Here is a 144,179-nt window from a genome sequence, read left to right as displayed (position 1 = left end):
GGAGCTGGCTTCTTTTTTGTCAAGAAGGACGGGTCTCTCCGCCCCTGTATTGACTATCGAGGCCTTAACGAGATTACTATCAAGAACAGATATCCTCTACCTCTCATCCCTGAGTTGTTCGACCGGCTACGAGGGGCGCGAATCTTTTCTAAATTGGATATCCGTGGAGCCTACAATCTCATCCGTCTTCGCTCCGGAGATGAATGGAAGACCGCCTTCAACACCAGGGATGGACACTACGAGTATCTCGTCATGCCCTTCGGGTTGTGCAACGCTCCCGCAGTCTTTCAGGAATTTGTGAATGACATTTTCCGAGACCTTCTGTACTCCTGTGTGGTCGTGTATCTTGATGATATCCTTGTCTTCTCTCCCGATCTGTCCACCCACAGAAGAGATGTCCACCGAGTACTGTTCCGATTGAGGGAGAATCGCCTGTATGCCAAATTGGAGAAATGCGCCTTTGAACAGTCTTCCCTTCCATTTCTAGGCTATATCATCTCTGACTCTGGCTTGCGTATGGATCCGGAGAAGGTGTCTGCCGTGCTTAACTGGCCACGTCCCCAAGGGGTGAAAGCCAATCAGCGATTTCTCGGCTTCGCAAATTACTACCGGCAGTTCATCCCTCATTTTTCCTCGTTGGCTGGCTCTATCTCGTCTTTGATCCGTAAAGGAGCCAACCTGCACGTCTGGACCCCTGAAGCAGAGGACGCCTTCCTGTCTCTGAAACAAGCATTTGCCACGGCACCCATACTCCATCGTCCTAAGGTCAACAAGCCTTTCGTCCTCGAAGTGGATGCATCTGCAACTGGAGCTGGATGGAGCGGTTTTATCTCAAAAGTCTCCCTCTGGTAGGCTTGTTACGTGCGGTTTCTTTTCCAAGTCCTTCTCCACTCCAGAGCGGAATTATTCCATCGGAGACCGAGAACTGCTTGCCATCAAGTTTGCTCTGGAGAAGTGGAGGTACTTATTGGAGGGCGCCGTACATCCCTTCACAATCTTCACAGACCATAAAAATCTAGCTTACATTCGGTCTGCACAGACACTCAACCCACGACAGGCCAGGTGGTCTCTGTTTTTCGGTCAATTCGATTTTGATCTGCATTTTCGTCCAGGCAATAAAAACCTCAAAGCTGACGCCTTGTCCAGGTCCTCTCTTTCCGCAGATGTCGAAGAGGAACCCGCGCATATCTTGGATCCATCCAGGCTCATCACGGTGGCACCGCTTTCTCTCCTTTCACCTCCACCTGGCAAGACTTTTGTGCCGGAGAAGGACCGAAGACGAATCCTACACTGGGGACATGCTTCCAAGCTGGCTGGCCATCTCGGGCTTAAAAAGACACTTGTCCTGGTGTCCTGCTACTACTGGTGGCCGACTCTTCCCCGGGATGTCTGGGATTTCGTCGCTTCCTGCCTCTCCTGTGCCAAGATCAAGGTGCCTAGGCAGCTGCCATCTGGTCTTCTACACCCGCTTCCAGTACCCTCGTCTCCTTGGCAACACATTGCCATGAACTTTATTACGGATCTACCCCAGTCTGCCAACTGTACTGTCATCCTAGTGGTGATAGATAGGTTCTCTAAGATGGCACATTTCATCCCTCTTCCCGGCTTGCCATCGGCACCAGCCTTGGCGAAGATTTTCGTTCAGCATGTCTTCCGCCTTCATGGACTGCCCCAACATATTGTTTCTGACAGAGGAGTCCAATTCACCTCTCGTTTCTGGAGAGCCCTATGCAGATCGATGGATGTCACTCTTGACTTCTCCTCATCTTACCATCCACAGTCCAACGGTCAGGCAGAACGGACGAATCAGAGTTTGGTGAACTACCTCCGGCACTTTTCTAATGTCCACCAGAACGACTGGTCTGAATTACTCCCGTGGGCTGAGTTTGCCTATAATAACCACGTCAGTGAGTCTTCTGGCAAATCCCCTTTCTTTGTCGTCTACGGGCAACATCCTGGTGTACCTCTACCGGTTCCTCCTGCCTCGGGTGTACCGGCGGCTGATCTTCTGACCAGTGAATTCTCCAGGATCTGGCAGGAGACCAAGGCCGCTCTCGAGTTGGTTTGTAACAGGGTAAAGAGACACGCAGACAAGAGGCGCCTGGATGCCCCGCCATATCACCCAGGTGATAAAGTTTGGCTGGCCTCCAAGTTTATTCGCCTCAAGATCCCTTCCCATAAACTGGGTCCTCGCTATATTGGACCTTTTGAGGTCTTGTCCCGTATTAATGACGTCGTCTCCTACAAACTACGGCTTCCCGCCTCTCTCCGCATCCCTAATGCTTTTCATGTGTCTCTTCTAAAGCCAGTCATCTTCAATCGTTTCCGTTCCACGGCTCCTCACTCGCCTCCGCCTGTCTCCGTTTGAGGTTAAAGATATTTTGGCCATGAGGAGGCAAAAGGGAAGAACCTTTTTCTTGGTTGATTGGAAGGGCTTTGGCCCCGAGGAGAGGTCCTGGGAGCCCCAGGAGAACATCCAGGCTCCTCGAATCTTGGCTAAATATTTTTCCGGTCTGTGGAGGGGGGCGCGTAAGGGGGGGTACTGTCACGCGGCGGCTGCCGCGCACTCCTCCCATTGCTCCTTCCCGACCGCAGCTTACCCGCTCGCCGGTGGCCTCCTCGCTGCGGCGTCGGCTGCCTCGGGCTTCTCCGCGGTCCCTCCCGGCTCCTCTCCTCCGCGATCGCGTCCGTCCGGTCTTCTAAACCGCGCTGGGTGCGCGCTCCCGCCCCTCCTCCTCGGCGGGTGGGCACGCGCACACACTATGCCCGGGCACACGCCTTCCTCTCCTGCACTGAGAGGTCACGACCTGGATGGCCTCTGCTACTTCTCCTATATCAGGCCTCCTCTTCCTGCTGGCGGTGCCTGATTATCACTGCGCTTCGTTAGTGATTCTGGCCCGTTCTCCATGTACGCCCCTGCGTCCTGTTCGCCTGTAGCTCACCTGCCTTTTCCATTGTCCTCTCTCCTAGGATCGGGAGGTCCGTGGTCGTGTCCCGTCCAGTTCTGTTACCGCACCAGTGTCCTTCTGATCGTGCCTGCTGTTCCCGTCTGTCCTGTGTCTCCAAGCCGTGCCCGCCTGTCCGGTGTCTCCAAGCCGTGCCCGCCTGTCCAGTGTCTCCATGCCGTGCCCGCCTGTCCTGTGTCTCCAAGTCGTGTCCACCTGCCTGCCTGTCTATACATCCCCTGGGTACCAGCTGCCGTGGTAATAGTTACCCGCGGGCTTGCCCCAAACACTCCCTGTATAGGGGGTGGTCCACCTGGTCAGCTCGCCCCCGGGAGGTTCGTTGCCACGGTCTAGCGGGTCCACCCCAGGAGTACCTCACATTTATTCTCCAGAGTTAAGAGTGCCTGCTGGTTTACTAAGCTTGACCTCAGGGGGGCGTATAATCTTATTCGCATCAAGCACGGGGATGAATGGAAGACGGCGTTTAATACTCCGGAGGGAAATTTTGAGTACCTGGTGATGCCTTTTGGGCTCATTAATGCCCCTTCTGTCTTCCAGTCCTTTATGAATGATATTTTCCGTGACCTTGTGGATAAGTTTTTGATCATCTATCTGGATGATATTTTGATCTTTTCTAGTGATTGGGATTCTCATGTGGAACACGTCCGGACTGTGTTCCGGATTTTGAGGGAGAATTCCCTGTTTGTTAAGGGATCGAAATGCCTCTTTGGTGTACAGAGGATTTCATTTTTGGGATATATCTTATCTCCATCGACTATTGAAATGGACCCGGCCAAGGTACAGGCCATTTATGATTGGGCTCAGCCTACTTCTTTGAAGGCCCTCCAGAAGTTTTTGGGTTTTGCTAATTTCTATCGTAAATTTATAGGTAATTTTTCTGGTATTGTCAAACCACTGACTGATCTGACCAAGAAGGGCGCTGATGTGCTGAATTGGTCTCCTGAGGCTATCTCAGCATTTCAGGAGCTTAAGCAGAGATTTACTTCAGCTCCAGTTTTACGGCAACCTGATGTCTCACTTCCATTTCAGGTGGAGGTAGATGCTTCTGAGATTGGGGCAGGAGCTGTTTTGTCCCAAAAAGACCCTGTGACTTCTAAGATGAATCCCTGTGCCTTCTTTTCTCGAAAGTTCTCCCCATCTGAACGCAACTATGATGTGTGGAATCGGGAATTGTTGGCCATGAAGTGGGCATTTGAGGAGTGGAGACATTGGCTGGAGGGAGCTAGACATCAAGTTGTGGTCCTCACCGATCACAAGAATTTGATTTATCTGGAGTTGGCCAAACGCTTGAATCCTAGACAGGCTAGATGGGCCTTGTTTTTCATGCGTTTTCATTTTGTGGTCTCTTTTCTTCCGTGCACTAAGAATGTTAAGGCAGACACCCTTTCTAGGAGTTTCTTTGCTCATTCTCTAAGTGTGACCGAGCCTACTACCATCCTAGGTGAGGGGGTAGTTCTTTCTGCCATTACGCCCGATTTGAGACGCGCCATGGAGAAATTTCAGGAGGATAAACCTGAGCGTTGCCCTATGGGAAAATTGTATGTTCCTGGCCAGTGGAGAAAGAGAGTGATGTCTGAAATGCATTGCTCCGCATTGGCTGGTCATCCAGATATTTTTGGTACCAGAGATTTGGTGAGTAGGTCCTTTTGGTGGCCTGCCTTATCTCGCAACGTCAGGAATTTTGTACAGTCCTGTGGGACTTGTTCTCGGTCTAAACCCTGTTCTCGTTCTAGTGGGTTTCTGATACCCTTGACGGTGCCCAAGAGGCCATGGACCCATATCTCAATGGATTTTATTTCTGATCTTCCTGTCTCTCAGAGAATGACTGTTATCTGGGTGATTTGTGATAGATTTTCGAAGATGGTCCATCTTGTACCACTCCCAAAGTTGCCATCTTCCGCTGACTTGGTGCCCTTGTTTTTACAACAGGTGGTTCGGTTACATGGGATTCCTGAGAATATTGTGTCCGACAGAGGAGTCCAGTTTGTTTCCAGATTCTGGAAAGCCTTTTGTTCCAATCTGGGAATTCAGTTATCCTTCTCCTCCGCGTTTCATCCCCAGACCAATGGACAGACTGAGAGAACAAACCAGACCTTGGAGTCTTATTTGAGATGTTTTATATCTGCTGATCAGGATGATTGGGTCTCATTTTTGCCCTTGGCCGAATTCGCACTGAACAATAGAGCTAGTTCTGCCACTTTGATGTCACCCTTTTTCTGTAATTTTGGGTTTCATCCTCGATTCTCTTCAGGGCAAGTGAAATCTTCGTCCTGCCCAGGTGTGGACACTGTGGTTAAGAGAATGCAGCAGATATGGGACCAAGTGATGGATAAGTTGTCACTCTCTCAGGAAAAGGCCCAGCAATTTTCCAACCGGCATAGGACCATTGGTCCCCGGTTTAAAGTGGGTGATATGGTTTGGTTGTCGTCTAAGAATATTCCTATGAAGGTTGCATCTCCTAAATTTAAGCCAAGATTTATTGGTCCTTATAAGATTTTGGAAATTCTTAATCCTGTTTCATTTCGATTAGCTCTTCCAGTTACGTTCAAGATCCATAACGTGTTTCACAAATCTCCGTTGAAGAGGTTTGTTGAGCCAGTGGTTCCTATGGCAGCACCTCCTGACCCTGTGTTGGTTGAAGGCAATGTGGAATATGAGGTAGAGAAAATATTGGATTCTCGTTTGGTTAGACGGAGACTCCAGTATTTGGTCAAATGAAAGGGTTATGGTCAGGAGGATAATTCTTGGGTCTCAGCCTCCGATATTCATGCCAATAGATTGGTTCGTGCTTTTCACCGGGCCCATCTTGATCGGCCTGGTGGCGTAGATGAGGGTTTGGTGACCCCTCCTCAAGGGGGGGTACTGTTGTGAGTTCACTCTCTGATTCACCAGTTGTGAGTTCTCCTTCCAGACTCCCTCTGGTGGTAACAGGAGGTAGAGAGGCTGATTTGATCGGTGGAGATCTGCCACCTGAGAATGAGGATGACGATTGGATCTCAGAAGTCTCAGATTGGATTTAAGACAGCCGACGCCCTATTCAGTTGCTGGTGATTCCTTCTGGCTTGTCAGCTCTTGGTTTTCAGCTCTGTTCCAGTCATCTAAAGCTGAGTTTTTCTGCTAATGTTCACACTTGATTTTGTTGGTCTATTCAGTTCTTTGGTGTGGTCAGCCAGCCCCTGCTGGGGGCTGTGCTGAATTTCCACTCTTATTTATCAGTATTTTGCCAATTGGCTTTTTGTCCCTTACTAGTTTGGTCTCTTTTTGCGCTGTCTCAGAATATTTCAGAGTGCTGATATAGTGGGAGAAGTCTAGTGACTTCAGGGTTAATTTTGCTATCAGAAGTGTTGGACATGATTTTTTGTAGGGTTTTTTGCAGGTTGCAGACAGTTTCTCTTCTTTCCTTTCCTGTCTAGTTAATTTGGGCCCCATCATTTGCTCAGCCTATTTTCCTGCCTGTGTTTGTGCCTTCATCTTGTTTCACCGTCAATACATGTGTGGGGGCTATCTATTCCTTTGGGGTCTGCTCTGGGGCAGTTAGTTTTCCCTTTTCTTGCTTTAGGCTTATTTAGTCCTCCGGCCGTGACGAGGCGTCTAGGAACATCGTAGGCACGCTCCACGGCTACTGCTAGTTGTGTGGTAAGATCAGGGATCTGCAATCTGCATAGTCACCAACCTCTCTGGTTTTCTGTGACTTAGCTTGTTTTGCTTTTTTCTCCTCGGTGACCCATTCATAACAAAGATACAATATTGTTAAGCTCCAGGAAGACATCGAGGCCTCTCTTGAACCCCTCGACTGAGTTGGCCATCACCACCTCCTCAGGCAGGGAATTCCAGATTCTCACTGCCCTAAGGCTAAGTGCACACGTACCAGAACTCTCGCGGAAATTACCGCGAGAATTCCGGAATTCCAGTCCGCGGGAAAATCGCATTTTAAATTCCCGCGATTTTCCCATTTTGCAAGCGTATTTAGCTTGCAGGATGCTAGCGTTCTCAAAGCGATCTGTAGCATCGCTTGGAGAACTGATTGACAGGTTGGTCACACTCGTCAAACATAGTGTTTGACGAGTGTGACCAACTTTTTACTACTGAGGCCACCTATGCGGCATCAGTAGTAAAAGATAGAATGTAAAAAAAAATAAAAAATAGTGTTATTCTCACCCTCCGACGTCCCGCGCATCCGTTCCCAGTAATCCTTTGCGAAAATGCCCGCGATGACGTCAGTTCTCGTGGGATCGCGACGTCTCGCGGTGATTCGCGATGACGTCGCGCGAATGACCGCGAGACTTCGCGATCCCGCGAGAAGGGACGTCATCGCGAGCATTTTCGCAAAGGACTACTGGGAACGAGAGCGTGAAGAGAAGCGGGAAGGCTGCGCGGGACGCCGGAGGGTGAGAATAACAATATTTTTTATTTTTAAATTCTATTTTTTACAGGGATATGGTACCCAAAGCCCGGAGGACAGTCTCCTCTCCTCCGGACCATGGGTACCATCCGCAATTGTTCTGCTTACTTTCCGCATGGTGTGCACAGCCACATGCGGGAAATAAGCGGAACAATGCATTCCTATGGGTGCGGGATCGCCGCGATTCCGCAAATTAATGAGCATGCTGCGGTTTTTACCGCGAAGCGATTCCGCCGCGGTAAAAACCGCAGCATTAGCACAGCATTGCGGAATCCCATAGGAATGGATGGATGCTTATTTTTCGCGTTTTCGCGGCAAAATCGCGCGGTTAAAACCGCAGCTGAAGCGCGAAAAAAACGCCACGTGTGAACTCAGCCTTACAGTAAAGAATCCTCTTCTATGTTGGTGGAAAAACCTTTTCTCCTCCAGAAACAGAGAATGCCCCCTTGTGACCGTCACGTTCCTTGGTATAAACAGATCCTCGGAGAGATATTTGTATTTTGTACTTATACATGGCTATTAGATCGCCCCTCAGTCGTCTTTTTTCTAGACTAAATAATCCTAATTTTGCTAATCTCTCTGGATATTGTAGTTCCCCCATCCCCTTTATTAATTTTGTTGCCCGCCTTTGTTCTCGCTCTAGTTCCATTATATCCTTCCTGAGCACCGGTGTCCAAAACTGTACACAGTACTCCATATGCGGTCTAACCAGGGATTTGTACAGAGGCAGTATAATGCTCTCATCATGTGCATTCAGTCCTCTTTAATGCACCCCATGATCCTGTTTGTCTTGGCAGCCGCTGCCTGGCACTGGCTGCTCCAGGTAAGTTTATCATTAATTAGGATCTCCAAGTCCTTCTCCATTTCAGATTTACCCAGTGGTTTACCGTTCAGTGTGTAATGGTGATACTGATTCCTTCTTCCCATATGTATAACCTTACATTTATCATTGTTAAACTGCATCTGCCACCTTTCGGCCCAAGTTCCCAACTTATCCAGATCCATCTGTAGCAGAATACTATCTTCTCTTGTGTTGACTGCTTTACATAGTTTTGCATCATCTGCAAATATCGATATTTCACAGTGTAACCCTTCTATCAGATCCTTAATAAATATGTTGAAGAGAATAGGTCCCAACACCGACCCCTGCGGTCCCCACTGGTCACAGCGACCCAGTTAGAGAATATACCATTTATAACCACCCTCTGCTTTCTATCACTAACTTACCCATTTACACACATTTTTATTATTATATTATTAGGTTGATTCCCAAGTGAAAGGTCACTGGTTTGAATTGAAGAGCAGCCACGAAGAAGATTTCCCAAGATAAGAGGAACAGCTTCATCCAGCTCATCGATAACGGTCTCTCGGCCAAGAAAATTGCCAAACTGCATCATGTGCGCACCGTGACAGTTGGGAGAATACGAAACGCTTGTTTGATGGTTTCCATGCAGCAAAAGGAGATTTCATCGTGAAAACAAAAATAATTAGTTAAAGGTGTATTTTTGCTTGCTGATGCTAATAAATGACAGAACTTCCTTTTGCAATAATATATTATAATACATCATTACTAACAATGAATGCAATGAGAAACTAATGGAAGGAGCAAAAAAAAATATGAGATCAGCTCTGAAGATCTGTATCATGACGACAGTGAGGGATTTCCCAAGAGTGGGAAGACGGGAATATCTGACATATTCTCAGCAGGTCTGTAATAATATGGCAAAGTCTCTTCTCTTTTCTGAATTTCCATCAGCCCCCACAACAGGAAATATATATGCAATCTCGTGTTGTAATGTCTTACAGCAGGGTGCAGCATACCGCTTACCCGTGAGCGGCAGCTGCTTCCAAGTCCAGATCTTACAGATAAAACATATGTTTCGACCTCTCATAATGTCATCTCTTCAGCTGTGAATTTATGAGAGCAAGCAAAATTGGCACCGGCACCCTATATTTCTTCAATTCTTGTATCTACTTATACAGGAGTTGTGCAAGCTCGTGATTTCTGCCCTACCTAGCAGTGCCGATGCAGAAGCGATCAGAGGATCGCAGCTTCAAGTCCCCTAAGGGGATTAAAAACATTGTAAAGAGTACAAAAAGTTTTTAAAAATCACACAAGTTCAAAACACCCCTCTTTTGCCCCATAAAAAAAAAAAAAAATTAAATAAAAAAAAAATTAAATACACTCATTTAGTATCACTGCAATTATAAAAGTTCAATTTATCAAAATATCAAATAAATTAATCCGATCGGTAAACGGCGTAATGAGAAAAAAAAATAAACGCCAGAATTCCTTTTTTTTTGGCTACTGCAACATTGCGGTAAAATGCAATAACAGGTGAACCATTATATATATACTTCAAAATGATATCACTAAAAATATCATCTCAGGGTGCAAAAATAATTAATCACCGAGCCCCAAATCCCAAAAAAATGGAAAATTACTGGTCTCAGAAAATGGTGACACAAGCAAAATGTTTTTTTTTTTAGTAAATTTGCTAATTTTTTTTCTCTACTGAAATAAAAAAAAAGCTATACATGTTTGTTATCTATGTACTGACCTGGAGAATAAATCTTTCCATAAATTTAGCATGGTAAATAAAAAAAACCCAAAAACAATTGTGGAATTTCATTTTTTTTTGTAATTTCAAAACATTTGGAATTTTTTTTCCTGCTGTTGAGTACATCACATGATAAAATGGATGGTGTCATTCAAAAGTACAACTCACCTCGCAAAAAACAAGCCCTCATATGGCTATGTGGATGTAAACATAAAAAAAGTTATGGCTTTTGGAAGAAGGGGAGGAAAAAACAAAAAACAGAAAAAATGTGTATATACAGTATATATATATACATACAGCTCTGGCAAAAATTAAGAGAATACCACCACCACATCAAAACTCTGTCATGGGCAGCCCGTTCTCCAGACCTGAACCCCATTGAAAACCTCTGGAATGTGATCAAGAGGATGATGGATAGTCACAAGCCATCACGCAAAGAAGATCTGCTTACATTTTTGCACCAGAGGCAGTGTGAGAGACCGGTGGAAAGCAGCCAAGACGCATCAAAGCTGTGATTAACAATCATGGTTATTCCACAAAATATTGATTTCTGAACTCTTCCTGAGTTAAAACATTAGTATTGTTGTTTCTAAATGATTAGGAACTTGTTTTCTTTGCATTATTTGAGGTCTGAAAACACTGTTTTGTTTTGTTTTTTTAAATTTTGACCATTTTTCTTTGTCAGAAAAAAAACAACAAAATTTATAGCTTGGAAATTTGGAGACATGTTGTCAGAAGTTTATAGACTAAGGGTATGTGCACACATTGCGGATTTCACCCTGCGGATCCGCAGCAAATTTCCATGCAGTGTACACTACCATGTAACCCTATGGAAAACAAAAACCGCTGTGCACATGCTGCGGAAAATTCAGTGCAGAAACGCAGCGGTTTATTTTCCGCAGCATGTCAATTCTTTGTGCGGAATTAGCAGCGAATTTACACCTCTTCCATTATAAGAATCCGCAGGTGGAAAAACACAGGCGAAATCCGCACAAAATCCGCAGGGAATCCGCAGATAAAATTCAGGTCATTTAACCTGCGGATTCTGCAGAATCCGCGCTGAAAAATCCGCAATGGAATCCGCAGCATGTGCACATACCCTAAATGAACAATTTACATTTTACTCAAAAAATATAAAGAGAAAAATCAGACAAGCTGAACATTTGAAAGTGGTCTCTTAATTTTTGCCAGAACTGTATACACACTGATATATACTGAATATACACACACATACTCCTCAACACTGAAATTGCATCAACAAGAAGGTAAAGTCATGTCATTATGAAAATCACAGGATTGATAAACATGTTAAATACTCCTTTCAGCGTTTTTCACCCATTGACTTGAATGGATGGTGAAAAAAACAGTGAGCCCCGGTTTCCACGCTAACAGAAGACTGCGAGAGCGCTCAGCTGTAAATTTTATACCTCCAGTCACTGGTGTCAGTTGATGGAGCTACTGATCCCATCATCTGACACCTGCTGCCGCTAATAACAGTGAAAGCAGGAGCGGCGGATGGGAGTATTCATCTGCCGCTATTATTATAAATAATAATTTTAAAAAACGGCATGGGTTCCTCCCTATTTTTGATAAAGGCTGGAGTCACACTAACCGACGCAAAATACGGTCCGTAGTTTACATGCGTAATACGGATGAATGACCCCTAAATAGTGCTCCGTAGGTCATTCGTAAGCAAGGTGTGGTCGCGTATTTTCCGTATGTAATCCGTATGGCATCCGTATGGCGAGATTTTCTCGCAGGCTTGCAAAATGGACATTTAACAGTTTTGAGGCCTGCAAACTATTTAAATCATTAGCCTGCACCCTATTTATTGGCTCTTGAACAGGTGGCTGCCTCCATTCTGCCCGTTTGTGACCTTGCATTGACTAGGTGTGTTGCTGCCTCCAACACACAAGTGGCCATATTGGTGAGGTTTGCTAGAGCCAGATATATGTGGCTGCTGTTGTAAAGGTTGGGTAAGGGGAGGAAGGCGGTGAGGTGTAGGCCCACGTATTTGAGGATCCTCAGAGCCTGCTTGACCAATCATGTGTGTGGGGTGTCTAAGGCGCATTAGATTTCTGGGTGAAAGCTGCCACCACTCCAGATATTCAAATAACTCATATGGGGTATTGGGGTGTGTGCTTGCATCAAGCAGGATCTGAAAACATCCTCGAATACGGAGCCTCACCTTACGGGAAAGTGCACGAAGATAAAGGGCCAGGCTCCGTGAGTATGCCTCCTCACCATCATCATTATTGACTCTAGCCAGATAGTTAAGTACCCCTGTGTCCACATTGGTACGGTATCTTGGGCAGGGATATGGCTCCTTCAGCTTCCTCGCCGAGATGGTCCAGCAGGTTGTGGGGAGCCCTGGATCTGGCCAGTTGGGCTGCTGCTGATGTTGCCCTGCTCCTCCTGTGTGGCTGATGGTGCAGCAGCAGACGGTCCTGCTTGTGGATGTGGTCCTGGTGGTGGGGTTTGTGGCGCAGGCACTGGGTATTCCTGAGAGGAATCTTCACCCATGCTTCTTGGAGGGGGAGAAGATGGGCCAGCCACCTTATCCCCTACAGACCCAGGATCAATGATGGGCTCGGTATCTGAGCACGTTCCTCTATCCGTAAGGTTGGACTGAGTTCTGTTTTGAAATAGAACAGAGCCAAAAATAAATCAAATTTTTTGGCCCTGTAAAGTATCTGTGTAATGTGGTGTGAGGTATCTACTTACGGTCTCAGATCCAGAATAGGAGCGAGGAAGGAGAGGTGGTCATAATAGATGTATTTCCTCTTTATGTGGCCTGCATCACCACTCCTGGACCGCTGCTGACGTTCCTGCCTGTACTGATCGCGGATGCTGCGCCAGCGTTTCATCACATCTTCCACTGCAATGTGACAGGAAATATTCTCAATTTCACATATTTGATAGGTCAAATTTGCTACCATTAGTCTAGGCATGTGGCATTCTGGGGTGTGCGTTCTACCCAGGGTGGCAGATGTAATTGGGGCATCCAGGCCAGATACACAGGGTCACAATAGTTAATGTATCAAGTAACTACACTTAATAACTTGGTTGGCTAGGAGGATGAGGAGCTTGTGGCCTGGGCCAAATGATGGCAGTGTAAAACCATGGGTCACATCAAAATCTATCCGCCTCATGAGGCAAAAAGTAAAAGCACAGGAAGGGGGGGAGCTGATTCTAAATGCATTTTTTGAAGTGAGGTAATTTTAAACAGTTTTTGGGTTGTACTTACTCAGTTGCTGCTGCTCCTCACGTGGCCGATCATCAAAATCGTGGAACATTTGGCAACATATGCGCCTCGATGACGCCTTCTTTTTTTGCCCGGTTGGCATAATGGGCATCACATTGGTCCCAGATTTCTGGCCGCTCCTGCACTAAGACAATCAGCATCTCCACACTGAGAAAATATGGCGCCATGACGCTGCAGGACTCCGTGGGGGTGTACTTCCTGGATGTCTGGAGCGCTTTTTGAGCTCATTTGCATGTCTAAACTTCCTGATGATGGATTGGCCCATTTCCTGTCACCTGCCAAAAGACCTGCGTATTTCTCGCAAGTCACACGTGTGGTCCGTGTGTAATCCATATTTTTTGCGCTCCCATAGACTTGCATTGGCATACTACGGGCGTAGTACACTGACAATCGCAGCATGCTGCGATTGGCACGGACCGTAGAATACGGGCGAGAATTATAAGGCTGTTGGGAGCTGCCCATAGAGAATCATTGGTCCGTGTGTAATGCGCGCTTTTAACGCCTCTCACTCGTTCGTATTCCTCTCTAGTGTGACCCCAGCCAAAAAGTCAAGCAAAACTCACAGCTGGAGGCTGCAACCCTCAGCTGTCAGCGTTAGCAAGGTTGGTTATCAAGAATAGAAGGGTCCCCATGTTTTTTTTTTAATTATTTAAATAAATAATAAAAAAAAACGGCATTGGGTCCCCCCCATTTTTTACAACCAGCCCTGCTAAAGCTCATAGCTGGGGGCTGGTATTCTCAGACTAAGAGGCCATGGATATTGCTCCCCAGCCTAAAAATAGCAGCCGGCAGCTGCCCAGAAAAGGCACATCTATTAGATGCGCCAATTCTGGCGCTTTGCCTCGCTCTTCCCACTTGCCCTTTAGCGGTGGCAAGTGGGGTAATATTTGTGGGGTTGATGTCACCTGACAATACATAGGTGACATCAAGGTGCCGCCAGGCTTGGCACACTGACACCATTGCACAGCTCTGTGACAGTTGTTATTGGAGGGAGAGAGTGCTTGTCCAGTTGTGTGTGTGTGTGCACAGTTTAACAAATCAGAGTCTTGTAGTGTTGATACTGGTGCTGAAGCTGAACCAACATACTAACAGCCCTTGTACGGGCTAATTTTGTGCTTTAGGCTGTGTGTCCACGTTGCGTTTTTTAAGCGTTTTTGCCACGATTTTCGGCGTGAAAACGCTTAAAAAACTCATACTGAACGCACCCCATGCATTCCTATGGCATTCCGCACATGCTGTGCTAATGATGTGTTTTTTCCCGCGGCGGAAACGCAGCATGCTCATTCTTTTTGTGGAATAACCGCGATTCTGCAAAGAACTGTCCTCCAGACCCTGGTTACCATATCCCTGTAAAAAAAGAATTAAAAATAAAAAATCGGGTTATATTCACCTTCAGGCGTCCCGCGCAGCCTTCCTGGGCCTCAGCGATGCTCGCGTTCCCAGTAATGCCTTGTGAGTCCTTTGATGATATCACGGTCCCGAGATACTGTAGCGGTCCCTATTCCTCGCGAGACCGCTACAGTAACGCAAGACCTCATGTCATCAATGATCTCGCAAGGCATTACTGGGAACGAGAGCATCGCTGAGGCCCAGGAAGGCTGCGCGGGACGTCGGAAGGTGAGAATATCACGATTTTTTTATTTTTTTAGTATTTTAACATTCTATCTTTTACTATTGATGCCGCATAGGCGGCCTCAATAGTAAAAAGTTGGTCACACTTGTCAAACACTATGTTTGACGAAGATAGATATTAGGGATGGTTAGCACTCGACTGGAGAGTTGAGTTTTCGGTGCTAGTGAAAAGAAGCCAGTAGCCCCATAGACATGAGTTCAATGTAAAATCACTGCACACGTGGAATATGCTCAAAGTGAACTTTTTATTTATTTTGACGGTGATGAAGCGACAGCTGACGTTTCGGCCTACCAAAGGCCTTTATCACATAGTCGCTAAAAAAACAAAAATATATACAATAAGAATCATAAAGTGACACAAAATATACAATATATACAAAATACATGGAAAAATAAATACATCCAAAGGGGCATGAGGTGATGAACTGTTATGATGCCATATGATCATTAAGGAATATGGAGACACCTTGAACAATTGAAAGGGAATAAGAAGGCGGTAGACAAAAAGAGAAACATACACAATAATTAAAGTGATAAAATCATACCCCTTTTAAGGTAGAGTTTCGGTGGTCACCGGCTAGAAATGATCACTGCTAGGCAATGTTGCAGAGGGAAGTGAATTGTCCTATAGGTGGGGTTCAAAGGAGGTAGGATTAAAAAAAGAAAAAGAACATATATACGGACTCCCAATGTAATTTATTGTGGCTACAATTTAGAGAAAGCCATAATGCTATATAAGTGGAATGGAGCTGCATAGTAGAAGCTCATGAGGCTGCCCATATTGTGAATAATGCAAAGACATAGAAACCATACCGATATGATCATAGGAACTGCTTCCAAAAGATCCTGTGGGAAAGACCAGGCTATAATAGGTAGAGAAGACATCAGATCAGTATGGAAATTATATCTGATGATATAAAGGTGTACCCCTAGGGGAAGTTACTTACAATGATTGGTGGCGCAGTGGGAATAACCAGGCTGTAATAGGTAGAGAAGACATCAGATCAGTATGGAAATTATATCTGATGATATAAAGGTGTACCCCTAGGGGAAGTTACTTACAATGATTGGTGGCGCAGTGGGAATAACCAGGCTGTAATAGGTAGAGATGACATCAGATCAGTATGGAAATTATATCTGATGATATAAAGGTGTACCCCTAGTGGAAGTTACTTACAATGATTGGTGGCGCAGTGGGAATAACCAGGCTGTAATAGGTAGAGAAGACATCAGATCAGTATGGAAATTATATCTGATGATATAAAGGTGTACCCCTAGGGGAAGTTACTTACAATGATTGGTGGCGCAGTGGGAATAACCAGGCTGTAATAGGTAGAGATGACATCAGATCAGTATGGAAATTATATCTGATGATATAAAGGTGTACCCCTAGGGGAAGTTACTTACAATGATTGGTGGCGCAGTGGGAATAACCAGGCTGTAATAGGTAGAGAAGACATCAGATCAGTATGGAAATTATATCTGATGATATAAAGGTGTACCCCTAGGGGAAGTTACTTACAATGATTGGTGGCGCAGTGGGAATAACCAGGCTGTAATAGGTAGAGAAGACATCAGATCAGTATGGAAATTATATCTGATGATATAAAGGTGTACCCCTAGGGGAAGTTACTTACAATGATTGGTGGCGCAGTGGGAATAACCAGGCTGTAATAGGTAGAGATGACATCAGATCAGTATGGAAATTATATCTGATGATATAAAGGTGTACCCCTAGGGGAAGTTACTTACAATGATTGGTGGCGCAGTGGGAATAACCAGGCTGTAATAGGTAGAGAAGACATCAGATCAGTATGGAAATTATATCTGATGATATAAAGGTGTACCCCTAGGGGAAGTTACTTACAATGATTGGTGGCGCAGTGGGAATAACCAGGCTGTAATAGGTAGAGATGACATCAGATCAGTATGGAAATTATATCTGATGGTATAGAGATGTTCCCCTAAGGGAAGTTACTTACAGTGATTGGTGGCGCAGTGGTGGGAGCAGGCACCGCCGGGCCTCTGCAGTGAATGAGCTCTGTATCGCCATTCTTGCGGTTTATGAGCATTTGTCCGGTCATGTGACCGGAAATGATGTGGCACGCTGAGACATGCGCAGTCAGGCGTTCCTAATGTCGCCCAGTATGGAGGAACCACCAAATAAGTGGCGCTGGAAATCGGCGCCTGTGCAGTGAAGTATAGTGTCGCCCAGGGGAAAAAAAAGGGGGAAGGGCGCGGGGTATTCGTGCCTGCGCATTAAAGAAAGTTCATGTGTTTGATCTAAGGGAGATCTGTAGTGTCAAAACAAGGGGCTCATAATATCTAGATAGAAGCAGGAGATGAGAACGCCAGGTAGTAACACTCAATATGTAGGGGTAACAAGTTATATAGGGGCTTATAGTCATGGATTGGTTATAGGGAAGTCTGGAAATCAATATAATGCATAGCAATATTCAATGACATGGTCACACAAAATCATATAAAGCATTTAGATAATATGCACAAAAAGAGTTACATAATAAATAGTACATTGTAGGAGTCCAAACTGAATAAGAGAACTAGAAAACAAAGGAGATAGAGAAAGCAGGGGTAGAAAAAGGAGAAAAAAGGAGAAAAAAAAATTTTTAAAAGAGGAAAATGAGAGTGGGAAAATATGGGAAAGAGACGAAAATAATGATGGTGGGAGAGTTGGAAAAATAATTTTTCTTTCGTGAAAATGAAAAAAAAGGGGGCAAATGGAAAATTATGTATTGAAAAAATAAAAATAATAAAAAATAAAAAATCAAAATAAAAATAGAGGGTAAAATTGGTGTGGAAAATGCAAAGCAAGGGGGAAAAAAAAAAAAGAAAAAGAAAAAAGAAAATGAGAAACTAAAGATGATGATGGTACTAATAGCAAGACTATTTATTGTTATAAAGGCGAAAGAGGGATTATTGTCAGTAAATGTGAATTTGAAATGAAAAGAAAGAAAATAAATAAAAATTAAAGAATAGCAAAATTGTGAGACAGGAAATCAAAAAATAAAGATAAAAAATAAAAAATAAAAAATTAAAATTAAAATAAAAAATAATAATAAAAATAAAAAATGAAAATAGAAGCCGAATGAAATCAATGAAAAAATGTAAAGAAAAAAAGAAAAAAGGAAAAAATTGAAAAACGAGGAAAAAATCTTTTTATCTTACCGCCAGGGAAGATGTCAACATGGACTCACAAGGATAAGTGTTCAATGGGTCTAAAGGGGAAAGAAGGGAATTAGATTAGCCAATTTATCTCACGGTTAAGGCCTTTGGGATGTAGCGTGTCCAGAGTGTAGATCCAGTAGGTTTCACGTTGCTTTAGTATCCGAATGTGATTGCCACCTCTTGCGGGCCTGGGTATTTTTTCGATAATATGGAATCTCAGTTGAGACACATTATGTCGGGCCTCTTTAAAATGGGCTTGTAATGGGAGCCATGTTTTTTCACACCTAATGGTCGACTTATGACTAGAGATACGATCCCTAATAGCCTGAGTGGTCTCACCCACGTATAGTAATCCGCAGGGACATTTGATTATGTATACAGCGAAATTAGTCTCGCATGTAAAGTAGTCCTTCACAGGGTAGGATTTGCCTGTGCGTGGTTGAATGACTTCATTACCTTTAATGATGTTAGAGCAGCTCATGCAATTCAGGCAGGGGAAAGTGCCTGTTCTTTTCTGTCCTGATAGTGTCCGTGTATTAGTTTCCTTAGAGTGGCCCAAATCTGCCCTGACTAGTTTATCTTTGATGTTTTGTGGTCTTCTAAGACACATCAAGGGCGGATTTTGGAATATCTCAACTTTAGGGAAGGCTTTAGTGAACAAAGGCCAATGTCTATGGATGAGATTGTGAATTCTCTGCATAGAAGGATGGTGGCCGTGGACAAATGGGAGCCTGGGTGGTTTTGAGGTGGTAACTGTGGTACGATCCGGATCAGTTAGTGCTTTAGTCATCTCTGTAGTCAGTAATGGTGGTGGATACTGTCTACTTAGGAATTTCTCTGACATCTCATGTAATCTACAGTCCCTCATAGTAGGGTCTGACACAATCCTGGTGACCCTCTTAAATTGTGACCGAGGAAGACTATTCTGGGTGGATTTAGGATGGCAACTGTCGTAACGGAGGAGATTATTGCAGTCAGTTGGTTTGGTATAGATGTCGGAAGTGAGTTTGCCCTGTGAGTCTTTGTGGATTCTGGTATCTAGGAAGGTAATGGATCCAGTGTTATGAGAGAGTGTAAATTTCAATTCCTGTCTGATGTTATTGATGGTGTTATAGAAAGTGGAGAGGCTAGTGAGGTCACCTCCCCAAATGTAGAAAATATCATCTATATAACGATACCAGGTTATGGCATGTTGTTGAAAAAGTGGATTTGGGTAGATGTAGTCCCTTTCAAACTTGTCCATGTACAGATTAGTGTATGCAGGGGCCACGTTAGAGCCCATGGCGGTGCCGCATATCTGGACATAGAAGTCATCCTCAAATCGGAAGAAATTCTCCCGTAAGACTATGTTCAAGAGATCCAAGCACAATTCATGTGGGCCTACATCAATGTTGGCTTCATTCAAGGTCGATGAAACTGCTTCGATGACCTTGTCATGTGCAATTGATGTATAAAGGCTATTCACATCAAGTGTGCAAAGAATACTGGTGGATGGAATGGAATGAATGGTGCGAATTTTGCTTAAAAAGTCCCCGGTGTCTAGGATGAAAGATTTGGTAGTGTGAGTATATGGTGTTAATAGTTTCTCCAGGAAGATAGACAGAGGGTTAAGAATGGAATCTGTAGACGCCACAATAGGGCGTCCAGATAGATTATGTAAATTTTTATGAATTTTTGGAAGAATATAGAGAACCGGAGTGACCGGATGTTGATTAGTTAGAAATGTGCTAGTTTTTTTGTCAATTGTCCTAAGTTCTAGATGCTTATTTAAGATATTGTCAATTTTCCTACGTATAGTGAATGTAGGGTCATTTTGAATTCTCCTATATGTATTGATGTCGGAAAGTTGTCTCCTTACCTCAGTTACATACGGGCTTTTATTCATGACGACGATTGCGCTACCCTTATCTGCAGGTTTTATGATGATATTAGGGTTATCCTTTAGAGATGATATGGCCTGTTTCTCGGCCGAAGATAAATTGTAACGGACCGGGAGTAAGCCCAACCGTTGTTCATGGATGGTCTGCTTTATGTCTCTATCTAGTAGATCCACAAAGGTTTCAACTGCATGGTTTTTTTGGGAAGTAGGAAAGTACTTGGGTTTCGTAGCCCTAAGGTATCGATAGTGATAGAGGGACACTTGTCTTGGCTAGAGACTTGGCCAGCGATATTGGTTAATTGGTGTGGGGAATTCTCAAAGTGAACCTTCAATCTAATGTTCCGATAGAACTGTTGTAAGTCTTTCTCTAACTGGAAGGGATCCCACCTTGGTGTTGGACAGAATGAGACGAGTTTGACGAGTGTGACTTTTTCAAGACCTTGTTATGGTCGAAACGTTGTACTGATGTACTGATGGCAGAATAAAGGAATTTAATTTTTCACCCGGACAGGATGCTGTTCCCTCTACATTTTTGTTGGTACTATTGTTCCTCATGGGTCCTGGGACTTTGGAGCGTGCATCCAACTGAATAATCTCTGTGCTGTCGAATGAACCTGAGTGTGACCAACCTGTCAATCACATTCCAAGCGATGCTTCAAATCTCTTGGAAAGTGCTTGAATTCCGCACGCGAAAATCGCAGGAAAAATGCGATAATAACCGCGCAGAAAATGCGTGGAAAAAAAGTGCGTTTTCTGGGAAGGAGTCCGGTTTCAGGTGTCAGGTTTTAAACGCTACGTGGGCACATAGCCTTAATGTTTGTATAAGATATATTCCGCATTTAGCCTATGGAGGTAGAGAGAGTTGCAGGAGCAGGGAGAGTGGCTGAATACAGTCTCTGGGCAGGGATTAGGGCTTTACAGTCTCTTGCTAAATATATAGCTGCAGCAGTTGAACACATGTTTTTTGGGGGTGAAAAAAATGACTATGTCGTCATCCATAGAATATTATGTGCTTTGTGGTACATTTCTGTATTATATAACACTCCAAAAAGCGTTAAAACATTTTCTGGATTTAATTACTCATCCATAGAGTATTACATGCATTATGGTACATTTTGGTACTACATAGCACTCCCAAAAAGCGTTAAAACATTTTTCTGCATTCAATTACTCATCCATGTGCCATTACATGCTCTGTGGTACATTTTTATGTTATATAACACTCCAAAAAAGTGTTGATTTTTTTCTGTATTTAATTACTCATCCATATACTTTTACATGCTCTGTGGTACATTTTGTGTTATATAAAACTCCAAAAAAGCATTGAAAAATGTTTCTGTATTCAATTACTCATCCATAGAGAATTATGTGCTCTGTGGGTGACAAAGAAGGCAGAATCAAGCGAGACTCCTGAGGGAGTGACTAAAGGTATGTGGGAGCCAGAGGCTGCAGGCGTGACAGTGGAGGTGGCAGGAGACTGTAGCCTGTAACTAGCTGCTTTCTCAGAACCACCAAGACCCAAACCCAGGCCTGAACCCTGGCCACAGCCTTCACAGATTGGGTTCTTGTGTACTGCGGACCGGAGAGCAAGGATCCAGGAACTGGTGGGAGGACTTAGGGGCCCTGGCTGGTCAGAAGTGACAAGGAGGTGAACCAGGAATAGAGCTGGAGAAATGCTATAGGGTCCTCTAGCCGCAAGGTATTGACAGTTGGCATTTCAGGGAGAGGTCATTATGTAAGACCGGCAGTGGAGATGTGCATCCATCAAAGAGTTTGGATCCGGTTATGGCATCTCATTCAACCAGTGAGCAGTAGAGATGGAACACTTGCCTCGAAAGCTGCAAGGACTGACAGCTGGAACAAGGGTCATGTTCCTCAAAATGGAGGGTCAACATCGCTGGTATGTGGTTTGTGTGATTATAAGGAAGAGAGCAGGATGAACCATTCTTGAGGATCGAATGTGCCTGGGACAGGCTCCTTGAACTGCTCGATATAGGGCTACTTCCACCCCCGAGAGATTGGACTGTTCTTGAGGTTCACCACCTCCTATCCAGGAGCAGGCGATGTCGGTGGCTCCAGCACTACTCGAAGCCTGGTCACTTACAGCCCTGGCACCTGGGAATCATGCTCAAGGAAGCAGGTGGAGGCAGTCCCCCAGCCTCCTGATGAAGGAGAAGAAGAAACTGCACCTGAAGAGGATTAATGTATTACCCTACTTATAATTTTTTTCTGGCTTTACACTTTGCGCAAAGCCTTTATGAGTGTATGAGTACAGAAACTACACTATAAAAATATTTGAATGAAGTCCACCAATTTTTTTCCTTTCTGATGTCTTTGGCTGACTGGATGACCCTCCTTATAATTTTTTCCTGGTATTGCACTTGCTGCAAAGCCTTTATGAGTGTATGAGTACAGCAACTACACTTTAAGAATATTTGAATGAGGCCCTCCAGTTGGTACCTTTCAGGGGTCTATGGATGACCCTCCTTATATTTTTTTTCTGGCTTTGCACTTTTCTGCAAATCTTTTATGAGTGTACGAGTACATCGTCTAAACTTTCAAAATATTTACGCTGAAATTTTTTTTCTGGATTCAATTACTCTTCCATACAGTATTACGCGCTTTATGGTAGATTATGGTGGTATAAAACACTCCAAAAAAGAGTTAAAAAATGTGTCTTTATTCAATTAGTCATCCATAGAGTATTAGTTTCTTTCTGTTACATATCAGTGGTATATAACACTCCAAAAATGTGATGAAAATTTGTCTAGATTCAATTAGTCATCCATAGAGTATTAGAAGCTTTCTTTGACATTTTGGTTGTCTTTGGTATATATGACTCAAAAAAAGCATTGAAAAATGTGTCTGTATTTAATTAGTCATCCATAGAGTATTAGGTGCTTTCTGTTTTATGTCTGTGGTATATATGACTCAAAAAAGCATTGAAAAATGTGTCTGTATTCAATTAGTCATCCATAGAGTATTAGGTGCTTTCTGTGACATTTTGGTGGTATATAACACTTTAAAAAAGCGTTGAAAAATTTGTCTGTATTCAATTAGTCATCCATAGAGTATTGAATGTTTTTTGTGACATTGGGGTCGCATATAGCACTCCAAAAAAAGCATTGAAAAATTTGTCTGGATTCAATTACCTGTCCATACAGTATTACGTGTTTGTGTTACATTTTGACGGTATATAACACTCCAAAAAAAGGTTCCAAAACTTTTTATGGATTCAGTTATTCATCCATACAGTTTAACACTGTTTTTGTTACATTGCGGTGGTTTATAAAACTCACAAAAACCCTTCCAAAAATTTTTATAGGTTCAATTATTCATCCATACATTTTAACGTGGTTCTTGTTACATTACGGTGGTATATAAAACTCCAAAGAACCCTTCCAAAAATTTTTATGGATTCAATTATTCATCTATAAAGTTTAACATTACGGTGGTATATAAAGCTCAAAAAAATTCCACAATTTTTTATGCATTCAGTTAGTCATCCATACAGTTTAATGTAGTTCTTGTTACATTATGGTGGTATATAAAACTCCAGAAAACCCTTCCAAAAATTTTTATGTAATTATTTATTTATCCATACAGCTTAACATGCTTTGTGTAAATGTAAGATTTCAAAGTTGAGTAAAAGTGTGACACCATTGATCTCAGCAGCAATCTGGGAGTCAGAGATACTTACAGGGGTCTTCCTCATGCTGTTCCCCTTCCATTCAGCACTTTTTCCATGCATTTCAACATTTTTACTGTGACCCCAGACCTCCTTGTAAGGTCTGCTGGAAACATGCTTAGATTTCCCATTGAATCCCATTATCCTCATTATGCGAAACAAGCTTTTGAGCATTAGGAATTGCCTGGTTCGAGTAGCAAGCATGTGATCACTTTTGTGCTCGCTCACCTCTAGTTAGGTCGCATATTGCTCATGCTACCATGATTGGCCAGAACATGTTACCGTGGTCACAGTGTCTCCAGACTAGTCTCCCATTCAGCACATATGCAAAGTATCCTGCCAGCAGCAGATCTTGATGAATCTCATGCCCAAGTGCATTTAGCGTGGCAGAACATTCCTCAAACAGAAAAACATTGATAACCTCATCATCAGCATGTCATGACATGTATTTCTCAATTTTTTTCAAAATTTTTACATCATTATCATGTCTATCGATCCTATGATTTTTAGAAGTTTTCCTTCTTGGTGTTGTAATTTCAGCGTTGAGGAGTGTGTATATATGAGCACCACGAACAATGCGTACATGTATGCATGTATATATATATATATTTTACATATATACACATAGTATATCATTTATATTTATTTAAATGTAATTTGTAAATATAGTTCTCAGCAAGAATTGAAATAAGAGTCGTCCTTCGCTCCTCAGACGAGCGTCCAGAGTTGTCATGATGTTCTTAGACCGTAAAGCGTTGTATGTTTCCAAATACTCTTTGTTTGTTGATGTTGCTACGTAAGGGTATATTCATTACAACACACATTTTGTACATGGTTGTGCAATAAAAGATCAGACGATGAGTAAATAATACCAACACGCAAGACAACAATATGTAACGAAATCTTAGTCACAATCTAAATATATACAATATGGTATTAGCTATGCAGATACACGGCATGCCGAGGTTAATGCTGGAATCCCCTCAGTTCCATTTCACATATCTATGTGGATGGTTCTGACGGGTCCCGGCCACACAAGTGGTTCCAGTCCAGAACAAACAGCTTTATATTTTTTTCTTAAGACTGTTTTAACTTTAGCAACGGTAATAAAAATTGATCTAGAATGATATTTTCGATATCCAGCCTGACACTTAGACATTACCCTTGTGACATACACTGACTCGATAGACAAAAGTTACATGTTGGATTCTCCTTTACTTGTCTCTGCTCTTTAAGCTCTCCAATTTACTATACATAGCCACTACTGCATAACAACATGGGTTCTCTCAAAGTGGTTCCTATCTTAAAAATTGCCATAAGTGGAAATGACTTGAGGTGCTATGACTTGCTCCAATCTCTTAATCTGGGCCTATTCTTGCAAAGGTGGTTGCAAATATTTATCTCTCATCCTTCATTTCTATGGAAGTTTCAAAAATAGATGAGCAAGTAAGTTCAGCAGTTTTTGCAGCTCCCACAGTAGCGCTATTGTCCCCATCCTGGCTCCTTTCTGTAATAATGACCTCCATCCTCTTCTTTTTTCCTGTATAATGTCCCCTTTCCTGGTATAATGTCCACCTAACTGGTATAATGTTCTCCATTCTTTGCCCCTTCCTAGTAAAATGTCCCCTGTTCAAATGCTCTCACTGTAATATTGTTCCTCCCCATCCTGGTCCCTTCATGTAACAATTTTCTCCTTTGTGATATAATGTCCCCCATCATAGGCTCCTTCCTGGTATAATGTCCCCCTTCTTGTAACCCTTCCTGGTATAATGTCCCACATTCTGAGTCCCTTCCTGGTATAATGTCCCACATTCTGAGTCCCTTCCTGGTATAATGTCCCCCATCCTGGGCCCCTTCCTGGTATAATGTCCCCCATCCTGGGCCTCTTCCTGGTATAAAGTCCCCCATCCTGGGCCTCTTCCTGGTATAATGTCCCACATTCTGAGTCCCTTCCTGGTATAATGTCCCACATTCTGAGTCCCTTCCTGGTATAATGTCCCCCATCCTGGGCCCCTTCCTGGTATAATGTCCCCCATCCTGGGCCTCTTCCTGGTATAAAGTCCCCCATCCTGGGCCTCTTCCTGGTATAAAGTCCCCCATCCTGGGCCTCTTCCTGGTATAATGTCCCACATTCTGAGTCCCTTCCTGGTATAATGTCCCACATTCTGAGTCCCTTCCTGGTATAATGTCCCCCATCCTGGGCCCCTTCCTGGTATAATGTCCCCCATCCTGGGCCTCTTCCTGGTATAAAGTCCCCCATCCTGGGCCTCTTCCTGGTATAATGTCCCACATTCTGACTCCCTTCCTGGTATAATGTTCCCTATCCTCGGTCCCTTCCTGGTACAATGACCCCCATCCTGTACCCCTTACTAATGTAATGTCCTCCATTCTAAGCCCCTTCCTAGTATAATGATCCCCATTCTGGTACAATGCCACCATCCTGGATCCCTTCTTTTCTTAATATTTCATCCTGGGCACCTTCCTAGTTTAATGTAAGTTATTCCGCTTTTTTTCCAACAAATTAAAAAGCAATAAATGATTCTTCTTACCTCTTACCTTCCTCCGCTCCTATGATGTACAGCATCCTCTTTTATAGCCCGCAGCTGACTTTGGCGTGCTAGCTATAGGCAGCTCATGATGTCACTGACATGCACCGCTCGTGAAGCGCACTCTGATGTCAGCTGCCGGCCTTTGGTTGTCCGGCTGTGTGTGTTGCAGTGCAGCAGGGAGCCAGCTGATCTCTGCGCCGCAATACACCTTAGCCGAGTGTGTGTCCTCGGACACACATCCAGCTGATATAGATGTTGGTGTTAGTGAGTCCCCCTCCGGCACGGGCCCAGTCACCCTCTGCTATACTTACGCCCCTGACCACAAGTGAATGGATAGAACTTTACATGTGCAGCTACCTTCTTTTTCACAGCAGCACAAGATGAAGCCCTGTTCGCCAGGATTGGAACCCACATCTATCAGACATTTCTAAACTAAATAAAAATAATCTTTATTTTTATATAGCGCTAACATATTCTGCAGCGCTTTACAGTGCACACATTATCATCACTGTCCCCAATGGGGCTCACAATCTAAATTCCCTGCCAGTATGTCTTTGGAATGTTGGAGGAAACCGGAGGAAACCCACGAAACATGGGGAGAAGATACAAACTCCTTGCAGATGTTGTCCTTGGTGGGATTTGAAACCAGGACCCCAGCGCTGCAAGGCTGCAGTGTTAAACACTGAGCCACTGGGTCGCCCTCCCAGGGCTGTGGGGTACTCGGTACCGGGCCGGTCTCTCACAGGGAAATGTCACAGCAGCGATGACCCAGTCCGTGGCCCTGGGCGCCCATGTAAAAGGGGTTAAGTGATGGAATAAAGTTTATGAGTGAATGATTCGTGACGCCACCTGTGGTGTTCGGCAATGAAGATGTTAAGCCTACGCTGCAGACAGATGGTGTGGTGCAGCAATGATGTTGTGGCCCTCCACAGGTAGGGCAGTAGTCCCAGGGCAGTGTAGATGAAGTGATAGGGGAGAGACGTGGTTGGTGCAGTGTCAGGCACAGAGATGTAGCAGTGCTGAGGGTGTGGCAGGAAGAAGGCAAGGACAAAACAGGGTGCAGTTTCTTTACCTTTACTTTGCTTGGCAAATGCAGTCCAGGGTCCAGATTACAGATGGCACAGGAGCTGGCTAGCCTGGAAGCAATTTAGGAATCTCTCTATGCAGATGGGTTGCGTAGTCTCCTTCCTAGCGCTTATTTTTAGGTACTTGCAGCACTGTGTTACACTGAAGTTCCTCTTGCTTATTCTCTTTAGAACTCCCTCGTATGGCAGACAGCTGTAGCCTTCCTCTTCTGGCTCACAAGTCGCTGTTGTGCCTCCGAGTCTTATGTGGGAATAGAGCATTTACAGCTTCCTCTTCCTCCGGTCTCTGTTGCAGGACCATCAGTGTCCGTACAGCCTTGGAGACCGGGCTCCAGATCATGCGCTATAGCTGGGAATGAGCCTGAACTCCCTGCTCAATCTCCCAGCTCTTCTCCTCCACGTCCACACACGTTGCCCTCCTCACACGAACTCCTCAAATTTTCCCTTCCTGGCCCCCAGAGAGTAGCTCCTCCCCCAGTTTTGATTCAGAGCTCCCTCTGCTAACCTGGAAGGGAAACTGTGTTGTGTGTCTTGATAAACTGCCAGAGAGATCCCCTATTGCTTTCAAGCATGACATCACCCTCCCTAGGAGGAAGGCAATGCCACTCTGGCGACCATACTCCTGGGGGCGCCACACCACCATACTCTGTAGATAATATACCATTTATGTTTGAAATGGAACAACCATTTTAACACTTCCTGATCCAGTCCTCTCCCTTTTTCTTGATGTGTCCAGATGTCTCCTGGTTGTAGACTCATCATTCCTTCTGTAAACTGTAGACCTTGGCTTTGGATTCTTGTAAGGGCTGGAGCTGGTGCCCTTTAATAACTGTTACTCGGGGGGCTGGCACCTGATCTCGAAGCTTAGCATTAGTATTCTGTTCCTTAAAGTATGCACACAAGCCTTTGATGGTATTCGACCTGTACTTTTCTAGTCATAGACCTTCATTAGCATCTCCTTCTTGTGTACTGGACCTAGGTCTATGGTGGAGTTGCTCTTTTGCAACTTTTGATTTTTGTGCTTGAATTTTCTCAGTTAATGTCCTTAATTTTTGTCACCCACTAGCCATTCTAATAGAACTATGTCAGCAACATCAGTGACAGAGGTAGTGATGTATAAAGTATAGTGGCTAGTTATGATATATGGAAGTAGGTTAGGTCACTGGGTGTGATCAGCCCTAGAGGAATCTATGAGTTTGTCACTTAAAAAAATACTGAACTCCAAAGTGATATTTAAGCATAACGGTTACATTACATAACGGTTCAATGAGACATATGAGCATATAGAGGCATAACTAGAGTTCGATAGACCCCGGTACAAAATTTTGACCTGGGCCCCCACCTGCATGTTGGCCAGATGTATGGGTCCTTGTAGCATTCTAGATCTTATAAAAACATACGTGTTCACCCCCATGTAATAATGTCCCATGTCATGGTCCCATCTTATAATACTGTCCCTTGTCCTGGTCACTTTCTTTAATAATGTCCCTGACTTGACCCCTTCCTGCAATAATGGCCCCCTGCCTGTTCCTCTTCCTGTATTAATGTCCCACATGCTGGCCCCTTCCTGTAATAATGTTTCCTGTCTGGGCCCCACACAGGAATAATGTCCCCAGCCTGGCCCCTTCAAGTAATAATGCCAACCATCGTGGGCCCCATGCTATAACAGGGTCCCTTATCTTGGACCCCTTCATAGTATAATTTCCCTCTTCCTGGGCCCTTTGCCCTGCCTGGTATAATGTTTCCCGTCATGTAATAATGGCCCCCGTCCTGGGCCTTTATTTAATAATGTCCCCCATCCATCTATAATAATGTCCACCATCCTGGCAACTTCCAGTAATAATGTATGATCCTTGCCCCTTCCATTACTAATTTCCCCTACTCTGGGCCCCTCTCTGATATAATGTCCTCCATATTGGCCCCTTCCAGTAATGTCTTCCATCCTGAACCCTTCTAGTAATAAAGCCCCCCATCCTATAACAATGTTCCCCATCCTGGGCCCCTTCCTGCTATAATGTCTCCCATCCGGGGCCCCTTCCTGCTATAATGTCCCCCATCCAGGGCTCCTTCTGTTCTTCTACAGCACATGTAAAAAAAAAACCAAATGATTACTCTTACCTTCCCCTGCTCCCATGATGTGCAGCATACTTTTCTATAGCCACCTGTTACGATCGCGGACGCAGCGTGGCTTACAGCCAACGCTCCCGTGTCGTCGAGCTATAACAGGCGGTTGTGGAATGTGGACCCACTGGACCACATGGGGGACCCGGACTAGGGAAGGGTAGCGACCGGGGTCTGTGGCAGGTGAGCTTGTGGACAAGATGGCCTTAAGCAGGACTAAAAGACACTGCACAACTTCAGGTGTGAAGAAAAAATAAAGTTTACTGAAATAAGGCAAAAACATAGAAACACCAGGTTCCGGAATATGCACATCATGAAGGAAACCCATTTCAGGTTGACAGGCGAAGCAGGAGGTTATCATGGGTTGACGCGGTCCAGGGTTGTCTGGCACGGGCTTACCAGGGGGGACCGCACGTGCGGGTGGTCATGCAGCGCAGCGGATCCACGCACGCATGTACGGCAACTGGTGTAGCACAGGCACAGCAGGAGAACGTCAGACACCGACCACAGGCGGACTTCAGATGATGGCAGAGGTCATCACGGGTAAGACCCCAGGGAACCCGCAGGACAACAGAACAGAACTCGAATAGCGCAGGTCCAGGAGTGGTGGCACTACAGCACCGGGCATAGGCTGGTCAGATCCAGGACTCGCGGTGGGACCATCACCAGGGAGCAGAGCTGGAAACTCCTGGAAATCATGGAGGAGGATTCCATCCAAGAAGGAGAATGGGACCGGCTTAAGAGCACAACTTGGACCACCAGAACCACGGACTGGATATCTGGACGCAGGCTGGTCATCAGAACTCAGAGAGACATCCGGACTCAGGTCGGACATCAGGATCACGGAGCGGACATCAGGAAGACATCAGACATCTCGTGGACATCAGGAAGACATCTGGTGGACATCTGGTGGACATCTGGAAGGAGTCGTCAGACACCGGACATCAGGCCATGGACGACAGGCTCCGGATGAGAGACCATGGTCATCAGGCTCCGGACATCTGGAAGCGACCTAGAAAGGAAGCCAAGCAGTCTGGTGCAAACCCTGCCGGGTTGGACAGGAGCCGGCAGGGAATTGCACCGAATCCCCAGCTGAGTACCGAGTAGCAGAAACTCAGCGGACACACTGGACTCCTACTTCCTAGATGAACCCAGGTTAGATCACGGAAAGTCAGGTAACAAAGAGTCTCAGTCACTGGGCACAGGGTCCAAGGCAAGGAAGGACCTCAGGAACATTACACAGTGAGCACAGTTCAGACAGGGTCAGGTAAAGGAGCAGATCCAGAATTCAGGAAACAACACATAACATACATGGGGCCTGGATATGCAGCCTCCAGGAAGGGCGATCTGGGTATCACTGCCCCAGAGCAGGCGGAGAAACAAGACACCAATCAGACAGGCCTGGATATGCAGCCTCCAGGAAAGGCGATCTGGGTATTATGCCCCCATTGCAGGCCAAGATACAAGACACAGTTCACAGAGGGATAAAGAGCAACAGCTCCCCCAGAACTGAACAGAATCAGAACACAAACTCACATGGCAAGGTTCAGGAACTCAATGCGAAGCTCTGGCAACGCCCCAAAGGGGAAGGGACCTTTATATAGGAGCTGCCACACAGCCATAGGCTGGAGCAGCAATTGTAGCACACACCCTTTCCTGATAAAAGGAAGGGAGGTGTGGCCACGCGTGCCCTAAGCAAGACAGAACATAATCTGCAATGCAAAGGACACCTGGCAGAAGCTGAAGCCTGAACACACGTGATAAGACACGCAATGTGTAGCAGACCTATTAACCCATGGGTGGCTGCCAGGGACTGCACACACAGGTGGTCATGCAGCGCAGAGGAACCACGCACGCATGTACGGCTATGCGGCGGTGCCGGGCACTGGGCAGCATCCACACAAATAACTGACAACAGCATTCCAGCACATTAGAGGGAAAAAGAGCGAAGGGTTAAAGCAGAGATGCAGAGTAACGCCGTGAATCAAGGTCCAAACACAGCGGCGTTACACCACCTCAGAAGCGAACAGTTGATTTCAGCTTGTCAGCATAGGTAGCGCATGATATCACTGCCATGCGCCACCCGTCATGCACAAGCTGACATCTGCTGCCAGCCTCTGATTGGCCCAGCAATGTGTATTGCAGTGCAGGGAGCCGGTGGATCTCTGCGCCACAATACAGCTCAACTGAATGTGCATTCAAGGTCACACATTCAGGTGAAATTGGCCTTGGTGTTAGCAACCCCCCCCCCCTCCCACATTGGCCCGGTCGCATTCAAATCCTCTGTGACCACGATTGTTATGCCCCTATGAGTATAGCGCAAGTGAACATAATAGATGAGCCATACATTGCTGAACGGCAATAAGCTTGCATCTAAGATGAATGCAAAAAGAGTTATGTCAGCTTCCAAATGGTCATAAATATTTTCTGCTTTATTCTTCTTGCATTAAAACATTAATACAGCTTTAGACACAATCCCAAGAAAGAGAACCACCGCTCGCTGCTGAATTTTGGACCAACTGTGGTCCTTAGTTGTAGCGAATGTCATAGAATCATAGAATGCTAGAGTTTTAAGGGACCTCGTGTCCGACGCTCTGCTCAAAGCAGGAGTCACTAAATCTTCCCAGACAGATGTCTGTCCAGCCTCTGTTTGAGGACTTCCATTGAAGGAGAACTCACCACCTCTCATTGCAGCCTGTTCCACTCATTGATCACTCTCACTGTCAAAAAGTTTTTTTTTAATATTTAATGTGTATCTTCTCCCTTTCAGTTTCATCCCATTGCTTTTCATGTTTCCATGTGGAAATGAGAATAAGGATGATCCCTCTACACTGTGACATCCATTCAGATATTTGTAGACAGTTATTAAGTCTCCTCTTAGCCTTCTTTTTTGCTATCTGAACAGTCACATTAGCATAGTGATTACACTTCCATGAGCATGAGCATAGCAGTTCCATTTAAGTGAGATACATGCAGTAATCGTAGGGGTTTCACTTCCATGAGGCATCTAAGCATGCTAGATACAGTTCTGTGAGGCATCTATGCATTGTGGTTACACTTCTATGAGACACATAAGCATAACTGTTAGACTTTAGTTAGATACCTGAGCATAGCGGTTAGACTTTCATGAGGTTAGTGAGATATATAAGCACAGCACTTATACTTCAAGAAGGCTCACAAGCATAGTGTTATTCACTAAGAGACAATATATTTAAGAGTCTTTAAGGCTGTTTCAGATTTTTTATTGAACAATCGTACAGTATGTTTTTGTCAGACCTTGCTCTCTACAATCATGGAAGACTCTTTTCTCCACTCACTGGGGCTCATCAGTAAGCAGGAAGACTTACTCTCCACCTGGCCCAGACTCCTGGCATAGAAAGTCTCTTCTTGTCCATATTATACAATGTTGTATTTCAATTTGTCTACGACCATTTGTAGCTGGATCTACAGCCCTCTGCTGGAAGCCTCTGAAGCAGTTTTTTTGGCTTAGCATGGGTGGTCATGTCACACTTAATGTCTCACCCTCAACTCCTCAAACATGCCACAAAACTAAAGCCTCATATGGACACATACTGTATATCAATCTATGGCGCAAGTCTATGTGTCATAGCATCATGTCATATCAGGCCCCACTCACCAACATCTCTGTTGGGGACACATGTTGGTCCTGCCAGAAACACCCTTCTACTTTTAAACAGACCAGCTTCAGTTTTGACATCCCCAAATCTCCTGGGATTGGGTACAAAAATTTTGTAAAGTCCAAGCAAATTTTAGACATTTGGCATGTGTGGAGGACCCATCACTGTACCCCCCAGCAATATGCTGTTGGGGTCCATTCTCCTGATGTGTCATGTCATTCTTCTTATCTTTACTGTCACTTAAAGGGAAAGGCACTATTTTTGCACAATTTATAAGATACAATGACAATAACATTTAGACATAAAACAGGGTGGTAGCGATATATAAATAAGTAGATAAAGCATGTCAACAACGTATTGAATGTTTTTACTGATACTGTCCAATGGACACGATAACACGTGGCCTCAATGCCTTACAAGAAACTGACTACCTCTTAGCTCATTTTCACAAAAAGGGATCATCTGGCTATATCCAAAATGTTACTCTGACTTCTTTCTTTTAGGAGCTCTAGAATATCCTCCTCCACACATGGAGGTCACCTAACTAGGCAGGGGTCAGTGGACCATAATTTTGGAGAAGGGCGCAGGTCGTGATACCCACCACCAAATTGTCCAATAGAATTATTATCAAGATTGCTCCCATTTTTGCCAATAACTACATTAATATCACAGGACTGTTCATCATGTAATTCCATAGTTTAACAATTATAATTCTTCATATCCGGAACATTAGTTAGTCACTGCATTTTTTCGCATTACATATGTCACAACGTGTGGCACGCAGCCAAATGTTTATACATACTGTAAGAAATAATGTGCCACTGACAGCCCGCTTTTTACAAATGAACCAGTCGACTATCTATATGTCAGTTACTTGTTACATCGTCTGACCGCACTCTTCTAATACATACATTGCTTATATCTGCAGAACTTTTAGTTCTGACCTATGTAACACTGAGAACCTCTAACGACCAAGTGAAACGTTTTTTTAGGACTAAGCTTTGCAAAGCTAAAAAGATCCGAGTCCTACCACAAAAATGTCAGCAATGCCAACCATGGATATTCATAAATCATTGCTATGAGCTTCTAAACATAACCCCCGAAACACATGCAGAGCAATGTACTTATATATAATAATATGCAAAAGCTTAAACTGTCCATGTATGGAGCTTGTAGTTATGCAAGGAACCAATTTGCATGTATCCAAGATTTAGGTAAAAAGATCGACCTCTAGGAACACCTCATTTTATAGCTACTAACAGAGGCGGACAGATCATTGGTGCAACCTGTGCATCCACCCAGGGGCCCAAGACATAAGGGGGCCCCTACCACCTCTAAAGCAAGTGGGATTGTGCATGATGATGAGTTATTGGACTGTAAAGGGCCCATATATTAGTGTTGCACTGGGGCCCTTTTCTGTCTGTGTCCACCAATGGCTGCTAAAATTGATTTTGTCAATTTACAGACGTCTTATACGTTCCCTTGGCCTGTTTGGGAATTCCCAAACCCCACCTCGGATCACCTATTTGTGAAGTTCTGTAAGTATTGCCCCTGTTCAGCACAGGACATCCCCAAATTTGCAGAGATTGTTTCAGAAAAAAACTTAAGTTCGAAACTATATCTGTGGTCCTCATAATAGTCTACTGGCAGTACTTAAAGGGAATTTGTCACCAGGTTTTGCCACCTAATCTGAGAGCAGCATAATATAGGGGCAGAGACATTGGTTCCAGTGATGTGTCACTTACTGGGCTAATTGCTGTAGTTTTGATAAAATAACCGAGGAAGAAGAAGTCACTGCTGAGGAAGGAGGACCTGTTGCAGTTGAGGCATGGGACCGGATGGACAAATCCAGTAGCTGACTTGCCATCATATTAATTGCCTGCATCAGCTGGTCTTGACGCTTACGTTGTGAACAAACCTCCTCATACAAGACTTGCACAAGAGACTAGGAGTCTCTAGATTCTATCTTGTTAGCCCACGCTGGAACCAGGCCCCCCAACTCACAGGCCCCATAGCATGCCGGTGTCCCTGATAGCAAGTGCCCTCACTCCGCTTGCTCAAGGCCCTAGCACTTGCCCGGGTGCGCTGGGTGGTGACGCTGGCTCTGCTGCCATTGTTTATGCCAGTCAGTGAAAGACCAGCTAGGGTATATCTCTCGGATGAGTATGTTCTTAACCTTCTGCTTCTTGTTTAGGAAGTAGGTGGCATACTCTCAGCTCACCCTCCCATCTGCAGGTAAATTGCACTCTGCTCTGCCCTCCGGATCCTTAGGAGGTATGTGATGCATTTGACGGCGTTCAGGGAGCATAGGTATGAGCTGCCATGGCTTAGTCTGTGACTAGGGCTATTCCAGCCCATGCGTTCGGGCTTGGCACCAGCCGATAAGACGAGGAACGTTGTGTTGCTGCAACTGATTGGCACCGAAGATTTGGGACTGGCTGCAGACTATGCAATCTATATGCCTGAGAGGAGACTCACCTTGGGTTAAAGGTGCAGTACCATAGTCATAGATACCCGGGTATGCCTTGTTGAAGCGCTTAGGGACCTCTGAATTATATTTATATGTATTGTTATTGTAGGTTTTTGTAGGTTATACCCTGTGTGCCATTCCAGGGTCCCTTGATATCACTACATTTGATTTACACCTGTTCTCTGAGTACCTGAATTGACCTTTCTGATAGGTAAATTTATTTCAAATCCCTGAGTAATACACTTTTCAGGGAGCCTTGGACTGGCATAGTGATTTCAGCTCCGGCTGAGTGAGTGTACTGTATAAGGGTATTTCAATTTGTTTCTTCCATATACTAAGTTCTAATTTATCTGCTGTTTGAGTAAGGCTGGAGTCACACTGCCATATTTCTCATCCGAGAAACGCATCATAAAACTCGCACTGGCTGTCGGCTCTCCTGACCTGGGCTTGACATATGCATAGTAATCCATAATGCTGTCATGCTCAGGTCAGGAGAGGTGCCGGCCAGTCCGTTCAGTGCGATGCGACTATCGCAGGAGAAATACGCTTATCGGCAGCATTATAGGATGCTCAAGATAAGCCCCTAATGGCGGTGGCCGCAGCTTATATGCGAAAAATGAGGTGACAGGTTCCCTTTAAGCTGCTGAGCCACAAGCTCTAATGATCGAACTGTCAGAATTCTGTGTACTGGATCTGTATTCCAGGCCCTGACTACAGGCAGATGATACAGTAGGAATACTCTGCTGTGTACAGTGGATGAGTTTTAATAGAGAGGGGAAATAAGGCTATGTTCCCACGATCAGGAAGTAGCAGCGCTTTGGACGCAGAGCATATTCGCCTCGTCCAAAATGCTGCGGTGTATGTTGTACTGCATCTAATACATTCTATTGTTCAAATTTCTGTTGCGGAGAAACCGAAGAGTTCATCAGTGTCTTCAGAGGGCAGATATTTCATGGAATCACATCCACTTTGCTTTAAAATTTAGATCATGTTCACATGTAGCGTAAATGCTGCGTATTTTCTGCTACTTTTTTGCTGTTTAACTGTCCAAGCAACGTGGATGTTTTTTCATGAAAACTGCGCTGCTATTAGTGTTCAACAAACAGTATTTTACATTATTTATAAGTTAGTATTTCTCTATATACTTGTCTCTCCACCTGGTTACAGCTTTCCATTTTCTTTGCATGCCGTTCCCATTCCTTTTCTTCCCCTCCTACCTCTTAAGTGTTTTATACAGTGCCTTCCGAAAGTATTCGGCTCCCTGGAACTTTTCAACCTTTTCCCACATATCATGCTTCAAACATAAAGATACCAAATGTAAATTTTTGGTGAAGAATCAACAAGTGGGACACAATTGTGAAGTTGAACGAAATTTATTGGTTATTTTAAATTTTTGTGGAAATTCAAAAACTGAAAAGTGGGGCGTATAATATTATTCGGCCTCTTTACTTTCAGTGCAGCAAACTCACTCCAGAAGTTCATTGTGGATCTCTGAATGATCCAATGTTGTCCTAAATGATTAATAATGATAAATATAATCTACCTGTGTGTAATCAAGTCTCCATATAAATGCACCTGCTCTGTGAGGCTAAGTTCACACGTAGCGGAATTCCCGTGGAAGTTACTGAGAGAATTCCAGAATTCCATTCCGCGGGAAAATCGCATTTTAAATTCCCGCGGAAAAACTAACGATTTGCAAGCGTAATTAGCTTGCAGAATGCTAGCGTTTTCCAAGCGATCTGGAGCATCGATTGGAGAACTGATTGACAGGTTGGTCACACTCGTCAAACACAGTGTTTGATAAGTGTGACCAACTTTTTACTTCTGATGCTGCCTATGCATCTTCCGGTCCCAGTAATCCTTTGCGCGAATGACCGCGAGATGTCACGCTCTCGCGACGTCATCGCGAATGACCGCGAGACGTTGAGCTCCCGTGAGACCGTGACGTCATCAGGGTCATTCTCACAAAGGATTACTGGGATAGGAAGATGCGGGGAGCATGGAGAGAGGCGGGAAGGCTGCGCGGGACGCCGGAAGGTGAGAATAACAATATTTTTTATTTTAATTCTATTTTTTACAGGGATATGGTACCCAGAGCCCGGAGGACAGTCTCCTCTCCTCCGGACCGTGGGTACCATCCACAAATGTTCTGCTTACTTTTCGCATGGTGGGCACAGCCACATGCGGAAAGTAAGCAGAACAATTCATTCCTATGTGGGCGGAATCGCCGCGATTCCGCTAAATTAATGATCATGCTGCGTTTTTTACCGCGAAGCGATTCCGCTGCGGAAAAAAACGCAGCATTAGCACAGCACTGCGGAATCCCATAGGATTGCATGGGATGCTTATTTTTCGCGTTTTCGCAGCAAAATCGTACGTTTAAAATCGCCATGAAAACGCAAAAAAACCGCGACGTGTGAACGCAGCCTGATAGTCTCAGGGTTCTGTTTGAAGCAGAGAGAGCATCATGAAGACCAAGGAACACGACAGACAGGTCTGTGATACTGTTGTGGAGAAGATTAAAGTCGGATTTGGATACAAAATGATTTCCAAAACTTTAAATATCCCAAGGAGCATTGTGCAAGCGATTATAGTGAAATGGAAGGAGTATCATACCACTGCAAATCTACCATGACCCGGCCATCCCTCTAAACTTTCATCTCAAACAAGGAGAAGACTGATCAGAAATGCAGCCAAGAATCCATGATCACTCTGGATGAACTGCAGAGATTTACAGCTGAGGTGGAACAGTCTGTCAATAGGACAACAATCAGTCGTACACTGCACAAATCTGGCCTTTATGGAAGAGTGGCAAGAAGAAAGCCTTTTCTCAAAGATATCCATAAAAAGTGGCATTTAAAGTTTGCAACAAGCCACCTGGGAGCAGGGCCGCCATCAGGGCATTACTGCCCTGACTGGCATATGGGGCCCGGTGGGAAGAGGGGTCCTGCATCGGGCCCGGTCTCCTCTGCTCACTGGGCCCCTACTGGCAGGTAAACCGGGCCCTTAGCGTGGCGCTGCGGCAGTTGAACACTATTGACATGCGGCAGCTGAACATCAGCCAGCCAATCGGAGGCGCGGACATCGTTGGCATCTGCGTCACTGTCAGTTGCCGGCGAGTGCGCGCTTCAGCGGCGTGGAGGGAAGGAGCCTCGCCGCTAGAGCGTGGCCAGGTAAGAAGAACTTTTTTTTTCTTAATTGAAAGCGGCAATCCGGGGGGGCCCGGTGCAGACATGGGGGCAGAAGGCAGGCATGAGGGCAGAATGCTGGACCCGATGGGGGCAGAAGGCAGACGGCAGATACGGGGGCAGAATGCAGACATAGGGGCAGAATGCTGGACATAATGGGGCAGAAGGCAGATGGCAGATATGGGGGCAGAATGCAGACATGGGGGCAGAATGGTGGACATGATGGGGGCAGAATGGTGGACATGATGGGGACAGAATGCTGGACACGATGGGGACAGAATGCTGGACACGATGGGGACAGAATGCTGGACATGATGGGGACAGAATGCTGGACATGATGGGGGCGGAATGCTGGACATGATGGGGCAGAATGCTGGACATGATGGGGACAGAATGGTGGACATGATGGGTACAGAATGGTGGACATGATGGGGGCAGAATGCAGACATGGGGCAGAATGCAGACATGATGGGGGCAGAATGCAAGACATGATGGGGGCAGAATGCTCGACATGGGGGCAGAATGCTCGACATGGGGGCAGAATGCAGACATGCGGGCAGAATGCAGACGTGGGGGCAGAATGCAGACATGGGGGCAGAATGCAGACATGATGGGGGCAGAATGCAAGACATGATGGGGGCAGAATGCAGACATGGGGCAGAATGCAAGACATGATGGGGGCAGAATGCTGGACATGGGGGCAGAATGCAAGATATGATGGGGGCAGAATGCAAGATATGATGGAGGCAGAATGCAAGACATGATGAGGGCAGAATGCGAGACACGGGGGCAGAATGTGAGACACAGGAGGGGGCAGGATGGGGGACACATGGTGCAGGATCATGGGGCAGGATGGATACGATGGAGACAGATGGGGAGATCATATGGGGCAGAATGGATACTCATGAGGGCAGGATGGGAGAACATATGGCTGAAGCCAGGAATGAGACATACGGGGGCCAGGATGGGGAATATTATTACCATAGGGGCTAATTAAGGGATATTATTACTGCAGTGATGTGTTTATTTTATTTTTTGAGTATACTGTTTTAAATGGGGGGCGGTCCTGTTACAGTGTAGAGTGATACTATGTTGCCTTTTTTTTCTTAATGTGGTGTAATGTAGACGTTGGGGAAAAAAATAAGTAATGTGTTCTGCAAGCGGAGCTCTAGATAGCTGTGTTATTTCCTGTAGAGACAAGCCCTGGCTGGAAGACCTGATGGTGATCTGTGCTGGATGAAAGGTGAAAAGCAAGGATGAAGGCCTTCACCTAGAGATGTCACTGGTGAGTTAGTGTGTTAATTATACACTGACACTATACACTGTATACTATATACAGAGGTCCTGTGTATAATGTCACCAGTGATCACTGTATTACCTGTACAATATATACAGAGCTCCTGTGTATAATGTCATTGATCACTATATTACCTGTACACAGACACTGCATACTAAGTACAGATCTCCTTTATACTTATGATGATAGTATTGTGTTTTTTATTACTAATCAGTATTGTAGTATTCAGTCACCATGTGGTGGTAATATGTGGTCTTGACATGGTGTTGTGGATTTGTCCCTTGTATGTGCTATTATTTGGTCACTATGTGGTGGTAATGGTCATGGTGCGGTGGTATTTGTTTCTTGTATGTGATATTATTCGGTCACTATGGTAGTACTATGTGGTCTGGTCATGGTGTGGTGGTATTTGTTCCTTGTATGTGGTATTATAGGTCACTATGTGGTGGTAATATGTGGTCTGGACATGGTGCGGTGGTATTTGTCCCTTGTATGTGATATTATTTGTCATTTTAAAAATTGAAAAATAAATAAAAATATACCTAAATTGTATTGCAGATTTTAACAAATATTTAATAGGTTAGCGTAGAGTAGAGCTTGGCCAAAAGTGTGTACAGTGTTGTGATGGCAGCTTAAAAAATCTTTTGGCAAAAAAAAAGCTGCCGGCTATATGTGTGATCTGGTGATGGGAACTGTTAATGTGTGATTATTGAGAAGTGGAGTTTTTCCAAGAGAGGGCGGTGGGACTGTGGACAGTTTGAGGGGTGGAGGCGAGGCTGGGGTGGAGCCTGGGCGACGTCTAAAGGGGGCCCTGAAAATTTTGCCAGTATGGGGCCCTGAAATTCCTAGTTGCAGCCCTGCCTGGAAGACACACCAAACATTTGGAAGAAGGTGCTCTGGTCAGATGAAACTAAAATCGAACTTTTTGGCAACAATGCCAAACGATATGTTTGGCGTAAAGGCAACACAGCTCATCACCCTGAACACACCATCCCCACTGTCAAACATGGTGGTGGCAGCATCATGGTTTGGGCCTCCTTTTCTTCAGCAGGGACAGGGAAGATGGTTAAAGTTGATGGGAAGATGGATGGAGCCAAATATAGGACCATTCTTGAAGAAAACCTGTTGGAGTCTGCAAAAGCCTTGAGACTGGGACAGAGATTTGTCTTCCAATAAGACAATGATCCCAAACATAAAGCAAAATCTACAATGGAATGGTTCACAAATAAACGTATCCAGGTGTTAGAATGGCCAAGTCAAAGTCCAGACCTGAATCCAATTGAGAATCTGTGGAAAGAGCTGAAAACTGCTGTTCACAAACGATCTCCATCCAACCTCACTGAGCTCGAGCTGTTTGCCAAGGAAGAATGGGCAAGAATTTCAGTCTCTCGATGTATAAAACTGATAAAGACATACCCCAAGAGACTTGCAGCTGTAGTCGCAGCAAAAGGTGGCGCAACAAAGTATTAAGTTAAAGGGGCCGAATAATATTGGATGCCCCACTTTTCAGTTTTTGAATTTCCACAAAAATTTAAAATAATCAATAAATTTCGTTCAACTTCACAATTGTGTCCCACTTGTTGATTCTTCACCAAAAATTTACATTTGGTATCTTTATGTTTGAAGCATGATATGTGGGAAAAGGTTGAAAAGTTCCAGGGGGCCGAATACTTTCGGGAGGCACTGTATATAAGGTATCTGAGCTTACATTATATGTGTATCGTAACCCCTTTCCCTCTCCCATGCTGTACATACCAATCTTTTTCATTTTATTTTTCCCAATTTTCCCTAATAAACCATAATTTTCCTTCCCCTTTCCCCTGTCCTTAACACTTTCCCCTCTTTATTTTGCCTATATCTTTAGTTCCTGTAAATTTGGCTTTTTGCTGTTATTTGATTCTTGTTGGCGTCCATATTACTGTGTATTTATTATGTGTATCCCCACTTTTTCTTTACTCCATTTATGTAAAAAATCCTTAATAAAAACTATTTTAACGGAAAAAAGGTGCCTGCTGTGCGCCCCAAGACACAGCTGAACCATGCGGCTTCGGTCCATTTTTTCCTCTTGTTCTCTATGTGGAGCCTAAAAAATGCATGTAATAAGCTGAAGATACTTTTTTAAGTGCAGAATCAAAACTTTTCTGTGCTATAAAAAGTACGTTAAAACACGTCTTCACATCTGTACCAAAAATGTATCAAATAAGGAGGAGAAAATTGTGCAGTATGGTGGGGATCCTGCAGAAAACATAAAACACAGTATTTCTGCAACGTGTGAACACGGCCTTACAGACGCCAGAAACGGGATGTCATATAGTGAAGCTACATAAAGATGAGAAAGTTTCATCGGCTTCAGCCCTGAAAGAAGGAATAAAAACTAAATCCAACTAAATCCACAAGTCCCAACTAGATGACGGATGACGTCCCGCTAGCTCTGGCTAATCAAAAGCCACGCCGGGGACACTGGAAGGTTAGAAAAGGTTTTGAGGCCTCCCGTCCAGAGGCGTACCTAAAGGAGGGTCCGCCGGGGCAAGTGCCCCGGGCGAAGCCTGCAGGGGGACGCAGTCGGTCCGCCTAATGTAGCAGTCCGAAGTGTCACCACCAGCAGCTACATTCTGCCGCCCCCCGCCCAGACTGGGGGTGTATTTACTGCGTGTAGGGGTTTATTTACTGTGTTTGGGGGGTATTTACTGTAGGGGAGGTACTGTGTGTGCATGGGGAGATTTAATGTGATGGGGATATTTAATGTAACGAGCCTGGGGGAGATTTAGTGTAACTGGGGCATGATTTGAGGAATCAAGTTTGAGAAGCAAAGAAGGAGCAGGTGCAGACACAATATGGAAGGCGGGAGAAATTTGAAGACATAGTATGAGGAGGAAGGGGTGAGATGAGGGCAAGTATGAGGGGATGGGTGCAGAGACAGTATGTTGAGTGGTGGTATGGGTGCAGACACAGTATGAGGAAGGAGGGGAAAATGTACGTGTACACAGTATCAGGAGCGAGGGTGATGGGATGGGTGCAGACAATGTGGGGCGTCGTAGGGATGTGTGAGGAGGCAGTATGGAAAATGAGAGGGTAAATGTATTATCAGGGAGGGGGAAACATGTAAGGAGACTATTGAGGGGAATAATGCGAGACAGTATGGGGGAAGAAAAGTGTGAGTGGGCACAGAATAGAGACTGAGTGGTGTGGGCAGTAGCATGGAGGGAACAGTGTAAGGGCACAGCCAGGAGGGAACAGTAAGCCATCACATGGCACTTGGCTCATATGCGATTTTCATACTTACGGTCATGTGACAACGAGCTTCTCTTCCTACTTCTCTCAGTTTTTCACTGAACATTGAATTAGGCAGAGCAGGTCGTTGGTACATGACTAAGTGTGCACATCGCATATGTGCTTGGGGGGGCACTAAAGTTTCGCCCCGGGTGCCAGAAAACCTAGATACACCTCTGCTCCCGTACAGCTGACAGGTGCCGCTGACCTGCACACTGGACCAGAGACCCGTGAATCGATATGCTCATCTCTAGTCGCAACTGTCATGGATATAGCGGACAGTCCTGGACTTGGGTCTGAAGTCTCAGGCGTCTGCTGAATTTCCCTCACTACCACCGCCCCTCTGTCAATTCATCCTGCCTGTGGAGAAAGAAATGGTAAGTGGGCGTGGAGAGGGGTGTGGTTGGGGGCATGGGCAAAATATGCCGCAACGCGCGCCGCACGATCTGTCCCTCTTTCTGTTCTTCAAAAGTTGGGAGGTATGGTTTACCTATTTTACCATGTGAGTCGTTACACAATCATAAGGGCTTGTTTCCACGTAGCGGAAACATTCAGTATTTGCTGCGGATTGAATGCTGTGTCCTGCCGCAGCATTTAATCCGCAGCGGCCAGATGGTCCAGCATAGTGGATGGGATTTTATGAAATCTCATCACCATTATGCGTCCAAATACGTGGGTGACACACCCGCTAAACCGGCACATGCGGCTCGCCTTTTTAGACCGCAGCATGTCTATTTACCTTGCGGAGATGCTCAGTCTCCGCAAGGTAAATGACCTACTCTATGGATACGCTGCAGCGAATCCGGATGTATTCAATGAGCACATCCGGAATCACCGCGGGTAAAGAAGGGGGTGGGGCTTTGGGCAGAGCGGGGTTTCCACTCCGTCCAAAGCGCAGGGATTACGGTACGTGGAAACGTACCCTTACAGTGGCCTTTCATTGTGGCAGCCTAAGGCACACCTCTGCAGTAATCATGCCGTGTAATCGACATCTTGATATGGCCCACCTGCAGGATGGATGGTTTATATAGGCAAAAGAAAAGTGCTCACTAGTAAAATTAGATGCACAGAGGGCACAGTTGTGCAGTCAAACAAAGCAGAATTTCTGAGCAAAACACAAAAATATTTAGAATTGAGAATCCTCAGTGGTTGATACCTTTTAATGGCTAACTGAAAAGATGGTAACACATTGCAAGCTTTCCAGACTACACAGGTCTCTTCATCAGGCATAGACTAATACAAAATCTGAAGAATCACATATTTATACACAACAGGACACAGGAATAACGCAATAGATAAGACAAGTGACGTGAAGCAGAATTATCATAGAAAATCATATCATATAAAAGCTATCAACCACTGAGGACTCTCAATTCTGAATATTTTTCTATCTACTGGCTAACACGGTACAAAGATATACATCTTTCTTGAGCAAAACACACACACACAAAAAAAGCGTAATATTTAGGCTACATGTGGACACGGCCTAAATATCCAAGAAAAGTGGATGTGATTTTCATGAAAACTCCTGCCCACAGTTGTGCTGCTGAACTGTGTGGTTTTGGTGTATTTTGCTCTATAAGCTTCTATGTAGAGCCGGGAAAAAATGCATGTAAAAAACACTCTGATTTTAAGTGCAGAATCAGAGTTTTTCTGTACTATTGAAAAAAAGCATTTAAAACACAGATTCAAATCTGTACCAACAACGCATCAAATAATCGGGAAAAGGCCTTAAAAAATGCAGCAAAAATGCAACAATCAGAGAAGATTATTACTGTGTTGTGTGGACACCTGAAGACAACATGCAGATAAAAAGCAGCAGAAAAAAGCGTAAAAAAAATCAATCATGCCATTTTTTTACTCCATTTACAGATCACCGTAAATAATCTGTTCACTGTATTATATTGGTTGCTACTGTTACAGGGACATCAAATATGTCTGTTTCATTTGCTGATTTGGGATTTTTATTATTTTTTCAAAAAGTGCATTAAAGTGAATCTGTCAGCAAGATAGTGCACAGTAACCCACAGACAGTGTCAGGCCGGTGCTGTTATACTGATTACAATGATACCTGGTGATGAAATCCGTCTTGTGGTTGTTGTTTAATCTTATTTTCAGTTTTAAGTTATTGATAAGCCCGTGCTCCGGGGTGACCTGTGAGGGGTCTTCATCTGGTGCTCTGTTTAGATATTCATAGTGCAGACTGCTGACAGGTCACTGATCCCTCACTGGCTAATCATTGCTTGCATTGAGAAACATGTGATCGTGTCTCCGTGGCTTCTGTTTTGCATGTTTTTGCATATTTCCCATAAGGGATGGGGGCATTGCTCTAGAATCACGGCGTTGAGAAACATGTGATGGTGTCTCCGCAGTGTTGGATGTTGATCTCCATGAGGTCAATCATCCTCATTTTTTACAGTCTTTTACTAGGCATTGCTCCTACTGGCCAGTTTCCTACTCCACACTGATGAGGGGCAATACCCCGAAACAGCTGTCTGTGGATGGATACCATGTTTTGTCATAGGTGGTTTCCTTCATTGGAGACTGCCCTTCCCGTGGTTGTTCCTTCCCGGAGAAGGACCTGGCTAGTCATTGCTTGCCTTGAGAAACATGTGATGGTGTCTCCGCGGCTTGTGTTTTGCATGTTTTTACATATTTCCCATAAGGGATGGGGGCATTGCCCTAGAATCACTGCGTTGAGAAACATGTGATGGTGTCTCCGCAGTGTTGGATGTTGATCTCCATGAGTTTATTCATCCTCATTTTTAACTGATCCCTCACTGACCTGCCCCCTAGTTTGCATAATGAATACCAGCACACACAGAAGAAAAAAAAAACTCTTCTGCAGTCAGGCGTCAGCCGTGGCATAATCGCTTGTTTACTGTTCACTTAATCCCTTTTGCTTATTTAATAGAGCGGGGGGGGGGGGGGGGGAAGGAAATTTGAAAATGTTGCCTGCCGCGCCTGCGCAGTAGCAGCTATTGATGTGTATAGAGATCCGTTAGCTACTATTGCGCAGGCGCCAGCGGGGCCATCTTGCTGGAGAAGAAAAAAAAAGATTTCCTCCTCCAAGATGGTGCCGACGATGACCTGACACTGTGTGAAGGTTACTGTGCACAATCCTGCTGACACGTTCCCTTTAAAATGACATTTTTTATAACGTTTTAGCAATTTTATAGGATAAAAAAGAAATCACACTTTTATTTTCCCTCTAGAATACAGATAAATAGAAATACACTGCTATGTACAGATGTATCTCTATGTACCTGCCTGTGATTTCAGAGCCTCCACTGTATATTCAAGTATCAAACATTTTTGGCAGTGCTCTCAGCTTTTGGTACTGTCTACAGTGATGCAGGTTGTGGGTACAAATCACAAGAAAATAATAGTTTTTTTTAAAGTGAATGTAAGTGTGTGCAGAGCAGACAGATGTCAGCCCTTTTCTTCAAGGAGGAGAAGCTACTGAAGCTAATGAAGACAACCAAAGAGAAGAGAACACCGAGGCTGGGTTCACACGTAGCGGAACTAATGCGGAACTTACCGCGAGAATTCCGGAATTCCTTTCCGCAGGAAAATCGCATTTTAAATTACCGCTGTTTTCCCATGGAAAAACTAGCATTTTGCAAGCGTAATTAGCTTGCAGAATGCTAGCGTTTTCCAAGCGATCTGTAGCATCGCTTGGAAAACTGATTGACAGGTTGGTTACACTCATCAAATATAGTGTTTGACGAGTATGACCAACTTTTTACTATTGAGGCCGCCTATGCAGCATCAGTAGTAAAAAGATATAATGTTAAAAATAAAAAAAAATAAATCGTGTTTTTCTCACCTTCCGACGTCTCGCGCAGCGTCCCTGATCATCGCGATGCTACCAGCAGGTCCCGTTCCCAGGGATACATTGCGGCAATGACCTTTGATGACGTCGCGGTCTCGCGAGTCTGCTACAGGATCACGAGACGTGACGTCAGCAAAGGTCATCGCAATGCATCACTGGGAACGGGAGCTGCCACGTGTATCGCTGAAGCCTGGGGACGCTGCCCGGGACGTCAGAAGGTGAATATAACCAGACTTTTTTTATTTTAATTCTAATTTTTACAGGGATATGGTACCCAAAGCCTGGAGGACAGTCTCCTCTCCTCCAGACCATGGGTACCATCCACAAATGTTCTGCTTACTTTTCGCATGGTGGGCACAGCCACATGCGGAAAGTAAGCAGAACAATTCATTCCTATGTGGGCGGAATCGCCGCGATTCCGCAAATTAATGAGCATGCTGCAGATTTTTCCGCGATGCGATTCCGCAGCAAATTCTGGGAAATTCTGCAGCATTAGCACAGTATTGCGGGATCCCATAGGATTGCATGGGGTGCTGTTTTTTTGCGTTTTCGCAGCAAAATCGCGCGGTAAAAACCGCCGCAAAAACGCGAAAAAACCTGAAAGTGTGAACGCAGCCTGAGACTGGAAGTTGGGGCACAGCCCTGACCTCCTGGAACAGCGGGACTGCTCCCTCAAAACGGGTCAGTCCTGCTGGATCCAGACTGGTTGAGATTTATGGGTTTGCTAGTCTTCTTAACACTGTATTGTTTGTTGGGCATACCTGTCATCATGAAAACCAGTGTCCAGTTTTAGTTTTTCAGTCAATGCTATATGAAACTCCTTATTCATAATAGAAAGAATACGTCTAGTTCGTGGATTTTGCAAATAATATTACTGTTATATATATATCCTACCTGTTTATGGCTGTGGTCACATCAAGGAAAGTTACACCTTGTCAAGGCTGATGGGCACACACAAATAGGACAAGTTGTTTGCTAAGTAGCTCAATTTTATCGGAATAGTCTACATAGCAGTAATGTACATTTCTGTTGTAAGTTATGCCACGTTTGTGGCAAAAATAACAAATTTTATGGCCGGACTTGGCCACTCCCTGTTTTTTACGTAATTTCGAGAGGTGCAAATTTTTTTTTTTGACAGTTCAGGCAGTTTTAAGCCAGAGTTTTTACATAAACTGCTTCAATGAATCAGAGACCATAGGCTTTTAGCCTAGGAGAGGCATGTCTGATAGAAATGGTTAGGATCCCACCAAAAGTAAGGTTACCTGGTCGTGGCTGGTGGGCACACATAAATTGGCCAAATTGTACACCAAGTGTCTAAATTTTATGTTCAGGATTGAGAGTCCTCAGTAGTTGATACCTTTTAATGGCTAACTGAAAAGATGGTAACACATTGCAAGCTTTCGAGACTACTCAGGTCTCTTCATCAGGCTAGACTAATACAACTTCTGAAGAATCACATATTTATGCACAATTTTATGTGTGATCTGGTCACAGCGCACGCCATGTTGGGACAACACCTTTAAATTCAGGGTGCTCATACACTATGCTTTTGATTATACGCATCCCAGTATAATGAAAAAAAAACCTACCCTTGGGGTGTACTTACTTTTTCGCATGACAGTATATATACTGTAATTACATTAGTTTATTTTTACATTCTACCATTCTAAGTAGAGGCTGCATTCATGTAATCCATCCATACGAAGCAAATATGCGCCGGTAATTCACATTACTACATGGAGATTACAGTCTATCTATACCTTCACTGCGGCTATTTGTGCCATTAATATATTTGTCACCATCTGTGCATAGAAGTATCTGATCTAATGCTGTATTTGAGGCTTGCAAATGCTGCATGCAGGAATTCAGACAAAGTGAACATCCCGGAATAGCAACTTTCCTCCTAAAAATAATGGAAGCTGCATTTAGAAAAGGGTAACCTTCTATTCTGGGGAATTAGGGATTAATCTACGAGCTTGTGTGCATCATGTATTGATTGACAGCTAAGTTTATCATCCGGAGCAGAATCTCATGTGTTACTTCTATTAATATCGAGCAAACCTTGACCTCTGATTTTTAAGCACTAATGTAATTTTGACATTCATCCTGCTCTCTCCATTCCACCACAATGTTATAGCAACAAGGCCATACATAGAGGTTAGCTGACCCCACAGTAAAGAATATAAGGGGGTCAAAACTACCACAACACTAACTACCTGGGGAGAAAACTGCACCCATTAAAGTGTACCTGCCATATAGGTAATTTTTCAGAATGATCTCTCATCTGTGTACATATAAGGAATATCACTACATCTGGCCATTATATGACTCGTATCCTGCATATTTTACTAGTTTTTCTCTCAACATTCTCTATCTCTAATTTTCCGTTGTTTCTGAGGTATGATGCCTCCCATACACAGCACACATTGTCATGAGATATATTTCTGCTTTCCTCTCTCTTTGTAGCGCGTTTAAAAGCAGCAGCATGGAGGACTTACTTAGCAGTGTAACTGTGGATCCAACTGTGAAGTGAGATAAAACACTTACTTGAAAGAAGCAGCAGTGATTTATGTGTCAATCTATCACTCTGCTTACTTCCTACTTCCCTCTCCATAGACTAAACTTCAATAGGTATTTATAATTTAATCCCTCAAGTGGGTTTAGCAGGCAAAAATGAAGAGGAGTGGCTAATAAGTGGAGAAAAAAATATAAGATTTCTTTATATAGATAAAACTGTTTGGGCACACTTCCTAATCACTGAATTCCATTTTCTCATTCAGTTTCATTGCCATAGGAGCATAATATACAGGCAGTCTGACTTTACTAACATGTGACAGGATGGCTGGTGGTAAAGAGGTCACCGATACCAGCATGGTCCTGTAATAGGAGGCACTGATGTATAACCTCCAACTCCATTGCCTCCAATGTATAACATCTGACTGCATTGCCTCCCATTGTAAAAGTTCCGGACTCTCGCCCCTGGTGTATAACCTCTGTCTCCTTGCGCCTTGTGTATAGGATCGGGCATCATTGCCTCTAATGTATAACATCTGGCCCCATTTCCCTCCGGTGTATAACCTCTGGACCCTCGCCCCTGTTGTATAACATCCGGCTCCTCATCCCTGGTGTATCACATCCGGTTCCTCAACCCTTGTGTATAACATGGTGCATAATGCGCTTGCTAACACTTTATCACATTTTGATTGGCAGGTGTTCATAAAACTCTTCTTCAACGCCCATTTCTGGGGTTCCCCTTGTCCCCCCTCCCACTGGGACGTAGTAGCTAATAGGTGATGCAAGGCAGGGTTACCTGAATCAGAAGTTCAGAGGATAGGTCGCTGGCGCTCTGCATGTTTTGCAAGATATATAAGGCTGGATTTCCCAACTTTAGGCTGTTATTTTCGTTTCTAGGTGTCGTCAGGCCAGCAGTTTGGTTGTTAGGCCATTCCTGCATTTTTTGGGGCAGCACAACGGGCGGAATGGTGTCCAGGCGGGAGGAGTTTGGGATTTCGGGGTGTTGATTTTACTTGGAGAGGAATCAGAGGACTACAATGGCCACAAGTTTTCCCTGAAGTGGTTGACATTCCAAGAGAGGTAATGGGTCCAGTAATTCTGGTATTACACGCAGGGGGTAACGACCTGTGCTCATACAAGGTAGCTGAGCGGATGACAATGATGAAGTCTGATATGGAGCGTTTTCACTGTTTTTTTCCTGAGCTCGTCCTAGTGTGTTCTGAAATTGTCCCTAGGGCAGTTTGGCAAGGAGCCAGACACGGCATGACCATCGAACACACTAGGAAGACAATCAATGATTGAAAATCAAAATTTGCAAGGGAGAGATATGGCGTGGTCATATGTCATCGACAACGGAAGGAGATAATGCCACACTGCTGTGGCCTGACGACACTCATTTGACAGACATCGGGCTCGATATATTCATGACCGGGCTCCAGGATGGAGTCGACCAGGCATTGATTTTGATGGGTGGGGATCGGAGTCCTGTGGAGTGTACATGTGGCGCCCCTGAGGGTTCAGTCGCCACCGAGGTACTGCACCTCCGCCTTAGGTGTGGTGCCCCACCATTCAGGTAAGGTGGAGACACCTGACCACACTCCAACACCTGCATCCCACACAACATAGTAGTGTAGCAAATCACCTTTGGTGGCTCCCTGCTTGGAACACGAAGAGTGCTGGGAGGTGGGTGGAGCTTAGTCTGTACCAAAAGATTGGGAAGAGTTTAGGATTTAGTCAGTCTGGAGAGAGAAGATCCCCGGAGAGGGATGGACGAGGGAAGTGCTGCAGCGGACCTCAGTGACCTAGGTCTGCTGGCACAGGAAAGAGACATTGATGGAAAGCCTGACTCTTTATAAGAAAGATAGATTTGAATGGAACTTAAGGAGAAGAGGAGGACTGAGGATTAGGGTTAGAGCAGAACCCTTCCCAAGTTCACAGCGCAAGGCCAGGGTCCGGTCCCCGAGGTTGAATGGATACTAATGGTCCTGCAGCAGACACCGGAGGAATAGAAGTTGTCACCACTTTATTCCCACACAAGACTTGGGGGCACAACAGCAACGTGAGCCGGGACTTAGTAGCAAGGAGTCCCCAAAGCAGGCTACAGCTGTCTGCCGTACAAGTAGATTTCATAGGAACATTTGACAGGAGGAACTCCAGTGTAACTCAGTACTGAGAGTACTTCAAATAGGCGCTAGAAGGGAGACATTCAGAAAAGGCACATATGTTGGCGGAGTGTTGGAACGGTGTACTTCATCTTGCCTGGAGGTTGGCTCAGCTCCTGACCCGGAGGACACGGCACGGATGCGGGCACCTGTATGCACAACAGACTATTAGTAAAGCTTTGGAACTACATGCCCTGGTGTCCTCCTCTTATTCCTGCGCCAACACCCTCAGCACTGCTACATCTCTGTGCCTGACACTGCACCCTCTACATCTCTCCCCTGTCTCTTCACCTACACTGCCCAGGGACTACTGCCCTACCTGTGGAGGGCCACAACATCATTGCTGCACTACACCATCTGTCCCAGAGGATCTGCTCGCAGCTTCGGCTTAACACCTTTCTTGCTGAACACCACAGGTGGCGTCACGAATCATTCAATGAACATTTCTGCTATTTACAATGGGCGCCCAGGGCCACGGACCGGGTCATAGCTGCCGTGACAACAACCCCACTCGTGGAGATCCGCGGGCCCGGTACCGAGTACCCCGCCGCCCTGGGTGTGAGGGCGACCCATACACATGATCCTCCGTGGCAGTAAATGAAAGAAAGGACACATGGTTACGTTACGGCTCGTTGGCTGACTTGCCTGTGGGTATACAACAGGGCATTTGGCGATGAGCGCGGTTTAAAAAAGTTAAGTGCCTTTCTTGTTGTTAAAGCCAAATAAAATTAATAAAACTGTCAATTTGTGAACTTGTTTTATTGTTATTACACAGTAGTTGTGGGTGGGAAGACGTGCTGGTGTAATATAGCGGGGTCACTGCTGTCAGGGAGGCACCCTGTTCTTCAACAGATGTCCGGCCGCCATAGCAGCGCTACAGCAACCCACGATTGCATCATGCTAGAGGGGGTGATGGGCACATGAATTAGAGAGCTCCACCCCAGTCCATGCACTTGTATGTACCCCAAAATGGTATCAATAAAAACTATAGCGCGCCACGCTAATAACAAGCTATCACACAGCTACATTGACAGAAAAACAAAGAAAGTCATAAATCTGAGATGGCGACACAAGCCAAATTTTTTGAAGCCAAAACTTTTGCAAGTTTTTTACACTTACGTTTTATTTTTTACAATTTCAACTCACTTGCAATTTTTCCCCATTTTTCAGTACATTATATGGTGTTATTCAGAACTGCAGTTTGTCCTGCAAAAAAAGCACTCGTGTCGACGAAAAATATGGAGGAAAACAAGAAAAGCGTAAAAATTAAAATTGGACCTCTATGAGTATCTACACGGAGTGGTTCCTTGACATACATTTTTGTGGCTTCCATTTCCACCATCAGATGTAAATGCTGGAGGACAAAATGGTTTATTTGTGTTACTGGATTATGTGTATATTGTTCTGATTTATTGGGAAAATGTCCCCGAGAGGCTTCTGGTTGGGCCACGTGGGGAAGCTGACTGTTGTATTTTTCACTTTTACATGATAGCCTTTACTTTGTGAACTGCTTTCATGTGAGGAGCATTGCATATAGGTCATTTCATCAAAGCAGGATTAACAAGATTACAGAAAGTACGTAAAAATAATTGTTCAGTTCCAGGATATATTTAGTTTTGTTCTAGAGACTCGAAGATCTAAAGAAAGTTCAAAAGCGATGACTTAAACGGGAACTGCGCTTTCAAGAAACTTTGCATAAATCGATAACACAGATGAATATTAGAAACCTTTTAATATATAGTATCAGGGAAATATGTTTCCATACCCACTTATCAACCACTTCTTCCTCCTTAACTCAACGTCCACTCTGGAAAAAACAGCTCAAAACCCTCTCGCTCAGGCAAGACGGACTGCCGACACTCTGTCCTGTCAGTACGTAAAGTAGATTACTGGGTAAATAAAACACGGCGAGATGGGTGGAAGAATTTGCCAATAGAATTTCTCCACTTTCCTGCTGAAATGCTTTAAAATACATTTTTGTTAGTTTCCAACAAGGACCAACCTCATTCATCTTCTCTCATTGAAAGCAGCTATAGTGCTGGACTACTAGACCACCACCAGTAGGGAGGAGGGACATGTGTCTTGGGTGCTGGGGGTCAGGGGTGTAGCCAAGGATTTTAGCATTGGTCGGAATGTTTAGAAAGATAAAGGACAAGGTTGGAGGACTGACTCTTGAAAATCTTAAATACACCTTTGGATACCAGGGATATTAATATGCACTAAATGGATACAAATATTGTGTCTCCTCCACTTTACACCTACAGGAGTTTTTATGACCTCAGTAGGCATTAATATGAAGTTTGTCCCCAATTTTCAGCTATAACAGCTTTCACCCTTCTGGTTATCTATAAGATTTTGGAGGAGTGTGTGAGAATTTCTGGCCATTCATCCAAAAGATCATTTGTGAGGTCAGACACTGATGTTGGGGAGAAGCCGGGCTCACAATCTTTGTTCTCGTTTGTCCCAAAGGTATTGGTTGGGGTTTAGGTCTGGGCTCTGTGTGGCCACCGATAGTGTTCTTCCACATCAAACTCCCATCCATGTCTTACTGGACCTTGTGCACTGCGTACAGTCATGGGGAATAGAAAAGGACCTTCCCCAAACTGTTCTCACAAAGCAGAAGCTACAATTGTCCACAATGTCTTGTGATCAAATATTAAGATTTCCCTTCACTGAAACTAAAGGACCAAGACCGACCACTGAAAATCAAGCTCATAGCATTATCATTCCTCCACCAAACTCAGGGAATTATTCAAACCCTGACATGTCTATCAGATGCCAGATAGAGAAGTGTGATCCATCACTGTACAGAACACGTTTCCGCTGCTCCAAACTCCAGTAGCGGCGTGACTTACACCACTCCATCTGCTGGTTGGCATTGAGCTTGGTGATGTAAGGCTTGCATGAAGCTAATCATCCATTGAAACTCAAGCCATGAAGCTCCCAACAGGGCACAGTTTTTGTTTGATGATTTTGCCAGAGGAAGCTTGGAATTCTGCAGTTATGGAGTCAGCAGAGCAGTGGTGACAGTGTGAGGGGAGCCAGGGCCGTAGTTGTGGCTGACATAGATTGCTCAATCATGCCCTGGTCTCCAACCCCATGTATACAATGTCCTTTTTGCAGCATACCTTTCTTAACGCCTTCTGAACCATCAGGGTCCTCTCTGATCTGTTGTGGGTTCACTCCTGATGGTTTCATACAAAGAGAGACCGAGTCCAGTTTCAACTTGTAACAAACAATTTTACTTGAATCCATTCTCAGTACGTCCAGCTCAGTTACAGCAACATCACAGTTAACATCACAGTACACATCCTTGTCTATTTCTGTGCTTTCCATCACTTCTTCTAGAATGCTCCGACTTGTCTGGTACCGCAGCGTTCCTTCTGTCCAGCTTAACTACCTTCTGGAGTTCCCCCGTCCGTTTCACCCCAGACATAAGGGCATCTGCCCATGTAGTCAGCTGCCACATCTTGGTGCTGCCCTGCATTCCTCTGCTGCTGTGACCTTCGGTTCCCAAGCCCTGGACGATTGGGCTCCTAGCTTGATCGTTACGTGGTCAACTGCATTTCCTGGGCTCTGAGGCCCTGCTGAACTGGCTGGGCTCCCTGGCCTTACTGCTTAAAATGCTGGGAACTCGCTGCCTTACCCACAATTGGCCCCTCCTAAGTTAACTGTTACCTATCCTAATCTAAGTGTGCTAAAATTCCCCCCTCTAATGGACTAACTAAATTACTACGCTTTCCCTGAACAATCATATACATATAGCAGCATTAAGTACATATCATTATTTACAAAGTAAGACATTTAAACAGTTTCTGTGACCCCTTACAACAGGACCACGCTGGTATCAGTGAGTTCTTTTACTATATTATTAAAGACAGACGTCATAGCGAAGGGCTGAATCTCATACTCTGCGGACAAGGGGACTGAGTAAAAAACCTAAATTCAATGATTAAAACTTGTGTCCAAAAACTATTTTATGGTGTAGATAGAACCAGAACATCTAGCCGCAGATGACCTCTGTCTCCTTCCCACGCAGCTGTACACGTTCTTCTCTTGTATCCTTTGATTGACATTGTCGCTGCGGATCTCGTTAGATGACAAATGTTAGAAGCATTCATTTCTCTACCAGCCGCTCATATCTTTTCCTGTCTTGTAATCGCGGTTCTTATCTCTAAGTCGGGTTGTGGGTGGAGATGGTAACTGGTAACGAGTTGGCACTTGGACTTTTTTGATAACCTGTTTGCAGTTGGTCCAAGTTGACTATGTCATACTTGAGTGATTGCCGCCCCAGACCGATCTGCTGAGTGTAGTCACTCTATCTTTGCCAGCTAGCTGGAATAGACGCGGCCGCTGATTGGGTCATGCTGTAAACATTCTTGCCCGGTGAAGTAAGTCTGTTTGTATTTTAGGTTTGCCAGGACTAATGAATTAAAAGCCTTGAACTCCCAGGGATTGTCACTTTTTTTTTTTAAAGACTTGACATAGAGATTTCACCCCCCCCTTAAAGTGTGACAACATACTAAACCAGAAGGAAAGAAGGCGAAGTGGGATAAGGAGAGGGCAGCGTGGAAAAAGGCTGAGGGTCCTTCATGGAAAGTGGCAATTGCAGGTAGCCTAATGCTGCCCTAACAGCTGTCCCTGCCTCTCAAGCCTCCTCAATGTTGCTATGCAGCAAGAGCAGACTTTACTTCCATTGACTTTTTTTCTTCGGAAAGACAAGGACCAGCCAAGGAAGTGGCTGTCCTAGGATTACTGAAGTGCACACCCGGCCGGCTGAGTGAGGTAAGGCAACAGGTGTGGACTCTGGTCCGGAGGGATGGAACATCACTTAATCTGCGCCGCTGGGATATAGATTTTGCAGACGAGCAGATGGCAAAATTGCAGACAGTTGGTTAGTGTTGAATGGCTGGAGCTTGCATGGGTTTATCAGCTCCATGTGATTAGGGTAAATTGACACACGGCAGATCGCTTGCCGAAATGACTGTGACTGTTGTATTTATTTGATAGGGCTTGCAGAAATCCAAGCACCTGCTGCAGAATCAGCCCCATTCCGATGTACGGTACTGAATATTAATTGCACTTTTTGCAACATTAGGCCTCATTCAGGCATAGACTTTTTTTTTTTGCTTTTAAGAAAAATCGGACTGTTTTTCATTAATGCGTTGGATCCACTTTTCATCCATTGTCTGTTTTTGCCATCAGTGTGGTATCCGTTTTTATCTTATGAAAAATAATGTAAAAAATGCTAAGCTTCTCCTACGCATTAGGCTAGGCTCACATTAGGCCTTTTTGCTGCTTTTTTATGCTAATTTTCAGGTGCGTATTACAGTACCAGTAAAGCCTATGCGATTTCAGAAATCTCATGCACACACATTGTTTTTTTGCCATCAGTCTTTTGATGACGCAAGGTAATAACGCAACAGTCCATGATAAGTACGTGTTATATCTACAAAATACTGATCGGAATGAGGCCTTAAAGCCACTCATTTGCAAATGAACAGCGCGTAATCAGAGCTCCGATTACTGCAATTAAAGCAGAAGCTGTTCGGGTTCCCGCTCTCAAAACTCTGCAAACAGATCAAGATCTGTTCCCGGGCACCAACTGGGGAAAAATGGGGAGAAAACAAAACATGTACTAAATAAAATAAAAAATAAAAGATACTAATGCAAATAAACTAAAAAAAAATAAACTAAATAAAATAAAAAAGTTTTCTTCCATAAAATATAATATAAAAAATAAGATTTTCACATTTTTTAAGTTTTCAATCTATTTGATTACATATTTAAAACATAGAAAGAAAATATATGTTAGGGCAGTTTCACACGTCAGTGTCTCCGGTACGTGTAGTGACAGTTTTCTCACGTACCGGAGACACTGACATACGTAGACACATTCTAATGAATGTGTCTATGCAGATGTCAGCGTGTTTTCACGGACTGTGTGTCCGTGTGCAAAACACGCTGACATGTCCATTTTTGTGCAACAGCATGGATCACACGGACCCATACAAGTCAATGGGTCCGTGTAAACATGTACCGCACACGGATGCTGTCCGTGTGCTGTCCGTGTGCGATTCGTGTGCATTTTTAAAAGTCAAAGGGTTAACATTGAAACTAATTTTTCAAATACACGGACAGCACACGGAGAGCACACGGACAGCACACGGATGGTACACACGGACATACGGATAGCACACGGACACACGGACACGGATAGCTCCGGTACTGGTTTTTCCGGTACTGGAATTATCTGGACGTGTGAAACTGCCCTTAGGTATCCACATAACTAATAGCCTAAAGAATTAGTTTCACAAATTTAGTGTGAAATGTGAAAAGTAAAGAAAAAAATAGCAATTTTTTTTAGATTTTGTGTTGAAAAAAAATTATATAAATTGCATTGCAAATTATATGTACCGCTAAATTGTGCCAAAAAGTAGTAGAATAAGGGCTCATTCAGACATCAGTGAGTTTTCTTGAACGCAAAATTTTCATTAGTGTTGTAGGTCAGATTTTCATCAGTGGTTGATCAGTGTGTCCATTTTTACCCTCAAAGGTTTTTCAAGCTTGTCCTACCTGACAAAAATGAAAATCGTCAGCATCAGTCTTTACCCTTTAAGCTACGTTCACACATTTCATCTTTGGTGCAAATTTTTCAATGGAGACTGAAGTTTGGGTTCCCATTGAAAGTTTGTTTATTTTTGGGGATGACTTGTTCTGAAAAAGGCTCGGATATGTGAAAAATCACATAGATTATGGTGGGTATAAGTTGTATCAGTGATTTACGAGACAATTGAATGAGCCCCTACTAGGGATAAGGTGACTTGTGGAAGTTCATTTTCGTCGGGTTCGACCGAACTTTAGTCCAAAGAACTCTACCGGAACTTTACCTAGACTTTAACCAGAACCTGAACCCCATAGAAGTCACTGGCCACCTCTCACAGTCCGTGAAAATCAGACCTCTCTTGGACAATATTCGAGTTCGGTACGATTTTTTTCACAGACCCATAGACTTGCATTACCAGCTTTGATCCAATTCTCGGATCAAAATCGGGCATGTCTCTGATATTTTCCGCAGCACACCAGGGAAAAGCAAAAAATCAGACGCTCACAGCCCCATAGAACATCATTGGTACGAGTGCTACCTGTGAAAACTATGGACGAAAAAAATCGAACATGTGAAACGAGCCCTTAAGGTGAGTTCATGCAAAAGGACAGGACATGTCAACAGAATTCATTGTTTTTAACTGTTTAGAAATTAATTACAAAATTTATGTAAAAACACCCGTAACTGTATGTGTGCCATCAAAACTGAGGAAAACTGAGAAATCTGAAGTCGCTGTAGAGTTTCATAGAAATCTGATTGTGGTTCTGTAGAATGAAAAGGTGGTAAAAAAAAGGCCCAGTTTTATGGCCTTAGGCCGGGGTCACACTTGCAACTGCAATGCGAGAAACTCACGCAAGTCTCTCGCATCAATACCCGGCAGTGCCCGGGACTGGAGCGCTCAGCTGCATAGAAATACATACAGCCACACACTCCGGTCCCGAGTGCCGGCGGCAGTGCCGGGTATTGATGGAAGAGACTTGCTTTGGTTTCTCGCATTGCAGTTGCAAGTGTGACCCCGGCCTAAGGGTCATTTCACACAGTGTTTTTTTAGTTGTTTTTCCTTAGGTTTGTTTTTTTTTTTCCCCTACAGGTGCTATAAACTCACTTCAAACAGTGGGGCAGATTAATCAAATCCAGCGTCGGACTGGAGCACCTTTGGCCCACCAGAGAAAATCATTCTTGGGGCCCACTATGTAGCTACATAGAAATAAATACAAGACCACCAATTGTGCGGTAAAACACGCTACTATACGGGTATAATATAAGGTAGTACATGTCTTAATTATGTAGCAGGAGTTGGGGTAGCCCCCTTATAGAATATAAAGCAGCCCCCTCATATAGTATAATGCTGCCTCCTCATAGAATATAATGCAGTCATCTCATAGAATATAATGTAGCCCCCTCATAGGGTATAATGCTGCCCCCTCATAGGGTATAATGCTGCCAACTCATGGGGTATCATGCTGCCCCCCTCCTAGGGTATAATGCTGCCCCCCTCATAAGGTATAATGCACCCTCTCATAGGGTATCATGCTGCCCCCCTCCTAGGGTATAATGCTGCCCCCCTCATAAGGTATAATGCACCCCCTCATAGGGTAAAATGCTTCCCCCCTCATAGGGTATAATGCTGCCCCCTCATAGGGTACAATGCTGCCCCCTCATAGGATATAATGCTGCCCCCTCATAGGGTATAATGCTGCCCCCTCATAGGGTATAATGCTGCCCCCTCATAGGGTATAATGCTGCCTCCTCATAGGGTATAATGCTGCCCCCTCATAGGGTACAATGCTGCCTCCTCATAGGGTATAATGCTGCCCCCTCATAGGGTAAAATGCTTCCCCCCTCATAGGGTATAATGCTGCCCCCTTATAGGGTACAATGCTGCCTCCTCATAGGGCATAATGCTGCCCCCTCATAGGGTATAATGCTGCCTCCTCATAGGGTATAATGCTGCCTCCTCATAGGGTATAATGCTTCCCCCCCCTCATAGGGTATAACACTGCCCCCTCATAGGGTATAATGCTGCCTCCTCATAGGGTATAATGCACCCCCTCATAGGGTATAATGCTGGCCCCTCATATGGTATAATGCTGCCTCCTCATAGGGTATAATGCTGCCCCCTCATAGGGTATAATGCTGCCCCCCTCATAAGGTATAATGCACCCCCTCATAGGGTATCATGCTGCCCCCTCATAGGGTATAATGCTGCCCCCCTCATAAGGTATAATGCACCCCCCTCATAGGGTAAAATGCTGCCCCCCTCATAGGGTATAATGCTGCCTCCTCATAAGGTATAATGCACCCCCTCATAAGGTATAATGCACCCCCCTCATAGGGTATAACACTGCCCCCTCATAGGGTATAACGCTGCCTCCTCATAGGGTATAATGCTGCCCCTCATAGGGTATAATGCTGCCTCCTCATAGGGTATAATGCTGCCTCCTCATAGGGTATAATGCTGCCCCCTCATAGGGTATAATGCTGGCCCCTCATAGGGTATAATGCTGCCCCCTCATAGGGTATAATGCACCCCCCTCATAGGGTATAATGCTGCCTCCTCATAGGGTATAATGCTGCCCCTCATAGGGTATAATGCTGCCCCCTCATAGGGTATAATGCTGCCTCCTCATAGGGTATAATGCTGCCCCCTCATAGGGTATAATGCTGCCTCCTCATAGGGTATAATGCTGCCCCCTCATAGGGTATAATGCTGCCTCCTCATAGGGTATAATGCTGCCTCCTCATAGGGTATAATGCTGCCTCCTCATTGGGTAAAATGCTGCCCCCTCATAGGGTATAATGCCCCCCCTCATAGGGTATAATGCTGCCTCCTCATAGGGTATAATGCTGCCTCCTCATAAGGTATAATGCTGCCCCCCTCATAGGGTATTATGCTGCCCCCTCATAGGGTATAATGCTGCCTCCTCATTGGGTAAAATGCTGCCCCCTCATAGGGTATAATGCTGCCCCCCTCATAGGGTATAATGCTGCCCCCTCATAGGGTATAATGCTGCCCCCTCATAGGGTATAATGCTGCCCCCCTCATAGGGTATAATGCACCCCCTCATAGGGTATAATGCTGCCCCCTCATAGGGTATAACGCTGCCCCCTCATAGGGTATAATGCTGCCCCCCTCATAGCGTATAATCCTGCCTCCTCATAGGGTATAATGCTGCCCCCCTCATAGGGTATTATGCTGCCTCCTCATAGGGTATAATGCTGCCTCCTCATAGGGTATAACACTGCCCCCTCATAGGGTATAATGCTGCCCCCCTCATAGGGTATAACGCTGCCCTCTCATAGAATATAATGCTGCCCCCTCATAGGGTATAATGCTGCCCCCTCATAGGGTAAAATGCTTCCCCCCTCGTAGGGTATAATGCTGCCCCCCTCATAGGGTATAATGCTGGCCCCTCATAGGGTATAATGCACCCCCCTCATAGGGTATAATGCACCCCCTCATAGGGTATAATGCTGGCCCCTCATAGGGTGTAATGCTGCCCCCCTCATAGGGTATAATGCTGCCCCCTCATACGGTATAATGCACCCCCCTCATAGGGTATAATGCACCCCCTCATAGGGTATAATGCACCCCCCTCATAGGGTATAATGCACCCCCTCATAGGGTATAATACACCCCCTCATAGGGTATAATGCTGGCCCCTCATAGGGTGTAATGCTGCCCCCCCTCATAGTGTATAATGCTGCCCCCTAATAGGGTATAATGCGCCCCCCCCTCATAGTGTATAATGCTGCCTCCTCATAAGGTATAATGCACCCCCTCATAGGGTATAATGCTGCCCCCTCATAGGGTATAATGCTGCCCCCCTCATAGGGTATAATGCTGCCCCCTCATAGGGTATAATGCACCCCCTCATAGGGTATAATGCTGCCCCCTCATAGGGTATAATGCTCCCTTCTCATAGGGTATAATGCACCCCCTCATAGGGTATAATGCTGCCCCCTCATAGGGTATAATGCACCCCCTCATAGGGTATAATGCTGCCTCCTCATAGGGTATAATGCTGCCTCCTCATAGGGTATAATGCACCCCCCTCATAGGGTATAATGCACCCCCTCATAGTGTATAATGCTGCCTCCTCATAGGGTATAATGCACCCCCTCATAGGGTATAATGCTGCCCCCTCATAGGGTATAATGCACTCCCCTCATAGGGTATAACACTGCCCCCTCATAGGGTATAATGCTGCCCCCTCATAGGGTATAATGCTGCCTCCTCATAGGGTATAATGCACCCCCCTCATAGGGTATAATGCTGCACCCTCATAGGGTATAATGCTGCCCCCCTCATAGGGAATAATGCTGCCTCCTCATAGGGTATAATGCACCCCCTCATAGGGTATAATGCTGCCCCCTCATAGTGTATAATGCTGCCTCCTCATAGGGTATAATGCACCCCCCTCATAGGGTATAATGCACCCCCTCATAGGGTATAATGCTGCCTCCTCATAAGGTATAATGTTGCCTCCTCATAGGGTATAATGCTGCCCCCTCATAGGGTATAATGCACCCCCCTCATAGTGTATAATGCTGCCTCCTCATAGGGTATAATGTTGCCTCCTCATAGGGTATAATGCTGCCCCCTCATAGGGTATAATGCACCCCCCCTCATAGCGTATAATGCTGCCTCCTCATAGGGTATAATGCTGCTCCTCATAGGGTATAATGCTGCCCCCTCATAGGGTATAATGCACACCCCTCATAGGGTATAATTCACCCCCCTCATAGTGTATAATGCTGCCTCCTCATAGGGTATAATGCACCCCCTCATAGGGTATAATGCTGCCTCCTCATAGGGTATAATGCTGCCTCCTCATAAGGTATAATGCTGCCCCCCTCATAGGGTATAATGCTGCCTCCTCATAGGGTATAATGCTGCCCCCCTCATAGGGTATAATGCTGCCCCCCTCATAAGGTATAATGCACCCCCTCATAAGGTATAATGCACCCCTCATAGGGTATAATGCTTCCTCCTCATAGGGTATAATGCTGCCTCCTCATAGGGTATAATGCACCCCCCTCATAGGGTATAATACACCTCCTCATAGGGTATAATGCTGCCCCCTCATAGGGTATAATGCTGCCTCCTCATAGGGTATAATGCTGGCCCCTCATAGGGTATAATACACCTCCTCATAGGGTATAATGCTGCCCCCTCATAGGGTATAATGCTGCCTCCTCATAGGGTACAATGCTGCCCCCTCATAGGGTATAATGCTGCCCCCCTCATAGGGTATAATGCTGCCCACCTCATAGGGTATAATGCTGTCCCCTCATAGGGTATAATGCTGCCCCCCTCATAGGGTATAATGCTGCCCCCTCATAGGGTATAATGCTGCCCCCCTCATAGGGTATAATGCACCCCCCCTCATAGGGTACAATGCTGCCTCCTCATAGGGTATAATGCTGCCCCCTCATAGGGTATAATGCACACCCCTCATAGGGTACAATGCTGCCCCCTCATAGGGTATAATGCTGCCCCCTCATAGGGTACAATGCTGCCTCCTCATAGGGTATAATGCTGCCCCCTCATAGGGTATAATGCACCCCCCTCATAGGGTACAATGCTGCCCCCTCATAGGGTACAATGCTGCCTCCTCATAGGGTATAATGCTGCCCCCTCATAGGGTATAATGCTGCCTTCCTCATAGGGTATAATGCTGCCTCCTCATAGGGTATAATGCACCTCCTCACAGGGTATAATGCTGCCCCCTCATAGGGTATAATGCACCTCCTCATAGGGTATAATGCTGCCTTCCTCATAGGGTATAATGCTGCCTCCTCATAGGGTATAATGCTGCCTCCTCATAGGGTATAATGCACCTCCTCACAGGGTATAATGCTGCCTCCTCATAGGGTATAATGCTGCCTCCTCATAGGGTATAATGCTGCCTCCTCATAGGGTATAATGCTGCCCCCTCATAGTGTATAATGCTGCCCTCCTCACAGGGTATAATACTGCCCCCTCATAGGGTATAATGCTGCCCTCCTCACAGGGTATAATGCTGCCTCCTCATAGGGTATAATGCTGCCCCCTCATAGTGTATAATGCTGCCCTCCTCACAGGGTATAATGCTGCCTCCTCATAGGGTATAATGCTGCCTCCTCATAGGGTATAATGCTGCCTCCTCATAGGGTATAATGCTGCCCTCCTCATAGGGTATAATGCACCCCCCTCATAGGGTATAATGCACCCCCTCATAGTGTATAATGCTGCCTCCTCATAGGGTATAATGCACCCCCTCATAGGGTATAATGCTGCCCCCTCATAGGGTATAATGCACTCCCCTCATAGGGTATAACACTGCCCCCTCATAGGGTATAATGCTGCCCCCTCATAGGGTATAATGCTGCCTCCTCATAGGGTATAATGCACCCCCCTCATAGGGTATAATGCTGCACCCTCATAGGGTATAATGCTGCCCCCCTCATAGGGAATAATGCTGCCTCCTCATAGGGTATAATGCACCCCCTCATAGGGTATAATGCTGCCCCCCTCATAGTGTATAATGCTGCCTCCTCATAGAGTATAATGCACCCCCCTCATAGGGTATAATGCACCCCCTCATAGGGTATAATGCTGCCTCCTCAAAAGGTATAATGTTGCCTCCTCATAGGGTATAATGCTGCCCCCTCATAGGGTATAATGCACCCCCCTCATAGTGTATAATGCTGCCTCCTCATAGGGTATAATGTTGCCTCCTCATAGGGTATAATGCTGCCCCCTCATAGGGTATAATGCACCCCCCCTCATAGCGTATAATGCTGCCTCCTCATAGGGTATAATGCTGCCTCCTCATAGGGTATAATGCTGCCCCCTCATAGGGTATAATGCACACCCCTCATAGGGTATAATTCACCCCCCTCATAGTGTATAATGCTGCCTCCTCATAGGGTATAATGCACCCCCTCATAGGGTATAATGCTGCCTCCTCATAGGGTATAATGCTGCCTCCTCATAAGGTATAATGCTGCCCCCCTCATAGGGTATAATGCTGCCTCCTCATAGGGTATAATGCTGCCCCCCTCATAGGGTATAATGCTGCCCCCCTCATAAGGTATAATGCACCCCCTCATAAGGTATAATGCACCCCTCATAGGGTATAATGCTTCCTCCTCATAGGGTATAATGCTGCATCCTCATAGGGTATAATGCACCCCCCTCATAGGGTATAATACACCTCCTCATAGGGTATAATGCTGCCCCCTCATAGGGTATAATGCACCCCCTCATAGGGTATAATGCTGGCCCCTCATAGGGTATAATACACCTCCTCATAGGGTATAATGCTGCCCCCTCATAGGGTATAATGCTGCCTCCTCATAGGGTACAATGCTGCCCCCTCATAGGGTATAATGCTGCCCCCCTCATAGGGTATAATGCTGCCCACCTCATAGGGTATAATGCTGTCCCCTCATAGGGTATAATGCTGTCCCCTCATAGGGTATAATGCTGCCCCCCTCATAGGGTATAATGCTGCCCCCTCATAGGGTATAATGCTGCCCCCTCATAGGGTATAATGCTGCCCCCCTCATAGGGTATAATGCACCCCCCCTCATAGGGTACAATGCTGCCTCCTCATAGGGTATAATGCTGCCCCCTCATAGGGTATAATGCACACCCCTCATAGGGTACAATGCTGCCCCCTCATAGGGTATAATGCTGCCCCCTCATAGGGTACAATGCTGCCTCCTCATAGGGTATAATGCTGCCCCCTCATAGGGTATAATGCACCCCCCTCATAGGGTACAATGCTGCCCCCTCATAGGGTACAATGCTGCCTCCTCATAGGGTATAATGCTGCCCCCTCATAGGGTATAATGCTGCCTTCCTCATAGGGTATAATGCTGCCTCCTCATAGGGTATAATGCACCTCCTCACAGGGTATAATGCTGCCCCATCATAGGGTATAATGCACCTCCTCATAGGGTATAATGCTGCCTTCCTCATAGGGTATAATGCTGCCTCCTCATAGGGTATAATGCACCTCCTCACAGGGTATAATGCTGCCTCCTCATAGGGTATAATGCTGCCTCCTCATAGGGTATAATGCTGCCCCCTCATAGTGTATAATGCTGCCCTCCTCACAGGGTATAATACTGCCCCCTCATAGCGTATAATGCTGCCCTCCTCATAGGGTATAATGCTGCCTCCTCATAGTGTATAATGCTGCCTCCTCATAGGGTATAATGCTGCCTCCTCATAGGGTATAATGCTGCCCCCTCATAGTGTATAATGCTGCCCTCCTCACAGGGTATAATACTGCCCCCTCATAGGGTATAATGCTGCCCTCCTCATAGGGTATAATGCTGCCTCCTCATAGTGTATAATGCTGCCTCCTCATAGGGTATAATGCTGCCTCCTCATAGGGTATAATACTGCCCCCTCATAGGGTATAATGCTGCCCTCCTCACAGGGTATAATGCTGCCTCCTCATAGGGTATAATGCTGCCCCCTCATAGTGTATAATGCTGCCCCCTCATAGGGTATAATGCTGCCCTCCTCACAGGGTATAATGCTGCCTCCTCATAGTGTATAATGCTGCCTCCTCATAGGGTATAATGCTGCCTCCTCATAGGGTATAATGCTGCCTCCTCATAGGGTATAATGCTGCCTCCTCATAGGGTATAATGCTGCCCTCCTCACAGGGTATAATGCTGCCCCCTCATAGGGTATAATGCTGCCTCCTCATAGGGTATAATGCTGCCTCCTCATAGGGTATAATGCTGCCCCCTCATAGTGTATAATGCTGCCCCCTCATAGGGTATAATACTGCCTCCTCATAGGGTATAATGCTGCACCCTCATAGTGTATAATGCTGCCCTCCTCACAGGGTATAATGCTGCCTCCTCATAGGGTATAATGCTGCCTCCTCATAGGGTATAATGCTGCCCTCCTCACAGGGTATAATGCTGCCTCCTCATAGGGTATAATGCTGCCTCCTCATAGTGTATAATGCTGCCCCCCTCATAGGGTATAATGCTGCCCTCCTCACAGGGTATAATGCTGCCTCCTCATAGGGTATAATGCTGCCCCCTCATAGGGTATAATGCTGCCCTCGTCACAGGGTATAATACTGCCCCCTCATAGGGTATAATGCTGCCTCCTCATAGGGTATAATGCTGCCCCCTCATAGTGTATAATGCTGCCCCCCTCATAGGGTATAATGCTGCCCTCCTCACAGGGTATAATACTGCCCCCTCACAGGGTATAATGCTGCCTCCTCATAGGGTATAATGCTGCCCCCTCATAGTGTATAATGCTGCCCTCCTCACAGGGTATAATACTGCCCCCTCATAGGGTACAATGCTGCCTCCTCATAGGGTATAATGCTGCCCCCCTCATAGGGTATAATGCTGCCCCCTCATAGGGTATAATGCTGCCCCCCTCATAGGGTATAATGCACCCCCTCATAGGGTATAATGCTGCCCCCTCATAGGGTATAACTAGATAGATAGATAGATAGATAGATAATGGATAAATAGATAGATATATAGATAGAGATAGATAGAAAGATAGGTTCACACAGGCCAGTTTGATGCAGTTTTGATGGATAATTTATGCATCTGTCTATTGCGTGGATCCAATTTTCAGTGTTTTTTTTTTACAGTGTTTATTTGATATTGGTCCGCCAAACAGACCAAAGTAGGACATAGATATATATCCAACTATCCATAGATAGATAGATAATAGATAATAGATAGATAATAGATAGATAGATAATCGAAAGATGATCGATAATAGAGAGATGGATAGATATGAGGTAGATAGATAATAGTAGATAGATAGATAGATAGATAGATAGATAGATAGATAGTCGGACATGTAAATAGCCCCACAGAATACAATGTATATAAGTTGCTCATAACAACCAATCAGAGCTCAGCTTTTTTTTTTGCAAACAGCAATTGTAAAATGAAAGCTGAGCTGTAATTGGTTGCTATGGCCAACAAAGACTTGATTTCTTTTAGACAGCTTTGATAAATGTGCCTCCCCCGGTGTGTCAGTATATTGTCTGTGAAACTCACTGACAGAGCATATAATATGAAAAACTGACTTGTGAACCAGCCCTAAAACTGATCAGGTGCCTTTTAGAGATGAGCGAACCTGGACTCTGAAGTTCATGGTTCATACCGGACACCCAGCGTCCGGTGCTAAACTCCGAAGACAGACCTCCCCCCGGAAGTCCGATTCGGGAGCCAAGAGAGGAGGGAGAGATTTTCCAGCAGAAGAGTTTGGATCCTTATTGATTTAAGTGGGGTTCAGATTTGGGTACCTGAACTGAACATTGGACTAAAATTCAGTCAGGTACCAGAACCCAAACTTCCATGGGTCCACTCATCCTTATAGGGGCGGCACGGTGGCTCGGTTCCCACCAAGGACAACATCTGCAAGGAGTTTGTATGTTCTCCCCGTGTTTGTGTGAGTTTCCTCCGGGTTCTCTGGTTTCCTCCCACATTCCAAAGACATACTGATAGGAAATTTAGATTGTGAGCCCCAAGATTATTATTATCCCTAGTCACTTTCGGTCAGAAGTAAGGTAGCCTTCAGGCCGTGCTACTACTCAGTGACTTTACCCTCTTGCTGTTACAGGGGTCCTAAGTAGCGCCCCTGTGTATTACTATGTCTAATTGACCTTAGGACACACTGGGTTATGTAGGCAGTCCCGTTAATGCTGGGGCTTATCCACAATCTTCTGTAGAACCTCTCCCGTAGACATCACGAAAGACATCGTTAGATATCACGTTGCACTTGATGGAACAGGTTCATTTTATTAAGAAGCGAGCGTAATTAAACCCGAGGGCCGGGAATTCACCAGCCAGACAGGAAATAAATTGGGTAATATTTCTTATCCCTCCACTTCTAGAATAATAGATGAAGCGTCACAAGTGGTTTAAACCCATCTTGTTACGGATAGAGGTCACAAATAAATTACTTCAAGAAAATGAGGCGAAAGCGAAGTCAGGGGGATGGGATCGGTGTCCTTAATGGCCATTGAGATTTTTATTTAGGAGTAGACCAATGAAGGCGACGTCAGAGACCCCCATTCATCATTGCTGTTTCTCCAGATTTCTGGAGTCATTTGCTCCTTTTTTTTTAAGAGGTTTTAGTATTTGCACCTTCTTTTCTAAACGAATTGTGACACTTTTTATGTTTTAGACAGACGAAGGAAATGCGATTTTTACCATTTTTCACATTATTGTATTTTTTTTTTTGCACATTTCACTCCATTTCCTACTCGGAGTAAGGTTTCTAGGGGCAGGGGGGGGTCAATTTGGCACATTTTTCGGCAAGCTCGGACAACATTTTAATGGGTTTATGACTATTGGCTCGGAAAAGTTACAAAAGCCGAATAAACACGACATTAAAGAAAAAATTTTTGCTCCAAATTCATGAACCCTGTGCACCGGTTTGAAAAATTTGTGCTAAAAGTTGCATTTTATACCACAAAACAAAAACAAAACAAAAAGAAACGTGACTTCAATAAACTGCAAATGACGAACACGGATCAAAGTGCAATCATATGTATAAAGGTATAATGTGTCAACCAAACTTACGTAGATTTTTTTTTTTTATTTGAATCGTGAAAAAAATATTCCAGTTTGTAAAAAATTTAAAAAAAAAAGTTGTGCCGCCATTTTTCGAGATCCATGGCATTTTTTAGTTTTCAGTTGACGGATCTTTGCGAGGGATTTTTTTTTTTGGATCATGAGCTGACGGTATTTTATTGCCACCAAACTCAGCTACATATGATGTTTTTTTATTGCATTTTTTTACATAGCGGTGGAAACTAAAAAAAAAATAAAAAAAACTATATTCCAGCGCTTTAATTTTATTTCTCTTTACGGCGTTTGTCTTGTGATTAAACTAATTTTACATTTTGATAGACCGGATTTTTATAGCCGTGATGATGTCAGCGATGCTCATTATTATTTATTTATCTTTAGTGCGAGAAAAAAAAAAGGAGGATCATTCAAATGTTTAGATTTAAAAAAAAATAAAAAAATTTTAACTTTATTTTTAAGTCTTTTTTTGGGTTTTGAACATGCAATCGTCTGATTGCTGGCAGTATATACTGCAGTAACACAGTATTGCAGTGCATAGTGGAAATCATAGTCTCTTGGGCTGAATCAGACTCTACTGTATTTATATAAAATCATTATTGTGCATCCTCCAACATGTGCAAAGGTCATTATAAAGGAGAGGAGGAGGTGAGCTGTGACATCACTTACTGTGAATGGTGGATCCTGTGTTATCTACTATATATTTAGAGGTGTTATCAGTCATTGTACAGGAGGAGGAGGAGGTGAGCTGTGACATCACCTATTGTAAATGGTGGATCCTGTGTTATCTACTGTATAGAGGTGTTATCAATCATTATACAAGAGGAGGAGGTGAGCTGTGACATCACCTATTGTGAATGGTGGATCCTGTGTTATCTACTATATATAAAGGTGTTACCAGTCATTGTACAGGAGGAGGAGGTGAGCTGTGACTTCTATTGTGAATGGTGGATCCTGTGTTATCTACTATATATAGAGGTGTTGTTGTACAGGAGGAGGTGAGCTGTGACATCACCTATTGTGAATTGTGGATCCTGTGTTATCTACTGTATATAGAGGTGTTACCAGTCATTCTGCAGGAGGAGGAGGTGAGCTGAGAAATCACCTATTGTGAATGGTGGATCCTGTGTTATCTACTGTATATAGAGGTGCTATCAGTCATTGTACAGGAGAAGGAGGAGGTGAGCTGTGACATCACCTATTGTGAATGGTGGATCCTGTATTATCTACTATATATAGGGGTGTTATTAGTTATTGTACAGAAGGAGGAGATGAGCTGTGACATCTATTGTGAATGGTGGATCCTGTGTTATCTACTGTATATAGAAGTGTTATCAGTCATTGTACAGGAGGAGGAGGTGAGCTGTGACATCGCTGATTGTGAATGGTGGATCCAGTGTTTTCTACTATTTATAGAGGTATCAGTTATTGTACGAGGAGGTGGAGGTGAGCTGTGACATCACCTATTGTGAATGGTGGATCTTGTGTTATCTAGTATATATAGAGGTGTTATTGTACAGAAGAAGGAGGAGGTGAGCTGTGACATCACCTATTGTAATGGTGGATCCTGTGTTATCTACTGTATATAGAATTGCTGTCAGTCATTGTACAGGAGGAGGAGGTGAGCTGTGACATCGCCTATTGTGACTGGTGGATCCTGTGATATCTGTCATATACAAAGGAGTTATCAGTCATTATAATCCTTTTTGTGATGACTTTAACACTTCTGTATAGGAAGTGTTAGTATAGTATACAGCCTAGAGGCCACTGAGAAACAAGCAACCTAATTGACACAACAGAAAACTTTCTGTTGACACATTCCTATAAGCTAAGTCTAAAGGTACTGTCACACTTAGCAATGTACCAGCGATCCCGACCAGGGATATGACGCGGTCAGGATCGCTGGTGCATCGCTAAGTGGTCGCTAGTGAGCTGCCACACAGGCAGATCTCACCAGCGACATCGCTGGGGACGGGGGTCGCTACTTACCTGTCAGACGCGGCGATCCTGCGTCCTCCCGCCCGGCTCCACGCGTCGCTCGTCTCCACAGCAGGAAGCGCCGCAGGAAGCAGACAACGAGAAACAGTCCTGGACGTTCTCGCGTGATCAGCGATAACCAGCAGGGGAGCCGGTCGGAGGTAAGTATCAGACACAGAGATATCGCTAGCAATATCGCTATAACGTCACAAGTTATAGCGATATTGCTAGCGATATCGCTTAGTGTGACAGCACCTTAAGTCTAAGGTCTACTTCACAGATGCGTATAAAAACATGTCTGTGTGGGACGTTCCGTGTTGACCATCTATGTGCTTTTTTTCTCAATATACATGTTTACGTTTTTCAATCCGTGTCCTATCCGTGTGTACGTGTGCATAATCTGTGCGCCGACTGTGTGACACACACCGGAATATAATGCATTCATGAAATTACTGATTTTTAAGTGTTAAAGATGTGCAAAGATAATATGTAGATAGATATTAGATAGATAATAGATATATAGTTAGATAGCTTCTATTGCTTTCTATTAAGCCACATAAATAAATAATTAAATGAAAAAAATCAACTGGGGTCCCTTCTATTTTTTGAAAACAGCAAAGGTAAAGCAGACAGCTGCAGGCTGATATTATCAGGGTGGGAAGGTCCATGGATATTGGGTCCTTCCAAGCCCCAAAATTACCAGCCAGCAGCCACTCCAAAAGTGGAGCATGACATGAGATGCTCCAAATCTGGCTCTTCGCGGTCTCTTCCCGAATGCCCTGGAGCGGTGGCAGTCAGGGTAACAGATTTTGGGGTTGACATCAAGTGCTCGTGTTAATTTGGAGAGGTGTATATAAGACACCCCCATTAGTAATCTAGTAATTAGAAAAAAACACACACACAATTTTTCCAATTTTTGTTTTGCCAATTTTGCAAATTCAGCGCGCCGATCTGGATTTTGTAAGGATGCCATTTGTGAGTAGCTAATATCCGCCGAAGGGATGTTCGACTGATGCCAGATCGGCTCCCTGAATTTGCAGAATGGGCAAAACAAAAATTGGAACAGGACCCTCAGTTTACACGGAACATTATGTTCAGTGATGAGGCAGACTTTTTTGGGTGGGCCATTTATATGAATACACCTAAATAAAATGGGAATGGTGACAGTTTTCTTGCGTAGGGTGTCTTGCATTGAAATCTGCTGCAATGACCCGGGTACTGCGTCCACCAGACATCAACACAATTTCTATCCGCTCCTCACGTGTTACCCTCTGCGACATGTCAATGGCTGTAAACAAAGAGAAACTTGTAAATAACTCATGAAAAAATAAAGTTACGTTAAAAAAGCACACCATTGTGTTTCTTGTGATATTCTCAATAAGTTTGATGTGTCACATGACCCTCTTCCCATTGGAAAAAATAAAGTTGGATCCAAAACGGCTGACTTCAAAATGGCCGCCATGGTCACTGTTGTATCCCACGAATGGGAACAACCTTTAATGTATATTTCTCTGTGTTTAGTTTTTTCCCCCAATCAGCAAAATTCCCTGTTGTTGCTAGGTAGAATTAGACTGTGTGAAGACTGTCCCTATGTCCCTCCTGTAGTTGGGCTCTGTATTAGGTTGCTCCTTCCTTCTTTAGTTTAGCCTAGAGCAGCCATTACTCAAGATGCATATCTACTCTGCTGTACAGATTACTCCTTTTTACCTACTGTTCTTTGTAAACTAATACAAGATTTTGGAAGAAAACAGCATCGTTTCTCCTGGCCTTTCTACAGTGGCATTGCCGGTGGAGTTAAAACTATCTGTGGACGCCTGGTGGTGTGAGTACAAGTTATACAATTTTCTAAGAAGCTTATAGTTAGAACGCTTGGGACTTGCAGTCATCAGGAAGAGTCAGAATAGTCACCATCCATCTTGAAAAGTTTCCCCCTCCCATATACTAATGTGCCACAAACAGGGAGTTGATATCACCAACCATTCCCATTTTATTTAGGTGTATCCATATACACTCACTGGCCACTTTATTAGGTACACCTGTCCAACTGTGTGTTAAGACTTAATTTCTAATCAGCCAATCACATGGCGGCAACTCAGTGCATTTAGGCATGTAGACATGGTCAAGACAATCTCCTGCAGTTCAAACCGAGCATCAGTATGGGGAAGAAAGGTGATTTGAGTGCCTTTGAACGTGGCATGATTGTTGGTGCCAGAAGGGCTGGTCTGAGAATTTCAGAAACTGCTGATCTACTGGGATTTTCACGCACAACCATCTCTAGGGTTTACAGAGAATGGTCCGAAAAAGAAAAAAAATCCAGTGAGCGGCAGTTCTGTGGCCGGAAATGCCATGTTGATGCCAGAGGTCAGAGGAGAATGGGCAGACTGGTTCGAGCTGATAGAAAGGCAACAGTGACTCAAATTGCCACCCGTTACAACCAAGGTAGGCAGAAGAGCATCTCTGAACGCACAGTGCGTCGAACTTTGAGGCAGATGGGCTACAGCAGCAGAAGACCACACTGGGTACCACTCCTCTCAGCTAAGAACAGGAAACTGAGGCTAAAATTTGCACAAGCTCATCGAAATTGGACAGTAGAAGATTGGAAAAACGTTGCCTGGTCTGATGAGTCTCGATTTCTGCTGCGACATTCGGATGGTAGGGTCAGAATTTGGCGTAAACAACATGAAAGCATGGATCCATCCTGCCTTGTATCAACGGTTCAGGCTGGTGGTGGTGGTGTCATGGTGTGGGGAATTTTTTCTGGGCACTCTTTGGGCCCCTTGGTACCAATTGAGCATCGTTGCAACGCCACAGCCTACCTGAGTATTGTTGCTGACCATGTCCATCCCTTTATGACCACAATGTACCCAACATCTGATGGCTACTTTCAGCAGGATAATGCGCCATGTCATAAAGCTCGAATCATCTCAGATTGGTTTCTTGAACATGACAATGAGTTTACTGTACTCAAATGGCCTCCTCAGTCACCAGATCTCAATCCAATAGAGCATCTTTGGGATGTGGTGGAACGGGAGATTCGCATCAGGGATGTGCAGCCGACAAATCTGCGCCAACTGTGTGATGCCATCATGTCAATATGGTCCAAAATCTCTGAGGAATGCTTCCAGCACCTTGTTGAATCTCTGCCACGAAGAATTGAGGCAGTTCTGAAGGCAAAAGGGGGTCCAACCCCTTACTAGCATGGTGTACCTAATAAAGTGGCCAGTGAGTGTACATGGCCCATCCTGTAAAGTAATATTAGTTATGTGTACAACATGATAGCACTATTTACGAATACTGTGTAGTGAGAATAGTTATATGTATGGTTTAAGAGTATCATTTACAGTATTTGATCTCTATGGCAATATTAGTCCTGTGAACAGTTTGACAGCATCATTTATGAGTACTGTATGGTGACATTAGTTATATGTCCATTATGACAAAACTATTTATAAATACTGTATGGGGACATTAGTTATATGTCCATTATGACAAAACTATTTATAAATACTGTATGGGGACATTAGCTATGAGTACATTATGGCAGCATTATCGATAAGTGCGGAATAGTGACATTAGTTGTGTACCTTATGACAGCACTATTCTTAAATACTATATAGTGATATTAGTTATGCATACAATATGATGGCATCATTTATCAGTACTGTATAGTGACATTAGTTATGAGTACATTTTGACAGCATTATTGAAAAGTGTGGACATTAGTTGTGTGTCTAATATAATAACCTTACTTTGAAGTACTGCGTAGTGACATTAGTTGTGTACATTAGTGCAGCACTATTCTTAAGTACTATGCAGTGATAAGAGTTATGTATGTGTGGCGCCCCTGAGGCTCAGTCGCCACAGAGGTACTGCACCTTCTTCTAAGGTGTACTGCCTCACTGCCTAGGTAAGTTGGGAACTCCTTTCCACACTCCAACACCTGCATCCCACACACAGGATAGTTCAGTAGGTCCACCTAGCAGCTTCAGGCTGGGGGTAACAGAGCACCCTTCGTGGAACCCTGCTTCGTAACACGAGATGTGCTGGGAGGTGGGTGGAGTTAGTATAAAAGAGAGGGAAAGCTGAGAATTGTAAGTGAGTCTGACAGAAGGTCAGTCTGGGGTGAGTCCCAGAGAAGTTCAGTTCTGAAGTTAGTTTTGAGTTCAGTTTGAGTTTAGTTTAGAAAGAGTGCTGCAGCTGCCTCAGTGATCTGAGCCAGCTGGCACGGCAAAGAAAAAGAGAAGGAGAAAGACGTAGACCTGCAACCTAAGCTTCCATAAGAGAGAGAAGGAACAGCGCGGAACGAAGGAGTAGGAGAACAGAGAGGAGTTGTGGGTTGGAAGAGGAACCCTGCTTATAGGTTCTCAGCGCAAGGCCGGGGCCCGGTCCCCGAGGTTGTATGGACACTTATGGTTCTGCAGCAGACATCAGTGGAGTAGTTGGCTGTAAATGCACTACTCCCATTCAAGACTTGGGACACAACAGCAACCGATTCGCGAGCCAGGACTCTGAGAGGAGTCCCCGATAGAGGCTACAGCTGTCTGTCATACAAGTGAGGTTCTAGGAACATCTGACAGGAGGAATTCCAGAGAACTATGGTACTGGAGTTCTTCACACTAAAGGCGCAATAGAGGAGTCGTTCAGGAAAGGCACATGTTGGCGGAATGTTGGAGTGGAGAACCCTGACTTGCCCGGGAGGTTGATTGAGTCTCTCCCCCGGAGGACACGGCACAGAGGCAGGCACCAGTGGGTACCACGAACTGTGAGTAAAGCTTTGAAACCGCAAGCCCTGGTGTCCTCCATTCATTCGCCGTTAACACCTTCAGCACCGCTACATCTGGGTACCAGCATCTATACCATTCTGCGCCTCTCCTCATCCATTGCCCCTACACTGCCCTGGGACTACAGCTCCACCTGTGGGGAGCTATACCATCTCTGCTGCACCACACCATCAGTCCCAGCGGATCTGCATGCAGCGTTGGCTTACCATCTCCCTTGCCAAACACCACGGGTGGCATCACAAACTATTCAAATAAACTTTAACACCATTAACATCACCGCCATTGATATTGGGTGCCCAGGGCCACGGACCGGGTCACTGCTGCTGTGACACATCTCCCTGACACCGGCCCGGTACCGGGTACCCCGCTGCCCTGGGTGTGAGGGGCGACCCATATGCAATGTGACAGCATTATTTATGGGTACTATGTGGAGACATTAGTTATATACATGAAACGACATTGTTTGAGTTCTTTTATGGCAATATTAGTTCCGTGTACAGTATGACAGCTGTATTTATGAGCGTTATATGACAACATTAATTATGTATAGCGAGTAACATTTATGGCAATGTTGTGTATTCACCTTATTAAGGGCATATATTGATTGAAGTCAAGCGCTTGTCTGCCACATAGTCTTAACTATGCATGTGCTTTTCTCAGCACAGTTAAATCCTTCCTACAGAATGCCTCCGGGCTACCACATTATTATTATTATGTGGCTTTTGTTAAAACGTCCTTTTCAATGGTGACTTATGCTTTTTTTTTCGCTCTCATTTTAGATTTTCATTGCAGCTTGTTAAAATGAGTTTTTCTTCGCACCTGCACCAATTGCTTATGTGTTATTCTTCTCGTTTCAGTATTATTTCAGATAAGGCGGTTGAAGTCATTGTGCCTACATGATCACCACGGCAAGAATCCCCGCTGATAAACCTGTGCGCATTTCCTTCAGTCTTAATGACTCCGCAGGTACTGCATTTATCTCCTTCTTCCTCAATGAACAAGAAACAGACCACACATCCCGCGGAGGATAAAAATCTGCTATCCGTTATCTCTATTTGTCACAAAGGATTCCTTATAATGAATGCTGCGGTATAAAATATGTATGAGTTAAGCCTCTGTTCATTCGCTGCTTATGGAAGTGTTACTTTTATCATATTTAAAGGGGGGAACATGCAGAGAATATAAAAATTTGATCATGAGCTTATCCAAGCCAATGAATAAGCTGATGAAAATGATTAAAAAAAAATAAAATTCTGCTTCAAAAAACGGAAAATTTTAAGTAGATATTGGAAAAAAGATCCTCTAAATCATTACTAGCAAGGATTCTTCAGATTAAGGGTAAGTTCACACTAGGCCTTTTTTCAGCGGTTTTTTTTTTCCTGATCTTTTGGCAGGAAAGAAGCTGCGGAAAAAAAGAAAGTTTTCCTTGTTTTTTCTTGCGTTTTTTTTGCTGCTTTTTTTGTGCTTTTTTTTGCGGCGATTTGAAATGTTTTACTATTGTAGTGTATGGTAAAGCATCCCACCTTCCATGAAGCCCAGTCTGTGCCTTGTAGCTGTACAAATAGGGCAGACACAGGAGCCTTCGGTAGGGCACTGGAAACACCTTCCCCCATTTCCAACCACTTCAGTGCTGCTGTCACAACTGACAGTGGCATCTAGGTGGTTAAGCTGCTGCAACTGGAACTTGCTCCAGTCCCAGTAGCTTGTGCGCCATCTGTATTAGACAGCCAGCACCTTTTCTTTAAGGAACATGCTTAGCTCCATAGCGCTCTTCACACATGCTGTGTGAACATCCACCATACATGTACGAAGAATGGCGCAAACTAAATTCTAGGCAGAGTGATACTCCCCCGGAACCAAAGTCCCCTGCATTTGCCCTGGTTCACCAGGTGCTCACGCAGACCCTGCTTCAAGTTATCAGGTAGAGTATTTAGAATAGTTTATCCTAAGGATTACAGGGTATTTCTAACAGTGTATAAACAGTCGGTTGAATCCAACGATATTGGATGTTTATATGTATTGGGGCCTCCAACCTCACCCCCGACATATGATACCAAGGTAGATATTGATCGGGTAGTTTAAACTCAACCCCCTCAATTCTTTTGTTCTCTGGGAGAATGGCCCTTGAAAAGGTGTCTGATAGCGGCTTTCTCAATTCTCCCTATCGAAAATACATGAGCCGAGCATTGATACGTTTATTCAGATAACTGATGTGACATGTGACATAAACCCTCAGAGATGGGGAAAGGAGAGTGTGGCAACTCAATAAGGAAAATAGATAAAACACTAAAGCCTGAATCTTATGGGTCGCCCTCCCAGGGCTGTGGGGTACTCGGTACCAGGCCCGATGAGCCTCAACGGGAGATGTCATGGCAGCTGTGACCCGGCCCGTGGCCCTGGGTGCCCATTATAAAGGGGGGTTGTTTCAGTGTGCTTGTGGTGGTGAAAGTTTTAAGTGATTTGTGACGCCACCTGTGGTGTTTGGCAATGAAGATGTAAGCCGACGCTGCAGACGGATCCTCTGGGACAGATGGTGTGGTGCAGCAATGATGTTATAGCCCTCCACAGGCAGGGCTGTAGTCCCAGGGCAGTGTAGGTGAGGTGACACGCAGATGGTGTAGTGTCAGGCGCAGAGGATGCAGTCAACCTCCAGGCCAGATGAAGTACTCTTTTACAACACTCCGCCAACATGTGTCTTTCTGAACGCCTCCTCTTATAGCGCCTTTAGGTGAAGTACTCTTAGTACTGAGTTACAATGGAGTGCCTCCTGTCCGATGTTCTTATGAACTCTACTTGTACGGCAGACAGCTGTAGCCTGCTTCGGGGACTCCTTGCTACTAAGTCCCGGCTCACTATCCAGTTGCTGTTCTGCCCCCAAGTCTTGTGTGGGAATAAAGTGGTCACTACTTCTATTTCTCCGATGTCTGCTGCAGGACCATTAGTATCCATACAACCTCGGGGACCGGGCCCCGGCCTTGCGCTTAGAACTTCTAGGAAGGGTGCTCTTCTAACCCACGTCCTCTGTTCTCTCTTACTCCTCATGTTCCGTACTAATCTTTCCTTCTATGGAGAATCAGGCTTTCAGGCTACGTTGCTCTTTCTCTTCCTATCCCGTGCCAGCAGACCCAGGTCACTGGGATCCACTGCAGCACCTCCATCCATCCATCCCTCTCTCCGGGGATCTTCTTCTCTCCAACTCTCTAACCAACTGACCTCTAATCCTAAACTCTTCCCGCTCCTTGTAATGTAAGCTAACTCCACCCACCTCCCAGCACGTTTCGTGTTCCAAGCAGGGAGCCACCAATGGGTGCTTTGCTATACTCCAAGCAGGGAGCCGCCGAAGGTGCTTTGCTACACTACTTTGTGGTGTGGGGTGCAGGTGTTGGAGTGTGGTCAGGAGTCTCCACCTTACCTGGATGGTGGGATACTACACCTTAGGAGGAGGTGCAGTACCTCTGTGGCGACTGACCCTCAGGGGCGCCACACTCACCCTGCCAGTTCCTGCACAGACTAGTGATCCTGACCCCATTGTCCCGTGTGGATCCTGCGTAAGCTGAGATAGCCCTTACCACAGACTAAACAATGGCATCTCGGACCTATGCTGCCTGAAAAGCAGTCGAGTGCCTCAAGTTCCTCCTAAAGAACCAGAGGGCAGAGCAGAGTGTAAATTACCTACAGAAGGGAAAGTGTGCTGAAATAGAAACAGATCTCAGAGTGAGTAAAACAAACCACAAAGTACCAAATAAAGGATTAAGTACATCCTGTTACAGAATATGCTACCTACTTCCAAAAAAGAAATAGAAGATAGGTGCAGGGTAAAGAACATCGACAGCAGAGAGATAAACCCTAGCTTGTCTGATTAGTTTAAACTACAGCAGTATGGCTGGACATCCAAATTAAACAATCGCCTGCAGGAAATACCAGCAAAGGGAAAGTATATAAAGCCGCACCTGACAGGAGATAGGGCAGACAAATGAGTAAATGAAAACGCCTCTTACCCTAAAAAGACTGATGTAAGGATAACAGAAACTAAACACCCGTGAGAAAAGATGTGTCTGCTGTGGCTTGGCGGACAGAGAAGCCAACCACAAAGCACAGGCTCAAGGTTTTGATCCCAGACGCATGACAATAGGCTTCCTCGGTTTATACCACGTAGACCCTCAGAAAGTTGTCAAGGGTCGTCAAAATCGGTACTTGAATCGATCTATCACATAATGTTCTAGTTAAATAGACTACAGCAAATATACTCTCATAGAGATTGTGGGGTTAAGTGTCTGAGAGGGTCTCTGAGATGTAATCGTCCCTATACACAATAGACGAATGTTGGCTGATAATCTTGGGTTCGACTGCCAGTCTGTGTATGGGGTCTCTTGACAGATGATGTCAGGGACAAAAGAATCCAGTACATCTGATTTTGGACTGTCATTTTTTTCGTTCTCCAAAAGATAAGCCACCTGCAGGCATGTCTGGCAGTGGTTCTGTCTTAAAAAAACAGAGGAACGCCAAACGAGAGCTCCTATGTATGATGGAGTGTTAGGCGTGCAGGAATCCAGAGCCTCACATTCTGCGGTCTCCTGCTGTCTATCTACTGCTGAGAAAATTACTTTGCAGCAGACCGCTCCAGAGACTAAGTTCCTCTGTGCTCCTACTGGGCATGCTCACGAGATGATCTCCCATTGGAGATCGGGAGTCATGTGCCCAGGTCCTGCTCCAGATCTCATTGGTCCATCTCGGAGATCTGGAAGGTCCCGCACGGCTATAAAAAGCGCGCATGACCGTTCGGCCATGCGCTAGTATAGACTTTTCAAGCTAAATGTGTGAATGGTGACGGATGTATGACTCTGGTGACTGACTCATTTGAAACTCCTTCCCTCTGATATTACGCATGTGGATAGGGAATTAGTGCAGCAGTCAGCGCCAGTCAGTGGCAAGCCTTAGGCCACTGTGCACACCGCACCTCTGCTCTAGCGTCCGACGTTGCGCCTGCTTCCTAGCTTTGTCGACTAGCGGCTGTGTCCTACGCCGCGCTGCAGTTGCAGTCCTCCTAGGCGTCCGTAGTAGCGACGCCGCACACATGGTAGGTCTAGACGGACGCAGCTCCTCTGCCTTGAGTCTTGCTCCTGTGACCAGATACCGTGTGTGCATTACCCTGTGGTCTGTGACACTAACAGGCTCAGCGTTTTCGTATGTTTACGTTGCGGCGCCTCTGTGTGTGAACAGAGCCCGCTATGCGCACTTTGGGTGAAGTTGAACCCGTGCGCATTATACCGCCATATTGCTTGTCTGTCATTACCTAGCAGCGGTGTAACACCTACTGCACGGTGGACCCCGAGCGGCGAACGCACTTTATTATTTATTTTTATTTAGTGCGTTCCGCTGTTCCTAACTTTATACTAGCGCCAGGGTCTGGATAGTAATGGCAGATCAGCAGCAACTCCTTCAGTGCATTCGCCAGCTAGAAGGCCGGTTGGCTACTCTTGAGAGTGTTATCTCAGCGGTGAAGTCTTCGGAAGCTGCAGTACAGGCGATCGCAGAGGCGGTTTCACGTATGTCCACATCCTCCCCTGCGCTGACAGTTTCCCGCCTCCCGTTACCCGATAAATTTTCTGGTGATTGCGCCTCCTGTAGGTGTTTCGTGAGTCAGTGCTCTATCCAGCTGGAGTTACTGGCTGCGCGATTCCCTACGGAACGGGCTAAGGTGGGGTTTATTATTTCCCTTCTGTCGGACAGGGCGTTGGAGTGGGCCATGCCACTGTGAGAGTGTGGTGACCCTGAGGTTCGGACCACTGCTCAGTTCTTAACATCTATCAAGCAGATTTTCCTGGGACCATGGGTCACGCACGATACCTCTCTTCAGCTCCTTGCATTAACTCAGGGATCCCTCTCGGTCAGCCAGTATGCCGTTCGTTTTCGGACTCTGGCTTCAGAGCTGGAGTGGTCTGATGAAGCCCTCATCCCTGTGTTTTGGAGAGGTTTAGCTGAGCATGTTAAGGATGCTCTATCTACCAGAGAGGTTCCTGCAAGTCTGGAGGAGCTGATTGCCATTGCCACCCGCATTGATCTCCGTTTCTCGGAGCGCGGGCTGGAGCGTGCTCAAACCAGACGGAGGGTTGCTCCGGCTCCCAACCTCTTGAAACCTCTGGAAACACCCGAGCCAGAGTGTTCACTCCCAGAGCCCATGGAGGTGTCTCGCGCCAGTCTCGAGGCGTGTCCGGCACTAAGCTCCGCTTGCGGCTACCACTGTCAGCACTCTGTTACCCAGGATAACGGGGCTCCGCAATCGCCAAACTCTGTGCCGCCGGGCAAGACCTTTGTCCCCCCTCGCCTTCGGCCGAAGGTTCACGTGTGGGCACACGCGTCCAGGGCGGGTGGTCACTGTGGCTACATGCAGACCACAAAACTCCTGGCAGGGTCGTATTGGTGGCCGCACAGGGCTCGGGACATTAAAAAATATATTCGGGCATGCGCCTCATGTGCTCGGGATAGCCTCCTTAAACAGAGAGTGGAAACGTCCGCCGACACACCGCGGCGTTCCACTTCAACCTATGCTCCGGGCGGTTTTGCTGCTCCCATTGTCTCCCACGTGTCCCTTCTTAAACCTGGCGATCTTGCCGCCTCTGATACCTTCCATGTGTCCCGGTTTAACGGGTCATCTACCGGGACATCAGACTTGCCTTCGGGCGAGTCTGAGACCTATGCCTCTGATGGGCACAAGGTGGTGGATTCGAAGGCTCAGAGGGGAGGGGACCCTAGGAGGGGGGTATTGCTAGGCGTCAGGTTTCTGCGTCTGCTCTGCAGGAATCCAGAGCCTCACAATCTGCGGTCTCCTGCTGTCTATCTACTGCTGAGAAGATTACTTTGCAGGAGACCGCTCCAGAGACTAAGTTCCTCTGTGCTCCTACTGGGCATGCTCACGAGATGATTTCCCATTGGAGATCGGGAATCATGTGCCCAGGTCCTGCTCCAGATCTCATTGGTCCATCTCGGAGATCTGGAAGGTCCCGCACGGCTATAAAAAGCGCGCATGACCGTTCGGCCATGCGCTAGTATAGACTTTTCAAGCTAAATGTGTGAATGGTGACGGATGTATGACTCTGGTGACTGACTCATTTGAAACCCCTTCCCTCTGATATTACGCATGTGGATAGGGAATTATTGCAGCAGTCAGTGGCAAGTCTTAGGCCACTGTGCACACCGCACCTCTGCTCTAGCGTCCGACATTGTGCCTGCTTCCTAGCTTTGTCGACTAGCGGCTGTGTCCTACGCCGCGCTGCAGTTGCAGTCCTCCTAGGCGTCCGCAGTAGCGACGCCGCACACACGGTAGGTCTAGACGGACGCAGCTCCTCTGCCTTGAGTCCTGCTCCTGTGACCAGATACCGTGTGTGCATTTCCCTGTGGTCTGTGACACTAACAGGCTCAGCGTTTTCGTATGTTTATGTTGTGGCGCCTCTGTGTGTGAACAGAGCCCGCTCTGCGCACTTCGGATGAAGTTGAACCTGTGCGCATTACACCTCCATATTGCTCGTCTGTCATTACCTAGCAGCGGTGTAACACCTACTGCACGGTGGACCCCGAGCGGCGAACGCACTTTATTATTTATTTGTATTTAGTGCGTTCTGCGGTTCCTAACATGATTGGTTAGATCAAACATTCGGGAGGCAGGTATCTAAAGTGAATGGAGGGGCTCTATGGTTCCTCAAACAGATTTTACTACATAGACCCTAAGAGAGATTACATAATAATAATAATAATAATAATAAATTTTATTTTTATAGCGCCGACATATTCCGCAGCACTTTACATTTCAGAGGGGATTTGTACAGACAATAGACATTACAGCATAACAATAATCACATACAGTAGATTATAACAAATACCAAGAGGAAAGAGGGCCCTGCTCGCAAGCTTACAGTCTATGAGGAAAGAGGGAGACACGAAAGGTGGGTGGTAACAGTTGCCCTGATTGTATGGACCAGTCATAATGTTAAGTGTGTACAGTACAGACACAGAGGGCTAATGGAGGCATAAAGCATGTGGGAACATGATGCGGGGAACCTGGTTATGGTAAAACTTTTGGCTCTGCCACACAGGGATAGATTAGGTTAATGTGTTGGGGTGGTAGGCCAGTCTGAATAAATGCGTTTTCAGGACACGCTTAAAATTGTGGGGATTGGGGACTAATCGTATTGACCTGGGAAGTGCATTCCAAAGAATTGGCGCGGCACGTGTAAAGTCTTGGAGACGGGAGTGGGAGGTTCTGACTATTGAAGATGCTAATCTCAGGTCATCAGCAGAACGGAGGGCGCGGGTAGGGTGGTATACTGAAACAAGGGAGGAGATGTAGGGTGGTGCTGAGCCATGGAGGGCTTTGTGAGTGAGGGTAATAAGTTTATACTGAATTCTGGAGTGGATGGGTAGCCAGTGTAATGACTGGCACAAGGTAGAGGCATCGGTGTAACGATTGGTGAGGAATATGATCCTGGCTGCAGCATTCAAGACAGATTGGAGAGGGGAGAGTTTGGTAAGAGGGAGACCGATTAGAAGAGAGTTACAATAGTCGAGACGAGAATGAATAAGAGAAACAGTAAGAGTTTTTGCAGAGTCAAAGGTAAGAAAAGGTCGAATTCTAGAAATGTTTTTGAGGTGCAGATGACAAGAGCGAGCCAGTGATCGAATGTGGGGGGCAAAGGAAAGCTCGGAATCAAGTATGACCCCAAGACAGCGGGCCTGTTGCTGGGGAGTAATAGTGGAACCACACACAGAAATGGCAATGTCGGGTATAGGTACATTAGTAGAGGGAGGAAACACCAGGAGTTCAGTCTTTGACAGGTTCAGTTTCAGATATAGTGAGGACATGATATTAGACACAGCGTTTAGACAATCGCCGGTGTTTTCTAGAAAGGCTGGCGTGATGTCAGGAGAAGAAGCGTATAATTGGGTGTCATCAGCATAGAGATGGTACTGGAAATCAAATCTACTGATTGTTTGACCAATAGGGGCAGTGTACAAGGAGAAGAGGAGGGGACCTAGAACCGATCCTTGGGGGACCCCAACAGTAAGGGGAAGATGAGAGGAGGAGGAACTGGCAAAAGATACAGTAAAGGAGCGGTCGGAGAGATAGGAGGAGAACCAGGAGAGAACGGTATCCTTGAGGCCAATGGAACGGAGCATAGTGAGGAGGAGCTGATGATCCACAGTGTCGAATGCTGCAGAGAGATCCAAGAGAATTAGCATGGAGTAGTGACCCTTTGATTTAGCTGTTAGCAGATCATTAGAGACTTTAGTGAGGGCAGTTTCAGTGGAGTGTAAAGAGCGGAAACCGGATTGGAGAGGGTCGAGAAGAGAGTTTTCTGAGAGATAGCGGATAAGACGGGAGTGGACCAGGCGTTCCAGGAGTTTAGAGATGAAGGGAAGATTAGAGACAGGTCTATAGTTAGCGGCACAGTTTTGGTCGAGGGATGGTTTTTTAAGTACTGGATGTATGATGGCATGCTTAAATGAGAAGGGAAAAATACCAGAAGAGAGAGAGAGGTTAAATATTTTAGTTAGGTGAGGGGTGACAGCAGAGGAAAGTTGTATGTTCTAAGCATAAACTTAAAATGGATGAAATCTTCGGGTAGATTGGATTTTCTCCACAGACGTTCGGCGCACCTGGAGCACCGCTGCAGGAAACGTGTTTGCACCGTGTGCCAGGGTTGTCGCCGTCTGCGTTGTGGTGTTCTATTTATAGGGGGTGCAAATTCATCCAGGGCACTTTGAAGTGTTTCATTGTAATGCTTCAATGCAGAATCAGGACAGGAGAGGGAGGAGATAGGGGCCAATGAAGACTGCAAGTTCTTCATAAGTTTCTGGGTGTTAATGGCCTGTATGTTTCTATAAGTATGGACAGTGGGGGTGACCTGAGCAGCCTGGCAGTTCTTGATAGAGAATGAAAGAAGATTGTGGTCAGAGAGCGGGAGAGGGGAGTTTGCAAAATCATCCACTGCACAAAGCCGAGAGAAGACCAAGTCGAGGGAGTTTCCGTCTTCATGCGTTGGAGAATTAGTAAGCTGCGAAAGGCCAAATGAGGAGGTTAGAGATAAAAGGTGAGTAGCAGATGGTGAGAGGGGAAGAGCAATGGGGATGTTGAAATCACCCATGATTAGGGTAGGGATGTCACAGGAGAGAAAATGTGGAAGCCAAGTGGCAAAATGATCCAGGAACTGATGGGAGGGGCCGGGAGGACGATACACCACTGCCACTCGCATGGAGAAGGGGGTGTAGAGTCTGACGGCATGGACCTCAAAAGAAGGGAAGACAAGTGAGGGTACTTGAGGGATAACCTGAAAGGTACATTTTGGTGATAGGAGCAGACCAACGCCTCCACCAGCTCTATTGTCTGATCTTGGGGTATGAGAGAAGTGAAGCCCCCCGTATGAAAGAGCAGCAGCAGCGGTAGTGTCTGACTGCTGGATCCAGGTTTCAGTAAGAGCCAGGAGGTTAAGAGAATTAGAATTACATGGTCTGTCACATTACTGTTTTCTAAAATGAACGTAATAAAATACAGTAGTTGAAAGGGTTCCTCAGACTACAGGTTTTCTTCAATGATTATTATAATTTAGGACCACATAAATTATAGATTACTCCAGGGAGATGATAAAAAATAGTCCCTAAAAAGAATGAAGAAATGATCGGTTTCCTCAAATATTATATACTAGATGTGTGCCCGATGCTATCACATCGGGAGGGCAGTAACATCACGATGGGGGCAGCTTTGTGTCGCTGGGGGTGGCTGCCCACCCACTTCCGCGCAGTCACAACTGGCAGGAAAGACGGTGATTTACGGTCTGTGCTGGAGATGGTGTGCAGCGCCACCAGAGGGTCGTCGCACCCAATCTCCAGCACAGGCCTCAGCTGTGACTGCACGGAGGCAGGTGGGCAGGCAGCGGCGGGATCCGGCGCGTGTAGTTAGGCAGTGGGTCCTGGCGGGGGTCCGGTGGCGGCATCCCTCTTATTATTTCCCTCTCATTACACCCTCTCATTATTCCGCCTTCATTACCTCCCTTTCACAGCCTCATGATCGCAGCAGCGGGCTGGATCCAAGCGGCGGCTGGGGTCCAAGCAGCGGTCAGGATCGCAGCGGTGTTCAGGATCGCAGCAGCAGCCTGGATCCGAGCGGCAGCTGTGATTGCAGCTGCGTCCTGGATCCAAGCGGCAGCTGGGATACCAGCGGAGGTCGGGATCGCAGCTGCGTCCTTGATCCGAGTGTCATCGGGATTGCAGCAGCGTTTGGGATCACAGCTCCGCCCTGGATCCAAACAGCATCACTCGGGTGTTCCAAAATGGTGGTCGGCGTACGTCCGGTGTGGCGCAGTGGATTGTGGGATTCAGGGACATCCAGACGGAAGTGGATGACAGACAATTTAAGGCAATTATGTATATAGATAGGAACAGTTGCTCATAGGACAAGGCAGTTTAACTTCTTTACCTCAAAGGATCCCTGAAATTATAGTTTTTCTCAGTTGTTAGGAATCTGGTAGGTAACGTGGTTCCTCAAAGTGCATAAAAGTGTCCCTCAGATTAAACTGTAAATTTTATTGGATATATATGACATAGGCCCTCAGAGACATGGTATGAGTCCTCATGAATAATGTGCCTGAAATGGTCTCTCAGAATATAGTTTTTCTCTGGATGGATTATGTAAAATAGACCCTCATGGAGATTACAGTGTCGGAAAATGTCTTTCAGATTGTAGTGTTCCTCAAACAGATTACATGACATATGACAAGGCTACTTGAACACAGTACTTAAGAGGGTCCCTCACATTATTAATACTTTCTCAAATGGGCGGTAAAAAATAGCCCCTCAAAGACAATACATGGTTCCTCAAATACAGTATATGAATGGGCCACTTAAAAGGAACCTGTAACCAGGTCAAAAGTGACCACTTATGTTATTCCCGCTGCTCCCCTGAGTTTTCTGCTGTTTTTTTTTTGTAAATCCGTCATACAATTCCAGAGATGTGGGCCTCTTTACCAAAACCCATAAACATTAGCCCTAAATAAAAAGTCCAAAATCTGAAACTGTAAGACCTCTTTCACTCGCTTCTGTCTCCAGTGTGGTGACAGTTTTCACACGTACTGGAGACACTGACACACGTAAACCCATTCAAGTGAATGGGTCTGTTCACATGTCAGTGAGTTTTCAGGGACTATGTGTCTATGGGCCAAACATGCTGACATGTCCTTTTTACTGTCAGCAAGGGCTGCAAAACGTCCCGCACACGTTCACACGTTTAATATACATGGATTTCCTCTGTCTGACACGCATCAGCACCAGGGAAGAAGCGCTACAGTAAGCGCTGTTCCCCTGCGCTGGGTGCTGAAGACAGCTCTCATCATTCTCCCCTGCTCTGCCGGCGATCAGCGCGAGCAGGGGAGAATGATGAGAGTTATATTCAAGTGATAACAATGACATCAGACAACCGCTGATGGGACTATTACTCCCAGCAGCTTACACCTGCTGCAGCTAATAACAGTGAGTGCAGGAGCGGCTGATGGGAGTATTTAAAAAAAATCTGACGCGGGTTCCCCTGTATTTTCTATAACCAGCCAGGCAAAACTCACAGCTGTCAGCTTCAGCAAGGCTGGTTATCTAGAATAGAAGGGTCTCCACACTGTTTTTAAATTATTTAAATAAATAATTTTAAAAAACTGCGTGGGGTCCCCCCCATTTTTGACAGCCATTCTTGCTAAAGCTGACAGCTGGGGGCTGGTATTCTCAGGATGGTAAGGGGCCATTGATATAGGCTCCCCCAGCCTAAAAATAACAGCTTGCAGCTGCCCATAAAAGCTGCTTCTATTAGATGTGCCAATTCTGGTGCTTTGCCTGGCTCTTCCCGCTTGCCCTGTAGCGATGGCAAGTGGGGTTCATATTCGTGGGGTTGATGTCACCTTTGTATTGTCTGGTGACATCAAGCACACGGCCTAGTAATGGAGAAGCGTCTATAAGACACCTATCCATTACTAATCCTATAGTTACATGGAAAATAAAGACACAGCCAGAATAAAGTCTTTTATTAGAAATAAAACAAAACACATTTTTTATTTAAAAATATTAAACACAGTTATACTCACCTACCGCCTAATTCCACCAAAGCCCTCGTTCTCCTGTAATAAAGCTAAAATAAAAAAACAATATCCCATACCTCTCTGCCATTCTGTCCCACGCTGTAATCCATTTAACTTCTTTACTTCGTAGTCCATGTCCAGGGGATAAATAGTTTTTAAATTCTCACGGTGATCTGCTGTGAAAACATTGAGTTTGAACTGCGGTGACCTTATGACGAGGATGTCAGCGCTAGTCACTGAAGATGCACTCCCAGCAGCTCATTCACCAGTGGTTCTCAGCCTGGACAGGTGTATCTTGGCACCATCCAGGTTGAAAACTATTTATCCCCCAGACATGGACTACAGCATGTTACAGAACAACGGAGAAGTGAGGAATATTGTTGTTTTTTATTTTAGTTTTATTACAGAAGACAAGGGCATCAGTGGAATTAGGCGTTAGATGAGTATAACTGTGTTTATTATTTTTAAATAAAAATGGAAAAGTGTGTTTTGTTTTATTTCTATTAAAAGACAATTCTGGCTGTGTCTTTATTTACCATGTAACTATAGGATTAGTAATGGATAGGTGTCTTATAGACGCTTCTATATTCCCTACAAATACAGTGGGGAAAAAAAGTGTTTAGTCAGTCAGCAATAGTGCAAGTTCCACCACTTAAAAAGATGAGAGGCGTCTGTAATTTACATCATAGGTAGACCTCAACTATGGGAGACAAACTGAGAAAAAAAAATCCAGAAAATCACATTGTCTGTTTTTTTTTTCATTTTATTTGTATATTATGGTGGAAAATAAGTATTTGGTCAGAAACAAAATTTCATCTCAATACTTTGTGATATATCCTTTGTTGGCAATGACAGAGGTCAAACGTTTTCTGTAAGTCTTCACAAGGTTGCCACACACTGTTGTTGGTATGTTGGCCCATTCCTCCATGCAGATCTCCTCTAGAGCAGTGATGTTTTTGGCTTTTCGCTTGGCAACACGGACTTTCAACTCCCTCCAAAGGTTTTCTATAGGGTTGAGATCTGGAGACTGGCTAGGCCACTCCAGGACCTTGAAATGCTTCTTACGAAGCCACTCCTTCGTTGCCCTGGCGGTGTGCTTTGGATCATTGTCATGTTGAAAGACCCAGCCACGTTTCATCTTCAATGCCCTTGCTGATGGAAGGAGGTTTGCACTCAAAATCTCACGATACATGGCCCCATTCATTCTTTCATGTACCCGGATCAGTCGTCCTGGCCCCTTTGCAGAGAAACAGCCCCAAAGCATGATGTTTCCACCACCATGCTTTACAGTAGGTATGGTGTTTGATGGATGCAACTCAGTATTCTTTTTCCTCCAAACACGACAAGTTGTGTTTCTACCAAACAGTTCCAGTTTGGTTTCATCAGACCATAGGACATTTTCCCAAAACTCCTCTGGATCATCCAAATGCTCTCTAGCAAACTTCAGACGGGCCCGGACATGTACAGGCTTAAGCAGTGGGACACGTCTGGCACTGCAGGATCTGAGTCCATGGTGGCGTAGTGTGTTACTTATGGTAGGCCTTGTTACATTGGTCCCAGCTCTCTGCAGTTCCTTCACTAGGTCCCCCCGCGTGGTTCTGGGATTTTTGCTCACCGTTCTTGTGATCATTCTGACCCCACGGGGTGGGATTTTGCGTGGAGCACCAGATCGAGGGAGATTATCAGTGGTCTTGTATGTCTTCCATTTTCTAATTATTGCTCCCACAGTTGATTTCTTCACTCCAAGCTGGTTGGCTATTGCAGATTCAGTCTTCCCAGCCTGGTGCAGGGCTACAATTTTGTTTCTGGTGTCCTTTGACAGCTCTTTGGTCTTCACCATAGTGGAGTTTGGAGTCAGACTGTTTGATGGTGTGCACAGGTGTCTTTTTATACTGATAACAAGTTTAAACAGGTGCCATTACTACAGGTAATGAGTGGAGGAAAGAGGAGACTCTTAAAGAAGAAGTTACAGGTCTGTGAGAGCCAGAAATCTTGATTGCTTGTTTCTGACCAAATACTTATTTTCCACCATAATATGCAAATAAAATGAAAAAAAAAAACAGACAATGTGATTTTCTGGATTTTTTTTTCTCAGTTTGTCTCCCATAGTTGAGGTCTACCTATGATGTAAATTACAGACGCCTCTCATCTTTTTAAGTGGTGGAACTTGCACTATTGCTGACTGACTAAATACTTTTTTTCCCCACTGTATGAACCTCACTTGCCACCGCTACAGGGCCAGTGGGAAGAGCCAGGCAAAGCAACAGAAATGGCACATATAATAGTAATAATAATCAAATCTGCCTTTTCTGGGCAGATGCGCTCTGCTATTTTTAGGCTGGGGTGAGCCTATATCGATGGCTCCTTACCAGCCTGAGAATATCAGCCCCCAGCTGTCAGCTTTGCAAGGCTGGTTTATTTAAATAATTAAAAAAACAGCGTGGGGACACCTATATTCTTGATAACCAGTCTTGCTGAAGCTGACTGCTGAGGGTTGCAGCTCCCAGCTGTGAGTTTTGCTTGGCTGGTTATAGAAAATAGAGGGGAACCGACACCGGGTTTTTTCATTTATTTATTTATTTACAGCGTAGTTGGCTGGTGAGGAATACTCTCATCAGCCACTCCTGTTATTAGCGGCAGCAGGTGTAGGCTGATGGAAGTAATAGTCTCATCAGCCGCCGCCTGCTGTCATTGTTATCTTTTGAATACAATTCTCATCATTCTCCCCTGCTCACGCTGATCACCGGCAGAGCAGGGGAGAATGATGAGAGCCGTTTTCAGCATCCGGTGCCGGGGAATAGTACTTTCTGTAGCGCTTCTTCCCTGGCGCCCGTCCGTGTGGTACTGATGCAGCACATGGGTGGCACACGGTTGCCACACGTGTGCTGCAGGTATTACACACACGGATACATGAACACTGTCACGGTATCGGAAATATCAGGACGTGTGAAACTGGCCTAAGACAGGTTTTAGATAAACAAAATAAGGTATACACAGAGAAGCAACAGGAATAAGATGGAAACAAAAACTGGCCACTTTTTATTTGGGAACAGGTAATCTTTAAAGGGAATCTGTCTTGTCATAAAATGCTATTAACCTGAAGATATGGGGTTAATCTGCAGGTTAATAGCGTTCTAATGCGGTATGGCCACCACTATCTGGAGGGAATTAACTTTATTCCTCCCAGCAGCCTACGGCTTTCAGTCGTTGAGGCAAGTCCGTCACAGCTTCAGTCACCGCTCAACCTGGTGAGTGGCAACTGTAAACATGCCCTGGCACTGACTGACAGCCGTCTCTGCACTGATACACTACTGTGCCGACTGTCAGTCAGGGCCAGGGTGTAGCTGCAGCCGTCGCTTGCTCACTGTATACTGAGTGGTGACGGACAGCAACACCAGTCACGCCTCTATGACTGAAAATCTGAAACTTCCAGGAGGAATAAAGTTAATTTCCTAATTTCCTCCCGGCAGCGGGGCTTTCAATGCATCAGCCGAACAAATGCAATTAACTTGCAGATTAACCTTATTACTTAAAAAGGGTTCCTTGGATTATAGTTTTTATATGATATTAAAGAGACCCTCAGGGAGATGATGGGGCTCCTCAAACTCAAAGGTCCCTCAGGTTATAGGGTTCTTCAGATAGATTGTCTTAAACAATCCCTTAAAAAGGGTGAACGGTCTTTTGGATTACATATTTTTAGGTTTTATAATTTTTCTTTCAATATATCTCACGTCACATCTCATTTCCATTAGATGAGCTTCCACAATGTCTCACATTTTCGGCTGGTTCACTCAACACTTGATACTAACATGTGTCCTTCAACCTGTCTTGGTGCATTTTGCTCGCTCATGGTGATGTTCACTGCATGCAATGGAGCAGAAACAAACATCTTAACCTGTGTTTCAGTTTCATTAGCAAAAGAAAAAACATTGTAATGTGAACTTTCATAACTTTATTTATACTGAACTACACAACCACCATAACTAAGGTATAAAAGTAAAAAATAATACCGGTATATATTCACCTACTAATCCCCCACTGCTCCTCTGTATTGCGTCTCGGGTACCCTACCAGTCTCTTTGCTTCCTCCTCTGGTGGGGATTGACTGTGGTGGTCATGTACCGTTGCTGCTAAAGAGGAAGCTAGGAGACCAACGGGAATTGGTAAATCAGTAGATATTTTTTTTAAATTAGTTTTAGTTAATGCTAGGCTCATTTGTTACAAAAAATGGGCGATGGATAAACAGTTTAAAACTTGTTGCACTATCTCTAGCTGTCCCATAGACAAAAAATGCACTGGTGGATTGACTATGGCTCCATTTTAGCACAGCACTTCAGGAACCTATTTCTGGGATTGGTGGGGGTCTGAGTGGTAGGACCACAAGGGATTAGAAAGTTACCACCATTAATGATGTGACCCCTTGTAGGACTATTATTGATACCTGTCATCTTGGACGACAGCTCTCAACTGAACCTGATCTCATGGTTTGCCATCACTTTTTTGACCATTTTGATAATCCTCCAATTTCGGTTGTTGTTCAAAAACTGCATATTTTGCTCTAAGAATCTAAACAGTTCTCTGTTGTGCTCAAGTTTTCATCTAATTATGGTGGCTACAACAGACTTAAAAGATCCAGTGTAAAACAACCCAAATGCAAATAAAAGTGGACTTATTTTCTATTGGATCAGGTTTCCCAATTAGCTTCTCTAGTGCAACTGTAATGCAGGTGTTTGGATGCAACGCACAGAGGACACGAGGCCCGTAGAGGATAGCTGGAAGTCATGGCCCTGCTCGCTCACGTTGTTCATCCGCAATCACAGGTGTGCCTCTCCTGTCACAGTCTCCTCACTGATCGTCTCGGTTTGACCGTAGGCGGAACTCTCTTAGGCTCGGGGAGGAGAGGACTAGGCCTCAGCTCTTGACACGTGACGTTAGGTCTCGGAGGCTTGACCAGCACAGGGTGCAGATACTGGTCTTGACCAGCGTAGTGGAACTTGGAGTTCTCCTGAGGGGAATCCGGACTTTGCCAGGCGATGACCGGCACCTTGGTGGCGTAGACTTCCTACTGAGGCCTGTCATGCTGCTCTCTTCCCTGACGCCAAACCTGCTTGCGGTTATACCAAGGAAGTACTTCCTGTGGGTCACCTGATCAGGTCCAGAACACGAAGTCGCTCCCCCTGCAAATAACAAATTTGGTTCTGCTTGATTTTGCCTAGCCATCAGATGGTAGTATTTCCTTAATAATGACACATCCTGCAAGGGCTCTTCATGGATGTTATTGCTTCTTTTTACACAACTAAGGCTCTAAAGTCTGGCATTTTGAATGCAGACAATGTTGCTAACAACAAAACCCCCACCTTATATAAAGAGGACCTGTTACTGTAAAAATACAACCCCTTTGGAGATGTCCTTGTGGCTTAGTAAGTCATAAAGGGAGATGCAACTCACTAATGTACTACAAGATGCAGAAGACACTCATTATAAAGGCAGAGGCAACACAGATGCAAATACTGATGAAACAACCACTCACTTTCTACCATAGATCTAACCAGTCACTTGAAGGGGATATTTGTGAAAACCTAAAAATGTGCCTAAGCAGTAACAGGCAGGAAATTGCTACCTACCTGCCTGTTGTGCCCGGCGCCATTTATCGCCAACACAGAGCGGTCAGAGTGGTCATAGACCGCTCCTGCCAGCGATTCAGCTGCCTGTGCTTACGTCATGTCGACAAATCAGCAGCTGCTTTTCTGCTCCACTCTGCTGATGGGCGGTACTTCAATATTATTCTGATGGACAGCTGGATTCACGGTGCCTAACTCAGAAAGCCGACTGTCAATCAGAATGACATCGGAAGCCATGCCCTGTCGACACAGCACAGAAGAAAAGAAGCTGCTGCTCTGTCGAAGTGACACCATCAGAGGCAGCAGAATCCCTGACAGGAGAGATCGATAACCACTCTGTGCTAGTGAAGAACGGCGTCGGGCACATCAGGTAGGTAGGTAGCAACTACCTGCCTGTTACTGCTTCTGCACATTTTTTGTTTTTCACAAAGACCTGGATGTTCCCATTAAAGAAAACCTGTCATCAAGATTTTAACCCCCACGTTTAGGAAAGGTGCTTTATTGCTGATTAAATTCTTACCTTTCTTATAGAAATCCATTTTCCTATTTTAGACAAATCCGTAGTTAAAATATTATGCTAATGAGTTGCAAGCTCACTGAGCGGGCGCTGCACTGACAGATCCCCTGCTTCCCTCCCTATTCCCCTCCCTCTGCCTCCCGCCTGTCCCTCACTGACAGGTGACTCATTAACATGTCAGTCAGACACCAGGCAAACCTTTGGGGGTGAAACCTTTGGTACCGCCTTCATTATAGTAGCAGTAGGTAGTTGGAAACAAACAATACAATTTTGACAAAGAAAAACAACATAAAATAATCAAACTACATAAATTACATCATGAACATATTTGGTAATTAATTACTGTACATCATTTATTACAGAAAGCATGTGATTTATTGCTAATGCGAAAAAGCTTCCTTAAATATATTTTTGGGCATATTCAGTTGGCTCGGTTCTCCGACGATATGTCTACTTTCGTAATGCTGTGGTTTCAACCGTCCAAGATGACTGATTTAGACCAGAGGTTAGGATATCAATAGGGGATACATCCTCCTGGTTGCTGGGGGTCTGACTGCTGGAATTCACAACAATCCTGAGTACTGGGGTGTGTTAATGAAGCAGTTGTTGATCATGTGCACTACTGGTCCATTCATTCTTATAGGGGTGCCAAAGACCAGTGAAGAGCAGCAATCGGCTATCTCTGGTGGTCCCATTAAGAATCAATCAATGAATCAATGATCAATCACCACTTCATTGAAGAGCCTCATCTCAGAATCGGTGGCATCGCAGAGACGAGATCCCCAGTGATTGGAAAGTTATCGTCTAACCAATGGTTAGAGGATAACTTCCAAACTTCAGAATGCCCTTTTAATGGTCCTGGGTCCCAATACAAATTTTTTTTACCATGGGCTATTGTTTAATACTGGTATCTTGAACCTTAATTCAACCTTTGTTCTCCCTAAAAGTTACACACCCACTAGAGTACAGGGTCAATTGTAGGTCAATTGAGTGACCTATCATAGTTGTATTACTTTGATCTCCTCAAACTACGGGAGTCTTCTCATGGATCCTTGATCTTCCATCTCACAAATTTACCTTGATAAAGGCCTTATACAGCCAAAACGTTGGCTTACGTTATTTTCTGTGAACATATGGACTTTTAACTAAATTCCATTTACTTTTTTGACTTGCTAAGTTGTGTGCCAAAGTATTTTGTGGACATATTTGAGACATATGTCTTACTTGAGAGCACCTTCAGCTATTAATGGTTGAGCATTAACTTATGCCCTACTGGTTACCAGGTGCTATTTTTTTTTAATTCTGGTGTCTTCAACCTGAATTCAACCTTTGTTCCCCCTAAAAGTTACACACCCACTAGAGTAGAGAGTCAATTGTGGGTCAATTGAATGAACTGTCTTAGTTTTATTACTTTGATAGATTCTTGCGATGTACAAGAAGAGTTAGATTCCCACTGCACTTGTCCGGTACACTTAATTACTCTTGCGATTAAATACGACCTGTGACATGATGATACCGCGGCACAACGCACGTTATGACGTCACATGATCTGGAATGATAAATTTATATCTGCCACATCTGCGCTTTTTTTAAACTCTTAGGAGTATACAGTGTGTTCAGAACTATAACTAAAGTTTTAATTAATACATGAGCGCATGGTGTGACTGATATATTATTATACGCTAAAAATCTATCGCCCTCTCAGATTAGCCAGCGTAGGTAGCAGTGCCCACCAGTCCATTAAGACATTTCCATGACACTGATTATGCACCTTTGGTTTAAAGATGTCTTGGAGCTAAAAATATAAATCGCAGCTGTTCAATAGATGCTGAGACAAGTCCATTAGGAAATGTACTATGGAATGCAATAATGCTCTGCATGGTGATCGGGACTATTGCTACAGCCATTGACCCTGTTGTTTTGTGCATAAAACCTGCAATTTCAGCCAATTCAGGGAGCTAATTACGCAATAAATGATTGCTTTATACCGTTACAGTGCAGGACATCAACTTTGCTAGCACCATGAATTCTTTATAGTCACACTTTTTACTGTGAAGTTATAGATGCTTCAGAAAGAAGATGTAAAGCAACTGTGGAGCAGTTGCACGCAATTTCCGCCAGGGGGCGCTGGTAAGGAAAAAAGGATTGCGCTCACCCTGTAGCACCACAGTGCAGACGTGCAGGCCGCCACTAGGAGGCAGCAGAGTAGTCAGACAGGCCGGGTCAGCAACAAACAGGAAGAAGAAGTACCAGAGGTCACAGCAATGCAAGTAGTCAGGGACAAACCAGAAGTCAGAGCCAGACGGGAACGCGGTATCCAAGACATGAGACGAAGAGGGGAGTCAGGGTACAAGCCAGTGAGTCATAAGCCAGTCAGTAACATGGTATCAGAGACAGAAAAACAGGAAACGAAGTTCTAAGTCATACACTGTAGGGAAACCACCAAACGTACACAAAGTCAGGGATACGGAATGCATCAGACACTAATACGGGAGGTCAGAGGCAAAAGGATCACTAGGGTATACGAGTCAGCTGCTCTAGCCTGGAAGCATGAACTATCATTGACGTCGCCTGCAGGCTGCAGTGAACTGAAATAGCAAAAAAAGATCCAAAACAAGGCAGAGGGGATTAACCCCCGCATGACCAGTCCAGGGGGAGGATAGCAAAAAAACAAACCTCAGACTGGATCAAGACAGAAGAATAGAGACTCTCCAAGGTCGAATGTGCAAAAAGAGCATATATATATATTTTTATTTATCTATTTTATATATAGCGGAGATCAAGGAGCAAAAGATGATATAAGAATAAAATCAATCAATTTTATTAATCAGTATACAAAATATATCACACTGTAACAATTAACTGCCAATCAAATGCAGAAACCATACACCCAAGAAGGCCATCCCCTCCCACAGAATGGAAACAACCTAGGAAAAATCCCATGTGTAACCATTTGTCTCAAGTCCTAAGTCCCATATATGATCATTATGTTCAGTGATTTAACAGGGAATATAGGAAGCCCTAAGACACAATGCGGGAGACGGGAGAAGTACCAACATATCACCATGAGCAATCCACCAGGAGCTCAAAAGCTAGTAACAATATACCCCATAATAGGTCAGTCACCCATGGAAGCTTACCAATGGATAAAAAGGGAGGAGAAAAGCCCGACAGTATACCCCCCGACGTGCGTTTCGCGGCAACACAAGGCCGCTTTATCAAGAAGATGTAGCGCAAGGTTCCAACAGGACCTTCAAATAGCCCGGTGACCCCAGTCACGTGACCGGAGTCAACCGATAGTAGTGGCGCTATCGGCACATGCGCATTGGGTCCGCCAAGTCCTACCATGCAAACACAGCATCATGCACAGTCACAAAGTCCTGTGCGCACGCGCAGAGCATAAAGACGCCCGTCCGCAGGCCGGACTCAGACGGTCACAACGCGATGCGCATGGCCATAAAATAATTAGCAAAAAATAAGAATAACAAATAATATGTATATTAATATTAGTATCAGACAAACGACTCACTAGATACATCTGACAACAACCACTAATCACATGAAAAGCATGTTACAAAGTCCGCAATAAATATAAATCCATTGAAAATGTGCAATTGTAATCCATGATTATGCAGCTGAAGAGAATTCTCATCAGTGGTGTGTGATCATAATTTTTGGCTTGAGAAGGACTGAACGTGATATCGTTGCTGAATCCAAGAAATAAGGCCAGAAGAAGGTCATGGAGGGACACAGAGAGGTCAAAAAGGTCACTAGATACAAAACAAATTGACAATAGATAAAAATTAAAAACAACAACAACCTGCCATAGAACAAAGGGTGTTTGAGGGATTTAATGGTGGAACAGGAAGGTATAATGTTGTTCTAAGGAAATATATCTTTAACCTACAAGAAGGAAGTGAAACTCAAAAATTCATTGAGTCCCTTCGGTGTCATGGTGTCCAACTGGACAATCCATCTAGTTTCGATTTGTGCCAGTATTTTTTTGTTGTCACCTCCTCTGATGCCCATGTGAAGGGCATCAATCCCCCTAACCTTCAGTAATCTTGCGTCACAGTTATGATGTGACCTGAAGTGACGGGGGATCGTTTTTAAATCCGAAATGTCAGACACTGTCTTGGCCACACCAATGTCCCGCACATGCTCACGCACACGTACTCTAAGTTCTCTGGTGCTGAGGCCCACATATATCTTGGGGCACAATAGATGATGTTTGACTTGCTGCAAGAAATCCGTTGTCTTATCTGAAATTCTTTCGACCCATCAGAAGAACCAAACGTAGAGCAGTGCAGGACATTGGTGCAGGACTTAAAAGCTTCAGCCCTATTTAAGATCTGCCACATTGTGAATCTTCTGCTCCCTGCACGACTCTTTGACCACAAAATTCTCTCCTTTCCTTGCTGCCATGGAACATCGTGACTCCCAGGGTGCTTGGGTCTCTTCCAGCACCCGTCTGACTGTGCCCGTGCACTTGGCTTCCAACAAAACGTTTCGTAGCTGCTATGTCGTCCTGGGCCTAGAGCCCTTGTGGACGCTTTTACATGACAAGAATCTGCATCACTAATCATATGCTAAATAGTTGCAAATCAAGTTTATGTATGAAATAGCCAATATAATCACGATCGAAGCAGTAGTGGAAGGTGAGATATGGAGCCTGAAGTTCAAAACATTGTTACCCTTTTTCTCTTTACTGTGTGTATATATATTATATATATTATAAAGTGGCTGCTGGACACATAGTGGATGGGAGATATGCATCACAGAGGTGCATGTCCTCTGTGATATAAATCTGGAGTAACGCTCTAGTGCACATAGTACTAAGAGGGGTTAATCAGCCATGTAAGGGTCAGCTCTTATTGTGAGCAGCTGAAAAGTTAGGGCAGGACGGCTGCTCACCCCTGGGTGTGGTTCACATTGTTGTATGTGACCTGTTTATCTGACACATGGTCCTGGGTATGGAGGTGTGTAAACCTCCTTGATTGTCTGGCTTTGCAAAGGGACTAAGAAGCTGGACTCTAAGCGAAGTGGGCGAACCTGATCTATTGTATGGACTGTGTTCTTTGTGTCACTTTGTGCTGGACAAGTTTTCCTGCGATGTGGGTCATGAGGGCTGAAATAAACCAACCAGACTTTTAAATAGAAATAGTTCCTGTGGTAATTCATATCGCTCCCAAGTGAGTAGCATTATTACAATATATATGCTCTTTTTGCACATTCGACCTTGGAGATATATCTTGCTGTCTGAGGTCAATAGATGCAGTCCTGTCATTTTTTGGTTTTACTTTTATGGTATTCATTCATTATTACTTAATCCCCTTAGTAAACTTGAATCTGCAATAGTCTGATTGCTCATACCATATACTGTCATTCCACAGTATTGCAGTATATAGGACAAATCACAATTTTTCTATGAAAGAGCATAGCAGAACCAATATCGGTACAGGTATACAGGTATTCTGCATAGATCCACCACAAGCACCGTTAATACATCACTATAGCACCAAAATCACCAACAGTACATACACACATGACCAGAATCATCATAAGTACATGAATACTGTACCAGAACCACTATCTCTACACGAATACTTCACCAGATCCACCATACATTTCTTCCACATGCTAGCTGTGTCCTTACATGGCTTTTTGCAAACAACAAACAGGACTTCTTATGGCTTGATTTCAAAATTAGCATTCTTCTTGCCACTCTTCCATAGAAAACAGATTTTTGGTGTATTTGACTAATAGTTGTCCTGTGGACAGATTCTCCCTCCTGAGCGGTGGATCTCTGCAGGTCCTCCAGAGTGATCATTGGACTCGTGGCTATTTCTCTAATTAGTACTTTACTTCCTTCTTACGTCATATAAGGTGGACAGCCATGCCTTGGTAGGTTTGCAGTTGTGCCATTCTCCTTCCATTTTTGGATAATGGAAAGAACAGTGCTTTATGAGAAGTTCTGAGCTTGGGTTATTTTTTTTTATAACCTAGACCTGCTTTATTCATCTCCACAACTTTATCCCTGACCTGTCTTGTGTGTTCCTTGGTTTTCCTGATGCTGTTTGACCCATAATATTCTTTAAAAAAAAAAACCTCTGAGGCCTTATCAGAACAGCTGTAGATAAATTGAGAATAAATTACACACAGGTGTACTCAATTTACTAATTATCTGACTTCTTGAGGCGATTAGTCACTCAGGATATTATTTAAGGGTATCAGACTATAGGAGGCTGAATACACATAGACATTACGATTTTCATATTTATACTTTTACAATAATTGGAAACCCATGTATAATTTCTTTACACTTCACAAATATTTCCTACTTTGTCTTTGTATATCATATTAAATCCCAATAAAAAACATTAAAATTCATGGGTGTAACGTGAAAAAATGTGGAAAAGTTAACGAGGCATGAATACTTTTTCAAGGCACTATATTGTACACATTACTGTGCAAATGATTTAGGCAGCTGGAATGCTGTGAAGGAGAAATGTTTTAAAAAATAGAAGTGGTAATAGTTTATTTTTATCGATAAAGTGCAGAATGAATGAAATGAAGAGAAATCACATTTTGCCTTCATCAGTTCTTCTTGTTACACCTGCACATGGTTTTTGAAGGAACTCGGCATCAAGGTTGTTCCAAACATCTTAGAGAACTAACCACAGATCTGTGGAAGTCTTCTGTCCCTTCCTGTAATCCCAGACAGACTTGATGATATTGAGATCAGGACTCTGTGGGGCTCATTGGAAAATATTTGAGGTTGCATGATTGAATTTTGGATACCGGAAAAGAAAGTTGTTACTCATTTACGCTCCTTGTGAAATATCTTTGGGAATCTACTAAACAAAGAAAGATCTGGCTCATGGGCAATCCCTTCAGATCCCTACCTTGTTGTAAATATTGCAAGCATCTCACACATCATCTCTAAGATGAGAAGCTGGTGGTGCAATTTTTTTTAGGTGTACGATCAGTTTTAGTTCCAGGTGCGTGGGGAGAAACACACCAGCTTGGAGCTTATCCATCTGTGCCCAGAGATCACAAGCTCCTTAATACAGAGCCGCAGTACCTCTGTCTGCTGCCGTAAAGCCTTAGTTGGATATCATGTAAGGAGACATTCTTCTCTCCAATACCACATTTTGTTTACTCATACATAATTCAAGCCACATGAAGATACAGTAAAGCATACCTTCCAGCTCTTAGGGTACCGTTACACCTAGCGATGCACCAGCGATCCCGACTAGCGATATGACGCAGTCAGGATTGCTGGTGCATCGCTAGGTGGTCGCTAGTGAGCTGCCACACAGGCAGATCTCACCAGCGACATCGCTGGGGACGGGTATCGCTACTTACCTGTCACACTAGGCGATCCTGCGTCCTCCCACCCGGCTCCACGCGTCGCTCGTCGTCACAGCAGGAAGCGCCGCAGGAAGTGACCGACGAGGAATGGTCCAGCAGCTTCTCGCGCGATCAGCGTTAACCAGCGTGGGAGCCGGTCGGAGGTACGTATCACATGCAGCGATATCGCTAGCACGTCCCAAAATCGGTGACTTTACAGCGATATTGCTAGCGATATCGCAGTGTGTAACGGGGGCTTTAAGGACAGAAAAGAGGGACACATTTTTTAGAGGTAATCCACACCCTTAGGCTGGGTTCACATTACGCTAGGTGCCATCCATTTAACGGATCCGTTACTATGCGACACTAACGCAATGTAACAGATCCGTTAATGCACCTATTGGCATCCATTATGGTAACGCATCCTAACACACGTCCAAATCAGCATGCGTTAGCAATGATGCGTTACTTTGTGACGCACCTTCGAACGCGGTCTACCACGTTTTCAGGTGCGTTAGGTCTAATGCACAGCGAGCGGACGCGTTCCCTGTGCATAGACCTCTATTGCTAAAGCAATGCTACCATGCGTTAGCGCAATCGGTCAAAAAAAGACAAAAAGGAAATCAGCGTTAGCGCATCTGTTTAACGCATACGTTAAACGGATGGCACTAATGCGATGTGAACCTAGCCTTAATCCTACCCACAAAGAGAAGTCTTAAGTGGAACTCTTTGGTGTTCCCACACAGTTTAATACCACTTTTATTGTCATGTCATTGTGATGCCCCACAATGTGCTCCACATAGAATGATCGGCCAAAGGTACTACCTTACATTAAAGTCCCAAAAGTGTACACACACAGTATGATGCCTCCATACACATTATGATGCCCCCACAGTGCCCCTCTCACTCAGTCCCCACAGTGTATCCCTCACACATTATGATGCCTCCACAGTGCCCCTCTCACTCAGCCCCCACGGTGTATCCCTCACACATTATGATGCCTCCATAGTGCCCTCTCAGCTCCCACAGTGTATCCCTCACCAATTATGATGGCCTCACAGTACCCCTCTCACTCAGTTCCCACGGTGTATCTGTGGCACCCCTGAGGCTCAGTCGCCACAGAGGTACTGCACCTTCTCCTAAGGTGTGGTGCCCCACCATCCAGGTAAGTTGGGGGCTCCTAACCACACTCCAACACTCGCACCCCACACATTAGAGTAGTTCAGCAAAACCACATTGCGACTCCTTGCTTAGAGAGAAGCAGAGCACCTTTGGTGGTTCCCTGCTTGGAACACTAGACGTGCTGGGAGGTGGGTGGAGTTGAGAATACATAAAAGAGCGGGATGGTTTAGGATTACAGGTCAGTCAGTCTGACGGGGAGTCTGAGAGAGAGGAAGCCACTCGGAGAGGAGTGGGGATCCCTGGAAGAGGGATGGAGGAAGGAGTGCTGCAGCTGCCTCAGTGACCTGAGCCAGCTGGCACGGGAAAGGAAAGAAGGAGAAGGATATTGAACTGAAGCCTGAGCTTCCATAGGAGAGAAAGACAAGTACAGAACATAGGAGTAAAAGGGAACACAGAGGACGTGGGTTAGAGGAAGAACCCTGCCTAGAAGTTCTAAGCGCAAGGCCGGGGCCCGGTCCCCGAGGTTGTATGGACACTAATGGTTCTGCAGCAGACACCGGTGGAGTAGTGGGCTGTAAATGCACTACTCCCATCTAAGACTTGGGGGCACAACAGCAACACGGATAGAGAGCCGGGATTCAGGAGCGAGGAGTCCCCGAAGCAGGCTACAGCTGTCTGCCATACGAGTAGAGTTCTTGGGAACATCTGTCAGGAGGAACTCCAGTGTAACTCAGTACTAGGAGATCTTCACACTTAAAGGCGCTATAGAGGAGACGTTCAGAAAAGGCACATAGGTTGGCGGCGCGTGGAAGGGAGCATTCCATCTTGCCTGGAGGTTGACTGAGTCCCTGACCCGGAGGACATGGCACAGAAGCGGGCACTACAGACTGTGAGTAAAGCTTTGGAACTACATGCCCTGGTGTCCTCCATTCCTTCCTGCGTCCGTCCGCCTGACACTGCTACATCCCCTGCGCCAAACACTACACCATCTTAGTGTCTCCACATCTACACTGCCCTGGGACAACAGCCCTGCCTGTGGAGGGCTATAACATCATTGCTGCACCACACCATCTGTCCCGGAGGATCTGTCTGCAGCGTCGGCTTAACACCTCCCTTGCCGAACACCACAGGTGGCATCATGAACTATTCATCTAACTACATTCCACCATTCACAACTTCCCCTATTACTTGGGTGCCCAGGGCCACGGTCCGGGTCACCGCTGCTGTGACACGTCCCGCTGATACCGGCCCGGTACCGAGTACCCCACGGCCCTGGGAGGGCGACCCATATCCCTCACACATTGTGATGCCTGCATAGTGCCCTCTCAGCTCCCACAGTGTATCCCTCACACATTATGATACCCACACAATGCTCCTCTCCTTGAGCCCCCACAGTTCCTGTATCACTCCATGCCCACATTGTATCCCTCACACATTATGATGATGCCCCCACAAAGTCTCCTATGTGAAACATATACAGTGCCTCTCTTACATATTACAAAACCTTTATTGTGTACCCCACACAATGATGCCCACTACACAAGGTCTCCAAAGTCTCCCGACACATAATGCCCCCATAGTGCCTCTTTTAAATATTACAAAGCCCCTGAAGGCCCCTACACAGTAACATGTCCACACACAATGCCCTAACAGGACTCTAAACACAGCAGTATGATTCTCTACTTTACCCCTTCTGTTATGGTGACCCTCCACTCCACCATTTTGACAAATAAAAAAAAATACATGCGTGGCGCCCTGTGTCTTTGCCACCACAAAAGGGTCAAATATGTACTATTTTATATGTGTTTTGTAAATGATGGGAATTTTGCTTTCTCTGCTGGAGACAACTTCACACATAATTTTACCCACTCCCTTACTTGCCTGAAGCTTAGAGCTGTGCAGAGATACCCTAACTGGGAGGGGAGGAGTTTTAGCTGGTCTGTGAAGAAAGATGGTGTGAGAAAAGATGGAGAATGTTCTTGGAGCAGTTACATGTGCTGTCTCCAGGATCAATGCTGAGAAGGATCAGGGCTTCAGCCCCTAGGCCATCTATGCTTCTAAAGTCAGATGGTAAGCTGAGAGGTTGCGTGGTTTATACAACCAGCAGTGGAGTGTCTTCTCCCAGGAAAACTACAGCAACCGAGAATCAGTGAGGGATTATGCCAGAAGGAACATGTGCCTCACATAGGATTCAAGCTGCATGTTGCCGGGGCAGAAAACACTGTGAGTACTGGTAGTACTAGAAGTTTCAGACTCTGGGAAATCTTTGTCCCTGAAGAGATTAGAACAGCAGGAAGTTTACACTGAACCACAGCATAGAAGTGTAACTCCCACTGTGCAGAGCAGACTGTAAACCTGGTGAGAGTTGTATTTTATCCTCTGAACTGCATCTGGACTTCAGTAAATGATCAAGTGACTTTCCTTGTCTCCTGCCTTGTTACTCTGTGCCATCTACTTTTATCACTATCTCTGGGGGACACCCCTAGTTGGAGGGAGTTAAACACCTGCACTGCCATCATCATCTACCCCCCCAGAGATCATCTGCAGTTCCGGCTATCTTACAGTCGAACACTCCAACTGGCGTCACAAACTCTTTTTTTCTTTCATTTTTAACCCCTATTTCACTGTCCCCGGAGCACAGGCACCAGGCACGGCTGCCACCCCTGTGACCCCCTGAATCCAACGCTGCCCAGCAACCTGAGTACCCCGCTCTGGGTGATACACATGCGCAGATAAGGTTGAAAGTGGAACATACTGCCAACCTCCGGAGACCGTTCTGTTGGATCTAGGATGTTGAGAGGCATGGAGTAAGGTCCTATACTTTTTATATGGATGCCATATTAGTGATCAGCCCAAAGTGGAGGTTTTAGGGAGCAGTAATACTGGCATGTCTCTGAGCTCTATGAGTCCCAGGGTGTATTTATAAATGACAAAAGTTTGTTTTTTTTCAATGTTGTAGTGTTTTTGCTTTTGTGAAAAGTGGTGATGATGATGGGTCCAGGGTCTAGATCGAAATCTAGTATGTCTGCAGGTCCATAGCCAGAGACTGCCATTCTCTGCTGTACAGGAAACCTGGCAAACGGTTTTCATCTACTTGGCACAGTGCATGTGAAGCGGCTGGAGGAGGCAGGTTGAGTCACTCTTCGAAGCCATTGCCGAGGCGGATTCAGTCACTCTCAGAAGCCATTGCCGCACAGCGTGATTCATGTCTCCGCTTTTAGAACCTTCACCTATTTTTAAAGGAGGCAATTATGAATCTTAAAGTAAACACAGAGGAATTGTGGACTGACAGCAGCGTGCCTCGGAGGGAGGTAAATATATCGGTGATAACATAAGAGTGAGTTGTGGCTGTCAAAACTGGTATTTAAAGTCAAGACATGGAAATCTTACCCTATTCCATCATTTTGTTTTGTTTTGTCCCCTATTATCGCTTTTAATCCTCGGCCGAGGCATTGTCCCCTTCTACGTGAAGTCTATATCACACTTTAGTGTAATTATCGCCATTGAAAGTTGAATACATTTTTATGCATGCTGATAATTAGCAATGTTATGGATTGAGGTGCTAAATATATTTCAGGTTTGCCTTTTTTTTTAATTTAGTTTCTTTTTTTTCAACTTTTGCTTCAAGCATGGGGCTTGCCACCCACTCAATGTAGCTGTGTAAGTCTTTTTTATTATTATTATTATACTCAATGCAGCTGTGTAATTACCTATATTGTCGTGTTACAGATCCATGATATATGGAGCCTCGATCGAGAAGCCATTGAGGTGGATTAGACCTTTCTGTACTCTTCCTTATACTCACTAAATGTCTAGGAGGCTTGTAGACTCCTGAAAGAGTAGGTAAAGCTCCTCAGTGAACTTTAAAGCTTTTTGAAAACCTCTAGGAAACATCACTTCTTGAGCGTAAATCTGTTAAGCTCTGTATTGTGAAGTCGGTCGAAAATGTGCTGAAGAGGCATGATTGGTTAAGGGGTTGTGGTTACAGGGGAACGTACTTGTCCCATCGAGCTTGACTTCCTGGTTGGCTGATTCGGAAAGTTGGAAATGAAGCATGTCTCGTTAGGGTTTTTTCCTGTTTTAAAAATTATGGATGCCGCATTATGGAGGTATTCTTCCCTAAACATATATCCTCAGAAGTTTCACAAGGCAGCACAAGAAAACCACATAACGTTACAGAGCTCTGAGCATAAAAGACCACCACTCTGCTGACTCCATAACTGCAGAGTCCAAACCTCCTCTGGGATTAACATGAACGCAAACACTGCACCCCCGCCCTGGAGCTTCATGACCAAGCAGTTGCCTGCAGTCTTACATCACCAAGAACAATGCCGAATGTTGGATGGAGTGCTGAAAAGCCTCAGCCACTGGACTCTAGAATAATGCTATGGGCAGATTTTTCTCAGGTCGGCCTCAGTTCCTAAATTCCAGTGAAATGAAATCTTAATTCTGCTGCACAAGACATTGTGGACAATTGTAGCATTCAGCTTTATGGAAACAGTTTGGGGAAGACCCTTCTCTGTTTCACATGACTGTGCCCAGTGCACAAGCTCTATACAGACGTGGTTGGGGGAGTTTCTGTCGAAGAACATGACTGGCCACACAGAGTTTGGACCTCAGCCCCATTCAACACCTTTTAGATGAAAATAAACAGAGATTGTGAGCCCGACCTCTCTTCAACTTCAGAGTTTGACCTCAAAACTGCTCTGCTAGATGATGAGCAAAAATTCCCACAGACTCTTCCAAAATCTTATAAATTATCCATTGTGGAAAGTCGGCTCACTTAGCTGCTCCTCGAGGTAGACACAGGCACACGTGGGGTTAAAGTGTTTGGGTGGTTTATTGTATTAGAGGTTACTAGCAGTTGCGTAGGATGCAGTGACGAGTAGGAGGCAGAGCAAGTGTTAACGGGTGTTTTTATATAACAAGGAAGAAAAATGACAACGCTTTCTCCACGCAGGGAGTTGATATTTACAAGATGCACAGAAGTATTGCGCGAGCAGATATGAGAAAGTACAGCATAATGCGGTGACAGCCTGGCTTCAGCTGTCAGCAACAGTAAAAGAAAAGCAGAGTTGCTAACGGCGGGAAAGGAAAAAACTGTAGGGTTCAACTTATCAGACTCTGTCATCCAGAGGGAGGTGGTTGGAAGATCCCACGATGGCACCGCAGACGGTGCGTCACGTTGAGGAAGTGGTCCTGGATGTACCGGAGGCACTGTCTCTCAGCGGCGGTGAAGAGTCCGGGAACTTTTGGTGGGCCGCTGTATGTCCGGGTAGCAGTGGCTGTTGTTCCAACGAATGAGGTGGAGAGATCCGGTATCAAGGCCGCAGCCGTGACTGTAGAGTTGAAGTCTCAGATAGGGGCTGTGCACCCTACGCTGTCAGCGGTCAAGCGTTGAGCAGTCCGGGCTGCGTTTCCTGCCTGCGGTCGTGTAGGGTCGGCGCCGGCAGCAGTAAGCAGTCACTGGTGCTGTTGCTGGATGCTGGAAAGGACGCACTCAAGCGTAGTCTGCAGTCTGTTAGATTACCTGCAGGGAGGGAACAAACCTTCACCTGCCGCACCTCCTGTCTTCCTGCCAAAAACCCTGGGTTCCTGCGCCCAGCCCCTTTTATAACAGACCCGCCCTTGGCAGCAGGGGGTCACAGGTCTGTACCAATCAGGTTCTCTGTCCCCCTGCAACACTAGTGGCAGTCCCAATGGTTCCGGCTCAGAGACACCGTTGCCTTGGTTGTTTCGGTCCTTCTTCTCACAGTATCATAAAAGAAAAAAAAAATGCTAACAGAAAAACCAGCCTTTCTGGCTCATAAGGAAATACAAATTTCAAATACAGTCCTGCCCAGCAATTCTGGGTCAACACATATGGCAGCTCTCACAGGAGAGTCAGCCTAGAGGCTTCCTTGCCGCTACACAACACAGAACACAAAAAAAACTGTCTGGACATTTATTTCCCCAGCCACACTCTTGAGGTGGAGATATGGTGAGTAGGCGTCCTGCCCATCTCTTACCTACTCACCTAAAAACCCGCCCATAACATGGCTGCTTAACTCCTTCAGAATATATCATGCTGAAAAGAAACTTATGGGTTTCTAGATCACAGAGGAAAGCAATCTCTGTGACACATATATCCCCTCACATACAGTGCCAGTGAGCGAAATTCGGAATGAATCATCGCTAGTACCCCACAATTCCAAGAAGCGCCCTCACTTGCTTCTTGGAAAGCTGTTGCGGCCATTCTTGAATCACCTCGATCTTTTTGATTTGTGACTTAATTTCGCCTCTCCCGACGACATAGCCTAGGTACTTGGCCTCTTCCTTCCCTTCTATTGATGCAAAAAATTCTTCATTTATTATAGAACAATTGGAATTTAAAAGAGTCCACAACGCATTTCAACCGAATAGATCCATCTTCCTCAGGTGGCATTATACACTCAATGAAAAGGGGGATGTATTTAAAGGAACAGCAACCAATAAAAATGCAGAAGCAATTAAAACAGTTCAAAAACAGTTAAGACACGTGATAATTAAAAGACTGATAATGGCCATATAAAAAGTGTACAAAACATAGAATCATAGAATCATAGAATCGTAGAGTTGGAAGGGACCTCCTGGGCCATCTGGTCCAACCCCCTGCTCAAAGCAGGATTCGCTAAATCATCCCAGTCAGATGTCTGTCCAGCCTCTGTTTGAAGACTTCCATTGAAGGAGAACTCACCACTTCTCGTGGCAGCCTGTTCCACTCATTGATCACTCTAACTGTCAAAAAGTTTTTTCTAATATCTAATCTGTGTCTCCTCCCATTCAGTTTCATCCCATTGCTTCTAGTCTTTCCTTGTGCAAATGAGAATAAAGTTGATCCTTCTACAATGTGACAGCCCTTTAGATATTTGTAGACAGCTATTAAGTCTCCTCTCAGTCTTCTCTTTTGCAAACTAAACATTCCCAAATCCTGCAACCTTTCCTCATAAGACAGGGTTTGCAGACCGGTCACCATTCTGGTCGCTCTTTTCTGAACTTGCTCCAGTTTGTTGATGTCTTTTTTAAGACATTCTTCCAACTGGATGTGCAGCCATTTACGACCACTCTTTGGGTCCGATCACTAAGCCAGTTATGAATCCACCTAACAGTTGCCTTGTCCATTCCATACTTAGTCATTTTTTCAATAAGGATTGTATGAGAGACTTTGTCAAATGCTTTGCTGAAGTCAAGATATACTATATCTACAGCATTTCCTTGATCCACCCAATCAGTGATACCATCATAGAAGGAAATTAAGTTAGTCTGACATGACTTATTAGTTACAAACCCATGCTGACTCTGTTTAATCACTTCATTCTTATCCAGGTATTGACATACATGTTGTTTAATAATTTGTTCAAAGATCTTTCCTGGTATAGAAGTCAGACTCACCGGCCTATAGTTGCCTGGGTCCACCTTCTTCCCCTTTTTGAAGATAGGAACAACATTTGCTGTTCTCCAGTCTTCTGGCACTTCTCCTGTTCTCCAAGAATTTTCAAAGATTATGGAGAGGGGTTCAAAAATTTCTTCTGCTATCTCCTTCAGTACTCTGGGGTGTAATTCATCTGGACCTGGAGACTTGAATTCATTTAGGTTAGCTAAGTGTTTCCTCACTATCTTTCTGTTTATAGATATCCTGGATTCTTCTATTCCCTTAAATATAAACACAAAAATACAACATAAATACAACAAAAATACAAATACAAATACAACACAAAATACAAATACAAATACAACACAAAAATACAACATAAATACAAAAATATGTTAAAAAAGAAATGAGTAGGGATAAAACACCACTAAAAAACTTCAAAAATGTGGAAGGTACAGTATATTTTGATAAAAGAATCTCAGATATCAAATGGCTTTTTCAATGGTAAGGTTTAACCCTTCTGGTGCCAGTGTGCCAAGTTTAAAAATCCAGAAGCTTTCCCTTCTTATTAGGTGGCCAAAACGGTTGGTCACATTGTCTGGAATATGATCTATAATGGTGAGTTTCAGTGAGCTCTGATTTTTATTGTGTATTAGGAGAAAATGTTTAGAGAGACTATGCAGTAGAAATAAATTACGGATATTTTGGCGGTGTTTATTGAGTCTAGCGTGCATAGTCTGAATCGTCCGGCCCACATATTGTAATTCACATCCACATTCAATTAAATAGATCACATAGGTTGACTGACAAGTGACATGAAAATTTATTTTGAAGCTAATGCCAGTGGTATGAGATTTAAAATATTGCGCTCCATTTAGAATGGAAGTGCAACATAGACATTTTGGAACCTTACAAGCAAAGCACCCTGGTTTAGAGTGTCCTTGGTTGGTAGATAGAGCTGAAGGCCTAACAACTGTGGGCCACAAGATTGCCAAGAGTCTGTTTTTTTCTGAAAATTGTAATCGGTTGTACGGGTATATGTGGCAACAAGATAGGGTCCCCTTTCAAGATGAACCAGTGTATTTTTTAAGCAGATTTCGTATTCAAGCATTGGACCGATTAAAGGTGGATTTATCTGGTGTGTCACTTTTACGTTTGATCCTCTCGAGGCAACTTATTTGTGTGAACACACTGGCCTTGGTATAGGCATCATGAATCAGTTAGTTCGGATAACCCTTATGATGAAACCGATGTTTCAGGGCCTCTGCCTCTTTTAAAAAATCGGTAGCATTTGTACAATTTTTACGGACTCACCAGTATTGCCCATAAGGGATATTTAGCATCCATTTGGGAAGATGGCCACTGGTGAAACTAAGGTAACTATTGACATAAACCTGCTTGGTGGAGAAACGACCAAGTGAATCAACCTTTATCATGAGGTCCAAAAATTGGATCGCTGTGTTCGATACATTAGCGGAAAATTTTAAACCCCAGGAGATCGAATTCAGAGAATGGGCAAAATTAAGTGCTTCTGATTCAGACCCGGTCCATATGATGAATAGGTCATCAATGAAGCATTGATACACTGCAATCTTACCGACTGCCAGCGGGGACTGCGCGATGAAAAAGGACTCGAATGCCCCCATAAGCAAATTAGCGTAACTGGGGGCAAATGTCGTCCCCATCGCACAGCCCCTCAGCTGGCGGTAGCAATCCTTGTCAAAAGAGAAAACATTGTTCTCCAGAACAAATAAGATGGCCATTTTCAAAAATTCCTTTTGTAGGAGGGGTAATTGATCATCGGTGCAAAGGAATTGAGAAACCGCTTCCAACCCTTTATCATGGGGGATGTTAGTGTACAGGGCTTGGACATCCAAAGTTAATAAAAAACAGTTGGCCATATTAGGTAGGGAAGGAAGGAGATCAATCAAATGAGAGGCGTCCTTAAGGTAAAATGCCACATTCAACACATATTTTTGTAAAAATAAATCCACATAATGGGACAGGTTACACGTGATGGAACCAATGCTTGAAATAATAGGGCGGCCGGGAGGATAAATGGGGTCTTTATGGATTTTGGGCAAAAAATAAAAAATGGTAATTTGAATCTAGAAGTATTGAGAAACTTGAATTCTTTCACATTTAAAATCCCAAGGGACCTAGCTTCCTTATTAAATACTGTGTATTTTTTCCTTGCTCCCTCTCCAAACCACTGCCGAGTTTGCACTAACATACTAACCCAATACTTCTGGAAGCAATTCTGACTGTGCCACCGCTGCAATTAACCATTTGGGAGTAACCCTCTCCGGATTTGCTTTTATACATCTATCTCAATGTGGACATTTTTTTATGTGGAAACATTTTATGGACATTTGCTAGTGATTTTATGTATTATAATACTTCAATTATTGTTATCATTGTAACATAGTAACATAGTAATTAAGGTTGAAGGGAGACTTTAAGTCCATCTAGTTCAACCCATATCCTATCCTAACTTGCCCTAACATGTTGATCCAGAGGAAGGCAAAAAAAACCCATGTGGCAACAGTAAGCTTCACATTGGGGAAAAAAATTCCTTCCCGACTCCACATACGGCAATCAGACTAGCTCCCTGGATCAACGCAATATTAAGGAGACTAGTGTATATACCCTGTAATATTATACTTTTCAAGAAAGGCATCCAGTCCCTTCTTAAATTTTAGTAGTGAATCACTCATTACAACATCATATGGCAGAGAGTTCCATAGTCTCACTGCTCTTACAGTAAAGAATCCGCGTCTGTGAGTATGCTTAAACCTTCTTTCCTCCAGACGTAGAGGATGCCCCCTTGTCCCCGTCACAGGTCTAAGAGTAAAAAGATCATTAGAAAGGTCTTTGTATTGTCCCCACATATATTTATACATTGTAATAAGATCACCCCTAAGCCTTCGATTCTCCAAACTAAATAACCCCAAGTGTAATAACCTGTCTTGGTATTGCAGACCCCCTAGTTCCCTAATAACCTTGGTCGCTCTTCTCTGCACCCGCTCCAGTTCAGCTATGTCTTTCTTATACACCGGAGACCAGAACTGTACGCAGTATTCTAAGTGTGGTCGCACTAGTGACTTATATAGAGGTAAAATTATGTTCTCCTCATGAGCATCTATGCCTCTTTTAATGCATCCCATTATTTTATTTGCCTTTGCAGCAGCTGCTTGACTCTGGCCACTAAATGTGAGTTTGTCGTCCACCCATACACCCAGGTCTTTTTCAGTGACTGTTTTGCCCAGTGTTTTACAATTAAGCACATAATTATACAACTTGTTCGTTCTACCCAAGTGCATGACCTTACATTTATCCCCATTAAAGCTCATTTGCCATTTATCAGCCCAAGCTTCTAGTTTACATAAATCCTCCTGTAATATAAAATTGTCCTCCTCTGTATTAATTACCCTGCAGAGTTTAGTGTCATCTGCAAATATTGAAATTCTACTCTCTATGCCCCCTACAAGGTCATTAATAAATATGTTAAAAAGAAGCGGGCCCAAAACTGACCCCTGTGGTACCCCACTGCTAACCGTGACCCAGTCCGAGTGTGCTCCATTAATAACCACCCTTTGTTTCCTATCCCTGAGCCAGCTCTTAACCCACCTACACATATTTTCCACTATCCCCATTGTTCTCATTTTATGTATCAACCTTTTGTGTGGCACCGTATCAAAAGCTTTTGAAAAGTCCATGTACACCACGTCCACTGCATTCCCTTGGTCCAGTCCGGAACTTACCTCTTCATAAAAGCTTATCAGATTAGTCTGACAGGAACGGTCTCTTGTAAACCCATGTTGATATTGGGTCATAAGGTTATTCTTCTCCAGATACTCCAGTATAGTATCTCTTAGAAAACCCTCCAGGATTTTACCCACAGTTGAGGTTAAACTTACTGGCCTATAATTTCCAAGTTCAGTTTTTGTCCCCTTTTTGAATATTGGCACCACATTTGCTATACGCCAGTCCTGTGGCACAGACCCTGTTATTATGGAATCTTTAAAGATTAAAAATAGTGGTCTATCAATGACTGTGCTTAATTCCTGCAGTACTCGGGGGTGTATCCCATCCGGGCCCGGGGATTTGTCAATTTTAGTGATTTGTAGACGCCGCCGTACTTCCTGCTGGGTTAAGCAGGTGACATTTAATGGAGAATTTTTATCCCTGATCATGTTATCCATCATGGGATTTTCTTATTGTGTCATATATTTAGTACGTTTATCTGATAGGACCCTTACCCCTTCCCTTGTTCTGGCATTTTTGATCCCTTGATAATTATGGATTACTATAGTTCTAAACCGGATGTTATAAGAATTGAGAAAATTGCACAAGCTTTGGGGGTATGCTGCAGATCTGTGTCGTCTACCACTCTAGCTCATAAATTAAGCGACACTGAAAGTAAAGAGTTAATTAAGTTATTTTCAACATTTGAGAATTTCAAATGCACCGGCCTGGGAAGAGAGTGAATAAATCTGTCCGGGTGCAGACTCTCCCGCTCTGCAACCCGTTCAAAAACAGTAAAAAATGCCTCTATATCATCCCCTGGGGTCATCTTTTGCATGGTTCGTCTTACCGCTTACCGCTTTCCGGAATCACGAGTCATCACCTTGATGTGGGGGAGGGGTGGTTTCTCTGGTGGAGACCTCTCCCATCAGTAGTTCCATCTACCTTTTGTTGCTCCAGCTGTTGCATTAGGAGTTTTGTTAGTCTCCTGCTGTACCTGGTGTTGTTTCTGCTGGTTCAGGATCAGGTGCTTGAATAGCTACTCTATTTTGTCCGACCACTGTTCCATCTCCGTAGCCGCCTTAACCCAGGACATACGATTTGTCCACTGCTGCTACACATGTTCCTGGAACGTTTGCCCGCATCCAAAACACCACTTGTGGAAGGTCAGCTCACTTAGCTGCTCCTCGAGGTAGACACAGGCACACGTGGGGTTAAAGTCTGGTGTATTCTATCTGGTGTATTCGATCATTACCATTCTGTAATGGTGTGTTCTATCATAAACCAAAAACCCCAAAACCCAAAATGGTCACAGAAAAACAGTCTTTCTGGTTCAAAAGGAAATAAAAAGTTCACATACAGTCCTGCCCAACACTTCTGGGCCAACACATATGGCAGCTCTCACAGGAGCTTCAGTATGAAGACGTCCTTGCCTCCACAAAACCCCTAGGAAAAAAATCTGGCTGGACATTTATTTCCACAGCCACACCCTTGAGGTGGAGATATGGTGAGTAGGCGTCCCACCCATCTCTTACCTACTCACCGAAAAAACCCGCCCATAGCATGTCTGCTTAACTCTTTCCGCATATATCATGCTGAAAAGAAACTTATGGGTTTCAAGATCATGGAGGAAAGCAATCTCTGTGACATATATCTCCCCTCGCATATAGTGCCAGTGACCCTGTCACACCATATAGTATATCTGTGCCATAGATATTCATAGGCATGGTCACAACAATCACAATGCCCTCAGTGGAAATTGGTGAACTGTGCATCAATAAAGAAAAACAAATTATACTAACTAGAAAATTATTTTGAAAATATTTTGTCTTTACCACTTTACAGATGAAACGTCTGCAGAGAAGGCTTTCCCTTTGTCATTTCCAGATCTAGACCAACAACTTCAGGTAACATTGTTGAAATGCATTGTGGCCATTTGAAAAAAATGTACTGTGTTCCCCAAGGGTAGCCTGGCACTGAAAAGTGAGTACACACTTTTCATTTGCAGTTACCCCATCCGGTGCCTCCCGTTTGCCTCCCGCTGCCCTTCCCACTGATATTGGCATTCTAGTCCTGATGGCTTTTACAGCAGCATATTGATCAGTGGTAGGTCTGAACCACGTCTCTACAGCACAGGAAATCTAGTGGAAGTATGGTGCAGACTTACCACTGCACGCCATATGTTTCAGCCATCTTGGTTAAAGGAGAAGTGCCTTAACATCAATATTGTGGACCCCAATGCAAAAACTCTAATTGGGCCCCCCAACTATTGCAAGTCTTTATTGGTAATAGCCTTCATATGGGACAAAGGCCCTTTTTGGTACCCCGAAGCTCCAGAACCCTGGCGCAATTGCAACCCCTGCACCTTCTCTGTGGAAAGTGCAGCTTAAGGCCAATAGAGGGCACTATCTAGGGTGACTATACATGGCACTATAACCATTTTTCACTGTCAGGCTGGAGCAAGCCCGGCCAATCAATAGATTAGGCAGCTCCATTCTTGCAAAGTACGATCCTTGGGATTGTCCTTAAAAGTATCTTTTTACCCACTCCATTTCAGAACTTTGATAAGTTTATAGGATTCTATTATACCTTTAATTTTATGGACAGCTTTACATATAAAGGGAACCATATAGCTAATACATGGTGTCCGATCCATTGGCAGCATGAATGAGACACTGGCTGTATGATTTCAGCCATGTACAATCGACGCAAACTCTGCGGCTGCTTTAACAGTGGCTACACAGAAGGCTTGACAGGGACTGAGCTACACCGGAGTTTAGTTGGTGGCTTCTCCCTGCCCACTCACCTTGAGTGACAGGTCTCTCCCTGCGTGAGTGTATATAGGGAAAAACCTATCACTCCAGTGAAGATGCTGGTTACCCACCTCCACTAGTCTTCAGTGTGGCTCAACCCCCAGCGACAGAGTCAAACATACCTATCCAAAATCCTATAGCCACTGTCTGGCAGGATGGATCAGCTGTAAGGTTTCCTTTAAGAGCCCTATGTAAGTTTTAAGATCTTTTATGAAAACTGAGATATATGGTATTGGTTTAATACTGGTCAGCTTGATTACGAACTGGTACACTTTCATGTATTGATGTTCTTTACACCTTCAGCCTCTTCCACCATGTAACACGTCCAAGGAGTCCATGCAGGTGTTCAAGCAGCACTGTAAAATTGCAGAGGAATACCACCAAGTGAAGAGGGATATCGCACTTCTTGAGGAAAGAAAGTAAGTTCTCTACATAGAAAAAGAAGAGATTTAGTAAATGAGGGTTTGTAGTAATCGTAAGTTCTCCTTCTAACACTGAAAGATTTCAAAAACTTACAAGAAGGTACCATTGGTGGTGTACTCTGAAGCTGGACTAGCCACAAATTCCTAATCTTCAGGGGTTACAATGGTCAGAAAAGTCTAAGAAGTCATTCAAGAAAGAAGAGTGACCTATCAATTAATGACAGGTGGTGGGTGAGAAATAGGGAAGAGAGACAGCAGAACTGTAAGTGCAGTGCCCGCCTCTGCCGCAAGTCAGCAGCAACATTGGTTATCCTTTTTTTTTAACTATTAATATAAACCTTGAGTTGAGTCCCATAGCAAACTCTTCAGTGCTCCCTCACACATCTAATTTAAAGACCTACCTAGTCTGAAGTTTGATGGGAGTCCGATAACTTATGAGCCTTGTTTGGCATCTGATAATTTAGGGGCCTCAAACTAGCAGATCTCAGACCACATTCCTTAACTATGAGACCTCAAACCACTCAAATATAGGGCTGTAAATAAGTTAATGAAGACGTCCACACCTCCTAAAGGCTATTTTGAAAGTTCTGAATAGAGTTTTGTATTAATTTATTGATGTGACATTAAACTTTATACAGTTCCTTCTGTAAACTGATGTGGAGAGAAATGTAGTTGTGAGGACTCCTGCAGATGACCGCAAGTTCTACAGCCCAAGTTCTACCCATCAAAACATCGGCTCACCCTCAATGAGACACATATATGATTTTTTTTTTTTCCTAGGACCGATAAGGTCCTAGGAAGAAATCATAGCATGCACGATTTGCCCCCAATAATTGGATGGCACTTTCTCATTCATGTCTATGGGTCAACAGACCACACTTGGATGACTTGAATGATCTCAGGAGACCTTACTGTTGGCAGACACAGGACTCATGGTAGAGCTTATTTTTTCTTCTCTGTAAGATCAAATGTTCCAAACGGTCTGAAGGGGCTTCACCAGAGAAAATACTTTACCACAGTCCTCTGCTATTGAATCCTGTCATGGCACAGGCCCCTGCTCCTGCTTACCTCTCTGCATGCTCTGTCCGGCGCGCTCCTGCTTCTCGGCGCGTCCCCGCGCCCAGCCTCTGGCTCCCTCGGCGTCGGGTACGAGCACACAGCGCGCAGCCTCCTGGGTAATGTGACGCGCTAGCCCCGCCCCCAACATGGCGGCGCCCACCGCTACATATGCCCGGCACCTGCTCAGGTAAGACGCCTGATTATCTTATGCGGTGACACTGTCTGCTGCGGTGCTCACTGTGTCCTCAGGCCCCCTCTCGTCCTCTGTCTGTGCTGTATTAGTCCCTTGGTTCTCCCTAGTCCGCTGCCTGCTTGATCTCGGTCTGCCTCTCCTATACTCTGCCCTCCCAGTCTTCCTAGGGCTTTCCCTCCTCTGTCCTGCCTCCTGCTCTCCCCTCTCCATCTCGGTTATCTGCCGTCCTACACTTTATACATCATTTTGCTTCTTTACCTTTACAGCCTCCAGTCCTGTGCTCCCCTGGCTCTTCGGTCCTGTACCCCACTGGGTGTCTGCCTTGCCCGGTGCTCTGCTTATCGTCCACGTCAGAGCCTTCTTTCTATTGCCTCAGTCGTCCCTTTGGTTCCGGCTGTTGCGGCTCTATCCCCTGGAGGTCGGTCCCTAACACTCCCTGTATAAGGGGTGGTCCTCACCTGGGCACTCACCTCCGGGGGCTCTGGAGACGTGACCCAGAGGGTCCACTTTCAGGTGCATCTTTATTTTTCCTCAACACCTTTACAAATCCCTGTACTTCCTGAAATGTTATTTCTCTGATGAAGCCCCTTCAGACTGTTTATGACATCTGGAAGAATTATTGTACTGAACAGAAAATGTGGCACTACCATGAGTCCTATGTCATGCCAACAGTAAGGCCTCATGAGACCATTCATGTGAGGGGGTTTCCTCACAATTTTGCCTTAGGGTACCGTTACACCTAGCGATGCACCAGCGATCCCGACTAGCGATATGACGCAGTAAGGATCGCTGGTGCATCGCTGGGTGGTCGCTAGTGAGCTGCCACTCAGGCAGATCTCACCAGCGACATAGCAGCGGTCGGGGGTCGCTACTTACCTGTCAGATGCGGCGATCCTGCGTCCTCCCGCCCGGCTCCACGCGTCGCTCGTCGTCACAGCAGGAAGCGCCGCAGGAAGTGGACGACGAGAAATGATCCAGCGGCTTCTCGTGCGATCAGCGATTACCAGCGGGGGAGCCGGTCAGAGGTAAGAATCACATGCAGCGATATCGCTAGCGATATCGCTGCAACGTCACAAAATCGGTGACTTTGCAGCGATATTGCTAGCGATATCGCAGTGTGTAACGGGGGCTTAAGACACTACCATGAATAAAGAATTGAAGTTTTGGGTCCATGGCCAGGAAATTCCACAGATCTCAATAAGCTGAGAAACAAAAACACAGAAATTGTGAAAAACTCCAAGCACTGATAAGACAATAATGGGTCATCAGTCAGGATTTGGCCCAGAAGCCGATATCCAGCTGTCGGGGCGAAGGACAAAAATCCTGAAATATAAGGGTCAACGCTGTAAATATTGAGTCTTTATATAAACTCAATGTACTTGTCAATAAAAGTTTAAAAACTTAGAAAAGTTTTCATAATTGTATTTCGGTAATTAGAGTTGAGCGAAATGGGTCGGTCAAATTCAAAATTCTTTAGCTAAAGTCGGGTTTCGCTGATCGAAACCCGACCATAGCGTGAGGTCGCCGACCCGAGCGCCAAAGTCGCGTTTCAAATAGTGCTTCCAGCGCCTTTTCTCAGCCAATGATGGAGGACGCACGCTGTGGGCAACGCGATGACATGGGCAGCGGCCACCACCATCTTAGAGAAGGGCATTGAAGTGATTGGCTGGCTATGTGTGGCGTCACAGTGGCTATAAAAGGCCGTGACCGCCGACCGCCATCTTACTTCTGCCGATCTTACAATAGGGAGAGGTGCTGCTGCCGATTCTGAACAGGGAGAGCGTTAGGCAGGGAAGAAGAAAAAAAAACTGCTTCTGCTGATAGCGCTTTTCACTGTACAGTTAGTGTGCAGTGAAAGGGGAGGATTTTTGTTGTGTGCAGCAGCGCTGGTGGTGATTAGGCTGCCTTTTAAGACCACCTGATAGCTGCATTGCTGTGTGCACACTGCTGTTCAAACTGCTTTTTTCAAAGCACTCCAACTTTTATTATTTTGTTCTGGTCAGTTACCGAGCGTTCATTTTTTTCACACACCGTATAGCGGTTTACGCTCCTCACACACTACCGTGTACCGGCTGGTATCACGGACAAATACAAGCTATCTGTGACTCTGGAAAAACAAACCGAGGAGATTTTCCATTTTTCCAGACTTACACCGTATAGAGCTGTCCGCTTTTCAAACAGTTTCGTATATCTGCTGTTTGATTACGGTCAAAACTATACAGAGACAGCATGTGTCACTCCGTATAAAAATAGATGGAGAATTACAATTTTCCATACAGACACCGTATAGAGCTGTCCGATTCTCAAACAGTATTATATATCTGCCGTTCGCATTACAGTCACATCTATACAGAGTCAGCGTGTGTGTGTGTGTGACACTCCGTAAATACATATACGGACATTTCCATTTCTCCATACACCGTATTGAGCTGTCCGATTCTCAGTATTGTATATCTGCTGTTCGCATTACAGTCACATCTATACAGAGTCAGTGTGTGTGTTTGACACTCCGTAAATACATATACGGACATTTCCATTTCTCCATACACCGTATTGAGCTGTCCGATTCTCATACAGTATTGTATATCTGCTGTTCGCATTACAGTCACATCTATACAGAGTCAGCGTATGTCTGTGACACTCCGTAAATACATATACGGAGATTGTTAGTTACACAGAAAATGTATACAGCTGTACACTTCTGATACAGTACCGTATATCTGCTTGTTGAACTATGGTCAAATACATACTGGGAGAGCGTCTGTGACTAACAAAATATATATGTAGATTTAATTTTTTTAATACACCTTACACAGCTGGACGCTCCTCATACAGTACCATCTCTCTGCTGGTCATGAGGAAGTATTATGGAAGAGGCTGCGGACGTGGGCAGGGGGGCGCGGCTGGTACTGATGGTGGTGGTGCATCGGCTGGTTCTGGCAAAAGCACAATAGCAGCTAAGGCAGGAGGTGTTGATCCTGCGTCATCGTCTGGCCCAAGAAGGCCTGTAAGGTTCCCTTTTCTTGGAGTAGAAAAACCGCTTTTAAAGCCGGAGCATCAGGAACAGGTTTTGACGTACATTGCCGAAACAGCCACCAGCTCTATTGCCTCCTCTTCTGAACGTTCGAGACCTGCAAGCACGGAGTCGTCAGTGCAGGGTTCTGGTCAGGAAAAACACCTTTCCTTGTGTCCTTCACCCCCACCAAAAGTTAAGGATGCGGCAGCCCACACTTCAGATTACTCTATGGAGCTCTTTTCACATACCATGCCTGGGTTATCCAGTCAAATTCTGAATTCCCCAGTCCAAGATGAATCTGACATGGAGTGCACTGATGCATAGCCACTGCTAGATGATTCTGCTGGTACATTGTCCCAGAGCACTACATTGCCCTCGCAGTCTACTGAGCCAGAATCTGACCCTGATGAAACTCAGGTGCCCCTTCCCGCGTCCTATACCACCTTACACGGTGACACAGAGGAAGGTAAAGAGGAAGGTGCAGATGACTTTGAAGAGGAGGTGATGGATGACCCAGTTCTTGACCTGGATTGGCATCCATTGGGGGAGGAGTGTGGCACTGGCAATAGTTCAGATAAGGAGAAGGATCCGCAGCAGGCATTGACATCGCAGCAGCGGCTATTTGGCAGGCCCGTAGCTGTCCAAAAACGTGGACCAAAAACTAAAAGAGTTGCAGGACAGCTTGGCCAGACGGTCAACTTAGCACAGCGTGCAAGGCCAGAAAATGTATACCATAGCAGGAAGAGTGCAGTGTGGCACTTCTTTGTCCAAAATCCTACTGATGAGGCAAAGGTTACCTGTACGAAGTGCGGAAGGACCTTTAGCCGAGGTAAACAAGTCAGAAATTTGAATACCAGTTGCATGCTTAGACATTTAATCAACATGCACTTGCAAGCGTGGACGGACTACAAAACCTTAGGTAGCACATGTGCACCTGCTCCGACTGAAGGTAGCCAGCAACGCTCCATCGCTTCCCCCACTGTAAGACCACCACCACCGTTAAGCACACCACCAGCACTAAATGATGAGGTGTCGTCGCATGGCCAAAGCACTCAGGGAATCACAATGGTTTTACAACATAACACTGAATCTAGGCCATCACAACCAATACCATCACTAACCCCCTCTCACTCCGTCCGGTCCACCGCTACTTCCCCCATATGCAGCTCTCCAGTCCAGCACCCCCTCATTAGAGATCATGCCCTACCATTTGGTTGAAAGCGAAGCTTTCCACAAGCTCATGGCCTATGCGGTCCCACGCTATGACTTACCCAGTCGGCACTTCTTTTCTCGAAAAGCCATCCCAGCCCTCCACCTGCATGTGAAAGACAGCATTGTCCATGTACTCAAGCAATCAGTGAGTGGAACGGTGCACCTCACAACAGATGCATGGTCCAGTAGGCATGGCCAAGGCGTTACGTGTCCTTCACTGCGCACTGGGTTAATGTGGTGGATGCAGGCTCCACAGGGGACAGCGGCGGTGGAATAGTGCTGCCTAGCCCCGGTATAGGAAACAGGTGGCTGTAGGCTTTCGACCCTCCTCCTCCATAAGTGAAAGCTCGTCCACAGAGCGCAGTCGCACGAGCACTCCATCCGCAGCTGGCAGTGTTGCACATGAGGTGTCCCACTATCGAACAGCTAGTGGTAAGTGTCAGCAGGCTGTGTTAAAGATGATGTCTTTGGGCGACAACAGACACACCGCGGAGGTACTGGCCAACTACTTGCAGCGACAAACTGAGTCATGGCTGGGCAGTCTACATCTTGAGCCAGGCAAGGTAGTCAGTGATAACGGTCGTAATTTTGTGGCAGCCATAGCCCTTGCAAAACTCACACACATACCTTGCCTGTCTCACACTTTGAACCTGGTGGTGCAGTGCTTCCTTAATAATTAGCCGGAGTTAACATCCCTGCTCCATAAGGTGCGAAGACTGTGCTCGCACATCCGTCGCTCGCCCGTACACTCCAGTCGTATGCAGAAGCTGCAGCGATTGCTCCACCTCCCCAAGCATCGCCTAATCATAGACGTTGCAACAAGGTGGAACTCCACACTGCACATGGTTGAGAGGCTGTGCGAACAGAGGCAGGCTGTAATGCATTTGTGGGAGGATTCACAGGCAGGCAGTTTGAGGGAAGACATGGAATTGTCGGGTGTGCAGTGGTCAAAGCTGAAAGACCTCTGTAAAGTCCTTCAGTGTTTTGAGGAATGCACACGTCTGGTAAGCGCAGACGACGCCATCATAAGCATGATCATCCCACTTATGCGTCTGCTCATGCAAAGTTTGATGCACATTAAGGATCTGGCGTCTGCAGCAGAGGAGGAGGAACAGGAGGAGGAGGAGGGAAGCCTTGCTGGCAGTCAGCCATTTTCTGGTCAGGGAACTGTCCTGGACGAGGTGGAGGAAGAAGAGGAGGAGGAGGGGGATGATTATTTTGGGCAGGAGGATGCTTCTCAGGGGGCAAGAGAAAATGTTGGCGTTCCAAGGTCAGGTACAGGGTTTGTGCGTGACTGTAGGGATGTGGATTCGCTAGAAAGTGCTCCTCCACACAGCTGTGGCAGTGCATTATTGACACCTGGATCATTGGCCTACATGTGCGATTATGCCTTGCGGATCCTATAAAGGGACCCCCGCATTGCCAAAATGATGAAGGATGACAACTACTGGCTGGCCAGTATCCTCGATCCACGCTACAAAGGCAAATTACACAACATCATGCCACAGGAGAACCTAGAGATAATATTGGCTAACAAACAAGCAACTCTGGTAAACTGTCTGTTTGAGGCTTTCCCAGCACATAGCAGCGGTGCTGGTTCTCCCACAAGCCGTAGTGGGCACAATATAAAACTGAGGAGAGAAAGAGCGCAATAGGGTCTTATCTGGGTAACAGATGAAATAAATTCAGAGAATCTACTCACCTTTTCCAAGATAGTTTAAAGCATGTAGTGGGCACAATGGAAGAGGTGTTCGTGGTGCATGCAGCCGAAGTGTTGTTGGAGACAGGAGTTTCATGACCATGTTGTGGACTGATTTCTCAAGTACCGCTCACACGACTGCTAATACTGCATCGATTCAAAGTGACAGGAGACAGCAGTTGTCAACTATGGTTACAAACTACTTCTCCCATATCGATGTTCTCCTTCACAGGTCATTCCCCTTTGACTATAGGGCCTCTAAGCTGGACACCTGGCCTGAATTGGCACAATAAGCCTTACAGGAGCTCGCTTGCCCTACTGCTAGTGTGTTATCTAAAAGAGTCTTCAGTGCTGCTGGATCAATCCTGAGAGAAAAAATGACCCGTCTGTCGACCCAAAATGTTGATGATCTAACCTTCATTAAAATGAACCATGTATGGGTTTCAAAGGATTTTGTCCCACCTTCCCCTGATGACACATAGGTTGCCAGAAAACTGCCTCGCTTTTGTCCTCTTTCTCGGACTTGCCCAATTCCGCCATTTGCAGCTGCTGAATGTCCAGCCTACACATCAACATATGCCATTTTTTAAATCTCCCTAACTGGGCTGCCCCCCCCAGAGCTGGAGTCAACACCTGGCACACCCGGGCAAGTGCCGTTGCTCTGAACAGGTGGATGGGCCCACTGATGGCCGACGGCACTGGCACAGGGACCCTCATAGTACAATACAGTGTCTCTGACGGTGGGGGGGCCACTCGCCGTCAGACACACCAGCGTACTATGAGGGGCCCTATGCCAGTACCGTCTCCATGAGTGTGCCCCCCTGCTTGGTCAGGGCCACAGCACTTGCAAGTTGCAATACTTACCTCTCCCTGCTCCACCGCTGTGTAGTCTGGGCAGTTAAATCCTTCACAGGGACGGCCACTAGAAATTTGGTGTATTGATCGATGATGGTTAAGATGTAGCTATGGCCTGTCCTGCTGGCCTCTACCTTCAGATGATCAATGGCTACCATTTGTAATGGATGTCAACTTACAAGCGGATGCAGTGGGGCTTTATGATCACCTTTCACAGTTGTGATAGTCACAGACGTGTGACTTTCCTGCCACCATTTTTCAATGTCTCCTCTCATGCCAATCCAATAGAATCGCCTACGGCCTGTGGCTTCTGTCTTTTGCACTCCAAAATGACCATACACATCATGATAGGCAGTGAGGACCATGTCTACATCTCTCCCTGTGATCACAATTTGATGGAGACGAGCAACGGTGATGTGATCCACGCTACTGCGATAAAGCAATCCTTTCTTCACAAAGAACTGTTTTCGCTGTCTCCACAGACACAGTAATTGAGGGCCTGCATCACCTCTGCAACATCTACCGGGAGGTTTTACCGCGATGAATAATTCCCAAATTTCTGCTAACACTCGACTTTCCATCTGTACTTGTATCCATGTAGTTTCCAGTAGCAGAGAGTCTGGACTGGCTTACTGAGATTGAAATATATATGAAGATTTAAAAGTACCACAACACTGTATACTGTTGTATGCTTCGAATACCTTTCCCTTTTTCTACTTTTTAAATTCTGGTGTAATACATACTGAGCCTGTGAGTGTCTGTGTCTGACTCCGGAAGTAAAGACGGAAATTTACAATTACCCCTAGACTGGATACACCTGGTATGTGCTGATACAGTACCTTTGTTCAAAATTTTTTATTACGGTATCATGCATAGTGAGTGAGCGTCTGTGGTTTATGCCTTCTATATATATATGGTGAATCAGAGATACCAATTTTTACCCTATACTCGATACAGCTTGTATCTTGTTATACAGTTCGTTTGGTCGACTTTTAGTATTACGGTCAAATCCATACTGAGTAAGCGTCTGAGTGTGATTACGGGACTATGTATACGGAGATTTCACTTGTACCCTATAATATATATACTTGCTATCTTGTTATCCAATACCTTTTTTACAACATTTTTTATTATGGTCAAACCCAGACTGAGTGAGCGTCTGAGGGTGACTCCGGAAATATATACCGAGATTTCTAATTTGGCCAACACTGTATACAGCTGTACGCTTCTGATACAGTAACCTTTTTGCTATTTAGATTCTGGTGTAATCCATAATGAGCCTGTGAACGTCTCTGTTACTCTGGAAATATATTTGGAGATTTAAGATTACCCCAACACTGTATACTGCTGTATGCTTGTGTTACATTACCCATTTACAGCTTTTCATATTTGTGTGTGATCCATACTGGGCCTGAGAGCATTTGTGTCTGCCTCCTGAAATATATACGGAGATTCAGAATGTTTACACTATACTATAAATACCTTGTATCTGGTGATACTGTACCCTTTTTCAACTTTTTATTTTATTGTGTAATCCATACTGAGCCTGTGAGCGTCTGTGTATGACTCATGAAATATATACGGAGATTTACGGTTATCCCTAGACTGTATAGAGCTGTACACTTCTGATACAGTACCATATATCTGCTGGTATTTTGGGTTCATTTTCCAAAACATGAAGTATGGTGGAAGAGGACGCGGACGTGGGCGTGGGGGGCCAACTGCTACTGAATGTGGTGGTGGTGCATCTGCTGGTAGTGCCAAAAACACAATAGCAGCTAAGGCAGGAGGTGTTGAGCCTGCGTCATGGTGTAGCTCCGGAAGGCCTGTAAGGCTCCCTTTTCTTGGAGAAGGTAGACTGCTTTTAAAGCCGGAGCATCAGGAACTGTTTTTGGCTTACATTGCTGAAATAGCCTCCAGCTCTATCGCCTCCTCTTCTAAAGTTTCAAAAAATGCAAGCACTGAGTCATCAGTGCAGACTTCTGGTCAGGAGCAACCCCTTTCCTTGTCCTCCACCCACACCAAAAGTGAAGGATGCAGCAGCACACACTTCAGATTACTCCATGGAGCTCTTTTCACATACCATGCCTGGAATCATTAAAAATGGGGCCCATTATATACTGGAGCATTCCAAATGGGGGACATCAGACACTGGAGCAGCATTTACGGGCCCATTATACACTGGAGCATTAGAAATGGAGCCCATTATATATGGAGGATTATTAGGGCCCATCATACACTGGAGCATCATCCATGAGGCCCATCATATACTGGAGCATTCCAAATGGGGGACATCAGACACTGGAGCAGCATTTACGGGGCCCATAATACACTGGAGCATTAGAAATGGAGCCCATTATATAAGTAGCCTTATTAGGGCCCATCATACACTGGAGCATCATCCATGGGGCCCATCATATACTGGAGCATTCCAAATGGGGGACATCAGACACTGGAGCAGCATTTACGGGGCCCATTATACACTGGATTATTAGAAATGGGGCCCATTATATATGGAGCATTATTAGGGCCCATCATACACTGGAGCATCATCCATGAGGCCCATCATATACTGGAGCATTCCAAATGGGGGACATCAGACACTGGAGCAGCATTTACGGGGCCCATTATACACTGGACCATTAGAAATGGAGCCCATTATATATGGAGCATTATTTGGGCCCATAACACACTGGAGCATCGTCCATGGGGACCATCATATACTGTAGCATTATGTGGAGCTCATCATATACTGTATGGAACATTATATGTGACCAATTATTCTGTATGGAGAAATATATGGGGCTCATTGGTCTGTATGGCGCACAATGTGGTGGCCATAACACTGTATGGAGTAATATACTGTCCTTTTTTTGAGCTATTGGACAATTTACAATAGATCAGTCATGTCATGTTAGCAGTGAAGTATTTGTCATAGTACTATACCTATATTTCTGTGCCGTATCGGAGCATCATGAGTTGTGGTATGTGTTAAAGGGGCGCACTGACACTCTTTGGCCCAGGGCACACGAAAACCTGGAGCCAGCCCTACCCCCCCACAACTTTAGCCAAATAACCCCCAGTTTTCAATGCGCAACTATTATTATGAAGTAAATTAAGGTTGACAAGCTTCAGTAATAAGAATTGATATTTTTGGCATTGAAATGGGCACTGTAGGTGTGTTTACTGTCCTCCACTCCCTGCCGACTTTGCTTCCCCATTGACTTGCATTGGGTTTCGTGTTTCAGTCGACTTCCGACTTTTCCCTATAGTCGGCCGATTTCGTTCGACCCAACTTTTGCGAAAGTCGGGTTTCATGAAACCCGACTCGACCATAAAAAAGGCAAAGTCGCTCATCTCTATCAGTAATCAGAGAAACAGCAGAAGAAAAGATCTAAAAACTCTAAATCAGAAAACTTTGTGAAAAATCAAAAATTTGTGTCCGTCTCAAATTTTTGGCCATGAGTCTAGTACTTGTTTGACAACTCTGAAGTGTTTGACCTGGAGGAGAATTAGATGGACTTCCTTAAAGGGGTATTCGCATCTCCAAGATCCTATTCCAACATGTAGTAGGTGTAATAATAATAATATTGGCAAATAATTCCAATTAGAAATGTAGTATAGTTTTTCTGATTTGCTATATCTCTTTCCTCAAGTGCAGGCATTTCAGGACCTTAGGTATCCATGGTTGCGGCCACTAATATTGTGACAGCTAGCTAGTTGCTAGTGGTTGTAACCATGGATACCTAAGGTCCTGCAATGCCTGCAGAAGAGGAAAGAGACAGTGAATCACAAGAACTATTCTACATTTTTAATTGGGGGTATTTGCTAATATTATTATTATACCTACTACATATTGGGATAGGATCTTATAGATGGGAATACCCCTTTAAGTACGCTAACACCTAAAGTGTCAACCTGAATTACAAAAGTGTCTGCACATTGGAAAGAAATTTATTTTTCTCATTTTTTTTATTTCACTTTTCTAGAAAACAGTTGCTGGCCAGGCTGGATCAGTTTGAGAAAGAAAACTCAGATGTCGCTCACTTAGAGCAAGAATATGAGGACCTCAGTATAGAGAATCAGAGCCTTAGCCTGGCTCATTCCAGGTGTAAAGAGCAACTAGAAAAACTGAGGACACAGTACCAGAAACGGCAGGGATCATCCTAACGGCAGATGACGAGCAACGACCCCCGTACAAAGTGATCAACGTGTCAGCACTTTTATTGTAAACGATTAGGATATTGTGATAGTAGACAACGGACGTCCAAAGGGATTTAGTGGTGGCACTCAGGCCACGATGAGGCTTAGGAGGGAAACTTCCACTTGTACAGGTTTTTAAAAATTAAATAAGTCGATGATGTGATAGTTCTAAACTAGGGGGTAAATTTGAGCCTACAAGTGCCCCAGGGGTCTAGATTATCCAGTGTCAATTATGTCCCGCCTAAATTAAGCAGAGTTTACAGAGGTCACAGGACAGACTTAGTAAAGCTGACCTTGTTGTAACACTTTTGATACTATGAGGTCTAGTTCTACAGCCCTGATTCCTCAGTAGAGCCTTTTTTTTCTACAGATTCACGGAACAACACCTAATTTTTCTTGACCTCTGATTGACCTGCATGGAGTTGACAAAATTTTACCCACTAGTTCAGCTTTAATAAGGTATTTAAAAAAAAAAAAACAGTCCTGTCCTGGTGACAGCGTCTCTTCAATAATAAGGTGCAAATGTGTTAATGCCAGAGTGAATTATACAAGATTAAAGATAATATATATATATATATATATATATATATATATATATATACAGATCTGGCAAAGATTAAGAGACCACTGCAATATTTTCAGTTTGCCTGAATTTTCTCTTTAGAGATATATTTTTGAGTAAAATGTAAATTGTTCTTTTATTCTATAAACTACTGACAACATGTCTCCGAATTTCCAAGCACTAAATTTTGTATTTTTTTTCTAAAAATGAGAAATGATCAAAATTAAATAAAAGAACCAATGCTTTCAGACCTCAAATAATGGAAAGAAAAAAAGTTCATAATCATTCAGAAACAACAATACTAATGTTTTAACTCAGGAAGAGTTCAGAAATCAATATTTTGTGGAATAACCATGATTTTTAATCACAGCTTTCATGCGTCTTGGCTGCTTTCCACTGCTTCTGGTAAAATAATGTAAGTAGTTCTTCTTTGTTTGATGGCTTGTGACTATCCATCATCCTCTTGATTACATTCCAGAGGTTTTCAATGGGGGTTCAGGTCTGGAGATTGGGCTGCCCATGACAGGGTTTTGATGCGATTGCCTCTTAATTTTTGCCAGAGCTGTATATATGTTTGTGTGTGTATGTATGTATATATATATATATATATATATATATATATATATATATATATATATATACACACACACACATACTCTCTCTCCCTGAAAATCTGAAAGATGAGTAAAACATGTTAGATTATACTCACCGGGGGGCGGTGGGTGTCGCGGTCCGGTCCGGCGCCTCCCATCTTCATACAATGTCCTCCTCCTTGCTTCTGCTGTGGCTCCTGCGCAGGCGTACTTTATCTGCTCTGTTGAGGGCAGAGCAGACTCCTGCAGTGCGCAGGCGCCGGGAAAGGTCAGAGAGGTCCTGCGCACTGCAGTAATTTACTCTGCCCTCAACAGGGCAGATAAAGTACGCCTGCGCAGGAGCCGAGGGAGAAGCAAGGAGGACGTCATCGCTAGAAGATGGGAGGCGCCGGACCGGACGGCAACACCCATCGGACTGGATCCCCGGGTGAGTATAATCTAACCTGTTTTTTTTCTCTTTTAGGTTTCATCGGGGGCTTATCTACAGCATTACAGACTGCTGTAGATAAGCCCCTGATGGCGGTGGCCGCAGCTGATAGGGTAAAATGGGGTGACAGATCCCCTTTAAAAAAATTGCAAAAAAACAAACAAAACGAGTGAAATACCAATTTCGTAACATATATTCGCTGGATTGCAAACGATTGATGTGGGTCTGGAGCAAAAACAGCAGAAATAAGCACTAGAAGACCACTTGGAAGATGAGAAAACAGTAAATGATAAAAGCAAAAAGAAACAAACAGACAATTAAGAGAAAAAAAGGGAGTTAGATTAGTGGGATTGTTCAGCATAAGCTGTCGAAGGGCACAATCAATCATGGAGGAGGTTTAGAAAATCCCTGTCCCCAGCTACTGTTTGTTTTAAGTTAACAAATTGTGCTTTACTCACCCTCCCCTGGTCCAGATCAGTGTTTACTTTGCGGCTCCTGATGTATATTATTGTCTACAGTGTTGACATCACTGAGCGCATTGGCTGCAGCGCCATTGTCAACGTGATGTCAGCACTGCAGACAATAACAGACTACAGGAGCAGCGGTGGAGATTCAGCTCTGGACCAGGGACGGATGAGTAAAGAACATATAATTTTTCCTAATCGAACTGTAGCAGGGGAAAAATCTTTTTTTTTTTTATTCAAAACTGGAAAACACTTTTAACAAAATAAGTTCTCTAAATCAGACATCCCCTTTATTATTGTAACTTCTTGGTCCATGGGTTCTCCTGACCCGAACTCCACAGCCATATGTATGCCTATGGAACCTGTGGTCGGTCCGGAAATTGTGGTCTGAACACGGACCTTGAAAGTCGGATGTGTGAAACCGACTTTATTTCCACTAATACTAATATCTCTCCATAATCACTCCAAATCCTTGCCAAGGAAAAATTAATGTATAAAGGTTATAGTACCTGGAGACTAAAGGGCTGGGTTGTGATGGTTTTGACACTTTTCCATTTTGTTAATTAATTAAAGTAATTTTATTGTAACATGACGGGAACCGTTTCGATCCTACAACTATTATTTTTGTAAATATTATTGCTCCAATGATCATTTCCAATGACAAAATATAATAGTGACATCTACAGGTTATAGGAAGGCGTTACATCACCTGTCAAAAGAACGATAAATAAGTCGTAATCACGACTCTTAAGAATTAAATTGCTAATTGTATTTATAGTCACTTAACAAAATAAATATAGAAAAGGGGTCTCCAGTTTTTCTGATTTTGTTTCCATACAGGGGCATAGTTATAAGGTGCACCCGGACCCTGGTATTTCATTGGGGCCAAGACTTGTGTGTTGCATAAGAAGACACCAGTGTTGTAAGAGGCACATACTGCAGATGGTGGGGCCCGGTACACACTTTTGCATTTGTGCCTAGGAGTAATTGTTATGGTCAGGGCTGGACAAGTTTGTACAAATATGGTCTTTTGCCAGTTATACTCAATGAGATTCTGAGCTATCATGGGGATTCACATGCAGGTAATCAAGTGATAACAGCAAAACTGGAGAATGCCTTTAAATACATTGCACCTTTAAGAGGGAAGTTTCCTAAAACCTGACTTACCATAAATCTGTGAATTTGTGTGTGGGTGTATAGCTGTTTATTTTTGCAGATTCAACTGAAATGTTGTGTTAAATTATAACTAAAATTTTATATGTTTTTTAAAGTTTTGGAGCCTGGGACCTGAGACCCCCACTGATCACTCAGACCACTCAGCAGAACCATTCAGATCCCCAGCGGAAACGCTTGCCCCCCCCCAGCGGAAACCCTCAGCTCCCCAGCGAAACGCTCACCACCCTATCAGAAATGCTCAGCTCCCCAGCAGAAACCTTCAGATCCCCAGCAGAAACCCTCAGCTCCCCAGCGAAACGCTCACCACCCTATCAGAAACGCTCAGCTCCCCAGCAGAAACCTTCAGATCCCCAGCAGAAACCCTCAGCTCCCCAGCGAAACGCTCACCACCCTATCAGAAACGCTCAGCTCCCCAGCAAAAACCTTCAGATCCCCAGCAGAAGCCCTCAGCTCCCCAGTAAAACGCTCACCACCCTATCAGAAATGCTCAGCTCCCCAGCAGAAACCCTCAGCTCCCCAGCAGAAACCCTCAACTCCCCAGCAGAAACCCTCAACTCCCCAGCAGAAACCTTCAGCTCCCCATCGGAAATGCTCAGCTCCCCATCGGAAATGCTCAGCTCCCCATCGGAAACGCTCAGTTCCCCAGCGGAAACGTCCAGCCCCCCCAGCGAAAACATCCAGCCCCCCCCCCCAGCGAAAACGCTCAGCTCCCCAGCAAAAAAAGACACTCAGCTCCCCAGCAAAAAACACTCGGCTCCCCAGCAAAAAAAGACACTCAGCTCCCCAGCAAAAAAATTCTCAGTTCCTCAGCAAAAATGTTCAGCTCCCTACCAGATGAACTCAGCTCGCCCGCACTCAATCATAGCTCACCAGAAGAAGCAAACACTGTCAGGTCACTCAGAAGAAAAAGAAGACCAGCTCAGCTCCTGTATGAATTCATGCACAATGGTGTACAGCCCCACAAACACTCCTGTGTGCGCTCAGGCAGGAACTTAGTTCTTCTGCTCTGAAGATCTAGTCTACTTTACTTACACCATACAGAACTCCACAACATAAAAAAAACTTATGAAATTGTAGTTACTATTTAAATATTTTTTTCTGTATTTAGAGAATGTACGACCAGTGATCTGTAAGCTACGGCCATGACCTTCATATTGTGCTCAATGTCACCTACCTTTGTGGGTCAGCTGTATATGTGTGTGATGTTTGCCATAAACACATTATATGTCTTCTTCACACTCTACCTGTCACTTATTTAATGGGGCATCCAATTTGGGGGTTCATCCAATGTTCTGGTCACAATTTGACTACTATTCTATTAAGGTAAAGCAGTTGGCCACTATCTATCTGTTTTTAGAGATATATATTTAATCAAGCTACTAATAAAATTATTAGAGCAGCTCCGATAGTTACTTTTCAAAAGTGCCATCCTCTAATATAGCAGCCATCTAATCAAAATGGAGGAGCATGTGATCAGAGCCACATATGGAGGGACGTGATCAGAGCCACACATGGAGGGACATGTGATCAGACCTGCTTATGGGAGGGACATGTGATCAGACCTGTGTAACAAGGGGGCACGGGGTGGTAGTCATAGCTGAGTCCAGCAAACAACAGTCTGTGAACACCCTGGCCCCTTGCACACGAACAGACAAGTGACATCCCGGTCCTGCAGTACAGTCAGTTACCTTCATCACTCTCTCACTCCAGCTACTGGGGATGAGTACTCAGGAAAACACCACAGTTCTGTTCCATTGGGAAAACTTTACTGTACACAATACAATGTTTCCTACTCTGCCCCTGCAACTTTATTAGACTGCCCAGCATCAATGGCTACCATCCCGGTTTGGGAACCACAAAAGTCCTTCTGGAGACGGTCCCACAACACCAGGGATCGTCACTGCCCGACAGTCCATGGCAGCTTGTATCCCCCCTGACCAGGGTACCCTCTGTTATGGGCTCAGGAGAGCGTCCTGCCCTGTGCAAGCCTGCCAGGACTCTGCTGCAAGAACAGGGAATCTCTTCTCTGTAAGCCTGCTGGACCATCCCCCTTCTTAACTACTTCTGTCCCTGAGTTAACTATATACAAAGGCAGTTACATCGCATATACAACACATTACATACTGCACATTAATGCATGACACGACAACAATATGTAGTACTCGCAGGTACGGGGGATACAGTGACGAGGCGTGAGACGGTTTGGGGCTTTAAGGTGTAACTTTTATATCTATAGATGCCTTTGGGGCTGTCTTGAGCAACCAAGAAACAAGCTAACAATAATTGTCCTCGCAGGGACCAATCACAAGAATACACTGATAATGCAAACACGACTAACCCGGCACTATAGGGCCGCGGTATGGCCGACTACGGGTCCTTAGTTCCAATGTGTCACTTATCTTTCTGATGTCCGGCGGAGTGCTGTTCGGCAATGCTCTGGTGTTGCAGCCGCTGGGGCCAGCCAGCGAGGATCGCCCAACCGGTGAGGATCTGGTGAAGTCTTCAGGCGTTCCTACACCCAGGCGAGGTGGGGGCGCAACAGGCCCTAGGCGAGTCCTTTGGAGGAGCAACCCCCCTTGAGGGCAGCGATGTTCCTCCTGCTAGCGGGATGAAGGAAGCCGCAGCCCCTGGGCAGGGGCGAGCCACAGTTATGCGGAGTGGAGGTCCCACTGAGGGCGAGGGGCAGGCCCCAGCTGCAAGATGCAGCGGGGCGGTGGCGGCTGCGGGCGGCAATGGATAGGCCGCAGCTGCAGGCTGGAGTGGTGCGGCAACGGCAGCGGGCATCAGCGAGCAGGCCGCAACCGCGGGCTGGAGTAGGGCGGCGGCCACGGGCAACAGCGGACAGGCTGCACCCGCGGGGTGGAGTCGGGTAGCGGCTGCCGCGGGCGGGAGCAGACTGGCCGCAGCTGCGGGGTGGAGCCGGTGCCGTCTCCCTGCAGTCCACCGTGAGTCTCCCTGCAGTCTCTCTGGTCGCTGCTCTCCCCACTCTGCTCTGGCTCTTGCTCTCTGGCGCTTCTTGGCTTCCTTCCTCCTCCTCTCCCGTTCTGCTGACTCACTCCTCCTGGCGTCCTCAGTCCTTTTTATACTGGCCCCTCCCCCAACCTGTCTGGAACTCTCTATGTCCCGTCCTATAACTCTGTCCCCTGGAAACAGTTTCCCTAGGAACCTTAGTGACAGCCCCCTTGGTTCCAGCCTGGGCACACAGCGGGGATGACTCCTTCTACAAATACACAGCAGAACAGTGTAAAACATAAGGGAACCATTGGGGTGCCGCATGGTCTTGGTGTGAAGGAGGGAGAAGGCAATTGAGGGTCACCGCCACCTCCTTACACCTGCACCTGGAGGGGCATGTGATCGGACCCAATTATGGGAGGGACATGTGATCAGACCCGCTTATGGGAGAGACATGTGATCAGACCCGCTCATGAAGGGGCATGTGATCGGACCCACTTATGGAGATGCATGTGATCAAACTTGCTCATGGAGGGTCATGTAATCGGACCTGCACATGGAGGGGCATGTGATCAGACCCGCTTATGGAGGGGCATGTAATCAGTCCTGCTCATGGAGGGGCATATGATCAGAACCATTTAAGGAAGCGCATATGATCGGACCCATTCATCAGTATCATGATAATAATATGCACAGTGTTAGCAACTAGCGTATGCTCAGTGCTGTACACAGCATTATTCAACAGACAAGTATAGTCATATGCCCCTCCATCGGCCACCATTTTCCAGAAAAGAGTGCTGCCCTACTAGGGTTCGCTCAGATGAGCGAATAAAGAATCAGATTGCACTCATCCCAGTGTTTTTCTGTGGGGCAGTGCACAGCTGCGATTATTTTCTCATGCCGATTTGCAATACAGTTATAAAGAATACAAATTTCTATTGCCTAGTAAAACTTGATATTGTATGTTGTAAGTTATAAGATGGACAACCAACAAGTGTGTATCGGTTCACCCCCCAGAGTGGCTGCCAATGTTGAAAATAATGCAATTATTAATGTTGGGTAATGTTGTTATGGTGCTTTGTTACTTTGCAGAATCATGATAACAAAGCATTTGCCATATTGTATGTTAAATATATTCCACTGGTCTACAAAATATATGCCTTATCTTTATCATGGGCAGATGCCAAAGGGTAAGAATAAAGGCAAACTTTACATCGGCTTCACTTTTTCACTTGTTTCTTTCCCAGTCTCCTACATTAGTGCTGGAACAGTATTTGGGCACAGCTTTTATAACACGAAGGAGGTGAAAAAAAGATGACATGAAGTGCAACTTATCATCCCAAAAGAAACCACCATTTTGCTATGTCAGACAAAAAAAAAAAGTTATGAGTGACCACCAAATGTAAAAAAAAATGCTTTTAATATATTTTTAAATGAACAAAAAAAAGGGTGGATGGTTCTTTTTTAAATTGATGCTTTATTTAACTTAATTTTGGTATGTGTTACTAGGGCACTGTTCGGGACAGCCTTACAGTTCTTAATAGGGCTTCAATGGACAGGCTCACCATCTACCAGTTTCCATGGATTTCTCTGGTCTTCACCCTTTAGGCCCTGTACAGGCATTTGGACTTACACAGGGGCCTCTGGGTTGGGGCCACGGAGAAGGCTGCTGGCTGGTGGAGGAAGCTGGTGGCAAGAAAGGTCATCACATGGAGGTCAAAGTCAGGGACAGAATCGGAAAACAAGTAGGTGATCAAAATAAATGCCGAGGTTAGAACATAGAATAATCACATAGAAACTAGCACCACAGGAGCAGGGATATGGACCAGGTCAAGTTGAATTTAATTTCTGGCAGTGTGGAGCAGGGGTACAAGAACTTAAAAAGCAGAAGCCCCTCCTAGTTTTAATCAACTGACAGTGGACACAAACAAGAGACAGAAGTAACCCTGGATGGCACCATAAGTCCCAGTGCTTACACAGTACCAACAGCAAAGGCACAGAGCCACCCAGCAACAACAAAATAAAGCAGAGGTGACAGGCACAAACAAAGATGTCACAGAATGTCACAAAATGTTTTCTCTTTTTTTACCCCACTAGGGGAACTGAAACAGTGTTCACTTGTTTGTGGTTTGGGGAGCATGAATTCCCTGGCAGGTTCCTTTTAATCCATTCTTTGTAATCTGTTACCACTTTGGCCAAAACAGGGGATTCAGCAATATTTAAGGGGATATTCAGTCTGGGAATTCAATTCTGAAGTCACTCTTGTGAGCGTTGGGCGCGTGACCGTAAGTATGCAATTTGCATACTTTCGGCCATATTCCGACTAGACATGTCTGACTTCAATGTAATGCTGGTGGGTGTGAACCCACTGTGCCACGGGACGGGATTGCCCTGGAGGGAAGTAACTAAGTGACTACCTGGTATTTACTCTATAGCCTCTGATGTGGAGGATAGGCTTGGCCACATGTAGCCACCAGGAACAACTCCAGGGAAGTCATTGGGTCTGCAACAGGTGACCGAAGGGTGAGACACACGGGTATGAGGTACAGGAGACAAAGGCAAAGACATGGTCAGACAATCTGGGGTCAGGGCAGGCAACACAGGTTCAATATACGTAGCTGAGGTCACGAGGGGAGAAATCAGAATAAATAAGTAGACTGGCTGGGTCAGAAAACAGGAGAGATAATAGAAGAGAGCATCTTAGATAGTAGACAGGAACTTAGCTAAAACCTTAGCTCAGATGAGGAGTGGTGGGAGGATTCACCAAATAAACCCTCTACTGATTGGGGAGTGGCCTGGGAAGCTAATCTCTGCAGGACACAATGGAGTTAAGCTCATGCAGAATCTGGCCGCTCCCCTTATAGCCAAGTGGAGACTCACCAGCAGCAGGAGTATGCAGCAATGTTGAAAATACTGCAAGAGGCAGCTTAGCGAGTACCTACTCATGGACTAGACGTGAGACAGAGTGGTCAAGAGGTCCAATGTCAGAAGCCAGGAAGGTACGTCATAAAGAGAAGGAAGGGACAAAAGGCATACATTAGTCAGGTAACATTCCGAGATCAGAATACCAGGAGAATAGTGGATCAGAGCAGAAGGGGTTAAACAGACGGATGGTCAGAACGAGGACCAAGGTCAGGCAACGAAAGATCTACAAACAAAACTCAAGGCACAGAGAGAAAAAACACACAGTAGCTGAATGTACGTCTCACAGAGTAGCAGAGAAATCACCTGAGACAAGGAACACCTGGAGACAGCCAGCACCTCTCAGTCTCAGATTGGACGGCCAGGCTGCAATCAACACATTGACAGCTCAGCATGCTTCTGCACCAGACTGGATGACTGAGCGGTCAATCAAATTACTGACAGCCTCAGCACACCCCTGTACCAGATTGGAAGGCTGAGCCGTCAGTAACTGCATCCCAGACACATTGAAAGGTGGGACCGTGACAGCTGCTCTCATATTACATAGCAAACCCTGCTGACAGATTCATTTTAACGTAAGTGTTCTTAGCATTTAGTCTGAGATTATAAAAAAAAAAATCAATATCTGCAGATTTACAAATGAACAATGGGCATTTATAATAATAAAAGACAAAAAAAAGTAGAAAACTAATGAGTCAGCACTCTGGGAGAGAATTTCCTCACACTCTTTACTGATGAACCCAGATTTATAGGAACTGTTTTGCAATATTTTCTTAAGTTTGGTACAACATCTGTGTCTTGCAGAAATCTTCCGGTAGGATGTATCTATATTTATTCTGAAATATTGTGCAATAAGTACAGTTTGGTGAATTGCCATAATAACACATTAGCACTTTTAGGAATAATGCAGCATATTATTGTTTTATAAATGATGATTGCACAATACATCAGTGATCAGACATAATGAAAATACTCAGAATCCCGTACAGATCTTCATCTCTACATCCTAAGCTAGTTAGTGCAATAAACCTCGTTGAATACCGACCACTGGGACAACAACAAAACTTTATTGCATGTCTTCAGGGTCGCTGTTAGTCAGTGCAGCTTATAATATCATTGGGGGCCAAAGCCAGAGGTGTATCTAAGTTTTATGACACCTGGGGCAAGAATTCAGTTTGGCGCCCCCCAAAGCACATATGCGATTTGCACACTTAGTCATGTGCCGTTAACCTGCTTACCCTAATTCATCGTCCAGTGAAAAACAGAGAAGCAGGAAGAAAAGCTCATCACATAACCCTAAGCATGAAATTCGCATATGAGTGAAGTGGTCATGTGATGACTGCTGGAACCTGCAGAGCTGAATCCTGACAGTGAGTATAATACACTATGTTAGGATTGGCTACAGTGCTTATTTTTATAATTAAAGGGTGCATCCAGGTTTGACACGAAATTCTGCAGTCACTACGGGTGGCTGCAGGCTTCTGAATTCCCACAGTGCATGCGCTGCACACTGTTAGGATTCTCCCTTGCACAAGTATGTGATTTGTATACTTCTGGCCACATTCCGACTAGACTTGTCTGGCCTAACTCAATTCATTTTCATTTAGTGAGGCCACGCATGGCTAGTCAGCATGTGACCACATGTATGCAAACTGCTGGCACGAGAGAATCCTAACTGCAGTGTGCACTGTGAGAATTCAGAAGTCTGCAGTCATCACAAAACTTAGACAACCCCTTTAATGCTCCTAACATAAATTAAAATATGAGAAATCGTCAGTATAGCAAAAAAAAAAAAATCTACATCCAGGTGCCTGATATATGACATTTCTGGAGTCGTTCTGTTTCTTTTCTTCACCTTGTCCAGACCCCATGATGAGTTTTCTTATCCACCGCCGTCTCTGCAGACTTCCATCTTCTCTGGTGTTCTGCAGCACATCCCGACAAGATACCCTTAAAAATAGCAGTGTCATTATAATGCTGCTGAATAAAAATATCTGTCCTACGCTGAGCCCCGGAATAAATAATTGCCCCCCCACTATATTCCCTGCACTAAATATGACCCCCCCCACATGGTCCCTCTTATGGTACATGTTCTCCACACTGTCCTTATCTTTCCATACTGGGCCTCCTCTTCACATTGTCTTTTCACATTGTTTCCCCCTATAGGGCCCAGTCTCTACACTGTGCCCCCTCATCACACTTTCCCCTCCTCGGTATACTGTCTCCTCCTGACTGTGCCCTTACACTGTTCCCCCATGCTACCACCCACACTACCACTACTCAGTCTCTGTTCTATGCCCACTCACACTTTCCTTACCCAATACTAATACTGTGTCCGCATACATTTTCCCTTTGTTCCTCATACTGTGTCCACACCCATATCGCCACTCACCATACTGTGTCTGCATCCATCTCCACCATACCAGCCCACATTTCACCCCTTCCTCCTCATATTGTGTCTTCCAATTTCTCCCGCTCCCCATATTGTGTCTGCACCTGTCCCTTTGTTTGCTCCCCAAACTTGCATCCTCAAATCATCCTTCTGTTACAGTAAATTTTACCTAGCCCTGTTACACTAAATCTCACCCACACACAGTAAATACCCTACACACAGTAAATACACCCCCACAGTACAAGTATAGTGGGGGGGGATTTAAAGAAATCCCATGCCCACTGTGCTTCTCTTTGATGTTATGTAAACTCACCCGCACCGCGGGTGTATGAGTCGCAGCCTGTCAAATACGTTGCATCCAAAGAGCTGCTACCTCCTGAACGTAGCCTCAGAGCTTCACTTGTACTCGCATCTGAAAGACACGAGTACAATTGTTCACTGGGAGCCGGCACACTGCAGCTTCTCAGAGCCGGTTGTCAGCTTGACTGCCAACACAGAGAACTGCTGACTCCAAGTTTGCTGGGCGGCAGAATGCAGCCGCTGGGAAAGACACTTCGGACCACTGCATTAGGCCACCCAACTGCGCCCCGCTGGATGCGCCCGGAACTTAAGAACTGGCTGCCCCCCTGAATTCGCCTCTGGCCCAAACCTATACATTTTCAGCATCTCAAAACTCACACAGTGGGGGGCTCTGCTCATAAAGTTTTTGATTTGAGTGACTATCTCACTGGCTCTCCATCTGCTTTTCATGATGGTCCAATACAGCGACGTACTGCTAATAGTGGTAGGCCACACAGATGCTATAGAGCCTGAAGGTTTGGAGGGGCCTGGCTCTGAACAACTTGTCAATTTCAACTGTATCTGGATCCTCCGGTTGCAGATACAGTTGAATACAATGGTGAAACAAAAGCCGTTGGCCTGCCTGTATGTCTGCGTTTCAGCTCTGTAGGCGCAATGACATCACTATTCCTGCCGTGTGGAGCCTCAGTCCACTCCACAACTGTAGACAATAAGACAGATAGTAGATCCAGGTCCAATGCAAAATATATATACAGTGGGGCAAAAAAGTATTTAGTCAGTCAGCAATAGTGCAAGTTCCACCACTTAAAAAGATGAGAGGCGTCTGTAATTTACATCATAGGTAGACCTCAACTATGGGAGACAAACTGAGAAAAAAAAATCCAGAAAATCACATTGTCTGTTTTTTTTTCCTTTTATTTGCATTTTATAGTGGAAAATAAGTATTTGGTCAGAAACAAAATTTCATCTCAATACTTTGTGATATATCCTTTGTTGGCAATGACAGAGGTCAAACGTTTTCTGTAAGTCTTCACAAGGTTGCCACACACTGTTGTTGGTATGTTGGCCCATTCCTCCATGCAGATCTCCTCTAGAGCAGTGATGTTTTTGGCTTTTCGCTTGGCAACACGGACTTTCAACTCCCTCCAAAAAGGTTTTCTATAGGGTTGAGATCTGGAGACTGGCTAGGCCACTCCAGGACCTTGAAATGCTTCTTACGAAGCCACTCCTTCGTTGCCCTGGCGGTGTGCTTTGGATCATTGTCATGTTGAAAGACCCAGCCACGTTTCATCATCAATGCCCTTGCTGATGGAAGGAGGTTTGCACTCAAAATCTCACGATACATGGCCCCATTCATTCTTTCATGTACCCGGATCAGTCGTCCTGGCCCCTTTGCAGAGA

At 45.0% G+C, this 144,179-nt stretch overlaps 1 protein-coding gene across 2 annotated transcripts; it reads left to right on the top strand.

The window, feature by feature from the left end:
* Positions 1 to 56,320: 56,320 nt before the first annotated feature.
* On the top strand, positions 56,321 to 131,520 carry MAP3K7CL (MAP3K7 C-terminal like). 2 transcript variants are annotated; one of them, XM_073584743.1, is made up of 5 exons: positions 56,321 to 56,493; positions 77,517 to 77,625; positions 117,364 to 117,425; positions 118,635 to 118,750; positions 130,777 to 131,520. In XM_073584743.1, exons 2-5 carry the CDS (start codon positions 77,556 to 77,558, stop codon positions 130,955 to 130,957), a joined length of 429 nt encoding a protein of 142 aa, XP_073440844.1. In that variant the 5' UTR covers positions 56,321 to 56,493; positions 77,517 to 77,555; the 3' UTR covers positions 130,958 to 131,520. The 2 variants fall into 2 exon arrangements, with proteins under 2 accessions (XP_073440844.1, XP_073440845.1); XM_073584744.1 differs by lacking the exons at positions 56,321 to 56,493; positions 77,517 to 77,625 and adding an exon at positions 107,556 to 107,692.
* Positions 131,521 to 144,179: the final 12,659 nt, after the last annotated feature.

This window comes from Dendrobates tinctorius, unplaced genomic scaffold (genome assembly GCF_039654945.1).
Source record: "Dendrobates tinctorius isolate UK_male_01 unplaced genomic scaffold, ASM3965494v1 ptg000084l, whole genome shotgun sequence".
Lineage (NCBI taxonomy): Eukaryota > Metazoa > Chordata > Amphibia > Anura > Dendrobatidae > Dendrobates > Dendrobates tinctorius.
The sequence above is the reverse complement of the archived record's forward strand: the minus strand, read 5'-3'. Positions and strand labels throughout refer to the sequence as shown.

Coding starts and splice junctions, on each gene's coding strand:
- MAP3K7CL (XM_073584743.1), top strand. CDS start 77,556: ATGATCACCACGGCAAGAATCCCCGCTGATAAACCTGTGCGCATTTCC. Junction 117,426..118,634: donor ATCTAGACCAACAACTTCAG/GTAACATTGTTG, acceptor TTACACCTTCAG/CCTCTTCCACCATGTAACAC. Junction 118,751..130,776: donor GCACTTCTTGAGGAAAGAAA/GTAAGTTCTCTA, acceptor TCACTTTTCTAG/AAAACAGTTGCTGGCCAGGC.